This window comes from Neodiprion fabricii, chromosome 1 (genome assembly GCF_021155785.1).
Source record: "Neodiprion fabricii isolate iyNeoFabr1 chromosome 1, iyNeoFabr1.1, whole genome shotgun sequence".
NCBI lineage: Eukaryota > Metazoa > Arthropoda > Insecta > Hymenoptera > Diprionidae > Neodiprion > Neodiprion fabricii.
In genome coordinates, this window is record NC_060239.1 from 3,531,974 (window position 1) to 3,676,152 (window position 144,179).

The 144,179-nt window shown below is 40.5% G+C and overlaps 11 protein-coding genes across 16 annotated transcripts; 7 read left to right on the forward strand and 4 right to left on the reverse strand.

Moving 5' to 3' along the window:
- The first annotated feature begins 24,968 nt into the window (after positions 1–24,968).
- LOC124187970 (homeotic protein labial) lies at positions 24,969–43,771 on the forward strand. Its single transcript, XM_046580185.1, has 2 exons — positions 24,969–26,477; positions 41,817–43,771. The coding sequence occupies exons 1-2, from the start codon at positions 25,601–25,603 to the stop codon at positions 42,323–42,325; spliced, it is 1,386 nt and encodes a 461-aa protein (XP_046436141.1). The 5' UTR covers positions 24,969–25,600; the 3' UTR covers positions 42,326–43,771.
- A 1,069-nt stretch (positions 43,772–44,840) lies between these two features.
- Positions 44,841–46,631, reverse strand: LOC124187973 (mitochondrial import inner membrane translocase subunit Tim17-B-like). The gene is made up of 2 exons (XM_046580189.1): positions 46,476–46,631; positions 44,841–46,069 (listed from the first exon to the last, which is right to left on the reverse strand). Exon 2 carries the CDS (start codon positions 46,056–46,058, stop codon positions 45,555–45,557), a length of 504 nt encoding a protein of 167 aa, XP_046436145.1. The 5' UTR covers positions 46,059–46,069; positions 46,476–46,631; the 3' UTR covers positions 44,841–45,554.
- Positions 46,632–46,820: 189 nt separating this feature from the next.
- Positions 46,821–49,953, forward strand: LOC124187972. 2 transcript variants are annotated; one of them, XM_046580187.1, is made up of 5 exons: positions 46,821–47,117; positions 47,402–47,611; positions 47,702–47,788; positions 47,867–48,178; positions 48,258–49,953. In XM_046580187.1, exons 2-5 carry the CDS (start codon positions 47,411–47,413, stop codon positions 48,483–48,485), a joined length of 828 nt encoding a protein of 275 aa, XP_046436143.1. In that variant the 5' UTR covers positions 46,821–47,117; positions 47,402–47,410; the 3' UTR covers positions 48,486–49,953. The 2 variants fall into 2 exon arrangements, with proteins under 2 accessions (XP_046436143.1, XP_046436144.1); XM_046580188.1 differs by lacking the exon at positions 46,821–47,117 and having other exon boundaries at positions 47,303–47,611.
- Positions 48,969–49,811, forward strand: LOC124180712. The gene has a single exon (XM_046566461.1). The coding sequence runs from the start codon at positions 48,969–48,971 to the stop codon at positions 49,809–49,811; it is 843 nt and encodes a 280-aa protein (XP_046422417.1).
- An 874-nt stretch (positions 49,954–50,827) lies between the features above and the next one.
- LOC124180758 (leucine-rich repeat, immunoglobulin-like domain and transmembrane domain-containing protein 2) lies at positions 50,828–51,664 on the forward strand. Its single transcript, XM_046566526.1, has one exon. It carries the CDS (start codon positions 50,828–50,830, stop codon positions 51,662–51,664), a length of 837 nt encoding a protein of 278 aa, XP_046422482.1.
- A 580-nt stretch (positions 51,665–52,244) lies between these two features.
- On the forward strand, positions 52,245–53,072 carry LOC124180766 (matrix-remodeling-associated protein 5-like). The gene has a single exon (XM_046566540.1). The coding sequence runs from the start codon at positions 52,245–52,247 to the stop codon at positions 53,070–53,072; it is 828 nt and encodes a 275-aa protein (XP_046422496.1).
- On the reverse strand, positions 52,511–56,577 carry LOC124187971 (protein AAR2 homolog). The gene is made up of 6 exons (XM_046580186.1): positions 56,366–56,577; positions 56,046–56,288; positions 55,836–55,951; positions 55,609–55,762; positions 55,264–55,539; positions 52,511–55,182 (listed from the first exon to the last, which is right to left on the reverse strand). Exons 2-6 carry the CDS (start codon positions 56,234–56,236, stop codon positions 54,774–54,776), a joined length of 1,146 nt encoding a protein of 381 aa, XP_046436142.1. The 5' UTR covers positions 56,237–56,288; positions 56,366–56,577; the 3' UTR covers positions 52,511–54,773.
- A 1,075-nt stretch (positions 56,578–57,652) lies between these two features.
- Positions 57,653–119,903, reverse strand: LOC124187969 (extracellular matrix-binding protein ebh). 3 transcript variants are annotated; one of them, XM_046580183.1, is made up of 5 exons: positions 118,971–119,903; positions 63,996–65,303; positions 63,755–63,853; positions 62,902–63,645; positions 57,653–60,218 (listed from the first exon to the last, which is right to left on the reverse strand). In XM_046580183.1, the coding sequence occupies exons 1-5, from the start codon at positions 119,013–119,015 to the stop codon at positions 59,901–59,903; spliced, it is 2,514 nt and encodes an 837-aa protein (XP_046436139.1). In that variant the 5' UTR covers positions 119,016–119,903; the 3' UTR covers positions 57,653–59,900. The 3 variants fall into 3 exon arrangements, with proteins under 3 accessions (XP_046436139.1, XP_046436138.1, XP_046436140.1); XM_046580182.1 differs by lacking the exon at positions 118,971–119,903 and adding an exon at positions 65,694–65,846; XM_046580184.1 differs by lacking the exons at positions 57,653–60,218; positions 118,971–119,903 and adding exons at positions 62,038–62,339; positions 65,694–65,846.
- A 3,689-nt stretch (positions 119,904–123,592) lies between these two features.
- LOC124180884 lies at positions 123,593–124,950 on the reverse strand. The gene has a single exon (XM_046566835.1). The coding sequence runs from the start codon at positions 124,714–124,716 to the stop codon at positions 124,021–124,023; it is 696 nt and encodes a 231-aa protein (XP_046422791.1). The 5' UTR covers positions 124,717–124,950; the 3' UTR covers positions 123,593–124,020.
- A 685-nt stretch (positions 124,951–125,635) lies between these two features.
- LOC124180947 (ubiquitin-conjugating enzyme E2-17 kDa) lies at positions 125,636–132,747 on the forward strand. The gene is made up of 6 exons (XM_046566968.1): positions 125,636–125,969; positions 126,782–126,845; positions 128,613–128,644; positions 128,829–128,906; positions 128,994–129,099; positions 129,784–132,747. The coding sequence occupies exons 1-6, from the start codon at positions 125,946–125,948 to the stop codon at positions 129,921–129,923; spliced, it is 444 nt and encodes a 147-aa protein (XP_046422924.1). The 5' UTR covers positions 125,636–125,945; the 3' UTR covers positions 129,924–132,747.
- Positions 132,748–133,906: 1,159 nt separating this feature from the next.
- Positions 133,907–142,575, forward strand: LOC124180749 (progestin and adipoQ receptor family member 3). Of its 3 annotated transcripts, none has more exons than XM_046566618.1 (8): positions 133,907–134,101; positions 136,535–136,682; positions 139,870–140,048; positions 140,208–140,364; positions 140,485–140,637; positions 140,714–140,993; positions 141,065–141,232; positions 141,320–142,575. In XM_046566618.1, exons 2-7 carry the CDS (start codon positions 136,545–136,547, stop codon positions 141,202–141,204), a joined length of 1,047 nt encoding a protein of 348 aa, XP_046422574.1. In that variant the 5' UTR covers positions 133,907–134,101; positions 136,535–136,544; the 3' UTR covers positions 141,205–141,232; positions 141,320–142,575. The 3 variants fall into 3 exon arrangements, with proteins under 3 accessions (XP_046422574.1, XP_046422667.1, XP_046422495.1); XM_046566711.1 differs by lacking the exon at positions 133,907–134,101 and adding an exon at positions 134,123–134,362; XM_046566539.1 differs by lacking the exon at positions 133,907–134,101 and adding an exon at positions 135,846–136,186.
- Positions 142,576–144,179: the final 1,604 nt, after the last annotated feature.

The following is a 144,179-nucleotide window of genomic DNA, read 5'->3' on the forward strand; positions in this document are numbered from 1 at the left end:
TTTCAACTGTAACTTTTGATGCGTTGGTCGCAGCGTATTGAGACAGCGCCCAATCGATTTTTCTCGCAAATTTACGTCGGAATAGTGCTCCAAAGCTTTGATTCCAGCACTTTTCAAAATCGCGAAAATTTTCGCCAAAAACACAAAGGGGTTAGCCTTACTTTTTTTTTGGGCAAAAAACTTTTGGTCTCAGATTCGATTTAAATGACCCTTGTCTGACCAATTGGACCCTCAGGAACTCAGAAATCGCAGCAAAAAGAGCGTAGGACAAACAGGAGAGAAATGGTGAGCAAAAAAGCACCTGCTGAAAAATGTCGAAAATTTACGTTCTGGTTTTTCAACTGTAACTTTTGATGCGTTGATCGCAGCGTATTGGGACTGCGCCCAATCGATTTTTCTGGCAAATTTACGTCGGAATAGTGCTCCAAAGCTTTGATTCCAGCACTTTTCAAAATCGCGAAAATTTTCGCCGAAAACACAAAGGGGTTAGCCCAACTTTTTTTTTGGGCAAAAAACTTTTGGTCTCAGTTTCGATTTGAATGACCCTGATCTGACCAATTGGACCCTCGGGAACTCAGCAATCGCAGCGAATAGAGCGTAGGACAAACAGGAGAGGAATGGCGAGCACAAAAGCACCTGCTGAAAAATGTCGAAAATCTGGATTCTGGTTTTTCAACTGTAACTTTTGATGCGTTGGTCGCAGCGTATTGAGACAGCGCCCAATCGATTTTTCTCGCAAATTTACGTCGGAATAGTGCTCCAAAGTTTTGATTCCAGCACTGTTCAAAATCGCGAAAATTTTCGCCAGAAACACAAAGGGGTTAGCCTTACTTTTTTTTTGAGCAAAAAACTTTTGGTCTCAGATTCGATTTAAATGACCCTTATTTGACCAATTGGACCCTCAGGAACTCAGAAATCGCAGCGAAAAGAGCGTAGGACAAACAGGAGAGAAATGGCGAGCAAAAAAGCACCTGCTGAAAAATGTCGAAAATTTAGGTTCTGGTTTTTCAACTGTAACTTTTGATGCGTTGATCGCGGCGTATTGGGACTGCGCCCAATCGATTTTTCTCGCAAATTTACGTCGGAATAGTGCTCCAAAGCTTTCATTCCAGCACTTTTCAAAATCGCGAAAATTTTCGCCAAAAACACAAAGGGGTTAGCCTTACTTTTTTTTTGGGCAAAAAATTTTTGGTCTCAGATTCGATTTAAATGACCCTTGTCTGATCAATTGGACCCTCAGGAACTCAGAAATCGCAGCAAAAAGAGCGTGGGACAAACAGGAGAGGAATGGCGAGCAAAAAAGCACCTGCTGAAAAATGTCGAAAATTTAGGTTCTGGTTTTTCAACTGTAACTTTTGATGCGTTGATCGCGGCGTATTGGGACTGCGCCCAATCGATTTTTCTCGCAAATTTACGTCGGAATAGTGCTCCAAAGCTTTCATTCCAGCACTTTTCAAAATCGCGAAAATTTTCGCCAAAAACACAAAGGGGTTAGCCTTACTTTTTTTTTGGGCAAAAAATTTTTGGTCTCAGATTCGATTTAAATGACCCTTGTCTGATCAATTGGACCCTCAGGAACTCAGAAATCGCAGCAAAAAGAGCGTGGGACAAACAGGAGAGGAATGGCGAGCAAAAAAGCACCTGCTGAAAAATGTCGAAAATTTAGGTTCTGGTTTTTCAACTGTAACTTTTGATGCGTTGATCGCGGCGTATTGGGACTGCGCCCAATCGATTTTTCTCGCAAATTTACGTCGGAATAGTGCTCCAAAGCCTTAATTCCAGCACTTTTCAAAATCGCGAAAATTTTCGCCAAAAACACAAAGGGGTTAGCCTTACTTTTTTTTTGGGCAAAAAATTTTTGGTCTCAGATTCGATTTAAATGACCCTTGTCTGATCAATTGGACCCTCAGGAACTCAGAAATCGCAGCAAAAAGAGCGTGGGACAAACAGGAGAGGAATGGCGAGCAAAAAAGCACCTGCTGAAAAATGTCGAAAATTTAGGTTCTGGTTTTTCAACTGTAACTTTTGATGCGTTGATCGCGGCGTATTGGGACTGCGCCCAATCGATTTTTCTCGCAAATTTACGTCGGAATAGTGCTCCAAAGCCTTAATTCCAGCACTTTTCAAAATCGCGAAAATTTTCGCCAAAAACACAAAGGGGTTAGCCTTACTTTTTTTTTGGGCAAAAAATTTTTGGTCTTAGATTCGATTTAAATGACCCTTGTCTGATCAATTGGACCCTCAGGAACTCAGAAATCGCAGCAAAAAGAGCGTAGGACAAACAGGAGAGAAATGGCGAGCAAAAAAGCACCTGCTGAAAAATGTCGAAAATTTAGGTTCTGGTTTTCCAACTGTAACTTTTGATGCGTTGGTCGCAGCGTATTGGGACAGCGCCCAATCGATTTTTCTCGCAAATTTACGTCGGAATAGTGCTTCAAAGCTTTGATTCCAGCACTTTTCAAAATCGCGAAAATTTTCGCCAAAAACACAAAGGGGTTAGCCTTACTTTTTTTTTGGGCAAAAAACTTTTGGTCTCAGATTCGATTTGAATGACCCTGATCTGACCAATTGGACCCTCAGGAACTCAGCAATCGCAGCGAAAAGAGCGTAGGACAAACAGGAGAGGAATGGCGAGCAAAAAAGCACCTGCTGAAAAATGTCGAAAATTTAGGTTCTGGTTTTTCAACTGTAACTTTTGATGCGTTGATCGCGGCGTATTGGGACTGCGCCCAATCGATTTTTCTCGCAAATTTACGTCGGAATAGTGCTCCAAAGCTTTAATTCCAGCACTTTTCAAAATCGCGAAAATTTTCGCCAAAAACACAAAGGGGTTAGCCTTACTTTTTTTTTGGGCAAAAAATTTTTGGTCTCAGATTCGATTTAAATGACCCTTGTCTGATCAATTGGACCCTCAGGAACTCAGAAATCGCAGCAAAAAGAGCGTGGGACAAACAGGAGAGGAATGGCGAGCAAAAAAGCACCTGCTGAAAAATGTCGAAAATTTAGGTTCTGGTTTTTCAACTGTAACTTTTGATGCGTTGATCGCGGCGTATTGGGACTGCGCCCAATCGATTTTTCTCGCAAATTTACGTCGGAATAGTGCTCCAAAGCCTTAATTCCAGCACTTTTCAAAATCGCGAAAATTTTCGCCAAAAACACAAAGGGGTTAGCCTTACTTTTTTTTTGGGCAAAAAATTTTTGGTCTCAGATTCGATTTAAATGACCCTTGTCTGATCAATTGGACCCTCAGGAACTCAGAAATCGCAGCAAAAAGAGCGTGGGACAAACAGGAGAGGAATGGCGAGCAAAAAAGCACCTGCTGAAAAATGTCGAAAATTTAGGTTCTGGTTTTTCAACTGTAACTTTTGATGCGTTGATCGCGGCGTATTGGGACTGCGCCCAATCGATTTTTCTCGCAAATTTACGTCGGAATAGTGCTCCAAAGCCTTAATTCCAGCACTTTTCAAAATCGCGAAAATTTTCGCCAAAAACACAAAGGGGTTAGCCTTACTTTTTTTTTGGGCAAAAAATTTTTGGTCTCAGATTCGATTTAAATGACCCTTGTCTGATCAATTGGACCCTCAGGAACTCAGAAATCGCAGCAAAAAGAGCGTGGGACAAACAGGAGAGGAATGGCGAGCAAAAAAGCACCTGCTGAAAAATGTCGAAAATTTAGGTTCTGGTTTTTCAACTGTAACTTTTGATGCGTTGATCGCGGCGTATTGGGACTGCGCCCAATCGATTTTTCTCGCAAATTTACGTCGGAATAGTGCTCCAAAGCCTTAATTCCAGCACTTTTCAAAATCGCGAAAATTTTCGCCAAAAACACAAAGGGGTTAGCCTTACTTTTTTTTTGGGCAAAAAATTTTTGGTCTTAGATTCGATTTAAATGACCCTTGTCTGATCAATTGGACCCTCAGGAACTCAGAAATCGCAGCAAAAAGAGCGTAGGACAAACAGGAGAGAAATGGCGAGCAAAAAAGCACCTGCTGAAAAATGTCGAAAATTTAGGTTCTGGTTTTCCAACTGTAACTTTTGATGCGTTGGTCGCAGCGTATTGGGACAGCGCCCAATCGATTTTTCTCGCAAATTTACGTCGGAATAGTGCTTCAAAGCTTTGATTCCAGCACTTTTCAAAATCGCGAAAATTTTCGCCAAAAACACAAAGGGGTTAGCCTTACTTTTTTTTTGGGCAAAAAACTTTTGGTCTCAGATTCGATTTGAATGACCCTGATCTGACCAATTGGACCCTCAGGAACTCAGCAATCGCAGCGAAAAGAGCGTAGGACAAACAGGAGAGAAATGGCGAGCAAAAAAGCACCTGCTGAAAAATGTCGAAAATTTAGGTTCTGGTTTTTCAACTGTAACTTTCGATGCGTTGGTCGCAGCGTATTGGGACTGCACGCAATCGATTTTTCTCGCAAATCTACGTCGGAATAGTGCTCCAAAGCTTTGATTCCAGCACTTTTCAAAATCGCGAAAATTTTCGCCAAAAACACAAAGGGGTTAGCCTTACTTTTTTTTTGGGCAAAAAACTTTTGGTCTCAGATTCGATTTAAATGACCCTTGTCTGATCAATTGGACCCTCAGGAACTCAGAAATCGCAGCAAAAAGAGCGTAGGACAAACAGGAGAGAAATGGTGAGCAAAAAAGCACCTGCTGAAACATGTCGAAAATTTAGGTTCTGGTTTTTCAACTGTAACTTTTGATGCGTTGGTCGCAGCGTATTGGGTCTGCACCCAATCGATTTTTCTCGCAAATTTACGTCGGAATAGTGCTCCAAAGCTTTGATTCCAGCACTTTTTAAAATCGCGAAAATTTTCGCCAAAAACACAAAGGGGTTAGCCTTACCTTTTTTTTGGGCAAAAAACTTTTGGTCTCAGATTTGATTTAAACGACCCTTATCTGACCAATTGGACCCTCAGGAACTCAGAAAACGCAGCGAAAAGAGCGTGGGATCAACAGAAGAGAAATTACGAAGGAAAAAGCACTCGCTGAAGAATGTCAAAACACAGGTGCTGGTTCCTCGGCTCTAACTTTTGATGCGTTGATCGCAACGTATCTGGACTGCGCCTAATCAATTACTTTCGCAAAATTACTCCGGAATAACACGATACAGAGTCTATGCCAGCACTCTTCAAACTCGCGAAAACTTTCGTCAAAAAAGCGATGGGATTAGACGAGCAAAAAGTCCCACGTCTCAGATTTGATTTTTACGACTTACTTCTGAGTCATCGAACTCTGAGAAGTGCGAAAACTTAATATCTATCAGCAAAGGATCTCTCGTTGAAGAAATACAAACGAAGTGCGGAGAAAAATATTTTATTAGTCATTTTCATACAGATTACATAAAATAGGGACAAAACAATATCGTACATCACATATTTCAATTTGCAGAGACCTGTTGCACCTATACACAGACCGAAACTCCTGTGATCTAGAACTACGGTACTCAGAACTGAGTTATATAGTATTCTATACATTCTACTTAAGACAATATTTATTGCACACCAATTTTCGCACACAACCATCAAATTCTGTCACATTGTGTTCAAGCATATTTTTCAGTCCTCTGTGTTTTTCACTTCAACTGTCTTCGCCGATTCGTCCAATAGCCACACCGACATCTGACATTTGTACTATTTTCAAGGTTTATTGAATAAACTTAAACACTGAGCTCTGAATTTACAATTTTTTTTGTTCGCCTTTCTTGGAACCCGTCAGAAATCTCATGTAGCTTATCCGTAATTTACAATTCGTTATGCACATGGCAAACCTTGCATCTCCAGTGATTTACGAAGACAAATCGGACCCTTAGAAATGTACAATAGACGTGTAAAACAGCAAAGGATCAACTGCTGAATAAACACTATGGAATTTCCTCGTTTGTCGGTTGCAACTCAAGATTCGTTGTTTGTAGCGTATTTGGACTGTGCGCAATGAATTTCTTCTGTAAAATTACGGCATATGCATCATGTCTGATCGAATTGAATACAGCAGCTTCATAAATATCGAATCCAATCGGGTTAACGTTCTTTTTTTGTTATTCTTAAAGCTAAGAACTCTGAGGTGGACCCCAACAAATTCAGTAAAGACATATGAAACATCACTGGATTAATGGTTGAGAATTTACGAAGGAAATGTTACGATTTCAGGCTTTAACTTCCGATCTACTCTCTTGTTTGCTGCAGCGATCCGCGACGACACAAATCTTTCATTCGCTTCAAGAAAGTTAAAATAGTAATTTCCGATTGAATCGATATCAGCGTTATTCCAAAATCTTTTCAAGTTTGCTAAAAAATCTGTTAATGCTTCTGAAATCTCTGAGACAATAATGCTGTTTTGTTTTTCATCTTACTTCGAATACAATTTCTCAGGAATCCGATTTTACTTTACATTTTTCTCTTTAACAATTGCCGGTTGATATCTGTTTAAGATTCACGTTGCGCGACGAAGAGCGACAGTTTTCCGAATCACAAGTGCTCTTCATTATGTCTCGTTACTATCACAAGTTCATTTAATTCATAGTGTTATAAACATTCATTTTCGTAAAAAAACATGAGCGCACACCTTTTGTCTATCAAAATATTCGTGGTAACACGTCTGATGACATTCGTGCGAACACCCCAATCGTTCATTTGATTTACGATCCTTCTGTTTCCTCCTTGACTCAATCTTCATCTATAATGATAAACAGCTTTTGTATGACATACAATATTGTTATGGTTTTTTGCTCCACTATCAGTATCGTACCCAATCTGTTTGCAAATCCACCGTCTTCCGTTCTCTTGATTCACTCAGGCAATGTGTGTGCAATTTCAGCCGCGCAAACTTGTGGACATTTCCTTCTGCCACGTGCAGGTACAAGTTCTACGTTGATTTCTCGCTTTCTTGACTGGCACAGGTCACCAAACCATCAAGCCTGTAAAATAATTCATCCGAGTTAATGTAATTTTCAAACCGCGACTCCAACATTAAAACTATCCTTTTTGATTGTTCTTTTTTGTAAATTGTTCTGACTTTTACAGTACGATAACTGCTAAGAATAAGATTTGACGCTCTTTACACCAGTGGAAAAAAATATCAAGTGTTTGACTAGTATCAAAGATAGTCACAAATGATTATAAGGTAGCAATGTATCGATATGCCCATTTCAACAGCAAAGAATCCATATGAAATTCTTTACGGCTCTGATCATCTGTTATTCCATGAAATACCAGTGAGTGAAATGTATTTCTCAACCAACGAATGTTTGAATCAAGTAGAAATTGTTAAGAGAAAAATGGTTTCAGGTATGAAAAACGTCACATCCGAGCACGCGTACCGTGGTGGAAGCGAACATTTCTATTCTACGTTGAATGAAATTCCCTAATAGAAACTTTAGCGAAGATTGGCAGCATCTGCGCTGCCTGGGCGAATCGGGCGCGGCTTTACGGGTGCAGGGGGCTTCACTGCGATCTTGTGTTGACGCACGAAAGGCCCCGAAACGCCCGCCGTCCAATCGATCTTCGTCAGACTTGATTTCGCAGCAATACAATCATCCAGCAAATAGAATTGTACGGAGCCCCATGCGATCTCTAGACACGCTTACGAAGTACAACTGCCGTTATTCCATACTTCGACTTTTTCCTTCTTTGTACCTTTCCCACTTTTCTAAGTGAGGGTATCCATTTCTATGTTTGCGTTGACAATCTCCGAAGTGATTCAGTTGTTTCCTTTTCGCAATCTGCATAAATTGCACATCTCACAGTGATCACTGAGGTATAAGCAGATTCATTGTTTAAATGCAATGCTATGAAAGTCGAGGGCATAGTCATACCGCAATGAAAGATGGTCAGAGTCCGCTGGTTGAATGTGACGAGAGGCCAACAGTACATCTGCGCGAAGTGGGCACCGTATGCCGGACGGCGTTTACAGGTGGGGCCTTATTCAGGGATCCCTGAAAGAAAGTTATCACGGTGAGATCAGTGGACTGCATAATTGGTATGATTGATATTTAGAGGGTTGGTTAGCATATTTACACCAACAATGGCCGTGCCGCGTTTTAATTAAAACGTTACCGGTTCCCGGACCTGCTGCCATACCTATAATTACGATCGTCTGAACGGACCAAGAGCGTCGAACCATATGTGGGTTAAAGTGGCCCCATGACACGCGCAATAGTCCCACGCGACTCTGTGGTCTGCGTGTGAAAAGACTGTAGCTCGCGAAAACTCGACGCGAATGTGGAGAAGCCCTTTCAAAGGACGGAGGAGGTGAAAAGAAGGTGAAAGAAAGGCGGAGGAAACGGGCCGGTGGAGAAGGAGGAGGAAGCAGTGGCAGCGAGAAGAATGTCATAGCTAGTTGTTTCTGGCGAGGGGGGCGGCTGACACCTTCGTGATGGATGGCCGACGCCCGCCAAAGCTGCTGCTGCTGCCGACGCTGCGGAACTGAACGGTGTACTGGAACCCCAGGAACCCCGCCGGGGCTTCTCGTTCTCCACGTCCTCGGCTCATTTCGATCAGGTTCGGGTCATTTCGGCAGCGGCGCTCCTGCGGATCGGGTCCAGCAGGCGATCCGGAGACCCGCTCAGACCAAACTCCGCAAAGCATAACGCTCTTTCGTCAACACTGACTTCCGTCCATCGACAACAGTTGCAGACTGAGGTAGCTCGACCCGACTTAAACCTATTCGCCATCTTTGCATGGATAAAAAATGATCAAGTCTCACTAGTGCGGAGTAACGATTGGCGATACGCATGTCAGATCGACGACTTCTCAATCACGCGTGACACTTGATCCGGACCGCAAATCTCAACGTGCCCGTTACCGTTTGCTGCCACTTCAGAAGACGTTCCCCATTGACAACTATTGGATAAACCGTAATCTTGATCCAGCAACTTGAACCTGCCGTTATTGTGATTACTCTCTTGATCTAACCAGTCGAAACAGTTAAGAACGATATTCGGTACGCCTCGCAGCATTGGTAGCAGCGTGCAAATCTCTGAAGAATAATCAGAGATACCTCCGACGATGCTCTGAATCGGTACTCGCGAACGAACAGACGTTGCGATAGTTCTGTCCTCCGATCTCCGTAGCCCATGCCTGATGTCGAAAGCGTACGGAGAGCATCCAGCCTCTCGATACACAAACCTAAAGGTTGCCTGCGCAGAGGGACCGTGGATGTGTGCGGCCGCTACCGATGGGAGCGTGCTAATGGCCACTGACATGCAGTTTTGATGGATCGGGGAATCCCCCACCTCTTTGGCGAGCAAGACTCCGCACGACGGAACGTAGGTATATACGAGCCGGCAATAGAAGGCAGAAACGCGAATTACGAACCGTGAAGAAAACGACCGAGCGTGAACGAGCAGCGTCGAGCCGGCCTAGGTATACGCACCCAAGCACCGCGCCGAGTACGCGGCGTCGCGACGCCTCTGCTCCCCGCCGTCGCTGGCTGCTAGTCCGCAGACGTCTCTGCGTTGACGTATCTGTCCCTCAGGACGACCCTGATCCAAGAACCGCGATGAGAACACTGACGTTTTCAGACACTTCCAAACGCCAGACACATTCCTCCTTCGACATGTTGTTTCGTACTCCCTCTCGACGGCGATGAATTAGATTTTTCAAACCTAGCTTCGACCTGGGAAATCGGAACAGAATGTTTAGAAGGGAAAATTTTTTCAACGTCTCCCCTAATCCTCCACGGGAGAATTTTGCCGAACACGGATGGCTGACATTACCGACTTTAGGACCTGCGGCAAAGCATGCTGAAGAAAGCGAACGAAGTATTAATACCGTGGTGAACCGGTGCAAAGAAACTTTTGGGCACGTTTTGAGGTTGCCGCCAATATTCGGCGATCAATCTTTTGATTGTTAATACCTAAACACGATTTGAAACTGCATTTATGATAAGCGGCGCCTTCCAGACGCGACGACTTTAGATAAAAATGATATATCACGAACAGTGCAGGAACCGGGCAAAAACCATGTATATGATAAACGGCGATATCAACGACCGGATGGGTTGTGTCATTTTTTATAATTGATTCTAGCCAATCTTTGCCAAAGGACTACAGCGTCCGACCAAATCAGACATCTGCATGACAATTCCTCGCAAAGTTCTAAATAGGTTTTCTAAAGTTCTTACCGATTATGTCTACAAATACTGATAATACACGTTAAAACTTTCATATTCTAAATCACATAACGCAACTGGCTTGTACAAGGCGCGCGTTTTCCGGAATGTACCGCATGAACTTTGAATACCAACCCTCGGGGATTTGACGGGCAGTAAGCACGAAGTACGGGACCATGTAGGGATCGAAGACAAGACCGCGACAGGAACCAACAATGCGGCCGATCCCAAGCCCCGAAGAAGTCCCATGGGATTGCCGCTTTACCTGCGGTCTTGAGGCGAGCAGCAGTATGAGGTTGGTTGGAAACAAGCCACGGTGACGTACCATTCGAAAAAATCTGCTGCGACGCTATCGTGTCGGAATTGGACGTTCCTTCTGGGTACCGAAGTCGAAGGAAAAATATTTTTTTGTTTCAAGAATGTAATTTTTGAGTTTACTTCCTACCTCAGAATATTCGTAACTTGCAGAGACTCTAATACCTGCTGGATGATTACTTGTGGATCTTGAGACAAGGTTTGTTGGGTTTTGAGGAAAAGAAACTGAAATTGTTCGTGCAGGGTTCTTCAGAAATTGTCGAGCGATCGGGATGAATAAAAAAGGGAAATAATGACTTCATCGATATCAGGAAACTATACCCACAACGAACAAACGCGTCATTAGTTATGTTTTACCTATAAGAATGATGGATGGCCTCGTATGGAAGAAGTGGTGTGAAGATTTGTGTCCCCTGTCAGTATAGGGAGGATGATGCGAATGCGATGATCACATATACCTGTTTAAAAATGAAAAATCGATCCTATACCAACGACAGTAAAATCGTCGGCTTTCGTCGAACGAGTTCAATAATCACACGTGTAATACCTGAAAAAGTATTACGTGGTTCATTTAAATCGGAGCATATAACACGAGTACATCAGATCCTGTCAATAGAATAAATGATCGTGTATAGTGCAGATATCTCGAAGCCAAAATCGAGTTTGAGGAAATTAATTGACCGCTGGACACGGCTAATCATTACATAACAAAGAAACGCCTAATACACCTGCAATGTAACCAAAATACAGCACTTACCATTACAAAAAATTCGGACAATCTTCTCGACAACGTTAATAAATTACAAGATAATTATTATACATCTAACTGTCCCCGATGATCAAGCATCATCAATTATTCCTGTATGGCACTTGGTTAATACATCAACGATGTTTGGTAAGGGAGTGCGAAAAAAAGTTTCGTACGTTACCCAAAGCACTCAATTTGAGGAATGATCAATTCACCTGCAATCTACGATTCATGAGCGGCCGATATATGAAGATGGAAGGTATAATATAATTATAAACGGACATTCGCTAGCCCGCAACAAGGCTGGAGACTGGGCTTCAAGTGCAAGCTATCTCCTCTTCCTTCTATAGTGAAAATAAGACGACGGAGACGTGGGAGAAAAGCAACGCTTAGAACAACGGGTCCATCTTACCTTACCTCACCTTAGGCTCATGACGCGTGAGCGCGAGGCGGTCATATATTGGTCATTTCAAGCTTGTAGTGTGGTTGGTAAAGGACGAGAGCGGGTATATAAGGGACTCTGCAGTCGACACGCTCACTGAAAATGACAGGTACACGGTCTCGAGGCTGAGGACGCGGGGTTGATATCGCGACCACATCTGACACAACCGTGGCTAGCCAGCAGATCCTACCCGATCCTGCCAGGTCGTTCCGTCCAGTTTCGACGGCGTCCAGGCTCTCAGAGTCCCGTGTCTGCCTGCCAATATCCCCGCCTGTCAACACATTCCGGATTCAATTAACTCGGGAAGAGCGCCACGCCTGTGTAATGACGCGTGTGACTAACCCAACCTCAACCCTCTCCCTTTATTCCTAAGCTTGCCACCCGTCGGGGCTCGAGGACAATTAGGACAATTATCGCTTCGACTATTTAACTCCGAAACATCTTAATTAATCCCGCCGAAATTTCTATTTCGTCCATCGAATACCTCTGATTTGTGATTTCGGTCTTACATAAGTGCTTCGAAGTAGCATCTGAAGGAGTCACGTGGTTTTTACATAATTCCAAATCCATGATAAAAATTTTTTTATATTTGATTCTACGGTTCTGTAACATTTTAGCGAATCTTATTTTCTGCTTGAAAATGTCAGTAAAAACGATTAAAGGCTAGAAGTCGATTCATGATCGAATCATGAAAATTAAATAATTCATCCCGACAGAAGAACCAGACGATCTCCATCGGTGAAAAGATGATCATTTTTCAGCTTCATATAAGCGTCATTTTTAAATCAAAGTGGCTATGTTTTTGTAATAACAATACGGAGTAGCTGTAGTAACGAAACGCGTACCTAATTACAATCACGATTCATTTTACTCATGAATTATTTATTACCAAAATATTACATATTTGGTAAAAATAAAGTTTTTTTCAGGCGCATGCGATTACTAACGTAGCAGAAACATACAGGCAAGTCCGATGCCAAACCGATAAGTGAAAGGCAAACATTTTTGGGCATACAAAATAAACATTCGTAGAACCTTGCGAAACGTCAAGATTGGTACGTGCGATAGGTTTTCACAGTTTCGGTCCTAAGATACCCTATTTGATAACAGTTAGATTTTTCGAAACATTCCCTATCGCACGATATTCGGTACAACGGAGTAATGAACCTTGGGAAACATACCTGAACAAGGATTCGAAAGTCAGTCTTATTAGTCAGTGAATTTTTCAAATCTGAAAAAAGTCGCAGGAATTACAATGAAAGACATGCTAAGAAAGAAACGAGTGAGCGAGACTAGGCGAGGTGCAGAAACGTCGTATCGATAGGTGTGCATCGGAGTGTTTTATACCATCATTAGAATATCGACTGGAGTCGGGGCTATTGATACGATCACCTTGTTCCGGAGATATCTCGGAGATGGGAGTGACTCGAGCAGGTCTCCTCGTGCCTGTAGGACCTCTTATTTTCGTCCCTCTTCTCGTCTCCTTGGCGTCAGGAGGATCAGTTTCCGACTGGCCGAGTTCTCTGAGAACCGAAAAAACCTTGGAGCCAGAAAGATAAGTCAAATAGACTATGAGATCGTTGGCTCAATTGATAGGAAATAAAACCTACTTGTTCTTTGTTGAAAAGTGCGCAAAAGTTTACCATGCGGTTTTCGATTGAACAGTATTTTTCTGCGAGCGTAAAAATAGTCGATATTTAGAGACAAGATTGTTTCCTATTGTTTCCTTTCCCTTTCATTTCGCAAGATCCCAATCTCTGTTGGAAGAGAACGACAACACGAGACGAGCTTTGTAACAGCGGGGACGATGTCCGCGTTATTTACAATTTCCAAAACGTACACTATGGACTATTTGTCGTCTTGTAGTTTGCCCAGTATACAAGTTTGACATGAGCTGCAGCAAGAATGAATATGCTACCGATACACAAGTATATGTACATAAATTGTAGATTAGAAGCAACGGGCACTCGAGCGGCGGCGTACCCATACCCACCGGAAACGTGAGGTTCCTTACCAAGGTGTGCTCGTGTGGGAGTTCACAATCTCTGGGGGCGGGTATGGCACGGAGGCTAGCTGTCAGCAGATCAGAGAAGATTACCCGCCGGAGATAGAGATAGTCGGTATCTACGGTAAACATTCCATTCTCGGAGCGCTTATCAGCGGCGGAATTAAAAGGCTTAGGCTTGCCAGTTTAAATGAAATTAAAATCGGTCTTTCCAAACGCCGTGTTTCCACGTCCGTTATCGCGAGATAGCGATTGTTTCGATCGAAAGTAGATCGTCGCGTTCTCGGCGGTGGGAACGGTAAGAAAAAAGAAAATTGTGAGAAAGAAAAATTAAAATCAAAAATACACTCGGTACAGTTCCATTCGTCCGTATTTCTGCACACATCGACACTGTACCGGATAATTACGCGCAACGTCTTCGGGTCTGACCCGTTTTCACGAAGAGCTAGAAATGACAGCTTGAACTTGCGTCCCGTGAAGATAGTCAAATCCACTGATAATATCTTCTTGATAATTTATTGCGAGTTAACAAATACACGACCGCGATTTCGAATTCGTATTACAGACATAGTGCCAAAACGATAACACATATACTTACGATACGTATACTTTGTGTGGTTTAATCAGTGTTCGCGATTCACAAATGATGGGAGCAATATTTCACGTGGCAAAATCTTACCAAAGTCCATTGCACTGTCACATTTCGTATCAATGTATAATTTATTGGTCACGTGACTCAGGTGCTCATCGTCAAACTCTGGGAATGATGAAAAGTCAGAAAAATGTTCAGAGCGAGTCTGGATGAGTAAACAATAACAGTACAATGCGTGTAACGATGAGAAAAGGTTTTTAAAAACACTCGCCTCGATTTGACGCGGTGGTGGCTGTTTAGAAATAGATATGTATATAAAACGCGATATTATTAATTTTACAACATCGGTGCTGAGTATTTTACAACATGTTTATAAATAATCAAATCTTTCGAAGGTATCCGATATATGGCCGCGGTTAAATATATATCAACGGGTAAATCCAAACAAATCAAGGAACAAACAACGCGTCTAATCCGAGCATGAAATACGGCAACGATGTCAATCGCTAGCGGCTAGCCGATGGCTTCACCTCTCGAACTGACTGAGGGAAATACTGTGAAACCTTTCTCATGAATTTAAAAAACCGGCTAATATTGATCAAAGGGAATTAACACATTGGGCGAACAAAAAGTTTTCGTATCACGAGCCGCCACTGTCTGTGCAGGCTGTTCGCGAATAAAACAGAAAATACAGTTGAGTGCCATCAGTCGCCCCTCGCACGGTCCAACCAGTCCATTCATTAGCACTTCGTATCCCGAGCGACGGGTTCGTAACAAGCTTGTCATAATTACCATGCTAACTTTATTACGGCAGATAGACGCCCGAGCGTATAATCATTCGCGTCACACGGTAGTCAAATTAACCCGTTTTCCTGCACACATAACGCTCTTCGCTGACTAAACGTGAAACGAATGATTTCTCGTTGCGAAAATGTGTGGCACTTGAACAGAAAGGAGAACGTGGAAGCCACTTGATCGCTTATTTTCCAGCGATTTGTTCGTTTTTTTTTCAATGCATAACTTTCGACAAAGCTTTTATGCTACTCTTACAAGTTTGAGTAGTTGATCAGTTTAATGACATTGAACAAAACCTTACCGTATAGGGTATAGTAGGGATGAAGGGCTCAGCAATCTGGGTGTAAGAACGAGTCACTTTGCCACAGCTGTACTCACGCGCTTGTGTATGTGTGTGTGTGTGTGAGCGAATACTAGGTGAGCTATAGGATACACAGGAACAGTTACCTCAGCTCAATTTCTTTAATCGCATACGTACGATCTGATCTCTCTATACGCCGAACGATACAAGCATAAGTACAAAATCTCTTTGAATTTATGAGTACGATGAAATCGTACGGACGGCTGGAGCCTCTCTGCCAAATCATCGTTTGCTTATTATAATGCGTTTCCGTTTGTAGCAATGACTGTGAAATGTAACGTCATTCGATACGGCTGTACCGATCATTAATATTTATACGCGTATCGTAAGTTACGTGTTTTACGTACCGTAGAACGAAACAGTGCAATGCACTCCGGGAATCGTATCTTAATTATTCCTCTCACTGTACGAACGTAATTAATAATGTTTCCACTGCAAAATAATACAAACGAAGCAATTTAGATAAGAATAATTTTTCATAACCAAGATAATTTTATACTAATTATGCCTACGGTTCCACGTCCACTTTGATGATTAAGTTCAATAGGACAGGTTTCGACTCCCGACTAAGTAGAAAGAATTATTTCAACTCCACGCCTTGAGTACGCTCGCCACGAAATTACCAAGCGACGGCAAATTTGGCCATTTAACTAATAATTTGTCGGTCAGAATGAAAAAGGGGGAAACAAAACAAAAAGAAAAGAAATATTACTAGACCTCTATCGGATCATTATCTGTCAAACAATTGACCAGGGACCAGACTCTCCCTGTTACCGCACGTTCAGTTATAATAATACACCTACTTTCCGTACACTTCCCCCGTATGTGCGTACATTCCTAATGCCAAGGACCCTAATTATATTTATTCAATATTTACGAAGATAGTATCAGTGTACGGGGAATGGATGTCGTGAGTCAGGTTGAATGAAATGGCAGATCACAGCTTGCAGCGTCATTGTGCACCGGCCGACAGTTCCGTTCTAATCCACGTGTGCCCAACGCTATTCCACGCCAGTGAAACCGGCACCATTCTCACATGGCGTAAATTTGTTTTTAAAGAAGATCGCGATTGCAATTGGGAACCAAAGACGGTGGTAAATTTTTTAAGTCACATCTTCCAGCCCTGATATTGGGGAGCTGGAGCAATTCGTTGCCAAACGATTCACACAACTTTTATCCCTTTTTCCGGGACTACATGACGTTTCCAGGTGATCGAATTGATATTGAATTGTTTCTTGGGGTATATTTTAACGGGCAACAAAGGTACCTGGGACTGCAAGGGTATCCCACACGAGCTTATCCGCGATGTTTGTTTGCGGAGCGCTTAGGTTGTCAGTAGAACCCGCCACGGCACTATCAGACAGGGGCGTACCTCGGCCGCGCTGCGTACAGAAGTATATCTTCGCCGCCTATATCTGAGGTTACGGACGGTAGCCGGAGCGCTTGACACGTTAATACCCACCAGCGAGGCCGTTAGCGCACGGTAACCCCGGGATTAGAGACGAAGAGAGACTCAGGGGTGTAAGAGAGGGGCGAAAAGAGAGGAAAAACCGGAGGGGCGAGGTGCCAGGCTCCTCCGCATCTAGCCTTATGTGGGTCCGCTGGATGCAGGTATATGGCTACTTTTATCACGCGGTGTAACCCCAGATCAGAGAAAAGCCTTCGGTCCCCCGAAAAATGCGTATCTGCCGGTAATGAACCTCTGCCAACGTAATAAAGTAAGAAATCACAGCGCACGAAAAAATCATCCTCCATAAAAGAGGTGATAAATTATCTACAACGGGTGTAGTATGTACGTGTAGGTACACCTGGCAGCTAGTCTCTAGTATCTGCAAAGGCATTTCATCAAATGATGATGATGACAACTTTACCTACCCCTCATCGTATCCATCTCATAGATTCATCGATTTCAATACATCGTTCAGAAAAAACATCATCTGGTGAAGTTTATAAAACATCATAACTTAATCAGAATGTAGAATGATTTGAAATTTTTCAAAATGTTTGTTTATTTTCTGTACATTAAAATTGAATTTGAATATCTGTCAAGGAAGCAAACGATTAACTTGGAACGAAACTTTAATCGCATTTGCGTTGCGACCTTCCGAGTAGACATTAAAATCAAACAAAGCACGTAGTGTCGCAGACACGTATGTGCAGGTGGGGCGTAAGTTCGATGCCAATTAATTCGATCTCACGGTTCATCGCAACCGTATTTGCTAATCAATTAAGTCGTCAGACAGTGGCGAATGGTGATAATTAGTTTCCCGTAGATCAGGTGAGCCAGCCTGCAGAGACGGTAGCAAGGGAAGCAAATGGCCGATCTTATCGGGCTCCCTTCATCTCCTAGTCGAATGAGTGTGTAACTTATAATTGACGCACATGCGTGTCTCGGCTAGCGCCACTACTGGTCACCCTCTTCCCGTGACTACGTCAATGTGCATTACTTGTCTCCGCAATTTTTATTCATTACACAAATAGTACATTTCACACATCTCAAAATTTGTCGTTGCTACAAGAACCTTACTCAAGTTTCATTTCCGGGCTCAAAAGTCCCGAAGTCACAAGCCATCAATGCAGTCCTCGGAAAGTTTTGTCTGTAGATATTGAACTACAGAGTACAAGAGTGATAAAAGGGTGCAAAAAGTAAGAAGCGACAAGTTAACGCAGTGACAATATGAATAACCGGACGTGATGAGGATCGATTCGTCAGCTGCGGGGACAAGCCACTTATTTTCCGCATGATAGGCGGCACCCGAATCATATTCTAGGTCACACAAACATTTTCATCGAAGAAAATGAATTAAATATAAGATCTAGTGATGAAAATGCAAATACGGATGTTAGGGGTAAGAACTGAGACTTACAGTTGACACCGTTCTCTCTGAATCGATGAAGGACTACCGAAAATAGATGGCAAATCCTTCACGCCGCGGGGTTTTCTGATATCCATAGATAGGAAAATCCGGATAGAGTATTTTCCTGCACTTTCAAATGTATCTGATTACATTCGCATGGAATCTAGGCAGCGGCGGGAGCTGCTGCAGCGTACTGCGGAGTTGGGTCGGGCAATTGAACTGTTTCTCGAGATGATGGATGACTCTATTGTGAAGAGGCATTGGACAGTCCTCGTCCACGTCGTCGTTACGAGTCCTATGCACCCCCGGGTATTTTCATCGGAGGGTACGTCAGCTCGCACTCGTCGTTCGATTTTCCGAAACAGTCTGAATTACGCCGATATTTGGAAATGGAAAATTCCCTATTCCTCGACGCCGTACCCCGAGGATCCCCGGCAACGCGTCCTCCGATAGGTACTGCAAACAGTGGATGATGGGGGTCGGCTAGAGACCATCAGGACCGCGAACGAAGGCGCAAAGTAGACAATGATGCGACATTGGCGACGGTCCTAGGCGTGGTAGTCCGAGTCAGGCGACCATAGACGGTAGGATGAGGTCTCTCTCAGGGGAAATTGGCTTCTTCCAAATTCCGCCCATAGTCTGACAACTTTTCTTTATCTCACGGGCACCCAGCACCGTCAGCATTCACTGCTGTTTGGAACAGTTAAACGGTCAATGAATACGCTATTATAGTTAAGGCTGACCCCGGGATCCTGTACTACCTTCACTGTGAATGCTGTTTTTCGGAGTATTAGGAGATACCACCCGTCAAAAAAGGAGTGTTGTGACTTGATGTTTGAGTGACACCAGACTTGGGGCAACCGTTTAACAACTGACAGTGGACCGTCCCACGGTTGCATTGTCCAGCTCTTTGACTACGGGTTAGTTCGAGTAAAACCCACTTCGAATCTATCCAAGCCAGAAGACGAGTCCCTCGTCTGCAATCGCACCCGAATCCGGAGCAGCACTTCCAGGATAATGGAATATAAAGGTGAATCTTACGCTTTTTATAGCGCTGGACGAGGTCCTCGAAACGTCCTGGACGAAGGCGACCACCTTGACCATCCCCGGTGTAACTGCTCAACATCACGGTCCGAGACTAGGCGACGGTCGGATCGGAAGGGCCGAGATGGGAGTAAAGTTTGTGGCTCTCGGCATGACAATGCAGGTGCCTCATCCCACGTCAAAACTCAGCGTGGCGCCAAACAAGATAGCTGGAGCCATACAGCCGCAGCCAACTAAACCATAATTGTTTAAGAGGATTATCCGTCGCAGTTTACACGCTGCTAGAAAAGGCTGTAGCGTGTACACCAAATCCCCCGGACGATATTTATCCGGGCATTAGATGGCTGAGCTCGAAATTACCAGGATAAGCTTGGAAATATCGTTAAAACCCATCGATTGCTTCAGTTGTTTAGTTGCTAATCACACGCCTCAGTGGTGGTGTTAACGTTAACTACGGTCATTCCTACCTGGCCTTCGCCGGAAATACCACCGTTACCCATCCGAAAAGATCACTCTTGAGAACCTGACTTCCTTGACGCTCAGTGTCAAGGATCCCAGAGACAGAAACACTCGCTGATTCACATCTTCGACGAGAAAGGACCGTCGCTACTAGCATTCCGAGTCTTCGCCGTCAAAGATTCGACTAATTATCTGCGTCAAATTCAGGATATTGTTATTCCGCAGAGCCGAGAACCGCGGGGATGCAACGTCATCCAATTTTTGGACGCTGTATACCTCATTAGTGATAGTTTTTTACTTGACTCATTATACGAATAAAGTACTCTACGTGTGACACACGTTTTCATTTTTGTAGGACTGTTGAAAAGTCAACCATTGTCAATTTCATGCGTAATCCAAAATGGCCGAACTGTTCGCCCTATTGTCTAGTAACTAGTCGACTTTTAGTGGATGATACGCGGTTCGGATCGTCTAAAGTATATTTGTCAAGAAGTGACAACAGCCGATCAATTTGGTTGTGTTAATGAGTAACGATGACCAAGCGGCGAGGAGCAAACGGCAACCAGTACAGAGAGCTGGCCAATTAGGTTTGGGCCGATGGAAGGGGGCTTGTAGTGACACCTCGGTGTTATTGATCTCTTAATCTGTTCCTAATGAAATGACGAATGGCCGTATTGTTTGGAGCCAGCCGGGATTTGTGCCCGCCTATATGTATATAATATATCAGTCGGCTCCAACCAAACATCCGACAGATTGCTTAATTACTCTCAAATATTATCATTATAGATTCACGAGGCAAGACGGCGATCACCCGGACCGTTTTTAAGCCTGCACGCACCGGACACTTTCGGATCAGCTGACCATTCTCGATACCGCTTCATCGACCACCGAGGTCCGCTCGATGAAGATGACTTAAACGTACGACGGAACAGGTCGTAATGCGGCCGCGTCAAATCGGTACGTAAAGAGAAGTCGGTACGACTTCATGCGCCGAACGGTCGGAGGAATAAGGCTGATCGGAACGTCTCGATTAGGATCAAGATGGGCGATGCGACTCGGTCAAGTCAGGATGCTCGCCAGCTCCACGTCTCGGAGATGCTCGCCGTGGTTCCTCGACCTGGTGCTAGGTAAGATCGGTGGTTGCGGGTGGCCGCAGGTGGCCGCAGGTGGCCGCAGGTGGCGCCCTTGCCATAAGCTCCTTTTCCAGACTCCAACTACTACACTGCCCGACTCTCCGTTCAACTCCTGATACAGAACATGGCTCGAATCTCTCACGGTGGAATGTGTCATCCTGTCACTGAACTCACAAGGCGTGCATGTCTCGCGGCCCCGTCGTGAAGTCCTAGCTTTCCTTTCTCTCTCCTCGGCGTCCTCTCATCTGCCATCTTCTTTCCTCGACGGTTTGTTTCGGAGTCCTGAAAGAAGGACCCTCTACGCGTGCGTGAATCAGCGGGACACCTCCAGACCCGACGCTCTCAGCATTAGGCTACGTACCTTTGAAGGACAAATGAGCGATGCCGATGCGAAGGTATCAATGATGTCTCAGAAAAAATTCGCATGAGTTTTGTTAAACGAAACTTTCAACTTTCGCACCTTATTGTACAATATTCAATAAAGAATACCGTGTAGTGCGTAAACGAGTTTGCCGTCGTCATTTCTTAATGCCTTTATCTCTATCGACCCTTTGATAATCTCCGACATACCAAGATCGGAGGATTGGTACATCTTCGTAGATTCTTTCGTTCTCCGACCGGTGAATTTTGCACCTAAAATGGCTGCCGTATGCTGGATTGAGTTTAAAATTTGGCCATTTTATTCGCAGCTTGTCGCTTGAAATAACATCCCAATGGGTAGATGTACCGGCCAATCAATCTTTTGTACAGAAAAAGAGCTAATCCAGAAGCAGGAGTTTATTACGATACCTGCGTAAATGTATACCTATACACTTCACCGTTCTCAACCCACATATATTTAGGTAAATCTTTGGAATCGAAGGTACGTTTTGAGATGAGTAAAAAATAAAAACTTGTTTTTAATAGAAAGAAAATTATCGACAGATTTTAGATCGTTTACCTCATACAGTATTCACCTACAATTCCCACGACTGTTTCACGTATACGCAAAACCCATGACAAATCGGAAATTGCTACATCGTATATGCAATCTGTCCTCGATTTGTGAGGAGGTTAAATTTCAAGATACAACCGAGACAACCCGAAAGTGAACCATTCTTTCCGCAAACGTTTCACGGCTTATGTTCACACTCCAATGTCTAGGGATCGGTGTAAGAGTTCGCGGCAAGAAAAAGCGCAGAATACGGCTGCATAACAAGATGGATTGGACGGTGGCTGAATAGTGCCAGAAGAAGAAAAAAAAAAGGTCGAAAGTCGAGGCACGTAGCCATCTACAGGGTGTTCCTGAATTATTTAAACGGAGGATTCTGTTGCGTCGGCTAACCATAGCAGCGGCTACAAATGTGAACAATTTTCTCCAAGAAGAGGACACGGTGATTTCTCAGCTACAAAACTATTAGCTATGATCGGTAATTCAAGTTCTCGTCATTTCTTCACGTAGAAATTATAACAGACTCCATTAAAATCTTAATCGGACGCGAAAAGTCAAAGCACTGATTCAGTATTTCGTAAATTTTTATACGTCACGTCTTGTTTTACACGCGTTATTATTCGGAGTCACCCCGTATACACGAATCTACATATTCGTTCGGGTAGATACATATTTATTTAGGAATAGGTATAGGTATACACATATACGCGTATTATACTGGCGGAGGCACTCGCCGAGTGAGAGACCCAGTAATTTCCTGCGAATATATGGCGAACGATGGGTATAACGTGATGCGGGGCCCCGAAAGTCTAAATCGGTTCGGCATCGGCTTTCAATCGGCGTCTAATCTCTTGAAGAGCGAAGAGTGGGTATTGTTGAGGGAAAGCAGCGTTGACATGGAGATGATGAATTTCATCGGCCGGCTGGAAAATCACAAATTATTTCGTAAGCCGCTCCGAGGACCCGCAGGAGGGTGCAGGCGGTTCCTTTTTTCAACGCGTTTGTATACCGTATGCCGGGCTCGCGAGAAAATTGAGGAATATTTTATTCATAAATGCGATTAACATCCAACCGAAGATCACACGTCGCCGTTCCATGACGCTGATATTTTATAACACTAAAAATTCGTGGTCGATAATGTTCGCATTTGATATTAACTAAATAATATTTTGAAGCTCCGAGTGAAATTTAAGTATCAACATCTCAAAAACAATTCTCTCTTCTACTGCGTGTACTGTAATAAGCAAAATACGAACTTTGTTCATCAATTACTTGGGACGCCGGTAATTTATTTTCGCAAGATATAATGAATTCGAAATATTCCGCAATAAAAAGCGATGCTGATTTGCAGCGTCGTATCCTAATTAGGAGATACTATATTTTTTACATTCATCAACTGCGAAAAAATCTTTGTTCTATCAATAATTTACGCTACTCTTTGATGAAATATTATATTTCGTACTGTAAGAATAAGTTCCATCAACCTACGTTCCGAATTTTCATTCGAGTTACAATAAATACTGTTTTGCAGAATAAAACACCTATCATGGTTTGTCCCAATACCCGGCTAATAAAGAGCAACATAATAATGTCCTCACCTTCTGTAAACCAGGATTCAATGCCACTAAAAAATTGAAAAGAAAAGCGTCGTCGGTATTCTCTGTGTTTTACAAGATAAATAATTCTATCAATGCTGCCCTAACTGAAAAAACTCTCTGAATTGGGAGTGCGAATTTATACCCAAGTTGAGGGTTTTTACCGTAAGCGTGGTATCAGCCTACACAATTAAACTGAGAATTTGGAGGAAAACTTTCACTAATGTCTGCTTTAAGCAAAAAAATCGTTGCTTCTGTCGACCGTCGATACTAATTTCTTTTTCTTGCTGGTGATGTTAAAATTGACGCGTCGGAAACTGCACATATAAATTTAGACAGAGGATTTCCTCCATTCTTCCGCAGGTTATTCTAAATCAACAATCTTATCCCAACCATTTTCTCATTAGGAGCACTTCAAGATATACTTATTAAATCATGAACAACGTTGGTAGACTACGTTCATTCACACCTAGGCCGTGAGGAACTTTTAAATAAAAATGTAACTTGAACCCTTTTCCAGATAAAACCTAATACGCGTTAATCAGCTAATGATACCCTCGTTGCTAAAACGGACTGACAATATCCAACCAAATCAAAGTACACAGAATATATGAAACTAGTTGAAAATACGCTCTTCAAGAAAATACCTAATGATCGTTAAATTGTTTATTCTCCAACAGCTAAATCAAAATTCACTAAAAGAAGTTTGTCAAGCATGTCGCGGTGATAACGCCAAAAGGGTTTATATATTTTTTTCCAACATTTAGCTTGAAAATAAGTCTACGGAACGATTGGTAATGAAAAAAACAAGTTATACGCTCTTTTAGTTTTTATAGATAGCTCTCCAAAACCAAAAGGGCGTATGAATAAATATAAGCCCTTTTGGCATTAGCACCGCGACATAACTGCCAAGTACCACTTTGACTTTTTACTAAATGTTAAAGCTTGAAGGGTTTGTTCGAGACAATATAATCGGTAACAGGTTTGGTCAGCTTGCTTCATAATCGTTCAACGCACATTTAACCGCAACACCTAAAATCTTTTCGATTATTTCGTAATCTCCAGAGGTAATAAAAAAAAAAACCCTTACGAAATTCTCCATCACCCCAATTTACCGATGGTGAACGAAACGTTGCGAAATTAAAATGTATATGGAAAACGCAGACTTGAAGAGCGAGGAAGCCAAAGGGGATGCCGACATACGTATGTCTCGCGGTGCTGGAGGGGTGACTCTGGGGGTGGGGTTGGGTTTGGTCGGGTCGGGTGTCGCCGGCCGAAGGAAGGTGGCACCGATATTACGGGGGCATTGTATATATGTATATACATATATACGATACGTGTCAACTGCAGCATGGGAGATAAAAGGAATGAAAATAGAATCTGAGGCCGATCCATCATGCGGCCGGAGAGCGGTGGCGGCGCAGCTCTCTCCCCATTGGCCGAGTCCTCCCACCGAAGGTCACGTGGTACCAGGCCCGACCCTCCGCCACTTCCTCCGGTCTCCCCGAACCCGGGAACTACGCTGATCCTCACCTAGGCAGGGGATACTCTGCGGCGCACCTGGTGCGCGGACTCAAAGCACGAGTGCCCGTGGACTCGCCACCGCGTTCGACCGCCGCGTTCTTCGACCGGCTGCCATCGAGTTAGCTCCGAAGTTTTCGCGGCATCCGCGCAAGTTGAGTTTGAAATCGGTTCGCCTCCGCATCGATCGACGGGTTCCCGGTGTGGCGGTTCTGCGGAAGCCGCAGGTGGATCGCGAGTCGCGTAAGAGTGACAATTCCGTGTCCGTCGCTGAGCGGAAAAACCGCGTCAGGAGATCTTGGACGGGATAGTAGTCAGCGTTACCGCTCCGCGCAGCGTCATCTTCCGGAAGTGGCTCACCCTCCGCATCTCGGAAAGAGGACTGTTTAAGAGTGAAGTGAATTACGTAGGACAAACAGTGTGGAGGATACGGAGGCGCGTTTGTGCGTTTATTGACACGGGGGAAAAGTGACGGGGTCAGTGGGTTGATCGCCTGGCGTCGACGGACACCGCCGCGGTGCCGAGGCCGGTGCCGTCCGCCGGACGATTAGGCCTAATTAATCGGACGGACGCGAAGTTCGGCGAGAAAACGCGGCTTGACGCCGGACCAGGGCGAGGTGGTTTCGGCCGTCGCAGATTCCCGCATTCGGATAGACGTTGGGATTAATGTACCTGTTTCGGGAGGATGATGATGATGGACATGGGCATGTACGGGACCTACGGCAAGCCTGACTCCTATCCGAACTACGGTTTCGCCGGGCAAACGGGCCACCAGCCCGCTGCTCACGGGCCGCTTCCGCAGTCCCCTGAGCTCGCGACTACCCACTACTATCCCCAGACCGCGGTCGCCCCGTACTCATCCTCCTCCTCGGAGCCCTTTCTGCCCTCCGGGGAGTCCGGGCCGTCCAGCACTCCACCCCAGGGCTTCTACTCGCCGACGGGTGCCGTCCTCCACGAGGACGGGACCGCCATCATATCCTCGGAGAACGGGCTCAGCTACACCAACCTCGACTATGCCTCCTACCCTGCTCAGCACCCCGGCTGCCATCCGGCCGCAGACCCGCACCACCCCCAGACTTACCACATCCAGCCGACCGGGTACAGGGAAGATCCGCCGGGCCTCCACCAACCCGGCCCCGTTGTACAAACACATCAACACCCCGAGCACGAGCAACTCCATCATCAGCAGTCTAGTCATCACGAGGTCGACTACCAGATCACTCTCGGTGGATCCTCCAACTACCTTCACCAGCTCCCCGAGGACGCTCTACACTACGGCCAGTCATCCATCCACCAGTCCGAGTATCCCGGTCATCCCGCTGCTCACTACAAGGAAGAAACTCCTGACCCCACTGGCTACCACTCGATTCAGCAGTCCGCACACCAGCACCACTCCCACCATCCTCTTGGACATCCACATCCGCACCATCACCAACATCCCCATGGCCACTCACATCCCCAGCAACAGCAGCAGCAGCTACAGCAGCAGCAACAACAGCAGCAAGCTCAGGTGCCCACCTACAAATGGATGCAAGTTAAGAGGAACGTGCCAAAACCAGTGGGTAAGTAGATGAGTGAAGTAAAGATGGTCCGTACCACGTGTGAATTATACAAACATCTTGTAGGGATTTGTATGTGAAAAAAGAGATAGGTTGAAAAAAGGGGGATCGAATTTGTTAGATAAGTTGAGCTTGTTGTTGACCGTGAATGAATGGCGCTTTCTTCTATGCCTCCATGGGCCAAAGGATTTTAGCTTATTTTACGCTTGTCTTTCAACCGCGCCTTCCAACGAGCGTAAAATTATCAATTGTTGAAAGGCGGTCCGGGATAGATCGTTAACACGAAAGTGATTTGTGAGACTCGTTTAAGTTTCGGTAGGATGGGAAGAAGTGGAGTGATTCAGGAAATTGCGGAATCATTCAACGCCCGAGTTCACAATTTTTCACACTACGCCCCACTACGAGCATCGCCTTCCCGCTTTAGTTGACCGCGTATCGGAATATGGCGAATCGTGAATGTGATTAATTTCTTATACCAGCAATTCAAATGGGAAGAAAAACTGTGCTAAGTATAATAGAAAAATTGAATATGGGTTAAAGAGTGAAGGGAGAAAGACGTGGTCCCAAAAAAATAAATAAATGACACCACCATCTTGATACACGGAAGTGATTTCTTGCTGACAATTAACGGCCGAGTGTCCGAGTCACGATCGCGATCCCTCGGGATCATGTACCCCGTACCTAACATAGCGTGTCGCTAGCAGTTGCTTGTCACGATTTTAGTTACCTCCTCAACTCCGTGGCTACTTATCATTGGGACATTTTCAACCTGTGGAAGATGTGCGTGTAATAACGATTTCATACCTAGGATAAACTCGGGGACGAGAACCACGTTCAAAGGACTGCAAAGGCTTGGTGGGCCAGGAAATGAGCTCGAGTAGAACGGTGCGATTCTAATCTTCTAATTAGTGTTGGACAGAGACCGTATAACTTTCGGGTCCTGCCGAAGACATTCTAGAATATTACCTGGGCCCAAAACTCCTTCTACTAAACAAGAAATATATGAGCGCTCACATGCACTAGACACGTTGAATATTTATCATTTTCGTCAACCACATTCTTCGTTCAATCCTTGAGCGAATCTATCACAAAAATTTTCATCTGCAGCAAAGTGCTAAAGTACAGAGTATAAAGTGTTAATGTCAGGTCATAGAGTAAATTGGTTTAAGATTGCATGATTTGTAATACACGGTATTTACCCATTTACAACTGGTAATTGCACTGAAATTGGACATGTAATTTATCCGGACCATATCGTGCCGAGAATGTTAAAAGACATTTGAAAAATTTATTTGACCCCTGTCCTTTCTGCCGTCTGAAAGAGAAGTACATGCCTTAAAGATGTTGTTTCCACGTCCTACCTCCCTCTTGATTCACTGTTTAGTCGAAAACGGAACGCAAGTTGTTTTCTTACGTTACCTACTTCCGTACCGCATTTGATGTCTCGGTGTTAAATTTCGATCTCCCGCTGTTTACCTGAGCTGCTCTTATCATCGGGGTGTTGGTGGCAAACAGGATCCCTCGAATGCCGATGCACTCGCTAACAAATGCAACAGATAAGCGGAACTCTAACAGGGAACCTGCACACACCCGCATAAACCGTAACCACAGGCTCAAGTATCTCCCTTGCATGCGGCAGTGCCTACTTTACACCCACCCGAGTAAGTATATGGCAGTCCTGCACAATCGTTCACGCACACGCAGTTGTTCAAAGGCCATAAATCAAACACAGCTACCCTCATGCATGCAATCTCTCTTGCACTCGTCGTTTTGCCGGATGCAAATATGCCACAATATCTCTTTCACCGACAAGGTTTGCACGCTGCCGTAGTCCGGTTGTTCGATAACACGAGAACCCCTCTCTCTCTCTCTCTCTCTCTCTCCGGTTTAATCACCGATTTTTATACGACTCGTTCATCCCAGTATATCAGTGGTATTATATCTGCGTCTATCCTCGACACGGTCGTTGCTTTGGTGCATGAGCAGTAATCCTGCTGTCCACTTGTCAGAATCTTCTGTCTGACACCTCGGGCCAGGTGCAGTTGAATTCGGCTTTTAATTAGTCCTGTAAGATATGAGAAATCGACCAAAGACGCGTCGAGGGTTGACGCATACAACTTCGCAGAAATATTGCACGCCTATTGATTGTACGGACAACCAAGTTTTTCTAGTCTAACAATTCACTGTTGCTAAGATCATTTCTGAACCCGCCAACTCATCTGCACAGCTTTATCTCGGAGATATTACAGGTGTCAGTTAATTATCCGCACTGATTGGATATCTTGTAGAGTGAATCGAAAAAGAAATAATCGGCATAATCTTCGTCACATTGTAAATTGGTAGGGAGTGGAAGAAAAAATTTTTCTGGACATGATGTTCGGGATACATTGTTCTTTTTTCCCCTCTGAAACCGAAGAGGATCTTTGAGAAATAAATTTCCAGAGTTCGTTCGATCGTAAAAAATTCTGCGCATCTTGATTTTTCTGTGTGCATGGGAACGACGATCCGACAAAAGATGACAGCTGCAGACTGGCGCCGCGGCCTGTCCCACTATCGAAACTCTCACGGACAATAATGTAGGTGTGTTGAACTGTTGGGAACCGAGTATAGGGACACAGTTAAACGCGTTGGATCAATTAACACGTTAACCTAGCCAGTCAAGAAATCGTTATCTTGACACCGGGGACGGTGATCAGCAGAACACAATAAGGTTCTAAGGTCCTTAGAAGGGAAATAAATAAAAGCAATTGAATCGCAGATGAATAAGAGGCACACCAAGAGCAAGTGTAAAGATACGGTCTTGAGTAATTGAATTAATATATTAAACGATCGTTAGCTGAGCGGGAAGGTATCACTTTGGAGTGGGCGAAGGCGTAAGTGCGGTAAAAAGCACCCGTTTTTACGATAACGAAATGAGCATCGAGCACTTCAGATTCAATATAGAACGGAGCTATTTCGTTTGATTAATTTCACTATCGGAGTTTTGTTCACGATGATCTCTCCGTGTCGCGGCAACTGACAGATGTCTCGCTTCGATCTCGACGGAAAGCTCTTCCCTCGTGAATTAAGTCATTGATATATGCCCCTGTCCGCTAATTGCTTTAAAAATAGCAAATTAATTCCATCAATGTCTTACACTATCGCCAGCGGTGGTCACATATTTAAAACCACACATGAGCATTGCGGAATCGGATCTCTCAATTCGGTATATCAAGTTAATCGCTGAAAAGCACTTGAAAACGTTTCGTTTTAGAAACGGGTTTAGGTACTCAACAAGGCTTGCTACTGGATTACGCGGGTTACGAGCTTAATAGCTCATTATAATCGAATTAATAATGCCTACGGTTCGTTGTACGAGGGTGAAACGCCAAGACTCATTGCACCGGGACATGCAAACCGTAATAACGTCAACTATAGTCGTTTAGGTCGACCCACCAACCGACTAACCAACCCCGCTTTAGACTCGTAACTTTAAATATCCCCCGCACCCCTCCTCACACCCTACTGATTTCATAATTGGTAATTACCACCCCGCAACTTGTTGCCTCTCCTAAACTCTTAAACTCCCGTTAAGATTTATCGACGTACCATTACCTGGTCACATTGCGAAATATTTGAAGACAATAATTCGCAGGTAATCATGAGTAGAATTATGATACAAACGAGTCAATTCAGCCAAGCACTTGGACTTTGTCGTTCGATTGAACTAATCGTAAGTGTTTTCGCAAGCCATACATTCGTTTATGATATTATTGATTTTCAACCTACTGATAGCGACTAAATTTGTGAATTTACACTAAATTGTATAGAACCAACTCAAGTCTTAGCCTTTTCAAAAAGGTTGACTTGTAACTAAAGGTTACATTCGATGGTTTTTGCAAAGAAGTTTGATTAGTAATTGTTACAGACAGTGAATTTTCATAGCGACGTTAAGGCCAGCAAATGAAGAAACAAGAACAAAATCGAATACCATCCTCATCGACGTTCAAGTTCTCTCTTGATTTTTACTCCAACTGTTTCAACTGAACTATTCAATCACACTCTCTTATTACATCGAATTCTAAAAGCTCAAAATATAATTCTGGAGGAAAATCGAAGGCACAAGTTATCCTTGGCGACGAGGGCTGCAAGAGGGTGGGTTATAGGCATAATCCGAATGGTAAATAGCATTATTGGGTAACACTAGAAGAAATTGAGCCAAGTTTGATAGATCGGGGAGGGAACGGCCGACGCTGTGCGGAGCCTCCATCGAGGGTGCGACCCGAACCGGACCTTGGTAACCCCGAAGGACGAAGCGACGCGACGCGGCGATCCGCTGGGCAACTCGCACCCCATCCGACGCTCTGGCCATGGTACAGAAGCTCTATTGTCGTCTGCAACCAGGGAGACCCGTCCAACCAAATCTCTGCGAAATTCTCCTCCCAGGATTTTACCGCCACGCCCATCTGGTTAGACTCTTCAGCGTCGCGACGCTGATACGTCCGATATATACGTTCGGTTATCTGTATAAGTAGCCACGCGTATCGGATCCACCTCAGGTAGAGAACCTGTTATCCACGGATTAACTCACGGATTCATCCGCCAAATCGGCGCCTCTTTGACGGTCTCAACCGCTGATACGAGCCCATGGTTTAATATTTCATCCTCGATTCGACGCGATCAGTAATCCTGACTTCGAAAAATATTCAGGCTTCACCTGGGACAAGGGCAGATGAAATTATTACTTCCATTTTACAGAATAAATTTTTTAATTCCGTGAGTATTATAAATCTTCTAGAAGAAAAATGTGGCGTATACTTTCCGATAAGATTCCAACAAAAAATTTACCCAGTATTAGACCGATCGAAAAATTGCATCCAAAATAGGACCCTGCACAGATGACTGTCGTATATAGAAAATATTTTGAAATTTTGTGAGCGGTATCACAGCGAAACATGTATCTAGTTATCTAGTGATCTATGCGGATCGTGACGTGTATAGAATTCGATGCAAAGCACTTGGGTTAATTGAAAAACAAAATAACAATAACACCAATTTCACACTACGAACTCCATATTTTTAATTCAATTTCCCCAGTTATTATTTGCGGTAATTTCAACGCCAACCTTTTTTACCCTGAAATTACACCCTCAAAAATTTCGAATGCCGACCTATGCATTTAATGTCGAATCGTGACTACGAAGTTCGTTTCAAGTGCTGATGTAGCTATTGCGATACGGATCGCGACACGCTGGATTGTGACGGTTTTCCAAACCTGAACCAACGGATTTTAGGACTCTGTTTTTCACTCTGTCTTTGAACCCTTCGTGTTGTTAAGAGAAACGGAAGAACCTAGAGGTTTCTAAAAAGTGATATTGAATAACCAATAGAATTAATAATAATAATCTTCGTTTTTCGTGAAGATTTTTTTAAGGTTAACCGAAAATTAGTCCTAATGCGCCCATATTTATGCAATTCAAATCATTGCTACGCTGTGCTTTGTGTTGTTGTTATTTAAGAACGAACAACTGACCTGCACTTTTATTGCTTCTACGTCGTATAGGTAGTTTAGCTACCAGTCACACCCATTACATCAAGCTCGCCTCGATATGGTAGCTCCGATAACGTCAGGTCTGAATTCAAAGATTCCGCTCGTTCCAGAAAATAAAACAAAGAGTAGTTCACTTTGTAATTTCAGAAATAGAAGGTTAAACACATACAGGTAATTCTGCAGCATTTCATCGTCTTGCACGTTCCTGGTTCGTGTATCATTGATAAAATTAAGACTTTTTTTCTCGTTTCAGAATTCTAACCGAGTGTCAAAAACATGAATAAAAAAAGTCGTCAAGATCTTCTCACTATACTCATTGTCAATACACATTTGATTGATGGTTCATTTGCAGCATGCATAACATGAGGGATGAAACGAAATAAATGATACACCATCGACGGGTGGCGATGTTTTGGCCGAGCAGAGGAATTGCACAACCGCACGTGATGAGAAATTCCAAAATTGTAGAGAACCCGACCCTCTTTTGCGAAACCTATAGGCGTATGCCCTGACCACTGCGATAAGCTTACCGCATACCTGCCACCTAAGCCGAGCCTCAGACCTTAACCATAGAGTAGGATGTAACGACATCGGGCGCGCTTCGTCCTGGGAATATAAAGATGGTGGGGTGTCGGAGGGCTCCTAACCGTGGCTAGTAGCTCGTAGTGGACTCGAGGCTAGTCTTCGACTGCAGCCAGGTAGGTACACGTGTACGTAACTCACACGTTAAACCAGGGCTAGTAGGGCCAGCGGACGCGTGAGTGAGCGGCCGATATCTGCCGAGGGGATCTGAGGATCGCTCGCGTGTTCTCCTATGTGTTCCTATCGCGCCTGCCGCCACCCGCTGCCACCCGCCGACGCCAACGCCAACGCCAACGGCAACGGATCCCCGACCCCGAACCCGTCCACGTGTCGAGACGGCTCGGGGCGGTGATTTTTAATTCCGCAAGCCTCGAGTGCTCCGGGTGAAATTTTTGCTGAAATTCTTTTTCGTTCTTTAAGCTTCAACCCTGGAAAAAATGACGCGAAATTGCATCCCTTCGGGAAGGTCGAAAGCGGAGAAAAGCGTCTGGATATGAAAAGTGAACGCCAAAGGGTGAAAGAAGGAAAGGCAAAATACTGTTCGGAACAGAAAATTACAGGCGGGGTAGCTACAGCCACCGGGTTCGCACCCTAAAAAAAAGTTCCTGGGCAACCAACCCCCTGCAGCCCACCTAATTTGTAGCGTACAAGGCTAGTACCTGCAGCACGCACGCGGCCAAGGGGCCAAGTGATATCACGTGACGGTTGCTTTCCATATTTTACTATGACTCAGGATATTACCTATCACAACGTTCAGCCCCGCTGCCCCCGCGGCACTCGAAAAATTTGACGTCCGGTGGATGCTTGGCTCCGACCATATTGTAACTCTGGAATGTCAATTAAATCTTTTGACAGGTTGGGCATACACTAACACTACCGACGGAACGCCGGGACCAACTTACTATGCCGTGAGCAAATTCCCATGAATTTTAGCTTTGCTCTACGCTGAGTTGATTTTTGACTAAATCGTCGAAATTCTCAATGGACGAATTGCTCAGGTTCAAGCCAAAGATATACCTCGAATATATATTGTGGTTATTTCGATAATAAGAATGAAAACCGCAGAGTAGAAGTTACAAAATAAAAATCTGCACGGTATTAAACTCCTCTAAAAACAATATATAATACATACATATACAATATATTTTTTAATTCATCCATCTGTATTGTTTATATGTAGATCATAACGATTAACCAGCGATCAGATTGTGACCGATGGACAAAAAGGAGGCACAACATCCGTGCGGCACCTATGAAGTGAAATTAGCTAGAATCGATCGGCATTTTACGTCTTGGAAGGCATTTGAGATGGCTGAGCTATTACCGCAAGGTACTGCGGATTTTTGCAGTAAATAGGACGGATAAGAGTGATACGGGCCAATAATATTTGTCCCATTAATATAACGGTACTAACCTTTACGACAGCCATTAAAAGTGTTGATATTCCGCAACACGGGTCGAGCCGGCATGGTGATGCAGTACCTAGTCGAATGGTCAAGTAATCCGTGCCCTGCTCTGCTCAACTGGCACCTTACACCTACATTCACGCAGTGCCAGCAGCGTACAAAGAGTACCTGGCAAAACGCAATAAGAATCGAACGGATTGTTTCTTGTGTCGATTCCATATGATGAACTTTTTTCCAGGCGTTTTATTCTAAATCAGTATGATTACACAGGCACACAAAAGAAAGTGTTTTGTCCGGCAGACTAGATCACACATGTATGGTTTTGGAAATGTTGAAACTAAATTCGATGCTAGAATTGCTCCATCACCCCTAGATTTTGACTTATTATATGGGGTATTCCACTCTGACTTTCACATAACAACATCTTGCGATGTTCGGGGTCGATGAACGAATGTTTCAGGCAGGAGTACTGAAAATGTAAGGATGATTGAGCAATTCTGACACCTTTATTCGTATGCAGCATTTTCAAAAGCATGAAAGTGTGGCAGTCAAAAGAAACTTTGTTTTTTGTGTGCCAGTGTTACTGACAGCTCTTTGGCACTTGTCAATTTTTTTAAATAAATCCGTCAAGACTAAACTTGTGTCAAGAATTGGTAATTCCCGTTAGAGTATACCAGTAAGTGTTTAACCAGCAATTTCCGTATAAATGCATCAATGGAAATATGAAATAGGGAATTAACTTGAAGAGCGTTATTTCGACGTGGGGAAAAATATCTTTCGTGCACACGAGTTATTAGCAACGATATACGGAGCCTGCATAGTCACATGAGGTCGTACTCACGGTGTACAACTTAACTCCACGCCGTCGTGACGACGTAAAGGTGGGTAATAGCGAAGGTGTGGGTCAGAGAGTCGTGCATGCGATTCGGCCTCCTTCGTTCGGTGGCCAGTAGAGATTAAATCTTACGAAGCTTAATATTATTATTTTACGTACCCAAGCCGTGCGCCGGCCGGCCAGCCATGGCCTACCTGCCTACCGCTACAAACTCCTGCCTTGTACCTACCAACGACGTCGAAAAGTTTCCAACCTCGACGCCTAGCCACAGCTCGGTGCTTGTTGGCTCGGTGCTTGTTGTCGGCTCGGTGCTTAAACGCAGCGGAGACCGCTGGCACACCGACCTTATCGATTTGTCTGCCACAATAAAGAATCCGCGAAGGCCGATGGCGATACCCAGAATGGTGTGCGTATACCGTCCAGGGGCCAAAATTCGCTTTTGCCGATCACGACGTAGGTCCATTTTAGGGTCATCCGCATATTTCGGGGAAAGTATCTTGTTGCATCGAGTGTCATTATAAGCTCTATCTAACGAGGAAGGTAGCCCAGGTGGATCACTCGGATTTTATTTCTTTTGCAATATGTTATAGCGGACTAAAAATTAGGCGACATGTATTTTGTTTTTTTTTCTTTATCAAGGAGCGTTTTGGGAGATTCACGCAAAAGAATATCATATTTTTCAACCAATCCAGCTGGAAAAGTTTTTTAATTTTCATGGTTTCACCCCCTCAAACTGTTTAACGGCAGACAATAAAAAATACGTGTCGCTCAGTTTTTAGTCTACTATAATATATTAAAAAAGAAGTCAAATCGGAGAGATCAAGCTGGGATACCTTCCTTGTAAGTGGAAATGATCGAAGAAAAAGCTCGCGTGTATTGGAGAAAAAATCCGAAATATCTGAAAAGTGTACATTTCGAAGTAACTCTATTCGGCCCTTGTCAAGTGCAGGAAATATTGGACAAGCTTTCGTCCCGACGTTCTTTTTCTCCTCTTTTTATTTCACAGACACGTATATAGCACATAAACGCGAAGGCCCGGCGCACAGACACGCGATGTACAGCGTAATAATCTCTAGGCATGAATCGACTATTAGTAACTTAGCAATTATATCAAAGGTTGATAAAAAAAAAAAAAAGTCAACCGCTGATACACCCACTCACTCTTCTACATCGCGTCTGTATTTTACTCGTTACAAAACGTGACACTGACCTGCAATCGCAACGCTCCGGCAACCTGGCGCAGATTTGTATTTTTTGAACATTCCATTCGTTCTACGGGGAAAACCTCTGATCCAATGGTCCGCCAATAACCATCGGTATCCCGCCACCGTTTGTAGAATCCACTCGAACGCCGTTGGCACTCTGAAACAAACGTGAACCAGGTTATGTAGAGTAATTCTTCAAAGTGGGTTTTAATTTATTCAAGTATACGATCAACGTGGTCGGTCGGAAACAGAAAAATTTATGTTTCAAGGGTAGTAGACTACCGGTACGAAAATTTTAAACTCTTCAGACAGCCACAGGGGTTAACTTTCGACTGTCAGATGTATCGGAACCCTTTTATGGCGATGGAAAAGCCAATCCAGTAAGTATACACAGGATCATCTGCTCGAGGCGGTACCGGATCATCGTCATCCCCTACGGAGAGCGCATTACGCAATTCAAATATTATTCAGTGGCTAAAAGCCGGTGAGCCAACATCAGGAGGAGAAGGACAACGACGAGCACGCTGCACTGCAGGGCTCGAAGAAGCGAAGAGGGCGATCATTCGGTGGCACGTTACGGGGAGAAGTTGGCCGGTATGGGTGTATAACGAATACACGGTTGTACCTTCGTGTGCATCTCGGTGTTCCGTTACCAGGAGAGAAGCTCGCTACGTAATATTACATCGAAGAGAGCCGAGAGATCGGCGCTCAGCTTTGAGGGATGGAGTGGCTCCTCGGGTGGATCCATCCGCCTTCGCGGCTACCGTTTTCCCGCATTAACACGACGTGCTCTTACGCACCTGCTTCCCCCACGTGATAACGTGCGACGTTGAGGACAGATAGCCGTGAATGTCAAAAGTTAAATTTCAGCCATAGTCAAAAGAACGTGCGTCATTCAAAAGAATATGCACCAACACAGCTCAATACCGGACTGACAATGAGTCAAAAGCCTGTATATACATATCTTATGTGTGATACGGTGGAACGGATGATGAAGTTGCTTATGAAACACGTGTCGCCGTCTTAGCCGACGAATAGACGGTGAGCCAGAAGAAGACGACCGAATGAAAAATAACGCGCACAGAAGAAACGCAAAAGACCGATAACGGAATGCTTATGCGAACGACTTTATCTCTTCGTTCATCTATGCCTGTCCGGCCATGTCCAGATGCTTATAAACGTCCGCATATCCATCTCACGAACGAGTATGTTCAAAAAATAAGTCACATGTAAAACTCGGGCGTGCACTTCGGGTTCTGCGTATTATTTACGATCTGCGCAGAATATATGATGTAGAAACCGTGCTGATTTTCGCGAGTCGTTTCGAGTCCATTTAGATGCAAAAATATTTAAAAAGTATAACCGTATCATCCGAGGACTAAGTGCAACGGGGCTGAAGAAACACGTTAGCCATCACCGTCGGTAGCCGAAACCATCCCCAGCTGTATTTGTCCAATATCCGCTCCCTGAGTCCCGATTACACGGAGTAACGCCTACGGTAGGTTGCAGCACACGTTCCTGTACCAATATTTGAAATCCAGCATCTCGTCGGGCAATAAGGGAACGTTCGATTTAAATTTTTTCTCCCAGTTTTCCACGAGTGAAACATATATAACGACCCATTGTCAGCCGGACTGCAGTATGTAGAACATATATGTTGTACAAAGCGAACTGTTAATCTTGCACGCGTAAATCTACGATAAGACTCATTATAAATGTCGGTACTAGACGTGATCTGTATCGTGATTAGACTGAGCGTAAAAGAAGAAAAAAAAAAAAAAAAAAACAACAAGAACCCTAAAGCGACTGACGTCTCAATTGCACATGTATTATAACACAACGAGTACCTCGTAACCGACATTCCAAATTATACGATCCACGATGTACGTACAGTATATACGTATACATATATGATGTCTAAAAGTGTTTGCACTTGTGTTTTGCCTACAGGCGCCTACCTGGCAAAGTGGTTCGTGCTAATATCGATCAATTGCGGATAGACTGACAGTCCACGATTACGCGCAACGATGATCAATAAACAAATGTACGGGCATCTCGGAGTACCTGTACAGTACACGTGAGAAACGAATGAAATTTCAATCGCAGAAGAGATGTTGAATTTCGGCGAAATTGGGATGAGGAAATTGAAACCAAGGTGAGATAACAAGGGGGTGAGATCAGCCCAGGGGAGTCGTACGTTAACTAACTGTTTCGGCCCGGCATTAACACGGCAGAGTTAGTTATGCGGTAGTAATTAGCGACCTCGTGGACTCTCTTGACTCAGCATTATCCACAGCTCACCTCGTCACTCGTGTCAACTCGGCTCCACCCCTTTCGCTTGTGCTTTACCCCCTTACTTCTCACTCCCGTTTCACCGTAATTTTGCACTGCAGCCACACGGGTACTAATTATTAACGGAATTCACGATAAGGATTAAACGATAAGGGCGGAGTGCGAGATGTTTCGTCACATACTCAGTTGTGCGCACAGTCGGATGAACAACGTGAAGAATAAACAGTTAAGAATTACACTAACGAAGAATGATGATCGAACGTTTACGCGGCTTATTCAATAGACACATCAGTTCGTTGGTTTCATGGCATTTTCTGGCACCTGAAAGTCGACCGCGACATTGCGAATCCAATTACATCGATAGTTGCAACTACATAATCTCCAAATTTCAATTACGAATTTATGAACATATGTTATCAATATTACCTATACCACATATGGTCGAGTTCAAACTTGATCAAATTTTTATGTAACCTGACCGCGAACGAGGACTATACGCTTATCAAGGCTTTATTGTTTCATCGATATACGGTTATTCATAATACGCAACATCTTTTTAATGCGATAGATTCAATTTTCAAAAATATTTCAGACGGTCCTAAATCACCCATTGGCATTAGGATATCAGAAACGGAAGTTCACAATACCGAGAGCTCTAGCTCTCAGCAAAAAGCCATCTTTCGAAACCTCGTTATATCGAGAAATCCCATGGTGGTCCCATTACGTCCTTCGAGAAACACCCGAGATAAGAAAGTTGCCAGTCATTAGTTGGATAATACAATTTTTCGGGTCAAAAGTGTGTGCCTGCTCCTCGGAAAAACTCGAAACATTTTTTCCTACTCCGTTTATATTTACGTAAACTTACCCGATATAAAGCTATGAAAGGCACAAATCCGTAGCATCTTTAAAAGAGTAAATTGCATTTCGAGAATTCTCTGCTAGGAAAAAACTGACAAGACATACTTCAGACGTAAAAAAAACTATATCTTTAAATTCGAATAGCGAAAGCGGCAATCACTTTTTGAAATTAATGAATTTATCGTACGAATTTTGAAGGTCAAGAACGGAATTGTAAAAGGTGAAATAACTTGAGGCTATCTATCCATGGGAGATCGCTCACTTATAGCCAGAGTAGAAGCGTGAAATACAGAAAAGTTGCGTGCACCCATTAAGGCCGCAGGTTTCTCTGACCGTATAATAAACTTGGACAAGTTCTATTAGCTGCGTAGGCGCCTATGTACCAACGGAATAGAATGAAATCTCTCTCGTGTCTCATTCATCAATTTAGCGGCTGTAAGTTAAAGTCCGCAGTATATTGCCACTGATGAATTACCTGAGTTGGAGCAAAGTAGTCGCAGTATCTTTGAATACAACTATCCTAGAATATTTTATGTCGTGTGTGCAATAGCCAGTCCGCCGATGAAAACGCATCCAGTTCAACCTGATCGTCACCAGCATCGCGATTAACGCATTTCCTGTGGATCGCATATTAATATTAAGCCTACAGCTTCTTCATTTATTTATTCATTCATTTATTTTCTCCTCCGACTCGCCGATATTTTTGCCTGAAGACCGGACGACCGGTGGAAGTTATACCAACGCGCTTCTATACTTATACGTATAAACGAACGTCTCCGAGCTGCGCGCGACACCCAAAGATTAGGTAATGAGCCACAAGACGGATCATCCTGTTCCATCCGATACCTCCGACCGTTCTCCGCCATTCCCTCTCCGATCCCTCTATTTCATCCCCTACTCGAATTAATTTTTACCTCCCTCCTTTCCCCGTTCTCCCGTTCTTTTTCACCCCTCAGCCTCACCCTTTTCGCCGATCTCGCAAACTACGAACCAATAAATAGCTCGGCACCGAATGATTCGTACTGCTCTACAGGTTGGCCATATTTTATGAATTCTGTGAATTAACATGCAAAAGAAAACGATCGTGAGCGAACAAAGTAATTGTATTATAAACGTTGCGGATGTAATTACAGAATTATTTAAGAGGAAAGCAATTGGACGGAAGAGGATTCAAAAATGCGTAAAACGCGAGAAAGATCTTCACGTTTGTGCTCGTGTAATATAAGACATTGTATAAAAGATTGACGGGAGAAAAGGAAATAAAAAGCAGCGAAAAAAGAAAACATGGATTAGACAGAGAGGAGCAGAGACGTTGGATATAATATAAGAGGGAGAGTTTACGCATATATTATCAGTAAGATGATGCAAAGGCGGTGCCACGGGTCGTTTTTTCCCATCACCCTCTTCCATTACGCAAATTGACTGCGACATACTTGCAGACTAAATAATCCACTAATTTTTATAATGTACCGAACCGCTATACGTCCACAAAACCAGTGCAGAGTTTTTCAGCATATACCTATGTATAAACATTGAGGTATTTTTTCAGGAATTTGAAAAAAAATACAACTACCATAATTAAGGAAAACAATCAGATACTATTTCTTGTGATTAAAGCATTCGTGTTCCTTTAAATCGTCGGAAATGCGAGAGAATCAATTTCACCTTGATAAGGAAATCCTTCAATTAACTAAGAACATCGCGAAGGGTCGACGAAACGATTCAATATTCCCCTAAAATCTGGCAGGACAGTGAGTAGGCGGTATCGGTCGATGTCCAGCTAAAACAGGAAGTCACTGTTTGCTCTGTAAGGATTACGTCCTTGCAGACCGTAGGGGCTAGCTGTCCTGGACGTCTGGAACGTATACCCAAGCTATCAAATTCTATCCTGCGCTAATACGCAACCCCATCACCACGTCGCGTCGCGTCGCCCGACGATCGACCCCCAGAAATACCCTGACCCGAGCCGACGTAAAGGATGACCCAACAACTGACCAGCTGTGTTGAACAATCTACAGCTGTCAAGCGACGATCACGGCTTAATCCGTTCCCATATTGGACATCCCGCTTCTTCTCGAATCGTTCCATTTCACCCTTACGAGTAGGTACATAGCGTGGGTCTGACAAGCTATTTGCGCGATTCGCTAATCCGTCGGAAATGATTTCTCTTATTGCAAATGTGTTTTCCGTTGAAACGTCACGGAAGCTTATTTTTAGGTTTTCGTACCTCCAAAGAAAAAAAAAAACGCAATCCTTTTAGTATCACTTCGTTATATCTGTCAAGATATCAAATACTAAAGTCTACGGTCCTTTGGAAGTGTAAAAAATTCAACCTTATAAGTCAACGCAATCAAAAGATACAAGCGCTTATGTCACATATTTTGATAGTCGCAAACTCACTCATCAAAACCTGTAGGGTACTTTCCGTTGACCTAGAGTCATTCAATTTGGAGAGAAGCAAGGTCTCACAGCACAAGTGAAGAAAAAAAATTCGAACATAGTTCATTTGTAGTTATATATAATATGTATAAAAAAGAAAAATGATCAAGTTTGTACGGAGCCCTCAAGGAGCGAGTCCGTCTCGCACTTGTCCTGTTTTCTTCTATTTTAATACGTTTCCCGTTTCCGTTTCAGCGCCAAAAACGAACCCCCCCGGTAACGAATTCGTCGGCAGCGCAGTGGGCACCTCGGGAACGACGGTATACGCGACTTCGGCAACGGGGGCAGTGAGCTGTCTGAGCAGCGGCACCCTGGCCGGAATCCCGGGTGGCTTCAACAACACGGGTCGCACGAACTTCACGAACAAACAACTGACCGAGCTCGAGAAGGAGTTCCACTTCAACAAGTACCTGACGAGGGCGAGGCGGATCGAGATCGCCTCGGCCTTGCAGCTTAACGAAACGCAGGTGAAAATTTGGTTCCAAAACAGGAGGATGAAGCAGAAGAAGCGGATGAAGGAGGGCCTCATTCCGTCGGACAACGCTGCCGGTTCCGGCCAGCTTAATCAGCTCGGTCAATTGAGCGGGGCACGAAGCAGCAGCAGTTCGCCAACCGGATCCAACCTCGAGATGGCTGGTATCGGACTGGCCAATTTCACCAGCGACAACAGCAGGGAATCCCCGAATTCTTCTTCCAAGGAATAAGCCGCGTCATTTGGCTCGTCTGAACTTTGAAGCGGCTTTTTCGCCGACAGCGAAAAGGGGTGAAATGGGGAAAACTGGAAAGATTTCGAAGCCGCGCGTTGTTTTTCGGATCTCTTCTTGACCTCGCAGTGACACAAGTGGTGTTGCGCTTCGAAGTGTGTGTGTGTGTGTACTTTCATTTTTTTTTTGTTTTTTTTCTTCTCTTACAAGTGTTTCACTTGGTCGACGCAAAGAAATACGTCAATATGGATAATTGTGACTATAGCATGAGTGAATCGAGAGTCCACAAGTAAAGACGATCGTGTTGCGCTAGATTTTTTTATCTTTCGTTTTTTAACCGTGGTTCAGTGGACCGATTTTAGCGATAATTTCGACACTTTGGCAAATTGATTCTATCCGTCGACGCATGTACGCGATGCGTCTTGATTCGCCAGCTGATAGTGTAAAACTGACTTGATTGAAGAGTGCAGGCGTCGCGGAAACGATACGTTGTATAGCGTAAATCGCATTGATAGTTATTCAGAAATCAAAATATACAGAATCGCAATTTCACGAGAAAAGCACCATGAATAAACTGTCATGTATGAAACAAACTTTGAAAAGCAGTCACTCAGAATCAGTCGCAACCAAAATTATCTATACCGAATTATTAACAGCATTTCATTGCATTGGAAATATCCCCAATTCGACAATGTACGCAATTCTCTATATTGTCACGATAGCTTAAATTTCACAAAAAAAAAAATCACATATTTTCAACACTTCGAGACGAAAATTTTAGTTCCGGGGTATCGATGATATTTCAAATACAGTGCGCGCGATCTTCGGAACAGTTTTGATTCAGTCAGCGAAAGTCACTAAGTTAATTAATTATCTTGACAATTGCGAAATACTACAGTGAATAGTCTGTACTATCCTATTGTGATAGTGTGATAATGATAGATATGCCTATTGAATATACGGTGTATGTATGTAAATAGAATCCTTTGCAAATCTTTGATAATTAGAAAATTAGGGGAGCATTGCTGAAAAAAATTAAATAGATAATTTTCATTTCATATGATAATTATCAAGTACTACGACCATACTTGATTTCTCATACCCGCACAATTATTTATTATAATAATTGATAATGCGCGCTGTTATTGGAAAAAAAAAACTGTATCCTCCTTTGAGTTTGTAACTGTTGCCATGATTCGTACGGCTGTAACCTCGAATGCGCAAAATTAAATACAAGATTTGCACAGGTTTCAAAATAATTAAATTAATTCCATAAATTATAAGATCTATAGAAGATAGATAATTATAATTAAAATAGTATACGCGCATCACCGTGAACAATGCAAGGCTCTGTACCTAAAAAATTCCTATTATTATAAATTATGCTTAGTTATAATATCTTGTAGGAATCTTGTAGAAAGAATAAAGTATTATTGTATTAAACCATGCGCTAGGTTGTTAAAATTGATAATAATAATAATAATAATAATAATAATCACCCAATCTCCATCCTCCCAATAACGAATGCATATCGTGTCAAATGACAAACCTCATTGTCTTGTTCATACAAAAATATACAAAAATTATTTAAAAATTATACTCTCACCTTTAGGATGCAGGGTAAATATCTTCTTTATCGACCAATGGTAAGTTGTTCGTCGGTTGGTATCCTCGTTGCTGTACCGACAGATTTCATCATCAAGTCCAGGTAAAATCATTTTGGTCACTCAAGCATCTTGCGACAGAACACATGAATGAAATTAATATCAAGTAAGTTACTTTTTATACACAAGTCAATACATTTTTTGTAATTCAGGGTATCAATTGAAAAAACTGAAGGAACTGGCTAACACAAAAAATTAGAAATCAATGGTTGCATGATGACTTCGTGAACAGATGTCACTACCGCTTGTAAAGCTGAAAGCACCCTTCGTTGTCCTTGAACCTGGCATCACTCGACGTAAAGCACGTAATCCGGTTGGTAGGCGAAGTTCTTGTCTCTAGATTTCAGGGAGATAAGCAGTATAAACATGACGGAAGTGAACGAGCTTGTTCGATATCAACGAGAATTGAAAGAGGAGGAGGAACTGATTGTTTCAATGCTGTCGAAAATAGACGAGCAGCTTCACGCACTCCAGGCAAGAATATTTTTTAGTATTTATATACACGGTATTAGAGTGAAAATCTGGCAAAATATTAGTGAATGCTTCGAATGAAGAGTCACAAATGCAAACGTAATATAAGTAAAATAAAATTGTATTTCAGTGGATTCTAATTCGCTCTTAAGCTGTTTTAGGTCGAACAGCTTCATCTAGCGAATGCTTCAAATGCTGGGAAGCAAACAGTACCAGCGTCGCAAGATTCGGTCGGCACAAATGCAGTGCCGATGGAAACTAACGTAAAGAAGGAACTAGATCTTGAGGTTCCGAATACTTGGCAGGAGAGTGAAAATGACGAGGAAGAAGACAGCAACTAACAAAACAAATCATATCGATCATCAATTGAAAAATAAGGATTTAAACAGAGAATTTTATCTTATATTTTTACAAGAGAAAACTTTATGATTTTCACAATTATCCAATGTGTGTAAACACAAACCTTGCCGGCTTAATTGGAATAATAACAACGTAATCTCCGCTGACTCCTGGTGCCTATTTGAATGACAATGATATCGCATCGCAGGATTGTTGCTACTTGTTTTAATTTTAGACTAAAGAAAAAATGTTATATTATAAATAACTTTACCAGTGATTATGTATAAAACTGTCAGATCTCCGTAGATTTGAAGTTTTTTGACCTATAGAAGTACTTTACATTCCAGGCTTCAAAGTATCATTCCCTGAGATTTTTCAGTTTTTACCCACTTTGCAGCAACCCTGCGTTTATTATTACAGCCATGCTTTTCTTTTCACGAACTGATCTCATACAATGTAATGTCGCCAAGTAATGGCAGAGTACCCAAAGAAGTTTGATTAATAAACGAAACCATACATAGACTGCAATAAAACATCATAATTTTTCTTGCTTACACACTATAAACATAAGTCCGTCTGGAACGTCTATGTTGATCCGAAAGTACCCGCGGTTGTGGGTAAATTAAAGAATCGTCAGATAAGGTCGAACCTTTTATTCGATCGGCGATTATTCAGACATCGCCGATATTTGAAATATAAAGAAACTAGTGAATTGTAGTACCCTAATACGGTGGAGGAACTAAAGCTAAAGCTTATTAAGAATAGTTTCTCGACTCTGCGAGCGTCGGGGGAGGGCCAAGCTGGGAGGGATCCTCTGGAACAAGGGTAGGGGGTTTGAATTGCTCGGCTGAAAGCCTGGTGAATAATATACCGATGCCTTCTATCAGCGCCAATAAAACACCGCCTATAATCGCACTCCCTGCCATCGCTGGGACACCGTTTCGCGCAGCCAATATTCCGCCCGTCGCCGCCCCACTGATAATAGAATTCCACGGATCTTCTTTATGCCTGAAGTGTACCAAGGTACAGTCGATCGTTGAGAACATACCGCCCCAGACGGCAAAGTTTCCGGCAATAATAGGCGATCTCTGTTTTATTGCCATCAAACTTCCGACGAACCGTTTGTTCATACCGCTCGGTGCATTCCTGAATCCCTTAATGCTCTGAAACAGGGCACCCCCGATCGCTCCCATTGTGAACGCGCCTCCGCAATCGTCGACAATCCGCCATGGACAAGGTTCTCTCGCGTATTCCTCCATCCTCAGATCGACTATAGATTTGTAAACAAGAATAAATTATAGCGGCTAAACTTAACTGTTGAGAATTTTCTCAGTGATGAATTTGCACTAAACGCAGAAAATTCGAATGAAACATGAGCCGCTGATTATAAATCGTGTAACTCAATTTCACCGTAAAATATTCTGAGGTAAGAACACCGTGCAATGCTACCCGGTAATAGAAAAAAAATCAAATCATCCCACTCGACGATCAACGGACCAACGATAAGAGCAATTTGTATCGGTGGAATAGAGGTTAGGATGACGAAACGATCGCCAAAGTGACAAGTGACAGCTTACACGCAAATGATTCTCACGGTGAAATATCTGTGTGAAAAATGTGTCCGTAGCTTATATCAATTATAAAATGTCTGGTTTAAAACACTCGATAATACTTACCGTGGATATAATTTTCTTTCGTCCGATGTTGCGACGGATTATACCACGGGCACACACGAGCGTTGCTCTGAAGGACTACGCAGCTCAGTTTCAAGACCTTGCTAATCACAAAATACTTGATCGTTCCAAATGCGTTCACAATTTCCCCAAAAAACACTGTTCGATAAAGCAATATTACAAACTAATATTTTCATTCAATTATCGAGCTTTAAAATCGATTTATATTCTACGAAGAGTATTTGTTTTAACTTTTCGTGCGCAGTCTCGTTTCGGTGGAACGACGAAAGAAAGCGTCGGCGCAAGAATTCAAGCCTCGGAAACGTGATAATGCCGATTGAAACTGCATTTAGAATAACTGAGAGACATTTATAATCGAGACCGGTAAATCTGAGTGTTATTTTCGTAGCAACGCAATCTGGTCGGTTTTATTTCGTTCAATGCTTATCTTCGTGCTATCATACGCTAAATTCCAATTGTGAAAGAAACGATCACTGTTACAAGGCCTGCAAGTATGCATGTATGTACATCCATCCATGTAACGCCTGAACGCGCAGCTGTGAAAGTACCAAAATAACGCGTACGCAGTGATTTCCAAAAATACATTGAAGAGCCAGTTGATTCTCATTTCCCGCTGCTCTGGACGTAAGTATATTACAGAGGATTTATATCTCTCTCTCTTTCTCAATTCATCCAATGGAAGCTGATTACGTTATATTCCGTCATCGGATATATATTGATTGGTAATCGTTCTTCCCGGAATAAACAAGTGCAGTTGCAACGACCGGAAATACCGAAAGACAATCAAGAAATAATTGTGCGCTTGCTTCAATCGTCTCGGTTCTCCTTTTACCGTTTTGATCATTGCTCTAGAAGGATTTCCTTCAGTTTTATCGATCATTCCCTGAAACTTGATCGTGATTTAACAGCAGATAAATATGTCGGACAACGTTGAGGCCGTTTGTAACGCTGGCGGTGACTCCGGCGCCCAGACAATCACCGAAATTAATACTTCGCCACCCGTCCAAAATACTGGTGACAACGTTGTCGTTCCTCCGATTGACGCCTCCTCGGAATCAAACGCCGAGCAGAAGGTTTCATCATCATCACCAATTGTAGAGCCTCAGTCACCTGAAAAGGTAATAATTGATGAAGCATACAAGTCATTTCAAGATTTTTCCGCAATAGAAACTCACATCAATATAATATCATCATCAAATTATTCCCAGGAGGAAAGCAATAAGAGTTCAGAAAACACGATAAAGCAGAACGGAAAGGAGGCTTCTGAAGTGTCGAAACTTGAGCTGGAAATTCAGGTAAATTGTCCAGGGTATTTTGCAACCAGTCTATCTGATACCTCATTGCGGTAACTGATCATCCTCTGGTATCAACAGAAAAGGATACACGAGCGTGATAATTACAAAAAAAAATTGACCGACACGGAGAGAAGGCTGAACGCGCTTCAGGCATCGTACAACGCGGTAACGAGCGGAGAAGGTGATGAAATAACTCTGCGAAGAGAGAAGGAAGACCTGAAGAATATGCTTACGCAGACTCAGCTGATGCTCGACGACCGTGGTCGTCTTATCACCAATCAACAGACCCAAATAAGCGCCCTGTCGAAGCAGGTTTCATCCCTAAAGGAGGTGGTTGCGATCACCAAAGATCTTCTCAACATAAGAAACATGGAGGTGAAGCATCTGCAGGTGAGCCGAAGCCTTCAGTTTCTACTTTGCTCGCTACCAATGAACTCTAACGTTATTTCTTTTTGTTATCTCGTTACAGGATGACGTCGACTCGATGGAGAGCAAGATCACTGCCGAACGTGAGAAGCATAATCTAATGATGAACAAAATGGACTCTGCTGTACGACTCAACGCTGATCTGAAGAAGGAATACGAGACGCAGCTGCACCTGTTCCAAGACCTTCGCGGAAAGTATGAGCAAAAGGTGACGCTGCTTTCGGAGGAAAATCGGGCCCTGGAGGCCGCCAATCAATCGGCCGTCGTCTAACGATCGTTGTCAGGAGTCGTTCACTCTTGCTACCGTTACGACATAACGCAACGCGACATTTTACGTACTACACATAATTATATAACGACCGACAAGTCTGTGCCGTGCCGATTATTTCCTATGCGTTGTATAACATTTCTGTAAGAAATTTGATACCATTTTTTCTACCAGCGATCACTGATCGCTGTATGCAATAAAAAAAAAAAAAAAGAAGCTTCATCCAAGAATACAATTATTTTTTTAGCAGCGTCGAATAGCGAGAATAATTTCTCGTTTTCATATCCCGCTACTACTGGGGCAATTTTCTAATCAAGAGACCGGATAACTGGCTTGCGCAGCAGGTGGTACCGAGCTCTAATCGCTACGACGCGACGTGCGTTACGTTAACTTGATGTTCAGTCTTATTAAAATCCTCGGTATAAGTTTCTCGCGGGATTCACGAGACTTCAGTACCGACGCAACTGTCCCGCGATTAGAATCAGTATGAAGCTTCAGGGTACCGTAAACGCGGTTTTTATTCTCGGGGTGGCAGCCGGGCTCACTGAAATAGCGAGCGGCGTCTGCATAGTAAGAAACACCCCCGAGACGAAGGTGTACAGATACCAGTGTTTCAGGTCGAACAATTACTTGGCCGATCTGGCGGCGGCACCGATCGACGTACCGAAAATATCGTTCACCAACGCGAGGATACAATACCTGCGAAACAAATCGTTCGCTCGTTTCGGTCCCGGGTTGAAAAGCGTTCAGATAAACTATTCCGAGCTGGGAGAAATCGAGGACAGTCCATTTGAGGGCCTCGTCGAGTTACGATCGCTGCTAATTACCGGGTGCAACTTACAGATTGTGAAGGGAACGTGGTTCGAGGGGCTTTCGAAGCTGGACACGATCATCCTGGACCACAACGAGATCAAAAGCGTTGAAAGCAGCTTCTTCAAGATCGTCCAGCCGCTCAAGTCTCTCGATCTTTCTTTCAACCAGATAAGCTGCATCCCCGTAGCTTCAATTTACGGTTTTCGTACGCAATCTTTTCACCTCGAAGGAAATCACTTGGCTTGGGCTTGCCTGGCTCAACTTCTCGACTGGTTTAAAAAGAACAATATCAAGCATGATTTCGCGGCGATAGGACCCTTCCCGCCAATGGAACCCTTGATCAATATGTGCGTGGAGAGACATCCGAGTTACAAACTGGACGAAACGGGCCTGGAGAAATGCATTCGGAAGAAACTAATGGATTTCTTTCCGCCTGGGGATAATTACACGGTCGAACAAGCTTGCAGATTTTTGACGGATAAACCGTCCCCGTTTTTGAATTGTTTCGACATTTGAATATTTATACTTACGTGAATGTATTAGGCAGTTGCCATACCTTTGCAATAATTATATTAGTGCTGTATACTAAATAACTCGTTTTTAAACTCAGCTTTATCTGTATAAAAATAAGAAAAATATATAACAAAATGAAACTATATTTTAAAGCAATATTCCTTCATCCAATTCCCACTTTACCCTACAACCACACTACTCATTCATACATTTATTCGGCTTCAAAATTTCTTCGGTTCAACTTCCTCACATGAGAATATATTGCGAGATTCTTTTTACAGTTGCACAAAATTTCAGGATGTCTCTGTTTCTAGATTATTATTCAGCTCCGGAATTCAGCAGAACGTTTGCATTCAGGGTAGTAAATATTGACGCCGAAGGTAGCGATCAGCCCTCAGTCAAGAATTTCACTTTGCTGTGGTCGAAATTTCACTGATACTATTGTTCAGTTTATATTACCATTTGGTAGCGTATTGGACAATCTTGAAACATATTCAAAGTCAAAAAAATTTGGGACCCAATGCGACTTCAACATAATCAGTTTACTTGGACCTACGCATGTCGTTCGAATAATAAATTGGGTATAAAGAAAAAGTATCAATTTCGGACGAAGCAATTTAAACCCTTCTCCACGTGAAAGAATGGAGCTCGACGAATATTACATGACGAATCATGTGAACCAAATTTCTGACCGAAAAGCGGAAGAATGTAAATATGTTAATTGGAAGCTCGTGTCCTTCTATTGACTTGAAAAAACTAAACCAACACTAATTTCTTAATTCGAGTTCATTGGCCACATCCTGTAATAAATGTTGAAAATATTTCTAACTATTTAAAAAGGTGTTTCCTAATCGCCATACTCGAGCATAGACAAGGTCCAACGTCTTTATCATATGCAGTCTGAATAACGCACGTGTAGCAATTATGCGCTAGATATAATTGGACAGAACAACACTGCTCGGTATAAGATGCCCCTCACAATTCGCGAGAGTTTAGTAGACGTCTAGCTCAGAATCAGTATGAAGCTCCAAAGTGTCGTCGTGTTTGTTGCTCTCTGCGTTTTGGGCCTGACCGAAATGGCCAGCGCCATTTGTTTGCTGAGGAACGTTACGCGGCCCGTTCAATACTGGTACCAGTGCTTCAGATCGGACAATAATTACTTATCCGAGTTAAAAAAGTCACCGATCGACATACCGATCGTGACATTCACGAACTCGAGGATACCAATCATACGGAACGGATCCTTCACTCGTTTTGGCAGAACTTTGGAGACCCTCGGATTTCTGTTCAGCGGTGTCGAGGAGATCGAGGATCGTGCGTTTTGGGGCCTTCGCCAGTTAAACGTGCTCGCTCTCCCCGGAAATAAATTGAAAATTATGAAAAGTGTATGGTTCGAGGGACTTCCAAATTTGCGGAGAGTTTCGTTCGAAAATAATCAGATAAAACACATCGAAGAAAACGTATTTGCGGTTCTCCCGCCGCTGGAATGGCTTGACGTTTCCAGTAACAAGCTCAGCTGCATCCCGACAGCTAAGGTTGCCAATTTCAAAGCACGCGACTTCCAGTTTCGACACAACCGACTCACCTGGTCCTGCCAGGTCTTGGTGATGGACTGGCTCAAGGAAACAGGCATCAGGACGGACTACCTTGACTTTGGCAACCTGGACCCACCGTATGACCTTGCGAAAATTTGCGTGTCGAAGCTGCCGACCCCTAAGCTGGACGAAGCGTTTCTCAACAAATGCGTCGGGGAGACCACCCGCAAATATTTACCCCCCATGGCTGATTACACTGTTAAAGATATGTGCGAATACCTCAGAGACAAGCCCTCTCCGTTCTTGGATTGTTCCATATAAAGAAGATTGAGAATGACCGTCACGTACTTGTAATATACATGTAACAAGTAATAACGATCTTGTATCATGTTGCAAATTGAGCTGTCTTAATTATTAAATTACCTTCTATATTGCTTCTGTCCTGTATATAAGTAGGCAGCACTTGAGCTGTTTCGCCATGAAAATTCATACTGCAATGAGTCACATTTTTGAAAATAGTGGAATTACCAAAATGTAGTATAAAGAATCTAACGCAAGTGTTTTTCATTACGAAATATACCTTCCACATTTTCGGCATGTCCCTATGATGTTGAGTTCTTCTGCACCAAGGCAATAATTTTCAACCCCCACCCAATTTGACAAACTATCAGTTATATTTGCCTCTTTAACCAGGCCAACTAGTTCGCAGAAGGTTGTTCCAGTAATAGACACTCTGGGGAAGTTGCACGAGGATAATCTTCGAGCACGCGGTCTTCCATATTATCGTCTCTTCTTCTCTATTGGTTGAATTACGCGCTGGAGTCGGAGAGCACGACATCCGCGGTATAAGATTTCGCTGACCATTCGGGATAATTCAGTCTGCGTTCGTTCAAGGATCAGTATGAAGCTCCACGGTTTGTTAGCATTCATCTTCGGCACGGTAGGGTTTGCCCGTTTGTCGAGGAGTTCGTGTTTGCTTCGAAATGCGAAGCCGAATGTGTACTGGTACCAGTGCTTCAGGACGAATAATTATTTGGCCGATGTGGAAAGGGCACCAATCGACGTGGACAGAGTGACGTTTGGTAATTCTAACATAAAAATTGTGCTGGACAGGTCTTTCGACCGTTTGAGTAAGAATTTGGCACGATTGGGATTTTTCTACTGTGGTACCGAAGAAATCGAGAACAACGCTTTTCAGGGACTGACAGAGCTGGAATTTTTGGCCGTCACCGGAGGCAAATTGCAGGTCATAAAGGGCGCCTGGTTTGAGGGACTTTCGAAATTGCGGGTTGTTTCGTTCCAAAACAATCAAATTAAGCACATAGAAGACAGTTTCTTCTCCACGTCCCCGTTGCAAGTGGTGGACATTTCCTCGAACAAGATAACGTGTCTTCCAATTGCTTCGTTAACCAATTTCAAAGTGAAGGAGCTCTACTTCCAGTTCAATCGTCTCACGTGGATGTGCCAAGACATGATAATAGACTGGTTGAAGGGCAAGAACATTGAGACAGGGCACCACTTCCCGGAGTATAAAGATGCACCCTACGAGCTTATTAAAATGTGTTCAAACAAATTACCCAAGTCTTATCTTGACGAAGAAAGTTTTAACAAATGTATTGAAAACAGAACCAGCGAATTATTACCCAACCGAGAGAATTACACCATTAAACAGTTCTGCGAATTTCTGGAGAAAAAACCGTCACCTTTCTTAGATTGTAATGAGGATTGAAAATAAGTAGAATAATGTGTCATAACTTAACGCTTAATACGGCTATTAATACTGTATCTAATTAGAAATTAGGTCACACTTCTTACCAATGCCCACAATATTTATCCGCATTGTTCACATCTCGTGATCACTCCAAAGGTAATATTCTGATTGACCATCGATTGTTGTCAGATCTGCAATTATGTGAGGCAGTGTTAATAAAATGTAGATTACATTCTCTGAAAATTCACTACAAAGAAATATTATACTCACACTGTGTTGACGTGCTTATATGCAATTATTTCAAAATTTAATTTTCCCAATCCCCCCTTTTTTTTTGTTGTTACGGCAGTCGAGTCTTACATAAGTGAAACTGCAAATATATGGAAATTGAGCTGGATTAACCTCGGTATATTAACCCTTGTTGTTATTCTCCTACAGTTACACTATTGTAATTTAAGGATCGTTTTCCCAGAATTTATACGTAGCTGTAGCGAGTCATGCCAACCTACACGAAAGTAGACAAATGCAAATGGTCTATACTCTATGCGTATAAGCGCGAATCCGCATGAAATTGATTATGCAAATTATATATTACTGACGGCACACTAGACTTTGACTCTGCAGTCACTGACCGATTTATCGGAGTTTACAGATCGATAAAGCGAATCAGAGGTTACAACATTTTGTCATTCAATTTATGTTATTGTAAACAATTGCATTTGCACCAACTAAAAAATTCTTGCGTATAAATATATCTCGTGTACATTAATCGCAATTATTCACTGTTCAGTGTTTTCCTCTATCTCGGTAGTATGGGGTTTCATCGCGAGAACCTGACCGTAATTCTAATTCTCTGCATTATTGGCAAGGATTTATAGTTTTCGCAGAAGTTTGTAAAGCTGGAAATCGTTAAGTCGACGGTCACAGTAATCGAGGACGACGATTACGTACCTACCCGGAAATGAACGCGAGGTTTTAAAGGAAGCTCCGAGGTTCCAGGGCCTTCCGAACCTGCCGATAATCTCGCTGAATGATTACCGAATCCAACAAATTGATTCATAATATTAGCTACAATAAATTACTTGCGTTTCAAGATCATCCCTTGCGATTTCCAAACCGCAGAGATCGCACAGGAGTATAATGTGTGGTCTTGAAAACGAAGAAATACACTAGAAGACTGGATGGACGAGAACCATGTTAGATACAGCCCGTAACTCATTATTGAAAATGTTTATCGACGCGCTCGTTATGATTTTTTTTCGTAATTATTTGATAAACGAGTGATAGCGATATAACGCGTGTCTCTCTTTGAACTCATGAGAGAAGCTAGGAATTTCAACGTACGTTTACATTAGGAGATACAATTATTATTGCAATTCTTCTGAAGATGAAAAACGAGAACTTCTTACGTACAGAGAGAAATCACGGTGCGATGGATAACAAAAAGCACAACTTCGTAGTTTCAATGTAATAATTACATATAGATTTTAGATTTGTGCAATTTTTCAAAACATTTCGTAATTTCACGTTATCCTATAGAGTCTAACTCTATCGGATATTCAAGTTTCTCATCTTTCATGACAGTGTGAGTATCTCAATGTATTCTAGTTGCCGAGATGAACGGTTTTCTTATTTATACACGATACAAATGAATTCAATCCACCTCTTATTGTTAATAGTCAATCAGTCAAAAGTATCTTCCTAACTCTTTGTCCCCTTTCAGTCCAGTGACACAACGACAGGTGCTTCATCGTCTTCTTCGTCTTGCAGACAAGTAAAGTCCCAGAGAAACTTTTTCGTGAGTCTATCGCGCACTCGGACCGCCTGGGTTTTCAGACGTCCGTCGACTTTGTCGTTAGATTCAATATTGGCAAACAAATTACGCAAGTTGTGATATACGAAATTATTGCTAGCCACAATGTCGCACAGCACTTCTTCCGGGACGCAGGCCACTTGAGCCTCCAATGTGTTTAGAAACTCGGAGTAAATGGAACGCCGCAACGGTATTGCCGTGTCGGCCCCGCACAAAAGACCGACCAACTTCCTCCAGTGCTCAAACGCATCCAAGCTCTGTCCTACCAGGAAGCAGATGAACGCCAGCTGAAGTTCTCCCATTATTTCTATCGGGCTGTAATTTCATGATTTTCAATTAATAGCCGTATACAACTTTCGCTCCTAATTCCAAATGAAAACCAAATACTCCACAGACTTTTTCAATTCAGCCAACATCTTTTCCAGGGCATAGCTCGAATCAAGAGAATGTTGCGTTATTTCAGCAGGTGTTGCTCCATCAGGATAGCTTTTATCCGGTAGCTTAGTTAGCCTCAGTTCAGTCCCAGCTCTTGGTTTCAATTGGGGAAGCAGCTGCTGCTCTCTGTCCTCAGCGGACAAACCGCTGCGTCGAGTTCGCTTCTCCACAGCCTCTCCTCCTCGTGGTCTAGAAGCATCGTCACAATTCTCCAACTCCAGAGCTGATCGGATGTACCTGAAAAATGAACAGTATTAGTATATGTAGGTGAATAGAGGAGTTATTAATGCCGAAAGCTTTCCATACCCACAAACTGGTGTACATCTTTCTACGACCGCATCGTCAATTGTGTTGGTCAATCCCTTCCACTGTTCCCAAATGTCATAAGGATAGGGGCCAAGAAACTGATCAAGGCTAGTCAGATTCTGTTTTAAGCTACGTACCGTTTCTTCCGAAGGAGCTGCAAGAGAAAAAGGTGTCAATATGTGGATGCTGATGTAAATTGTATACGGGAAGAATTAAGAATTCCGTACGTTCTGTGCTGACATCCTCTTTCTCCGCGTCCCAAGACATGGCCAAGAATTCAGACTTCTTGAAGTTGTGAATGAAGCCTGAACGGGGTGCAAGATCTCCAAACTCATTGACAGCACTGCAACATATCAAGTGGAATGAATAGAGTTTGTTTCAATCATCGATGATTCTATCATAAAGCCTTGCTAATTCTTGTTCACAGTTTCATTCACCTGTAATGAATATAGTGAAACCCTGGAGGAATCATTTTAACGCCCTTGAACTTTTCACCGGTGTTCCAAGACTTCATATCAACTCCAAAATCCGTCCCCAGAGGAACATTGAGCAGAACCAAAGTCGCCCCTTCAACCAAGAGGCGTTTAGCCAATTCCTGATCCATTTCGACACTTTCCTTGTTGCTCATTTTTCAAATAATCCTTCAAAGTCACACTTTGGACATCGAATCTTTACATCCTCTACAAAATATAATAAAAATGAAATAAGCGTGTACATACATTAAGATTGAAGTATAGTTTATAACCTATTTACTCACCGATTTTACATTGATGCTGCGACGTACGTATGTCAAGTACGATTTTACGCTCTGAAATTAAAAGAGGCATCGACAAATTTGCGTCGTTCTCATGTCGCCATTTTGTAATTATTTGTAATGCACAAAATTAAGACTTTTTGACAAGCACGGTGAACCGTCACGCACATAATCCACAAGCCGACAGTCGGAGTTGCGGCCTTTGATTGGCGGACGCGCATCTACAGCTGATTTTGTATGTCCATGGATTTTAGAGATTTCTGACTCCATGTTTCATGTTTCCATCTATCGTACCGATCCAAGCGTCACCTGTAATATGTTTTACAGCCTGCCGGCAAAATAGAATTTAATGCGAACGTTCTTTGCAGCGGCAATAGAGTTACTGATTTTACCAATAATTATTTCACGCAATATTATTACTTCAATTACTCCCAAGGCTTTTTTTCAAATTAAGCATAACCGGCGATCTGATTATGATCCGAGAATTCCTGATACACATATCTATTGATTACTAATTTTCTAAAGCTACAGTGTTGGTAATTATTAAATTACATTAATTTGTCCTAGTTTTATATAATTATTAGAGTCTCGGAATATACGCTTATATATGTTCCAATTACAAGTGTAAGAAATTTGGAATGATATGAAAAAGATTAATTGAATGACACAAGATGGAATTAAATTGCCAATGATAACACAGGCCTGCGAAATATAACTTTTAATTTTTTTTTAGGTATTTAGGTATGTTGAATTAAAATATAGCGCTTGTTTTTTCGCAGCACATCGAGATTTATTTTTATGCATTTTCGAACTATTTTTATGGAAAAAAGAAGATAAATAAATAAAAATAAATATAAAACTGAATGTTTAGGTATAAAATGAACAGCATGATGTTCAAACAAGAATAAAGAGACTAGATAAATCGAGCAGACTTGTGATATCCTTCTCTACTTTATTCAAAACTCCTGTTCAATGATAAGATGAACCGAATCGTCAGTACAATAGAAACAGATTGAACAGGAATTTTTAAGAATGTAGAAAAAGATATTACAAGTCTGTTTGATTTGTCTAGTCTCTCAAATCTTGTTTGAATCTAATTCTGTACATTTTGTACCTAAACATTCAGTTTCATATTCATTTTATTTATTTTTTTCATAAAAATAAATCTCGATGTGCTGTAAAAATAACTAGGACTATATTTTAATTCAACTTACCTAAATACCTAAAAAAGCATTATTACGTGAGGGAGAAATCAAAAGTTATCGCTTTCAAAAATAAAATTGGTACATCTTATATTTACGTAATTTCAATTTATTAATCTTGTCACGTTACCGTAATTTCCTTACATATTACCTAATTCATTTACATTAGAACTATTTAAATATTTTATGATATATGTATACGGTTGTGTATAGATATATATATATATGTATATATATATATATCTACATCTATACATATCTATTTATTTATTTATTCATTGACCTATATTCATGTATCAACTATTTACACGTGTGTATCGATATTACAATGATATATCACGGTTATTGAAATCATAATACGATGATAATACGTTCCTTCTACATGTTAAATTGAATATAATACAAACAATCGTATATAATAACCGTCGGTCAGAATCCTGGTCATTGTCAGCCCATGCTAGCTAACTTACATTTTCTATCCATTGTAATAATTGAAATATAAAAATAATAGCCTCCGTTAGGCAGCTCCGAAGCTGTTTTGGAGGGGCACCAGATTATTCATACTGGCTGCACAATTTCTGGTTTCTGAGCATTTATACCGCATTTATACATAGAAAGCGGCCTCATCTTACGAAAATTTGTAACCAAGTACTGCCGGGCGAACGCAAAATATATATGTATATATATATGTAATTCATTTAATTTTACTTTGCCGTACCGCGCAAAATCTTCTGTTTAGGCACTACAATTACAATATAAGTGATGTCCTTCAGTCCTATATTTATTAATCTTATGTTTTTTCCTAATTTTTCTCCTTTCTCAGCTACGTTACTTAGATAGGTATTTATAATTAAATCACATTTTACTCTGTGACTATGTGTGTTATAGATTGTTGATTATTTTTAATAATTTTATTATTACTAATATTATGTATTTTATCATCGTTATTTTTATCATTATCATTACGAATAATAAATTGGTTGAAGCAAGGAACTGTGTAGTATAATAGTACTTTAAAATCGTAACGTTATAGAATTATTCAAGTTCACGGTAAATATCACTCGCAAGCTCCTAATAAAGAAAAATAAAAACGAGTGACAGGTGCAGAAAATTCAACAAGGTAATTTTTCATATTACTTGCCAATACACGCAAAATTATACGTTGGAAATAAGATTTTTCATCTAAAAAGCGCGAAAAAAGAACCGAATGACTAATCGGACTTGAGGAGAAATTCCGTGATTGTACATACAAAATACGTGCAGATGCCTTTCACATGTTTCACACTTGCTAACTGCATAAAAAATCTATTTCGAATGTGTATAAACACTCGTACTCGTTACATTTATCATTTTCACGCTCGTGCAAAAGTTGAGTAATAAATAAAGGGGATAAGAAAAAATAATAAATTTGAAACGAGTTTAGAATAAAAAGGAACAAATGCTTGTTGGAATAAAAGCATCTTATCTTTGCTGATGTATGCCATACATGGAATGAATCACCTCCACGACTGCTAATTGTTCTACACGACCGTGTATCAAAACGTGATTATAAAAATGAAGATATAACTTGAAAAAGTTGCCTATCAATACATCTAGTACAATTATAATAATCCACTCTATTGGATAAGATAGAATGTACCATTGTAGACAGCAGAAGGTCAGTAACTTTCGGAGTAGAATTTCATGTAAACAAATTCCATTCAAGTTGGATATTTCCTAGTTTTTTTTTTTTTTTTTCGTATTCTAACAAAAAAAAAATTGTGATCGTTCAACAAAATATTATTCACTACAATTCAATATTAAAATAAATGAATCGCGTGACATCCGATTTAATATTTTATTCTTCGAAAAAGTTAAGTTTTACTCGGAAAGTTTAAATCCAACTGTGTCTCGCAGTGCCCAGTTTAGAATCTCTTTTTAAACCAGCAATGATTAGCTACCAAAAGTAGACCAAGTAATGAAAGATTTGCGATGCAAATCCATTCTTGACATATTGCTTAATAAATTAACAAACCGAAAATAATAGTAATAATAATAATTTTACTAAGAATATGTATAATATATACAAACAATTGCTTACAATTTATAACAGCGTCAAATTGATTTTGGCTTGTTACTGGTGAAAATCAATTTCTTTTTCACTCTCTACATCACTCGATAAGTCATAATCATATATTTATTATTATAACTGCAATTAGTCAATTCGTAACAAATTTCTACACGCACGTATAGACAGGATGGAATCGATTCAAGTAATCAAGCTCACAAGTTTCATCATCAAAAAATAAAAATAAATACATGCATAAATGCGATGATGTTAAATAATTATTCATAAATTAAGCATCGCTGGAAATTGGGTGACTCTCAAGGGAGTCACACTCGGCGAGGGCTTCGCCTCGTCTTAACGGAAACTCATCTGTAGTAAGACTTTCTGCGATTAAAGCAGCCGAATCAATGCTATCGAAATATCTTGGCGGCCATACAGCAGAGCTCGTGCGAAAGTGTCGCGTCGGTGATCCTAATATAAATTCAACGCGGGTAGATCCAGTTACCGAGGATGTCTCTTGGTTCAAAGAATCTGGGTACAAGGAAGATTCGCTGTGCCTGAAGCTGCCGCTCGTAGAACACCAAGAGCTCGGAGGATCGGTGAATCCCTAGAAAATCACAGCCCCTAATAAACTCGCTGTTTGTATTGTAGGATAATCGGTAGTAGTGGGAATAACAAAGTAAAATTCATCGAATTACACATTTCAAATAAGCTTGACATTACCGGGATCGATCTTTACCTGTAAAAATTGAAAACAAAATTTATTTTCCAGGAAGTGCAATACTAACATAAAAAACTGACTCATCTGATCTTTCCCCACAAAATTTGTACATTGGAAAACAAGATAAGGAATTCGAGAAAACGGTGTCTTTGTTTTTTCTCAAGCTTTGGTACATAGTGGACCATAACGATATCATCAAAAATCGCGGATTACTATTACAGTATTCCTGAATATAACAGACAAAACGGTCATTGAACCTCAGGCCAAGCAGGTACAAGCGTGTGGTATCGAATTGTTTGATTTGTACTTAACAAGTGCCGTTGTAATTTATAGATTTATACACGGAGTGACCGCATCCATGATGATCAGGCATATATGTAAAAACTAGCAAATAAACAATACTTGAGCAAATTAAATAGCAATAAATAAAAAGAAAAACTTATATGTAAAACAATTAAAGTGTAAAGAAGAACATGACGATACTTAACAATGTGTGAATGAATATGCCATGTATACCAATAGTTGTTTTTCGATCTGACTTGTTTCGTGTGCGCGAATATTGCGGTTCATTGTCGATGTCACATGATCGATTTATCTCAAAGAGTACCATCAGATTAATGAAGTAAATGAATGAATAGATGAACCGAAATGGTAAACAAGGATTCGATGATCCATGAATGAAGGATAATGGCCATAAGGGTGGGTTTTTCTAGGATCTAAACGCCATTTACAAAACTATATAGAGGCTTTCCTCTTCACATGCACTACTACGGTACTCTCCCACAGAAACCAGGACATGAAAAAAAAAATATATATATACCCTTGACCAATACCGTAACAAAAGCTTCCTACCTACGAATTAAAAAACCAAACCAAACCAAACCAAACCAAACCAAAGGCAATCGAGATTGCACTCAAAGTCTTGTGCTCAGTACAAAAGTTTCTCCAAACTTAAATACCGTTAAAATTTTTCAAATTTACTGTCAATACGACTTTTTGCATACTGGAGTAGCATTTTTAAGCTACGATCAGAGATTCGAAAGAGAAGAAGCCTCGGAGACAGACAGACTTTTTAGACAGAAACGTGATCTGGATTCCCTGAAATCTGGAATACTGGGTAAGTGAAATCCAACAGCGTGCAATAACATCAGATTATTACCAAGTCTACTACTGCTACTCCATATCCATATTTAGAACGATAATGACGTAGGTGTCATTTGGCAAATATGTATATAATTATACCGTCACAAGCTACACGTTTGTATGTGATAAAGTCGAGGTAAATAAAAAGAAACATAAACGGGTTACATGTTTTCTACGTACATACTACCATTCTACAGGCAATAACAGCTTACCACATCCAAGAAAAGCGTTGAAAGCAAATGATAATAAAAGAAGCATAACTTACGAGAAGACCGACGGACGGACGGACTGACTGACTGACTGACGCGAGAAGGGGCCGTTTATTTTGGCCATTGTGTTCGTTTGGACGACTTTGGGACGGTCTCGAACGCACACTCGCTGCGCTCCAGATCAGACTTTTGGTAGAAGAAGTGGATGGTGGTTGATTGATTGGTGCTATTCGATTAACGGTACCATAGCTGTGTTCTTGTTCGTCAATTATTAAAGGAAATAAAAGGGATCGGTATCGACGTCAGTCGTCAGTTTCGTTTTCATTTCTTGTAAATATACACGGTATATATTCTTTTTGTTGTTGTTGTTGTTGTTCTTGTTTTCATTTATATATATGTATATTTATTACACAACGATGGTCGACGAGGGTAGTCGCAAGTGCACACTCGATGTTCAGTAATCGTCAGACGAAGATCCCGTCATCGATATTTCCACGTCAGAGATAAACGTTACACGTGTCAACACCGTGGGTTGCATGATTGGTTTTTTTTTTTATTTTGTTTAACAGTTTTCGCATAGATATTAGTTTGTTTGCTTTTCGTCAGTTTCAATTTCACAATGAAAATCCTACCTCTTTGTCGTCTGGCAAGTGTACTGAAATTTGAAATTAGAAAGAAAAAAATCAGCGTAAAGAGGTGGTCGCGATCTGACATTTCTGTCATCTACATAAGTAATAGTTGATTTAATTTATAAATGATATGACAATGGCGATTATGAGGATGACGATGAAGGTATAACTTATAATGACGTGAAAACAAGTCAATAGAATAAGAGAAGAAAGAAAAAAAACATTTTGAACAAAGATGAATCCTTATATCGATACACGGGGTTCCGGCTACTAACGCTTCTTTCTCCCACCGCACTAAAAAAATATTCGTAATTTCATATCAAGCGGTTCAGTGTCCGAGTGTATGTGCGATATGCTTTGTGTATGACGATGCTGAAGATGATGAATTAGTGACGAGGACCGAGGATCATCGGGACGACGAGGAAGCGGTGTCAAAGATAGGAGGAGGGAATGTATGTACGAGACCGAGGCCGAGGTACAGCCGTGGATTATCGTCCCGTGATCTCATGTGTGTCCCTACTACGTCGGGCCATTTGACAACGGTGATTTCAGCCAGCTGCTCCAAAAAAATTGCTTTGCTGGTCGTACCTTTCCTGTGTCAGACTCAACGGAGGGACGTGCAAGACTGTGGGCACGACGTGCAGGCGCGGGTGGACGCCGCGGAGGAGTTCCCGGTGAATTAACGACGTTCTGCACCCCACCGGACTCGAGAGAGTCTCTCGCCTCCCTGCCGACAGAACCGCGAGACAAAGAGGAGGAAGATTTGTTCAAAGAGTCACGGCTGTTCGGGCTGCAGTTATAATTGTTATGCCGAGGCAAAGATCTGTTTAGGGAATCCTTGCTGGCCGAAGCAGTTTGATCCTTGTTATTAATACTATTGTTCAAATTCCCACTTCTACTTCCACTTCCGGCGTTGCCCGTTGTTCTCGGTAAACTCTTGTTACTCAACGACTCGCGACTCGAGTCTCTCGTTTTTGAAAATGATTTCCCACCGAGACTGTCACGGCTCGAATCCCTCGGCTGTCTCGTAAGAGACTTCAAGGATTCTCTGCTGTTGTTCCGGCCGTGGGTCGGCGGTTTTGGAGCCGTTTGCTTCGCCCCGGGAAGCGGTATTCTACTGGGTCGACGACGAGGCGATGGTACCATTTCCTGGTGGTGATCTCTCGCCGATTCCGTACTGCTGCCGGGCTCAAGACAGCCCTGATCGCTACCTCTGGCCGTCTCGATGTCGCTGTCGTTAAGATCGACTTCTGTCGGCGGTCGATGCTGAAAACGCTCAAGAACCCGTACTCGGGCCCGCGTTCCTTCCAGCTCGATATTTCTCTCTGCAAGCTGAAACGTAAGAGAAAACTCGTTACGGATAATTGGGAAATTTAGATCCAAGGATAAACGAGCGTGCGCCAATTGCAATCGATGATAAAAATGATAAATTGTAACGTACTTGAAATCGGAGGTCGTCGTTCTCCTCTCGCGTTTTGTCTAAACGATCCGTGAGGATTTCAGAATTCTTTTCAGCTTCGTTCAGTCGCTCTTGCAGAGTCTGGAAAAACAAGTGATAGAGAAAAACATCGTTAGTCAATTACTAAATGACTTTGTCAGGAACAGACGTTGCTACTGTCGAACATACGAGTATTAATTCTAGATACGCCGTGGTATATAAAATAGCAACACATCCTCCTCACCTGATTATGGACGGTGGTAGTGATAAGGTGTCGCTGCAGTTCAATTGGCGAATGCTCGTGTAAAATGGCGACAATTTTTTTCGAATCAACATTTTTCGGCCGTCGAAGATCCTTGGGCGATATAAGTACAGAGTCCAACCGTCCGAGTCGACACCTATTCGCGTCGTCGTTAGACTTGGGAACATCATCGTCCGCGTTCCTAGATGCCTCCTTGTAGCTAACCTGGTTATTAATATTAGCGATTACATTTTTCTCAATGGTCCTCGTCCGAAATCTATTCTTATGGGATTTGCTCGCGGAACCAACGCAGGCGAATGCGGAAACGTTGCTTCTGATATCCCCGGGTGATTTCGGTGACGATATGGGTGGTGGACTGTCGGTCACTATCCTCTGCGGTCCGGGTGCGTGGAGGATCTCTCTCTTGGACTCGATCTCGGCCCTGAGGCGATCCTCGAGGCCGTTTCTGAGGGCGGCCAAGGCCTCGAGTTCCGATTGTAGTTCCTGAGCCCGTACCCGACTCGATATCGTCTCGGCCTCCAGTTCGGTCACCTTGTCGATGAGGTGTTCCTTCTCTCTGCGTAACGCCGTCACCTGAACCTTGTCGTCGTCCTCGATCCTGGCCGACTCCTCGGGCCTGGCGACCTTTCTGACAGCCTCGAGAACGTCGTCGGACAGGCCGAGTTCCTCGGGCGCCGCGCTCTCGAGCCGCCCCTGGAGGCACTCGACTTCCTCGCGTAGCCGCGTTCCCCGCCTATGGATGACGTCGAGGAGGTTCCACAGCTCGTCCTCGGCCTCGTCGAGTACCGGCCGGGGGCTCGGAGGTCGCGGAATGGCCGTCGAGGCGCTGTCCTTGGAGGAGGTCTCCGTGCTGAAACCGGAGTCCTGGACCGTGGCGCTGTGCTTGTTACCACCGCTGTGGGAGTTGCTCCGACTCCGGGGCAGAGACGAGGAGGATTCGCCCTCCCTCGGCGCTCGTCGCCTCACTCGTCCCGGTTCCCATTCGGCGATACGACGCGACGAGGGACTCGTCAACGGCTGTAGGGGAATGTTCGTTGTCGACATCACGGACGCCGAAGACGCGGGCGACGCCGAGGCGGCCATCTTGTGCCGTAGGTTTGGGAACGTCTCGATGACGAGGTCCCGGAACTCGAGCAGGGCGCCGACTTCATTCTGTAGCTCCTGTAACGCCACCAGGGACTTGGCCTGCTCGCTTATCAGGTAGTGGAACGGTCCCGGTCGGAGGGGCAGACAGTCCATACCACCACCTCCGCTGACTACTCCGCCTTCCGTCGAGCCACTGCTACATTGCTGAAACAGAACGAAACGGAAGTCACGGTCACTCCTCGATTCGAGACCACGCAAAAAATTTTGCCAAATTTTTTCTCGAATAAAATTTCCCGACGTTTTCCCACGAAACTTGGGCAAATTTTACGACCAAAAGCTCCAGAAGTTGTACACCTTGAATATATATATTTGAATCTAAAAAACACAAACAGTATTGCTTAGTTTCGCACGAATAATTAGAAACTGAACGATATACAATTTCCGAAAGTTAGCTCAACTGAATTCGCGAAGCTTATAGCTGAAGTTTGAAAACCATCTATGAAAAAAAAAAATGTACGTTCAACCCTATGGCCCGTCGGAATTTCCGGACTTTTCCTGGTTTATCGCTACCCCGTTTATTACACATAATATTACTCTGTAACAGTTTGAAGTGAGATCCATAAATGTTTCAATGTCCGCAAACTGATAGTACAGACACCGGCAAGGATTTTTCATCATTTCACCACGGTACGAAATATGTCCAACAGTTCAACGACTGTCACTTTGCATCGTATCACGGTTCGAACAGTACTGAAATGATTTTAAGGGTGATTAAGGACGACCTGGCGAACGTCACGCCGATTGGGCCAGCACGGCCTATTATTATTATGTAAACCGAATTACGGACGTTATTTACTAGGAATACACGCAGGAAATATACGTGTAGAACAATCAGCCTCTCTGTCCGCTGAGCTTATAACTGACTCATGGAAAATATTTACTTTGCTTTGTAGAATGACTGTAGGGTTCAGAATTTAAAATCCATGTTATATCTGTAACCGTGAACAGCTATATCACTTTGCGAGCAAGGAGGAAAAACAAAAAGAGATAAAGAGAGAGACAAAAGGAAGAAACGTGATATTTATGCACGTCGACAGGGAAGTTAGGCATTAAACACCGAACAATTTCACGAGTTCGTTGTCAATTATTCGCAATTATTCGAAACAAAGATTTTCAAATTCATATATATATATATACAATCACTGATTCACGATGAAATGACTTCTGTTCTCTTAAAATTTCTGCACAAACAGAATTCACGTGAAAATTGCACGAATTATACTTCCGAACTTTAAACCAGTCAACAATGCCGGAGCAAGAATATTTCTAGTATATATCCAAATACCCCAAAATAGCGTCACAAAAATTTTTCCAAAACGATTGTCACAGCGGGCATACGAATACATGTAACACACACACACACACACACCAGATACATCTACGACGATACATTCGACTTATCGTTATCTACCTGTTATGACTCATTGTCAGTTATAACGAGCATTAGGTGAGACCGCCTGTTTATCCTAGGATTAAATCGCGCCTCCCCCGCTACTACGGCTGTTAGTGTATAATATATAACCGTGATAAATACGTACACACTACCGACTCACTCTCACGACTTTGTTACGCTAACTTAAATAATTCACTTGACATTCGTGCGGTCGCGTTGTTGTCGCCAGAGTGTGACAGGCCGAATGACGTCGAGGAAAACTGAGTGAAATTCGAAACTTTCGTAGTGTATAAACAACGCGTTCTTCACAAATCGACTCTTACGCGCGTCCGGGAGTTGAGGATTAAAAGAGCGATAAAAAGAGGAGAAAAAGAGATACTGTTCGTGTAACGTTACGTAAAGAAAGACCTCTCATCATCCAGCGGATTTCCGATAAGTCTCTGTTATAAACCGTCTTCCGTGATTCCGTAATTGACCGGCAAGACCGGAATCCAACCCGTATTCCAGCATCAATGTTTATTCCGCTCTTGTTACTCCACACTTTTACGCAGTCAAAAGTTTGCATGGACGATCGGTGTCGACGATATTTATCGCATACAAAAAACGCCGCATGAGTCTCGTATATATTACGTATATCAGATACTCTTGGGCAGAGCATGGTTCTCGGGTTCTTCCATTCATTTCAACGACACACAAAGTGTTTCAGTCCATGGCATCGTCGGCGACTGACGTTCTCCTCGCTCTCCTCAAAGCCAGGTAGGCTTTGCCTCTCCTTGCATACAGAAGCATAAATGTGCACTACGGCAAAGAAGATATGTAGGCAGCCGTGCACGTATCGGGTCTTTCCCCTAGTACTTACTTACACTCGCAATTCCATCGGCAATGACACGAGAGCCCGCGAAGCATAACAACTACCAGAGGACATTTATCTGGCCGTTGAAGCGTGCCTTTACGCAGAGAGAAGTACAGATTGCGAGGGTCTATCCGTTTCTAGGACGTGTAATGTAAATCTTATTTGAACGTGCGACAAACGATGCTTGCGTATTACTGACTCCTAACGGCGCACTGCAAGTTTCACCTTTCGACCTGCAGGGTTCAAGCTCACCAGAGGCTCGGACGATCATTTTCAAGATCTGTTAACCCTACGCCTGAGCGAGTTTCATAAAATTTACGTTTTTTCATATCATTTCTTTACAAACATGTAACGCATCTTCGATTGATTTAAAAGCACGAGAAGAACTGAGCTTTCGTTACGCACCTATGATTGTAACTATGCAGCCATTCGGCAACCTGAGTTCCGCTGTTGTTGCTTATTGTGCAACACTCGGGGATATTTGTTATACAGATACAGTAGCTTCGGTTATTTTTAACTTTTACAGTTTCTTCTTTTCGCTCGGTCGTTTTCACCGCTAGACCTTTCCACCTCGTCTTATTTAATACTGTTATTAGCCAAGTGCACGGTCCGGTGACACTTGTAAGACCCCCTCGAGACAGCCGCGACTCGCGAGTGATCGTCGACAGGGTGAGTGGAAAAAAATGAATAAATAATCCAAAAAGCTGTTGTCTTCTCCCTGCATACGACAGACGTAGAAAAAATATCCGAGAGTCGGCGGAATGGAAAATTCGTAATATTCTCAGCCGAGGAAGTGACTTGGATATTATTAAATCTTGCACGTATAGAATTATTATTACGATCAGCGAATAAATACAAAACTTTGGAAGAAAATATTTCAAATTCGCTTGCACCGATTCGGCTCGTCTCCGAGACGTATTTCACGTTATTTTCTTCAGGTTCGTAATAAACCATCGTAATCAAAGGATTGATCGTTAAAACTTGGTCCGACGTTACAAAAGGGTTTCTTTCCACCATGATTGTCGGGGGCGGGGGAGATTCTAAGGATGATTAAAAGTTGGGCCTTCCCGTCTGTCAAAGTCGACTCTCGTGTAAGCGAAGTGGTCTCGCCTAAAGGGACGTCTTATAAGGTGGTCTCGAAAGACGTTTTTGAATGAAAGTTATAACAGAGGCTCGCGATACGTACGTAGATAACGAGTTGAAGACGGTGGGTCCGAGGCATCGCATAATTCGCGCGTCAAGAAACATCGCTTCAGACGGGTTATAATTAGGTATTTAAATACACGTATGTACGAGAAAAGCCCATTATATATCTATACATACGTATATTGTATTTTCGCTTGAGAATTATACGGTTCTGGGCCTACGTACGGTAGCCCACGCACATGTACGTACGTACGTAAAATACCATGACGACCAATACGATATTCGTATGCGGGGGGGTTTGCGTTTTGCATAATCATTATACTGCAGCCCGCCTGTGTGGCATGAATAATGCGAATTTCTATACTTGACGCTTCTTGTTTTAACTTAACCTACCTGAAAAGACGGTCGCGGTATTACACGTCCATATACGGAAATTATAATTATTCCGCAGAATGCAATCGGGCACGCGTAGCCTCATTTTCCGCCAATCGAAACAACATGCACCGATCTTGAGTCTCGAGAATTTTTAATCGCTATTGAAAAACCGCGAAATCTGTTCTCCCTGCAGACAAGGCTTACAGAAAAAATAAGCTCCAAAGTTTCGTCGAAATTCCCGTCGTTCACAGTCCGGTATTAAAAAAAAAAAAGAGAAAAAGAAATCTAAACGTCAGAAATAAAAAAAAGAAAAAACGATCGACGCCACTTTATCGTCGACAAATATTTGGCGGAGAATTGTAAAATTGGTACTGCCAGACCTGTAATTTTTCAAACACCGTCTCATTGTTGCGGTAAAACCGCACGAGTTATCTGAGAGCGGATTGCATTGCTGGCAAAAAAGCGCAGCAAGCTAGCAGTTGCTAATTAGCCGAATATCTTATTCATGCGCCGCGTTGTTTCCCACCATTTGTATTCTTAGATGATAATTATGACGTCAGTCAGATGCACAAGTAGCAGTAAAAGTTGATATTTAAAAACACACCGTATCGGTATAAATCCCACGGTTTTACTATACTATAATCGTCGAAATATAGAATCCTTGTACCTGAGAAAAACTGAGAACAAAACAACCGATAAACCGACAGAATAAAATGCAAAATTCGAAAGGTAATTGTACAAGTAAAATAATTTGTGGGTATAAAAATTGGAAATTACCGCCGAGCGTAGCGCAAGAATCGAAAGCTGAATTCCTTTATGGAAAAACGCGCATCTTCTACTTGCAATATACGTATACATATATTGTAACGTAGGTACGTACCTCATATCCACATTACCGTAAGAAATATGTTGCAACATTCTCATAGCGTATCGGTGTACATATATATTGTGTATACAATATGTAACGTACGTTAGTTATGCCCAGAAATAATAATATGCTTCAAGTATGCATGCCATCAAGTTGGGAAACGACTTAATAATGCCATGGTGTAGTACGCGTGTAAGCAATTACATTATACCTATAAACCTCGTGCAAAGGGTTAGGCTTGGAAAAAAAGAAAAAAACTGCAGAAAGTGTAAAAACGGATCGTTATAATAGCGTCTTGAAATAATTTCAGTGAAAAGAAATCCGTAAATTGGTGAAATCTATCTACCGCGTGTAACAATTGGGATGACGACAAACAATGACGCAGTTCATTTCGCACCTAGAATGCAATTTATGGGGTATTATAAACGCGATTGATTCAATTGCATCTGAGAAGCAGGGTGATAAGCACGTGACTTTCAAAGTCGCGGAAAAACTCATCAGCAAGGCACGTGCTTGGATTGCCACGTGGGGTTTAATTAGTCGATACATGTATAACTGCAGAAGCAGACTCGGTGCTAAGCCTCGAACGTTAAATTATACGTAGCTTTGGCCGCGCAAATTGGAGTGAAAATTAAGCCAGTGACGTCAGCAGCAAATCACAGCATTTCTGTGAATGAGCTGAACAAATTGAAACGAAAAAAAAAAAACACTACCCGTGATTGTCTTTTTCACACGATAACAATAATAGAAATGAAGAATATTTTTAATCTGATAAGATTAACGTTACAAAGTACAGAAAATTCGGAAACTATACGATAAGAGTTAAACGAGCGAACGTGAAAATTTGAGAATCATGAAATTTGCATGTGAAATGGAACGACACCTGAGATACTATAGCGAATTCTCGAAAGATGAGGTTACGATTTTGCGAATCACTGCACGAAAAAGATAATAAACAAGGCTGAAAAACGTTTCATTTCCATTACGTGTATATCAATATACAGAGAGGTGTGTAATACAGGCAAAGTATTTTTTGTCATCGTCGTCAATTCGTACGATAGATGAAAAATAATCTGTATCAACGATAAAGAACGCGGCCAATTAGTAATATTTATCTGTACAAATGAGTGTAGAGGCAAGAACGCGACAGAATGCACGTACACACATTTTACCTATTCCCACATATCGGGTGTCGCAATCGCCGAGGAGAGACTGGCGCTGTCTGCTTCCTCCCACCACCACCAACAGCAGCAGCAGCAAAACCGACTACTCGGTCTACCTTCGCTCGAATGAATCACGCAGCCCCGGGACTTACGAATGGTCTGCCCCGAACACAGATGCAAAATTCTATTACGACAAACGCACAAACACACACGCGCGCATGCGGTGCCTGAGAAAAGTCACTCACGATATTCGTTTACATCTGTAAAACGCGCAAATTGTATTATAAATCATGCTAAAGCGATGAGATGTGTGAATAATACATTTATATAGATTATGATCTGGTTAATGCAAATAATTAGTTCCTAAGTATATGTTTTATATACATGTATATACATGTATATACGTTGTAACATCCATCACCGTGTGTTACTTATATCGTGTATACAAATGATGAATAAATATATATATGTATAATGTATAGGCCCAACCGGTTATTCTGAACGGGTTTATAGCAATCGGAGAGAAGGTATAACTCGTTGTGCCCTGAACCCACGCATCGATATACATTGTACAGGACGATTCAGGGATGATAATAAGGATGTGATGAAATTTTGCAAGTTCAATTGATCGTCGTGATTAGTCTGCGAATAAAGTTATTTTACGACATTCTTTTCCAAGCTCGGCATTATCGGGTATATAACGTAAATTGATAAGAAATTGAGTGAGATGGTAAGAGGTGATTAATTGAACGAAATGTTCTGGGAATCTCGGAGTCGACGCGATAATAGGCAATCGATTCGTCGAAATAATATTACACATCCGGCTATTGCGATTATCACGCGGAAGGAGGAATTAATCGAAAGCGATTTTAACTATCCTTTTTATTCTCATTCCCCGACACTTCTTTCATCAATTTTATTACGATCGGCTTCTTCTATTGCATTAAGTACTTGCAGTATTTTTACCTTTTTATTCCCGTTCTTTTTATTTTTCTTCTTCATTCAGCGTTGTTTTCTTCAAATATTCAACGATTTCTACAAACGTGCAATGTAAGTATATAATTATAAGTTGCCCGGATTTCAGCAGCGTCACGATTCTCATTTATAATCTAATTCGACGAGACCGATTGAACCTAATTGCAAACGGCATTTATCATCGTTTCTATATAGATAGACGCGCTTTTTATATACCGCAGGATTGAAAAGCCACTTCACACTGCTGCTACGATTCGTCTTTACGTAACATTCGGAAAAATTCAACATTGTGTCGTAGCGTAGGTATATTGTATATTATTTCGCGGGCGTTTTTTTTTTTTTTTTTTTTTTAGAACCGGATAAAATTTTTTTATACATGCTCGCAGTACGACTCTCAAAGAATTCTCGCGACATCTCGCGTGACGGAGAGAAAAATTTTAATCTTATTTAACAGGCTAGGAGATAAATTATTGAAATGAAATAAAATAGAACGATGTGGAACATATGAATTTTGAAGCTTCTTTTCAACATCGCAATTTCAATCTCTAATCACATTTTTCCATACGCTGAACGATCTTCGTAAAATCGTTTCAAGGGGGGCGGAGGTGATGAAAACGATTTCGAACAAAGTTCAAAAAGATCAAATAGAAAGAACTACCCGGCAGAGAGTCTCTCTGTAAGATAAATTCTTAAATGACACAGTGATTCGGTGATTATTCACGGAGTGAATAAAATTGAATAGAAAAATTTCCAAAGCCGGTTTCTTGATTTCGACACTTTATCCCGTCACGATGCGGTTCGCATTTTCTGTACGATGTAGGACGCGTTCGTTTCTATAGAACTCTTTGCTCTACCGCATGGCAGCGAGCACAGCCGAGATAAATATTGCGAATGATCCTGTTGCGCGAAGTCTTTTCACAGAATGTGCAACAAAGTGCGGAATAGATAGGTTGACGAAAGAAGAAGAGAAAGGTACGTTTTGTCCTCCCAAGGGCGCCGCCAACCCGATGAAAAAAAAAAGCGGTGATTCACCACCGGAACATCCGGACAAGCTATCGCGCTCTCTCTCTCTCTCTCTCTCTCTTTCTTCCTTTTTCTCACGAGAGAGAGGAAAATAGAGATGCAGGCCCCCGCAGCATCCGTCTTAAGATCCTTTCTTAGTACGGCCGAGATTTGTGAATACCGGAGAGAATAAAATCAAGAGACGACCTGCGCGTGAGTCTGAATATTCAGGAAATCAATTCACAGTATATTCAGATTGATTATTTCAATTGAAAATGTGTGATAAATCGGTATAAGAAAAAGCCTCTCACGTAATACCGAAGTCAATTTTGTTATTATTTAGGAAAACTGATAATTACTTGCTGCGGTCATAATTCAGAGGGTAAAATTTGCTATTCACTTCACCATTAATGATCGTCAAAATTCAAAATGATTCTCGCGAAAACAAAATAAAAAGAAGAAAACTATAAAATGATAGAAATAAAATGCAGAATTTGAACAGTTGTATCGGTACAATAATTTGTTGGTATAAAAATTCGAAATTACTTTCCAATCGGGATTTCAATCATCGTGATTCATGCTGACGAAAAAACCGTCATTTCGCGATTTCGGAACTGTTTGAAATTTTTCAAACCAAAACATACTGATATTTTTCAATCTCAGTTCCGTTAAAATCAATGCGACGGTAAAAACAAAAATAAATACAATAAAACAATGTTAATTTGTTACCGACTTCAACCACGTGTATTCTCGATAGTTCGAAATGCGGAAAAAGACGAGTCTGACATCTCTGAACGTTATACTCGAAGTATGATAATAATTGGACGTCGGTGCAGCGATCGCGAAGCATCGAGCGTGGGTGTGTCAAGGTAGGTGCTAATCGTAAGTCAGTGTTCTCCATAGCCGTTCCATACTCTTCCATTCACGAGAGCCAACGACCATCATCCTTCGCATATACTGTTATAAATTATTGCAACATCTACACGCGTATATAGACATGTACGGAGATTAAGTAACGGCAAAAAAAAAAAAAAAAATGACGTGCGACGAGAGATTTCAACGTTCGTTTCGACGACGTCATTGGACATTGCGAAGAGGAGAAAATAAATGTCGAAGAAAGGTGATGACTGTCTATTTTATAGGACCGATCTTCTTCCTCCTTCTCGTTCTCCTTGTTCTTCGCGCTCTCTTGGTCCCGATAAAAGTTTAATTTCATCGCAATATCATCGGTGAGCGGTAGCGCCGTGCGATGCTTTTAATTCTACTAGATCATCCGTAACGACGGGGATATCGGCTCGGTCTCGTTCTCTGTACAGGAGGAGTTCCTTAACCCCGTGAGGTTGTTTCACGGCCGGCGGTGCGGCATCGGTAACGTTGTTGGTAAAATACCCGCGAGATTCTTCTTCAACGTCCTATCGGGCATTGGAAAAGCCCGTACGAAACACTCCCTCGGACGTCTATAAATAGGAGAAATGTGTTTATAGATACCGGGGCTACCAATCACGCGTATAAGTAATCGTTGATTACCGAGGCGGCGAACCCTTCTGGCTCATTGTTATTCCTCGTCGTCACGTCGCGTCGGGGCAAAGTTATTTTGTCTGACCGAACGTCGCGACACGGGTTCGGATGTAAATCACGGAATGTTATTAACTAACTAAGCGTGAATTGAAACGATAAAAAGTGCGAGACATGGATTACGCGTAGAGAGTAGTCTAAGCGTATCTGTAAGACCGGCCGTTTCATCCGAACTCCTCGTGTTCTAAATCGAGTTTCTTTTATTTAAATATATTCAATGTCAACTTGCTGCGCGTGCTCTCTGCGACGCTACATTTGTTACACCGTCATAATCTTTTCCCGTTCCGGTTCATACACGTATATCGCACGTATGGATACGAGGCATTCCACACCAAACCGACCAACGTACGACCCTCGACATCGACCATTTTTTTTATTCTCAAGCACGGCGTGTCGGGCATAAAGTAATTTTTTAACCAAACAATTTCACTTCGTTTCAACCGAGTTCTTTTCTTCTCAAATAACGCGGCATGAATAAATACGTAAATGAAAGTAAAGTCGGGAACCTATAATCAAATTGAATTGAAGAATCTCACAGTATAGTTACATATATAGGTTAATCGCGACATTTTCGTGATTCGATAATATCTAGATCAAATTATACCCGAATACACGACGAGGACGCCCTGACTCTTGGTAATCTCTTTTCGGTCTTACGCCCGTACCTACGAGGTAATATAACAACCTTCTATACACACATAAAGACATACACACACATCCTACATGGTACGTAAGATAATTCAGTTTGGCCACACGATGGATAATTGGAGGTATATTTTTCCCCTGCGTTTCACACGCAAGTCTACATGCATACATGTGTAAGACGTGTACGAACAGTTCTGAAGTGATTTAAACACGGGGGTGTAGGTTTCCATCGACGAATTTCACGTGCGCGTGTATAAATATACATATATATGTATACATATACACACGAACGCCCGCATGCGAGAAACCAAACTCGTGGGGCTTCTCAAGCGGATTTTCATTTCGATATAACGACGAAGAGTTTCACCTTCCTCAAAAAAAAAAAAGAAAAAAAAAAGGACAGGGAAAAAAAACGTGAGTATAATCGCACGTGCAGCTTACGACATCGATTATTATTATCAGAGGGAAGACGTGGCGTAGGCGTAAAAAAAAAACTTGAATCGTTGATTCGTAGAAGGACGAGAATGTCGAATTTTCATGTGAGAATTTAAAAAAGTGGAAAGTTTAAGTAGAGAAAATTGAAAACACAAGTAAGTCGAAATACAGAAAGACAAAGTATAGAAAGATCAAAACATGGAACAGCAAAATCGAGAATCTGTATACGATTCTAGTATATTATCGAGAGAAATTCTGACGATTCTATACAGTTTTCTTTCAAAGTTTTTAAATTCTATGTATTAAGATTTCTTTCTTTTAGAAATTCTACACCGCGGCCCTTCGAATTTTTTACCTTTCTATATTTTCACCCTCACTCGGTATAACCTACGCATATTACAGTTGTATCATAATCATCCGATACGGCATGTTAATTAGCAAATTGCTAATGAAACGTGAAGAAGGATTGTCTGTCGTGCCGTCGCTGAGTAGCCGCGTGATGAGCGGTTACCCGGGCTTTTTTCTTTTAACACCGGCGTGAAACGGTGAGAACGGGCCTCTTGAGATTCAGAGGATTCAGAGACCTTTGACCTACGACCTGCATTGACCGGGGATCGTTTATTGGCTGAGGAGATCGAGATCGAGATCGAGAGGAACGAATCCTGACCGCGGTTCGACAGGCAAAAAGTAGTAAGCATTCTTATCCCCTTGTCGATGGTAAAGAGAGGGGGAGAAAAAAGAAGAAGAAAAAAAAGAAGAACGTCGACGGTACGAAGGATCTGCACAACGTTAGATACGTACCTGTAATACAAAATATAAGCATACATACATAGGTAAAGATTTCTCGTGATTGGAGTTTAAATTGTGCGTTATTCGGTGGTTAAAAAAGAAAACCGAATAAATTCGTCAATCGTTTATTCAAATGGTTCTCGAAAATCGAATAATAAAGTGTAACCGCAGTGTGGATAAGCAAATTATTCCGACGTTGCAAAACGAAAGCGTAGAATAAGGGAACGAAAGGAATTTTGAATATACGTGCCTCAGGTTTTTACTGACTGAAGTAAGCAGGGACGGTTTTTATTTTTGAATTTATAGCCAATTTCGAGTTCTCAAATTTTGCGTAAGGTTAAGGAAAATTAAGTTTCTATTCTCGCTACACAAAATTTCTTCAACGGAAAAAAGAACGAAGTTGGAAAATTCTGCGAGTTATAATTCGTTCATCTCAGTTCCACGTTCGAAGATTTTTTTTTGTCCCTTCCATACCGTTTCACACACTCTGATTGGCTCATAATTTTACAAAATACCGATCAACATTCTATTAATCGAAAATCTCGATTTCTTGAATATCAAGCAGAGATGCGCACGGTATGATAATAAAATAAAATCGGCACGAGCGGGCTTTAATGTACAAATTATACGCAGACGCAGTATACATATTTACCTTCGTAAAAGTTACTGTATAAAAAAATTAATAAAAAAAAAAAAAGAAACTAATCGATATTGATATGTAAATTTTTTGGCGAAAGCAACCCAAGAAATACATGTGTTATACTCGCTGCAGGTATATACGGTATTCCAAAGCGAAGTGAAAACTAGGTTTGAGGTCAAGTTTAGTCACAAAAATTATTACAAGTTTCACTCATACAACCTGCAGCTCATGTTTCTCGATGTAAGAATGACACACGCCGATCACTTACCCGCAAACCGACGCGGTGCTGAAAATATACGGCAATATACCCGTGAATATACAACGCGGATGAAATTAGACGGTAAAGTATATCCGGTTCAACCGATGCTGCGCCCAAAGTACCGTTTTCCGCATTGGTAAAGAGGCACAATGCCGATTTAAATTAGATATTCCGACATGCCCGAAGCCGGATTAAATTGCCTGAATCTAATCGTGAGGTTTCGGTTTTGAAGATTCGTCGGTAATCCTGACGCCGATCGAAATCTGCACGGTAAAGTTTAAGTATTTAACATTATGGCGGTCCTTATAGTTGGGTTGTATTTGAATTTTTATGCTCTCAGGGGCTTGAACGCTTTCAAATTGACCAAAAAAAAATAATTCCATGAAAATTTGTACTCTGTAGATAAACTCTAAGATAGTCCGTTTTGCGATCGAAGTATCTTGTGGAATTAAAATGGGAAAAACCGTTTTTGCCTTATTGAAATATTACAAGTCATTGGCGAATATACCAACAATATTTAACGGAAAATACATGTTTTCGTAAAGAATTGAACGGTCTAAAAAAAATCGCTGATAGATAAAATTCGTAAATGAAAACGTTCGCATGTTGATTAACGTTCAAAGTTTAATTCGTATAAAATTATCATTCCGTCAAGCACGGTTACGAAATAAAAAACTGTATCACATAAAATATATCACAATGTTTGTCAACGGCTTTGTACTTTTTCCCACGTTATTTCCATAAGACGATAACATTAGAGTTGATACAGAGAGTTTAAATTTTCAAGAATTTTCTTGTCCACCAATCTGAAAGCGTTTGAGCCCCTGGGAGTATAAAAATTCAAAAACGATACCATCAGGAACCACCCTAATCCAACGTACAACGCTACGAGGGTATATTTTCCTATCACAAATCGTAAATTGACGGGATTATCGTTGTATCGAGACAATTTTCAGCCCCCTGTCACGGCTTCGTTCCGTTTACACGGTGGGCAGTATTTTTCACGATACCTCGTACATGTGGCACATAACACGTATGTTTGTAGATCGCGTCGACGCGGGATATCCGCTAGCTGGTAGTGTATATCCTTCGCGGCATGTTTCCGACAAAACGGTAACGCTAAGTGATTTCTAACTGTAGGCTGCAGAAGTTGACGCGAGACTCGCGGAGAGTATCTGCAGGAGCAAATCAACGCAAGAGCGGGTAACTGTTTATAATCGAATTACCGTCACCCGTTTGACCAATGCACGGACAGAGACGCAGTGTGTAACATACTGTTACAGTTAAACGCGGTGTAACTTGTCAGCTGCGTTGCAGCTGCTGCATCGCATACGGATGCGTGAGTTTGTCGCTGTAAGACATATCGCACCAGCACTTGAAACCTGAGTGATTTTTAAAGCGGCTTGATTCACACCGCAGAATGATTATTGTAAAATCGTTAAAAGGGATTTTTGTTCCATTTTTCTAACGTACATACATTCGAGTATGTACACCGAAAATTTCACGTAAATTTGACAAATAGTCTCGAAGTTAAGCGCATATTTGCAAAGAAGCCGCGGAGCGTCTGAAAGTGCTTTGTGAAACTTTGAAAGCTTTTTTCTCAAAAAAACTATGTTTTCAAATTCGGTGAGCAAGATTTCTCGGAAACTCAAATTTTTACACAAGTTTCATGAATATATTTTTCATTTTACAAACAAATTGGGGCATAATTTTTTATTGCGAAGCCGACGTTTTATTAAAAATTAATACTATGCTTGCTCCTTCGATTACAAACGTTGCAATACCTTATATTAACTGAATCGTTTTTGTTTTTGTTTTTTTTTTTTTTATTTCGTACGATGCAGCCAAAAATGATTATTATCATATAATCGATGCAAAAAGAGAGATTTCGGTTTTTTTATTAAAAATTTTTTTTTTTTGTGTCGAAGATGTTTAACATAGGCGAACATTTTTCTCGACGCGACTAACATTGACACTGTAACACTTGTTCTTGCAACAGGTAATCCCACAAGATTCTGACGTCATCGAAGCGGCGTAATCAACCTGACGCGTATAAATTGCACGCGTCATTCAAGATACGGCGAGTAAAAAGCCTGCCGCACCACCAATTACGCAAAGTGTGATTGGACGTGTGACGTACATGACGCCGCGAAGTGTACGACGCACGTGGGTGTTCAACGGAATGACACCATGAAAGATCCGTGATCTCACGTTCGCCCGCGTAAATCATGTCTCGATAGCGCAAAAAATTATTTTTTTTTTCAGCTACTTGAAACATTTTTGATAAATATTATGTTTTCGAGTGCGCTGAATCAAAAAATTGCCTCCATTTCCCTCCATCACGTACAGTATTCTTGCAAAATGAAAGGTGTTTGCATAAGTTAAGCATAACAATAATGAAAATACCATCACTTTATTACGATGAACAATATTTCTTGTAAAATTAAAGAAAGAATTTCTTTATGAAATATATTCAACAGTCCGTGTTCATTCTTTTTGCTTATAAAATCTTTGCTTCTTCTGTTTCATACTTTTCCGAATACTTTCCCGAGGATTTTTAAAAGTCAAGAATAAGATACCAGATTTCGAATCAAACGAGAGTTTTATTCTGTACGAAACTACAAGCACGAGTTTCAAGAAATAAAAAAACCCGACGCGATTGAACTTTCAGAGTATTTTTCCCGGTTTCAGCGAGTGAAAATCTACAAGAAACAGATTTTAACGTCTAAAATTGCAAATTTTCCCTCGCCTCATATTCCGCAGCGTTACCGCAGAGGGTTGATTGCGCAGTCGGGATGAGTCCTGTCTCTAACTCCTGTTAGGGATTTATCGAATGGACTGCCCGAGTCGAGGTACTTATACAAAGCACGACGGCTGTGCAGGATCGATGTATAAGGAGATCTTCGTAAGAGATCAGCAAAGCCAGACTGGACTGTCCGTCGTCTCTGATCTCCCCCAGGTTGGCCGGCCATGGACCCGTTATTCAGCCGTGATCTCGATTCTCAACCCCCTTACATTCGATTGATCGACATTGAATATCGCCGTGTGCTACACGTGACGCGGACATCGCTGAAACCGTCGGCAAATTTATTCTTTCTACCGACAGTACGTACGTGCGATTTGTAGAAAAATATTCGATACAAGAAAAGCCACGATTTTATCCCTGGGAGAAAATATCGTTGAATCCGGTAAAAGACCGTCAAGACGGTTGAGCGAATACAACAAATTTTACCGCGAGTGTACAAAAAAATGGGACGGGGTTGAAGTTTCGAAAATCAGAATTACCAGGATTTCAAACGTAAAAATATCGAAAATCCGAAACAAAGAAAGACCGAAATAACTCGCGTTTATTTATTTAGTACCTCGTGTGGAACGAAGTCGAAAGTCAGTCAGTCAGAGTTCGAAGCCAAACATGTTAAACTTTAGGGAAATAAAAAAAAATGCAGTTTAGTTTCATCCTGATATATCGGGGTTCAAACCATATCGCAAAGTTTTAATTTTCGAACTTGACCGCCTTATTCGAATGAACATTAGAACTTTTTGCTTTTAATTCTGGCTGCTAGCTTCAGCCTCGTTCACGTGGACCCGTGTCCTACGGGATTTGTAAGTCCAACTGAAACAGTATCCGAACCCACGTTTTGCAGAGGTTGAAGAAAGGCCAATGCTGCGGCGTCTCGAAGCGTTGGGCAAGTTTAATTAATCCGTAAATAAACGACTGGATAACGTATTGTTCGCCATATAGAAGCCAGCCATGCAGCGTGCCTAGCCCAGCCTTTACACAACACAATTGACGCATGGTAGGTCATTATAACAGGTTAAATACGGTTCGCGTTTTGTCCCAATTAATTAACAAAGTGCCGAGGCTTCGTTGTTCCCGCTGCAGGGTGCAGCTCTCGCAAAGCGAGGAAAAATATAGGCGAGACCTATATTCCAAGATCGCCGCGCCCCTTTTGATATGCCCCGAGGTGATTTTAACAAACCGTTGATATTACGACAGCAGTAAAAGATAAGCGAGGAATCCGCCGCGCGACGCATGCCGGATGGCTGGTAATATAAACCCAGATTTCAAATCCCCGACATTTTATGTTCCGTGGTATCCGGTAAAGAATCCCTAACAAATTCAAGGACATTCGTTCGGGAACGATAAACGTGCACGGTATGTGAACGCGGAGGTCAGAGGGCACTGTACGTAATCGACGCGATTCCTGTTAGTAAGGAAAAAAAAATAAAAAACGCGATTCGAGGCTGAAATCCACTTTTTAAAAACAGTTACTCGGTGAACAAAAAAAAAATAAAAAATATCCAGGCTTTTTAAAGACAAGCAAAATTCGAGAACGTTTCCAGGATCGCCGAAGACCGTGAAGCCGTAAAAGAAAGACGAACCATAGAAAATTCCTGGTTACCTCTACGTCGCTGATTCGGTTGAATCTGTCACGTGAATTTGCCCTCCCAGCAACTCCGGCTAATCTCGAATTCCTCCCCTTCTATCCGAAGTCACGAAAGTCACCCCAACAGTTAGTCGTAACCCAGATTATACGGGGCGGTTCTTCCAGCGACCGATGGTACCGCCAACCAGCCAGACAAACCGCAGCAAAGCTCAGCAGCTATCTTTTATTGCGGTTAAGGTTGGTTAAATCTATCCCTGTTTCGTGCATATGTACCGTAAGAATGTGTGCGCATATACGACTTTTGCGCCTATTTTTATCGCCGAACCCTACTTAATGCACTGCAGGTCGTGGAAGACTCTCGTCGTACCTGAAACTGCTCGCTTTCTCAGACATTCGTACAATTTTTTCAGTCTCGTTGTTTCTACATATCTCCGTTATGTGAACAGAAATTATTGAACGAGTAGTCGCAAAGGCTGATTCCCTCCAATTTTTGTTTCGCTTCTTATTTCGTTTCATGGATTTATTTTCTCGCGGATGTCTTTTTACAGTGGCCTTGTACAGACCTCATTAAGCTGTACCTACTATAACTACGTTGTTAATCGAGAAAATAGAACAAGAAGTGAAAGAAGCATTAAGAATCGTGTTTGCGAATATGGTGTTATTGTAATATACTTCCAACGCGCCATACGTGTTTCAAAGTGTTTTTCTTTTTCTTTTTTTTTGTTTATGAAAATGTACAACACGTGTATATAACGGTCCATGTTATGCAACATTTTATATGCAACACGCAGTAATATCGAGCACCTGATTAATCAAAGTTTACGTAAAGTAAAACGTGCTATTGAAAAACAAACACGTAAAAGTGAAATACTAATAATAATAATAAACATCACCGTATGTACAACGATTGTTTAGATGATTCGATAACAATACCGGATATCATTATCACACGGATGCACATTATGTGCAACATAATGCGCCAGATTGTAAGTACCAACAATTGCGCAACATCGACACTGACAAAAACAGCAGAGGTGGTCTTTTATTCACGATGCACGATACATCCGGAGAATAAGACAAATAATTAAGAATGACAAAGGAGCTGTAATAATGAGCCGAGATTGCGTCGAAGAATCACGAATGTTCAGGGTTTATTTATCAGGCTGAAGTTAGTAACGGAACCTCAGATTAAAAAAAATCATCATCATCGTCATTGTTAAGTTTAAAAATGACTTTCAGCGAGTTGACTTTTAAAAATGAAATTACGTTTCTCGGAGATTCCCACATATATGCGAAGTAGCGATTTTTCTTAAAGAACACACGCATCGTTGCAGTAACGTTTCTAACTTCGTTCCAATGTTTATTTTCGACCGAGGTTTCAAAAATTCTTCACTCGACGTTGCTGGCCGCGTATTTCCGGCTACTCGTGTCACTCGTCGTGACTACAGATTGGAAGTTAGTCAGTCACTCAGTCAGTAAGTAAGTCAGTCAGTCAGTCAGTCAGTCAGTGAGCCGTGGGGGGTTGTCGTCTTATTATCTTTCGGCAAAGTGTTCGTAGCTATGCCGCGTGTCTATGCAACTGTATAAATATACCCAGAGTCAAAAACCGGGGTGTGGTGACACCGACGATCTGCAGGAATCGACCCACCCGGGGATGTTTGTGCCTGGCGCATCGCTGCTCGCGAACCTTTCTTCTACCTCCGTTTCTTGACGTCGTTTATTAAATTACGAACGACAGAAGTACGAGGTATTAGGCTAGAACCGATGATGGAACCGCACGATAGGCCGCGGCCTTAAAATTCGAGGCGAGTGTCCTTGTCGGAGTTCAAAGTTGAACCGTGCAAAAAAATCGATTATCCCTCAGAGGTTTGGCTGCGAAATTATTCGATCCCAATCGAAATTCGATTTAAAACGAATTTCGCGTACTTGCAATGATCGTTCGTTCACAGCTACCGATGAATCATTTAATGAGTATAAGAGAGAGAAAGATAGAAAGAAAGAGAGAGAGAGAGAGAGAGAGAGAGTGAAATCTTCACCATTCGTTGCTGTAACGTGACTCAAGAAATGTGTACACTTTTTCTTCTTTCTATAAATATACTTTTTCCTTGCTTAAATTCTTTCCTTTCATCTTTTTAGAATTTTCTTAAACGACAAAGATAGACACCCGGAAATTTATACAACAAAGATTTATACATGCATATGCAAATATTGTAAAACATATATCCGCATGGTTGAGGCGGCCAATAAACTGTCCGGATATAGATAGGTCACGTGTATTATAGTTATAGAGTAAGATTCTATGTAGCCAGCATCGCAGGAGGAGAAAACGGGGCCGCAGGATGTGACTGATTGGCAAGTAGGTATGCGCATTGCGTTACAGTATATCCAGCGTTGCACGCTTTGCAAAGTGCAGTCGTAAAATATTCCTGATAGATGAAAAAAAAAAAAAGACAAAAAACCAAATCGATCAACGACAAAATTACCTCCAAGATCAGTATCGATTTTCTGGTATGTAACATAAATGAGGAAAAAGGATCTACGATACCGTAAGTCAAGATAAAAACGAAGAAAAGAATGAAAAAGATCAAAATCATTTTCAGTTCCTGATACGTACGCGTATTGTATACCTACGTTCTAATAATCGGCGCCCTTGATGATCGTTATTATATTTCCTGCCTAGATAATCAAGCAAGCATAGATATACTTGTGAACTATAGACGGTGAGACGCAGAGGCAACAAAACGTGTCGATGTCAGCATGGCGGAGCAGCCGTTTGCGTTGAGGAGAATCGGTAGTGATTGCCCGTGTTATACATTAACATTGGTATACTCCGTACAGGCATAATCGTTGTTTGCTTCGAGTGTGTTTAATTACAGGTGAACAGCTGACGTGACTCACGCGGGTTCCCTCTTACTCCCAACAGCACCAGCGTCGATCCGTGTGCGCAGGTATCGTATGTGTGCATGTGTAACGTACGTGTATACCCAGTCACCGGATCCGACTTCCCTGCAAACCGCATCCAAAGCCAAAGAGCCATAGCCACAGCCGTAGCCATAGCCGTAGTCATAGCCCAGCGCTGATTTCTGTCACGCTTCACGATCACGAACAAAATAGGAACGAGTTCTCTCTTTATGTTCACCGAAACGCCCAGCAGCATTTGCTGCTGGTGCTGCTGTTGCCGCACAGTCGGGAACCTGGCGAATTGAAACACACCGATTACACCTGTATAATAACCGATCCTGCCGTCGAGTAATGGTGCGGGATGTTTTATTCCTCCGAATTAGGTTACGCAATCACTTTTAGGAGTTTTGCGTCTGTGCGGCTGTGCGATCGTTTCACCGTACAGCCATTGGGTACTGCGTTATGCCTACCTCATCGTTGTGTGGTAAAAACACACTTTGGAACTAGTCTTCCGTATACCCTGGTACAGGTATTAAAATGAAAAGCGGAAACGAGTGTCGGGCGTTACAAGTCGAGACGTAGGAAAGATGGAGGAACGTTACCTCTTAACTACTTCCACTCGTCCCAGCCACATTAATTCTCGGCCAATGACGAGGCTCTATTCGTAAACTTTCAGAAATCATCGGAAACTAATAACCGTAGCACTGCAGCATATTTCTTTCTTACGCACGGATGATTTCCGGCAGCTGGAATCCGTGGAATGAAAATGCACGCGGTGAAAAAACGCGTTGGTTGCTTTCGTTGCGAGACTAAAGGCAACAAACTTTTCTCACCATCTTTATGGAGAGGCTGTAGTGTGTACGATACACGTATGATAGAGATGAGAAGTAGCTCGTATGGGTATTACATCTAAAAAAATTATCCACGAAAGAGCAGGAAATGGCCGTTAGAATGGCGCTAATAAGCAACAATTAAGCGAAACAATCTGATTGGCGTTCGGCAATCAGAGTTCAATGGGATTCGATCCGATCGATGATTTGTGGAACGTTTACCGCATCACCGCCATCTTAAAACACTTTTTATACACGGATATGGTCCTCCTCGCCTCCACCCCCACCATAGTTTACGAGGTACCTGATCTCCTCGTAATTCGTTTTTCGAACGTATCGAGAAGGTACGGGAAGGATGTTTGATCGATAGTGTAGTACGGAATGCCGAGCGATCGGTACGGTCTTATATACCGGAGACCGCACCCAGCAGCGTGCCGCGGGAAGGAGCGAAACAGGTAAAAAGGCTATAGAAGGCTATTAGATAAAAATGATGGACCAAAAAAGGAGGCTCGCGATTGGAGAACGGGGGGCGAGTTCAAGGTTGTCTGGTAACCTTGCAGAGGAACCGGCTCTTCGTGTCTTTACAACCACCATCGCTTCCAGCACATTCGAATAACGTATTTTCTGTGCCCCGCGTTCACCGTCGATACCAATAAAAATTGATCATACTCTATTTTCGGCATCATTATGCATTGCCGTGTACCTGTTACACGACCATTACTACGCAAACACGTGTAATACGTATATGCAGGTCTATTTTATCGTAAACTTTTCCCAAACGCACCGTCGTTCCGTTCCGTCCATACATCTCCTAATTCTCATTCTTTTTCGACTTTACGTATCTTCCAGTTATAACCCTCGAACGCATCAAATCGCAGGACTCTTTTTTCTATATGGTGTACTACATGCTGACAAATCTCTGAAAGACTCACGTCGATATCGCTGTAAAGAAATCTTTGACCCGGCCGCTGACGGTTCGCCAACAGAGTTCGACGAACTCCAAAAATTTTTTTCCCTCTGCGTCCTAATCTTTCTTTTTCCTTGCTTCGTTTTCTATTCTTTTTTTCCGCTTGTCCAACGCTGCACTTTTAAAGCAGGTTGGGCTCACTGCCAATTGGTTTTAACACGTTACACGAACTTGTTACGTAGGATATTATAGAGATTTCCTTCTTTGAGTATTGGATTGCATTGCTTTTTTTTATTTTCTGTTGACAAATCCTTTATCCATGTCGATGCATACATATATATATATATAATATCTTGTATAAGTAACGAGATGTGTTCCCCACCCAATGCAGGCGAATAAAGGAAATGATTGAATAAAAAAAGGAGGTAGAATAGCAAAGTGCAATAATTGAAAACCCGATACAACTATGCCTATACCTCTCCATCCGTCTATACGTTTGTCCGTCTATCAATACGCAGCAACGCTTAACTCGGTGATTGCGTGCTTACGTAAATCGAACGGTCAAATGGATGACAAAAAGCAAGGCTCGAACCGGCAGTCAGTCGGGACTGCCCTACCCTTTTCAGCGTTATTATTCCTGCCCGATCCCTTTGAACTGCGGATAAAAAAATAAATCTCATGTGAATGTATAGACAAACGTACAGGTGTATCTATACGTACGTGTGAGAAACAGGTAACCAGGGATATTCCACTGGCGTAACGAAGGTGACAGGTTGATACGACTACCAAGGACGAATGGATGCTGTATACGCAAAAGTATTTATGCATACATACACAAATGTAAAACGTTGCGTTACGTAGAGAAGTGATCGTTGAAAAACGTTTAGTCTATGATGTAAAAAGTTACCTCACAATTTTTTTCCCTCCCCACAAAAACCAAATTTACCGCATGTTCTCTTTACTTATTATATTATTATAGTATACTTGAACAATGATTTTGATGATTACGATGATAATAATAATAATAGAAGTGATAACGCGATACGTAGAATATAGGCAGAGAAGGACGTGAAATTTCTGGCAATATTTCTATGAAACACCATCCGATGCACAAATTTGCAGGTATTGCGAAACGTAATTCGGGGAGACGCGTAAAATACGTAGAAAAATTATATGTTTAGGGAGTGAAATTGAGCTGAAGAAACGAGTAAATTTGTACCAATTCCGTCCGTGCCTATTGCATGAGTAAAATTTAGATACATGCGTGTGGCAATCCGTACAACAACCGACAATTTCAAAACCTTTTTGCAGATATATAAGCAGCTTCCCAGTCGCGGTCGTCATCGTCATTACACACCCTCGTAAAGGCGTAATGGCGCAACGTGCTCACTTATAATATTTTACAGTATAATCTTAAACTCTTCAATAATAGGCGCGCGGTACGTCGTACAATTGGAGTCACCGCTAACTCGGGTGATAAAAAACTTGGAGATACGCGTATATTAAATTGTATAAAAAAAAATGTACTATTTTTTTTGCAATTAAAGTCGAAAACATTGTTTGGACTCAAGAAAAAAAATGCTGTACTAGTTTCAGCACTCAATATGAATATTGTGGATTTTCTATTTCCCGTTTAAATAACGTGGGATTTTTCTTTTTTTTTTTTTTTTTTACTTTGGAATTTTATAACTCGTCAACGCATTAGTCTATCGATAAGACTAGAACGTGTTTTTGTTGGGAATTCGACGTACTACAAAAAAGGTCTCCCATCATTTTATCATAAATCTACTCCTTCAAAAGTTATTTAAAGTCCTGTGAATAATTTTTCACCTGAAATAACTTTTGAACGAGTAGATTTACAGAAATCAGGCAGCGATGCAAACCGTTTTAAAAATTTCTTTCGTGTAATGTGTTTTGAAATATCTTAAAAGATCATCCCTGCCGCATAGTAGAAAAAAAAAAAAACCTAAACGGTGAAAATTGATCAGTTTTAATACCTAGTAATAAAAATTTTTGTCACTCGATGCTCTGCCTCTCCTTTGCAACTCGGGACTTTTGCAATACTCGTGAATATTTTTAACGGTGCAAATTGCTCTAACTACACACACGCACGCACGTAAGTTATTATCCGTACATACACCTATACAAAAATTCTGCGATGTCTCATATCCTCGAGTAACTAAACCGCTCACTTGCCGTTCGCAGATCTACAAACCACGGGGCGATTCCGCCCATCAATCATCGTTAATTCCCTCGTCCCACATGATTATAAAGCAGGGAGGGGAAAAAATAGGGAGAAGAATTTCGCGATTTCATCACCGCGAAACGCTTCCGCAACGTGTAAAGAAAAATCACTCGCAACAATGTTGTATTATTTTTTTCTCCATTCTGAATCAAATTTAACATTCGTCTTCTTGGTGGATATTATCGTCATCGTCGTCGTCAAAACGGTACAACAGAAAAAGAAGAGGAGAAGGAGGAGGAGGAGAGCCACCCACAACACAGCTCCGAAATCAGCTGCTGTTGAAAAAAAAACCAGCATCGACAGATGCAGCACGTCGAAAAGATTGGCAACAGGTGGCGGATGATGAGAAATTTTGTACCTGCGGACCCTCTATGCATATATACATTTATATAAGAAACACCGAGTCGAAAAACGAGATGAAACGCGTAGTTGTAACAGCCAACAGCATTCGGTAGCAAACGTAAAATCTTTCGAAGATCTGAAGGTATAAAAAAATAAAAAAACGAACGCGTAATCAATCAATCATTTTCCCGTATGGGTATAATTACTCTTTAATTTTGTACTACGTACTGTATACATGTAAGGTATACCACTCCAACTTATCTTAATTCACACCCTTAGAGCCGGCAAAATGAAATAAACACTTCTTTCTACTCTCAAACTTAATTCTCTCATGCTTTTTAAATCCCCAACTCAATTATTACTCGCGAGTTAGTGCGTGAAAAAATTAGTGCTCCTCGTACCGAAACGACGAAAGAATGTTGGCCAACAGGATCCTCTTCAAATCTACTGTCCATACTATTCGGGTATATATATATATATATATATATATATATATATATACAATAATAATGTAATGAAAAATATGTATAGTATTTTGTAGGGGAATTCCCGCGGTGGAGATTCGTGCGTGACTATATTCTCGGCAGATGATAATATAGAAATAAGAGAAACAACGTTCTTGTTTTTTTATATATATATAATCCTACAGGGTATCACCGACCGACGTACGTGATTTTTGTATTTTAATCTGAGGTATGGCAGCAATGGTTCGACGATCCTCCGCACGAACCTGACATTCGACATTGCGGTAGATAATTTCTTCTACATAATCCGTTGTGTCACAGCGCGTGTAATATTTTATAAATCAAGAACAGAAAAAAAGAATTACATCTGTTTCTCTCGTTCCTTCTAATACACCGGAATCGTGCTATTATATATATATCATGGTTCGAAGAGATAGAATAATATCGTGCCTGCGAGTACTCTCGAATATCGATGAAACGGAAGTGAAACGAACGAAACGAAACGAAACGAAACGCCAACGATAAGTAGGTAGGTTATAACTACGTATACCTTTACCAGCTACTACGCTATCTCTTACATATATATATATATATATATATATATATATATATATATATATATATATATATATATATAATATACATATATATAATATATATATAGGTACCTTATTGCCAACGAACGAATATCGCGCGATAGCGAAAGCTGTTCAACGTCGTTGTTAGACCTATACACATGAAATCTGACTAACTTGGTGAATATATAATATAATTGATTCCACCTCGTAGGTAGTTATCCAGAATGAGTTAAGCATGAAAGTACACAATACAATATAATACCTACTACTGACGGAGAACTGCAGATTCATGATCACTCCGATCGATGCGCAGCGGTAATAAAAATTAGTTAAACGTATACGGACATTAAATCGCGTCGATTATTATACTCTAAGGGTATACTAAATGCCTGCAACGTGTCTTTATACAGGTACACGTATACACGTGTAAATACACGTAGGATGAGATTATTTTACAATATTAAAAGATCGAGCTGCGCGTATCGCAATATAGTGAGGGTGTATCTAATCTTATACACACCGTGAATTATATGCCAGTGGTTTATAATACTGTGGGTGTATAAATAGTTGTTAACATTAATGTACCTTAGCGAGCAGCTGATATCTTGCGATATCATCGCGATCCAATCCTTTTGCTGCTGCTGCTGCTGCTGCTGCAGCCGCGACGACGCGACGGTAAGTTTCTACTACGTGAATTTTTCAGAGCGTGTCGAAATGCGTTGTGCTTTATCCCTCTTCTTTTATCCATCGATACATACAAATTTATACATATATAAACATAAACACATAAACACGTACACTTTACGGTATGCGATATATCATAATAGCCGCATGAGTAAATTCTACCCTGCACTGCATGAGCCACTGTCCGTTAGTTTTATTATACCGTGGCTAATTTTCCGTTCATGGAGAATATACGTTATGTGTATAATGTAATTACATAGATATATAGCTAGAATATACATTTGTAGAGAAGGCACTAGATTTGAGAAAGGCCTGAGATATTGTAAGCTTTTACTGTCAAAGAAAATACCGCAGAGGCGAGTCGAGTCAGCAGCCTTTAATGCGCGACGCGACACGTATTATATATATACGTATAAATAATAATATACATATATATGTACGTATAATGATTCGATCGTTACAACTTTCTTGCATGCCCGGCTAATTATAACGCAAGATCCATTTGTATCGTACGTACGTTTCTATACATTATACTGTCTTCGAGGAATGAAAAAATTGTTCGTTTTTTATTTTTTTTTAAATTTATTTATTTATTTCTTTATTTTTTTGCACCAAAGTTACGTTTTAATCAAGTTGCTTCTCTCCGACTTTTACCTGGATAATTCGTTCTTCATTTTAACTTCTCATTTTTTTTTTTTACTCTTCTACCTTTCGGTACAATTCAAGTATAAGTGAAATTTTCACCCGTATCTACAACGTTGTACGTTATATTTGGAAGCTATAATGGAGCAACCGGAAGAAATAAAACGGATGTTATGCATTCGTGTGAAGCTGCGTTCGGTGTGAAAAAAAATCGGCAAATACCGTATTGAGAGGAAATCGTGTACTCTATAACATACGTGATGATATACATCATATGTGACTGTACGATTTTGTTCAAATTTATGAATGAAATTTATAAAAATATCCAAAATTTCATCGTATTAAATGAAAATCAAGTTCGTGGATCAGTACAAAAAAATCGAGTTAGGGTACGCATGTTGTAATTAATTTTTCATTTCTTCCTAGTGTATCACAAGGTTTCAGAATTTCATTAATCATTCTTCTTGTCAGCCGCCATGCGTATATGATACATGCGCCGTGATGATATCACCCAATAATCACATCCCGGATCGAATAAGCGATTCAACGAGACCGAAAAGAAGAAATCGAAGAGCGTTTTATCCGTATTTAATGTTGAAAAAAAATTGAAAAAAAGAAATAGTTGCACAAACATAAATATTTTTCAATGTATGTACTATAATAGCCAGGTTATAAATGCGGAAATGTCTGTACTGAATAATATTATACTCGTATACATACACCAGGCACGTATAAATGTAGGTTCACGCAATAGTCTAAATTATAATCAACGTGCGAGCCTTAAAAAGTTTGACCTTTGTGTCCTGACAAGGTCTTCCCCGCATCGTTAGATCGCGAAATCATCGCCGTTGGATGAGCCTACAAAAAGATGATCGCGAATTGGTTGGTTGATTAAAAAAAAGAACCTTGAAAAATGAGATTGATAAAATGTCGGTGATATATTTACGAAAAGAAATCTCAACCTAATTAAGCCCATAATTAAGCCAATAATAAATCGCGTCGCTGTTATGGATATTTTTGTTTTTTTTGTTTTCATAATTACAGGACGTGCATAAAACATGGAGAAAAAAAAATTGCACCTCTTTAATTATACGCAAGTATTTCCCAAGATTCATATATTATATATGAGGCATTCCACCCCAATCCGACTTACGTCTGATCCTCATTATCGGCGATTTGGTGTAGAATGCCTTATTTTTTTTTTTCTAGTTGATTCTCCATCCTCTTCTTCATTTTTACAATTCCTTCGCATAAATTACTTTTAATTATGTGTACATATATACATATATGTATATATATATGAAATGTTTAAAAAAAAAAAAACCGGCAGTCGTCTCGCGAATCCGCGTCGCAGGAATGGAAAAACGGATATGCAAGGAGGTAAAAGTGCAGTGTAAATATAAGTATAATTCACGACGACGACGTTAGCCACAATATAAAACGGTTTACCGGAGCGTGGACCCTCCGTGCATCCGTTTCCGCAGGATACACGAACGCGTCGTGTTTTTCGATTTCTGGTAGGCATGACACGTGTGTTAAACACGCGCGCAACGGACGCATACCTGTAAAGCGAATTTGGGATAGGCCCGAAGCAAATTACGACCGCGAATCATTGCATCTTTGTATAAAACGTGTATACAATGGCTGACAAATGCCCCGGTTAACAATTGGGCCGCGTTGTAATTAAACCACCGTTCAAGGGTTGCGAATGTTCGCGCCACGTACTAAAACACCGCAATCTTATTACAAAGATGTGGAATCTCGAGTAAGTACATCATCGTCATCAGGTTAGATTACAAAATATGTACGTACAATACAGACCTAAGAAACTAGAATATGGAAAATAGAAACTGCATTTTTCCACCTCAAACCTCATGCTTTACGTAGAAAACCAAATAGAGAATGAAGACGATTAAAATTAAAAAAACAAAAACGTGTATTTACATATTAATCCAGGCCCTACTCATCATCATCATCATCATCATCATCATCATCATCATCATCATGGTCATCATCGTCTATTCGTGTAACGTCCAATATACCGTAGGTACACGTCACGTACCTACCACCTATGCAGGTATGTACGATGATGAGCAGCTTTAATGCACGCTCCTCAGCGCTGCATCTCTATGTACGCTGTACGGACGCACATTATGTTATGCATATATGTATATGTATATTAACCCGCATGAAAAGTGGTCGAGACTTCGCATGCCCTTTTTCGTTGCGACTCAACTGCAAGTGCATACATACGTATACCTGAATAAAGGAGCGCAGGGGCACCACCATCACCACCATCACCATCCACCGAGGAGTTCATCGTCTAACCATAAACGCATATAAACGGGTTCCGCAAAAGTAGACGACCTCCAGAAAACACCTCGTCGTCGTCTCTGCGCGTATGGGCGGAGAGCTTTTCGCGTACCTATTTCATACAACCCCGCCAGAATTACGAAGACGACGACGATGATGATGATGATGATCGCGTTACTCGATATTACAATATACAATAAATTCTGCAAAACTTGCACACGTGTAATCAGTTTTCCATAGGATATAAATCCAAATACTTTAGTCAATGATATTAGAAAACGAGATATCGTTTACACATAATGACTAAAGATAAATGAAATATAGATGAGAAAAATTAAACTTAGAAACAAAAAATTGTATGACATAATAACGAGATAAATGTACACGTGGTAACTCTTAACAAGCCGTATTAATAAAGAAAGAATAAAAGTTTGAAAGAGCGAAGTTTCGTCTTGCAAAATTCTTTTGCCGTAGGTACGTTTATCATTGATTACGTTGATGTGCAAAACTTTCAGGTATTATCACTTACCACTTGCACGATGCGGGTTAGAATGACGGTTAAACGTCAACGTGCTTATTATACGGGTTTTGTCTTTTTATGCGCTTGTGTATACCTATTATAAAATGTATAATATAAGCTTGTACCGCGGCTACGAAATGAAAGTTAGTCGCAATACTTACTCACAAAGTTTAACTAACTAATTGTAAGTAGGCAAACAATTCGGCACGTGGTTACTTGAACGTGGGGACAAATGGCAACGTTATTTTAAAACTTTCTTTTTTTATGCACATTTTTAAGATTGGAATACACGGTGTACGCCTTATACGGATAAAAAGAGTATTAAAAATTTCTAGATCGAATTGTCCTTTGACCCTGCAAAAACTGAGCGTAACTTTTCAAATTCTTTCGTTTTTTTTTTTGCTATGTTTTTCTGCTTTTTTTCTCTCTCCTTTTCGAAAAAAGCGAAAGTCCCACTATAGCTGCGCCTCGACGTCTAACTATAAATGTTTCTACGTGTGCCAACAGCGATGCTTAATATTATACGTATGCTCGTTGAGGTAAGATTAATTTTCAAGATAGAAAAACGGTATTCCAAATTAGCCGAGGCATGTATTACCTAGGCATAGATTGAAGTTAGGTAGGTATGCGTATAATGTGTACCTATATTTACTCAACTACCGTATACTTTCGTGAAAAGTAGAATAATAAGATTCGGTTTTTCGAAAGCTGAATTGCGCCGAGCCAACCAAACGACCAAATTAGGAAACCGTAAAAATTGAATTTTTTCTTATATTTAAATTCAACCTTCGCAGCGTATCGCGCACGTTATAAAATATGTCGGGTGGGGTTGAAAAATTAGAATGGCCGATTTATAGAATGGTCAAAATATCGATTTTTCAAAAGCGGGAAAACGATATAATTCGTACAATATAAGAAAATGTGGAAAGTCCACGAATAGAAAGTTGAAAATATACAAATTCCAAAATTATAGAATGAGGTTAAAACATAGAAGGGCAAAATTTATAATCTCTATACGATTCTACATTTTGGAATTCTATGTATATTCCGATCTCTCTATTCTTCTCGATACTTTTAACATTTTTGAAAATCTATAAATTAGAATTTTCGCTTCATTGAAAATTCGATACTGTGCCCCTTCTATTTCTTCACCCCAACCCAATATCTCTATAAAAAAAAAAAAGATCACGCGCAATAAAATACCTCATCAAATTTTTCAAAAATATGCACAAGTATATTTATATAATATTTTCCATCGAATCATCGAATAAGTTACAAACTTCACTTATAATCACGTATGCAAATCATCGTCGAACCGATCGTTCCTACTTTTCATTTTATCTTCGTTTCTCCTGTTTTTTTTCCTTCTTCCTTTTTACCAATCAAGCCGATTTTAACCTATCGAAGAAAAAAAAAATCGTACTCGTTACGTAACAGTTAATGATTCGCTTCGCTCCGCTTAATTATTTACCTCGGCAAGTATATATTTTTTTTACTGTGTGGGTAGATATACCGCATCATATTCTTTCGATTCGCCTTAAAAATTTCGATACACGGCGGGAGAAGAAAAAAAAAAAAACAAAAAAAAAAAAAATACGAAAACGACTTCGTACGAAAATTGACCGGTAACCTGAGAACGTCGGTTTGCTACAAGGTTGCGGAGTCGATAATGGGTGGTTAGAAAGGGAATGAATAAAAATAAAAGAAATATGAGCAAAGCGAAGAATAAAATGGAAAGAGATAAATAATAATAATAACAACAATAATTATAATTATAACAACAACAACAAACAAGAAAAAGAAAACAATTCAACCCAACGACGAGTTCGCGTGGGCGGAAGTTAACGGTTCACTCTCCTCTCTCCATAAATATATTCTACGTATATATTTGTATGTCCATTATATATACACATACATATATATGTATATATATTATATTTTATACAACAGTTCGTGTCAATTTGTAATTATATGTATAGTGAAAGACTGTGTTGCACAGCGTGCAGGCGTAGGCGAGGCTTAATAATAATAATAACCTGTGCACACAATATTCGTATTGTAACTTTTCACGACGTCCGAATAGAAATTTAATTTCCTATTATACACATAGATATGGTACACATGTGAATTCGTAAAAAAAGAAAGATAAATTGGTTGTAATGTTTATTCGATTCTTTTTTATCAAATATTTTTCAATAATACACGAGTACGTATCGTATCTACAAGATGAATAAGACAGAATTTCGTTGATAAATTAGAATTTTCTCACGCGATACGAATTATGGATAATTGTTGAATTCTCATAGCACATCCGTGCGATAAATCCGATCTCCTCGCATATATTTCGCATCCGTAAATAATGTATACGTGATAATAAGTCTGCAGTCATGCAGGTGTAGAGATCGTATTTAATAAATAAGGCCAATTAAATTTATACTGAGAATCAAATCGAATACCGGAAGTGTTTAATTGCAAACGAGCAATATTTTTCTGTGTGTCAGGTATGAAGGTACATGCACAGGCGTGTGCGTGCAATAAACGTAAGTAGAGAACGCGAAGTATTATATGCGGCACATCTATTATATATATATGTGTGTGTGTGTGTGGATAGGGTTGGATGCATTAATCAGTTCGCGTCTACTGTCGCTTTGCAGGAATTACAGGAATTACAATAGAGTAGATACTCGGCACGTATTATAGTCGGAAGCTCTACGACCGGAACATTTTACCCGTTAATAATAATTACAAGTTTCTACGCACACACACACACATACACATATTTATAAATTTATACATTTATAAGCAGCTGCGGTCTTCTCAATAATTTCAAGTTAAATATATACAATACGTATAATACACATTGCGCGGTTTGCAGGCTCCTGTTTTTTTTTTTTTTTTGTAATCTTCCTTAATCACACGAGATACGTGTATACCTACGACGATGTATAAAACATGGGCATTTTAATTATCGGTGGAATTTACGCACGGTAGGTAAATAATAATTTTATCGTTGCGGTGATATTTTTACGATGCGTGTAGTTATAACGAGATCAATTTCGCCGTACGTTGTCGATTAGGATAAAAAAATGAAATTTAAAATTTGACTGTTAAACTGTTGTATACAATACTAATATAATAATAGAGCAAACACAAGTTCGATGTAAACTCCGCATCTCCGTGATAAAAATCGTTCGTCAAATTGCAAAATACACACCGATACTATTTTCCAAATTTTCGAAAAAAAAAAAAAATCAACAGCAGTAATTTGTGTACTTTGCTCAACTGAATGATTGTAAAATGAATCTTTATTTCCAAGTTTATTGAAATTTTCTTCTACAACACCGATAGAATTATCTTTCTTTTTTCGTTGTTGTTAATATTGTTTCTTTTCCGATACACGACGAGGCGCCGGAGGGACAAAAACGATCAATGAAACCGCTGGATGGCGTTTATAATATATGCCAGTCGGTCAATCGGTGGCTAATAGCTCACCGCTGAAATGAAGCTATCGAGATCGGTACCGTTACGTTATAATCCTTTGGTCGAGTAACCTCCGTTCCTACTGCTGCTCCAGGCTTAGCTAGTGCCAACCTTACGTGTTCTATAAATGCCTGCCTGTGCCTAAAACTGACTTACAATTAGCTATACTGCACCACCGATCGTTAAAAGAGATTACTAATTTTTCTATCGCCCGCAGTAATTGCCTATAACATACATGTACAATGGATGTACACGCGTGACATCGTATCCTGAAAGCAAATCCTTTGAGATGAAATTTTCTTCTTTTTGCTCCTAATTCTTTGTCTTCTTTCTTTCGGTTCTCTAATTATTTTCCTTTTTTTTTTTTAGATTCATTTGGTGAATTGAAAAGAAACGAGCGCGTCTGTGTGACAGAGAGGGAGAGAGAGAGAGAGAAAGAAAGAGTATAAAGTACACCGTGATGATTGTAATGAGAGAAATTAAATTCCCGTGAAGATTGGTCGGTTTTTTTTTTTTTTTTTTTTACAATACCTGTTTCACATATTTAATCTTCGATTACTCAAATGAATGAGTGGGACAACGATTATCTACCGAATCGATTTAGGTCCATCGCTTCACTTGTGTCTATTACCCATTTATCGTTTTGAAATTACTCATTTAACCTACTCTACATATTCTCTGATTTGATTCAATCAGTTCGTTCTTTCTTTTTCCTTTTCCTTTTTTTTTTTTATTTGTCGGCAATGTAACAGCTGAATTAATCATGATTCAAGCAGATCGTAACCTCACGAAATGAATAAATAAATACATACATGAATATATAACTTGCGTCAGTCGATTTTTTGTTTAAAAAAAAAAAATTTGAAAATGTACAACAGGTATTGTAGCATGTATTTTGTGGCAGAAAGAAAAAAACAACAACAAAAACGAAGGTTATAAAAAGACAAAAATGGAGATGCTTTGACGCAATACACTGTTGTCCGTGTATATCGTATACAAATAATAACTGCACTATAATAATACGTAAGTATATATAAGCCTCGAACGAACAAAGGAAGGTCTTTTATCTCGAAATCACCGGCATTATATCTGTCATCTGGCCCAGCTGGATTCTGAATAATTACTTCAATTGTGTAATTGTCGTAGAGACAGTAGTAGATAATTAAGACATATGCAATGTATATATAATAAACAGTGGATATTATACATAATATGTTAGACCTTACATAAATATATTTTCGCAAGTTATTGTAACCGGAATCAGAGAAAAAAAATACAATAAAAATAACGCGTCAAGCAGATGATACGAGGAATTTTATCGAAATCTATAATCACTATAACTTAGGCATTTTATTATTCTCTACGTAATTCTTGGATTCCTTACGTGTCAATCAAATGGCGAGTAAAAAAGCTCTCGATGCGACACCGCTTAAAAAATCGCACGGCGGTTTTTTTCACGAACTTCAACGTTACGTTATAAACTATGGTTTCACGAAGTGGGAGATCGAAAAAGAATAAATTTTTTTTTTTTGGAAGGCGGTCTAATGATACACGCATACACATGACATTCGTACATAGAGAAAGAGAGAGAGAGAGAGAGAGAGACGCTTGAGTGGGTCGTTGACGTTTTAAAATAATGTTACATGCATACAAGTAGGTACATATTACCTACAAAATCCACGCATAGGCTAACCTATCATTCTCTTCGCAGGTACATAATATAATGATATTCGCGTTTCTGTATCCGTATATCGCACACCTACGCGCAAATTATATGCAAGACCTCCCCGCCCCCAAAACTCCTCCTCTTCCGCGTGGCGTGGTCATTCATTCAAGGAAACTTCTGTCGTACACACATTACACGCATCGTATAGACGTGCTTAACGCTTGTTCACTTGGCCAGAAAACGACAGACGTCGTTTAATATAACAAATAAAGATCAAATACCACCGCATCTAAGTGTAAGCCTGTCGAAATTTTTATGCGACACATCAATTCACAGCAGTGTTTGAAACGTTTTTGTAACTTTTATAAATAAAGGTTTAAATAGACGTTCGACGTTAATTTTACTGTGCGTAAAAATTAAACTAGTAAAATCTATCGAGGGATATTTGGTCGAAACGTTCTTGCTGATTAAATAGTGAATCATGAATCGTTGTAAAACTATAAAGTTTAAAAAATAAAAAAATAGGTCGCACAGGTCGCGATGTAGAAATCGTGATTAACCGATCTTTCGCGTCACTCCGTGTGAGTAAGAGGGTCGTCTCGTACTCCGAGTAAGCAAGACTCACAAATATTGTACCTCGGTTAGACATTATTATGTACCGTATATGAAAACAACGTATTCTGGGTATTTTAAGCTTGCTGCTGCTGTTGCTGTTCCACGATGCTAATTAAAACGAAAATTAAAACGGTCACCGAAAGAGTATATATATACATATACATATACCTACATGATAACTTTCCGTACACACGGACGTCTATATACGTAGAGTATCACGGTCCTTAAACTTTTGTTATGATATACGTTAACCCTTTCAGTCGCAGTGGAATGCTTAGCGTCCCACCTCAAAAATTTCCACATCCTAGCCCTAATCACAGTTAATTCACAACTTCAAAATAATTCGTCGCTACTTCGTAAAGCACCAAGTTTTGGCAAGGATCGTCGAATTTTGATAGTTTTTTTTTTTTTTTTTTTAATCACTCTTTATACCAGTTTTCGTCTTGTCGCTATTTCTCGGTCATGTTACTAAGAGAAAAAAGATAATCAGGGGAAAATAAACAGGGGAAAAAGTTAATTTGAAACGTACCCGTACGCGTACTATCTATTACAATATATATGTAAGTAGGACGTCTGGTGCAGAGGAGTACAATTCGAGTGATAAACGAGGCTGTCTTACGATGCTGACGTGAAACTGACGTATCCGGTGCTAGTATACGTATACATGGCCTTCGATGCATTTTCCATGTCACACCCCGTGTACAATATTATACATACGTCATTCCGCGATCTGAGTTTAATGTCGCCTTATTAATCAAACACATTGCGGAATTACGATTATAAACGCCTAAAAATTACACCCTTTCTTTTTCTTCTTCCACTTTCTTGAACGTCTCTTCTTTAATTTCTGTCAACAAATTTTCTATGTAATACGACATACAAGTCAGCGGCACGATTACAAGATTATTAAATTACAGGTATTAATTATAAATCCGAGGGCGACAGCTTTTTTGTTTTTTTTTTTTTTTTTAGTTCAATTATATATTTGCATGTAACGAGATTACAGCGTTAGCGAGACACATTTTTGTCAAAGTATTATTACGCGTGTGAGATGTCAGGAAGTGATCTCCGCGCCTTGTAGGTACAATAAATAAAACGCTAAATGTCCGTATAACGTAGTTTCATAAGCGAAATTAATTGGGCGTCTGTCGAGAGAAATGAACAGGATACTTGGGCCTTCCGTCCTGTTCGTGTGCCCAACTACATCACGTGAACCCTGACACCAAGCGTCGAGATAACCGTGCAACTTGGGCTTCGCAGGTGTCACGAGCTCAAGCTCGACCGCTTCTGATATTAACGCAAGTTGTGTAAAATACACGTATTGTAATAAACACGCGGCGAGACGTGTTAATTGCCCCCCTCGTTATAAGGAGAAATTCACAAGCTGTCGCGTTGTTAGTAAAAGAAAGAGAAATTGATACGAAAGAAGCGAGACAAATTTATCACTGCCAAGCGGTGCGGAAGATCTAAATTTCTTTTAACCGAACGGGGCGGAATTCAAATTCCGAATTTGAAAAGTTCCGAAAGCGCTTAATTAAGAATTATTTGGTGCAGGTGAAAGTTGAAGTTAAGAAATAAAACTTTGAAGAAACAACAAAGTTTCGAACGGCGGGAATGCCGAAGGCTCAAAGTTCCGAAATGCAAGATTACGATTGAGGCAAAGTTACGAAAAGTAAAGTTTCCCCGCGATAAAAATTCGGCATTTTAGAGTTGATTCAACTTGCCACCTGTTTCGTATCGCATTATTGTGTACGTTACAACACGTCTGAAAATTTTACGTAGCGTACGTCCGTTTCTCGCAGCAATCAACGAAGAAATAGGAGGCGCGAGGCGTCGACAGGAACAACCAAAGGACGAGAGTTGCATACGAAAAACGAGTCGGCCGATACAAAATGAAAGAAGATAAAAAAAAAAAAAAAAAAAAAAAGGAAGGAAGGAGGAAAAAGAGAGGAAAGAATAAAGAACCGCTCGTTTCTTCGACGCGACGTTGAATTAATACCTGACCTCTCTTCCGGTCCACTAGTCACGCGACCTTTGTTAACGTTATGCGTAAATTACTTACGACATTCGGCGAAGTAAAGAATTGAAAATCGATCAATATTTTTTTCTTTCTTTCGATCTCATTCCTTCGGCGTTTACTTGATTGATTAACATACGTTTGTATTTTTTTTTTTTTTTTTTTCATTTTTTCAACAGCCAATTAAATACCTTTACAAACGAGTTCATCAAAATTCGATATTAATTAATATCAACGCGACGTTGTATAAAAGAAAAAACAAGAAATAACAAGCTGTCTGCTGAATAAAATTACAGTAATCGCAGAGTAAAATCAAACAAATAGGTACACGGGTGGATTGATTATTTTTTGTTTTTTTTTTTTTGGAATGAAAAATTTATATCCAACCTTTCGTTAATAATTTTTTATTTTTTCACGATCTTTGAACTCCTACAGCGTTTAAGTGTTCCGTATTTTGGCGAATGTAAAAGCCGGCGTTGCAGCAACGCAGGAAGCATAAAAGCCGCTTCAGTCGCTCAACTTTACTACGTGAAGTGCATCGATCAGCTCTGATTGTGCAGAGCCTTCAATTACACTGTTATACTGTATATATACATAGCTGCAATTAAATGCGACCTCGATTAACGGTGAACGATCTTTATAGAGGAGGCGTGCTATTTATTTATACAGTAATTCTCTTCTCGCCGTTATGCTTCCTTTCATTGCAACACTTGGAATGTTTGAATTAAATTGTAAAATCCGAATTATATACGCTCAAATCATTGCGCTACAGTCGGTAAAAAAAATAAAATAAAAATATCGTCCAATTATTGGTAAAGCGATACTAAAAGTGTTATTCTATTGATATCGACACATATATCAATGATAATCATGATTACAATGATAGCAATAGGTCGTACGTACAACGCGTGTATTGAAAAACGATAACTTGAAATTACTTCCAACAACGTATACAACATTCAAAACTTCGTCAAACATTTCTTATAAAAATGAAAGATATTCGATACAATAAAAAAATATGTTGTAACTACACGTGAAGAATTAATTTCAACTAAATTGTACTCAATAAAATAAACTAGATCATATGATGAAAAGTAAATTCTCATCATGAATATTACAAATCTAATAAAATAAATATTTAATAGAATGAAAAAAAATTGAGAAAATGAATTGATTTTTCCTTGATACCACAAATCAAATATTTTTATGTAAAATGTTGACATATTTATTTTAAATTCATATTATTAAAATTTCTCTATTTAAAATAATTAAAAACTTTGGTGAAAAGATGTCAGACGGTATATTGTACGTAATACAGTTATTACAGATTGTATGAAAAATGTGAGAAAATATTATACAATCGAATTGAATGAACTTGATGCGAATTGAAGAAGGTAAAAAGTGTGTTAGAAGATTCAAATCAAAGTTATACACGTGTATACATATATATAATTAAAGAAACACGGCGTCAATATAAAGATAAGAAAAGAATTTTGGCAGCGAAGCTGTTTGAAATTTCCTTGCAATTTCCACGCGTGTTGGGATAATTTTCATTGTCGTAAAAAGTTTCCTATGTATATCCATCGCGGAGTACAAGTATCAATAATATCGTTATTACACGATTCGAAAAATCCACTCGCGGTTATAAGCGCGGTTTAAATAAATCCAGATAATACAATACGCGAGCAGGAAAGATTAGATATAAAATACCGCATTAGGTACGAAGGTGTTTTGGCACTTGAAATTTCGAGTCAATTTAACATACCTGGATCGTCATTCTCACAATCATACGATCAGCAGATCAAACCAACTCCGATAGCATCAAAACCTCAAAATAGTAAGTAACCGATCGACAGTTTCGAGTTTCCCGTATGTTCGATGGTCGATTGTCATACGCCAACAACGATAAAACACTGCAGCCGCAGATTTGAAAGTAAAATTTTTCGAATGAGAACCGAGTATGCATGTATATGTGTATTACACGTATATCTATGTATCATCTAGATACGCAGTTTCGTGAACCGATGCTTGTTACTATTCGGGCAAACGATTATACGTCGAAAAATCTGTGGAGTGACTCGGTGGATTTTTATTTATACATATATATTAAATGTGTATGAGTGTTCCTTCAAGGAAAACAAATTCAACGGTAAAATTGCTTCAAATTATACACACCTAGATATGGTTCGAGTCGATACGGCATATTAAATAGAGCATGATTGCTGCACTATTCACGCAGAAATAATACGTAAAATAAGAAGGAGAGGGAGAGAAAAGACGAAAAATACGAGTAAATTTATGAAATAAAATGTAGAGAAAACAAGGAACACGCAAAAACAGTGCAACGTGTAAGCAGAGTTTTTTTTTCAATTTGCCTCATTTTGTTTATAAAATAAAGCAATAAAATGCATACAGCCAAGGATAGGAATAAGTCAACGGTGCATAACTGCGGTTTTGATCGTGAATGATCAACGTATTTCTAATTATATACAGGTCTGTGTTCCGTACCTACAATTGTTCTGATTATCATTACGTGAAATACTAGTTGGAATTGAAAAAAAAAAGAAGTGACCTGAAAACACAATACCTATAAAATTCTTCTTACACCAACCGTAAACTTTACAATCCCATAACGACAATGAGTAATTTATTTGCAAAACAAATTTTGTCGTAGAGATAGTTAGGATTTTTCATTTCAGAAATCAATGAAAATCCTACAACGTGTAATAATAGCAACACAGACAGCGTTGGTAAGCTGTGAATAAAAGAGAGTTGAAAGAAAAAAGAAAAGAAAAATTCAAGAAAATCATTGCGAATGTAGGATAAAAGATAGATGCTGCTCATAACGAGTCGAGAAAGTATATAATTTACGAATAATATCGACATGTACGGCAGAATAATCACACGCAGCACGGCTCGATCAAGATTATATTCCGAAAAACGACGAAAGCACGACTCGCGGTGGTTAAAGTAGATTCTCATGATTTTATTTTCATTTCGCATCATATATCCGGGTATAACCTGCAGCTGTGCAAGGATAAACGAGCGGAAGTTGATAACGTCAAGTGAAACTGTTCAACCTCAGCTTCACCGTGATTATAATAATAACGAAATCGAACATCAAATGCGAGAATAATTGCATAAACGGGTGTCTAAAATCATATCAGTAATAATAATTTGGAAAAAAAATAAATAAATTTGCACTGCACTCATTAATGGTGATATTTTCAAAACCTCAATTACACGTTAAAAGAGAGAGTCAACAACGTCTTGATTATTATCTTAAATTCGATTAATTTAAAATATCAACGTGTCCCCGTGTCTTGCAGAATTTCATTTTTTGTTGCATCTATATCGAACTTATCACCGGATAAAAAATTATCCTGAGAAAGTTGTACATTTTCGAATAAAGAATATTTGAGTTGAAACAAAAACGTATCATTGCAATTAAAAAAAAAAAAAAAAAAAAAAAAACTACTCCATCCTTCACGGCATCACCAGTTACGATGCTGAATCGCGTGAAAAAAATCCTCCATCCAACTTTTGTAGGACACATTTTCCAATTGAACCATTAGGTCGGCCGAAAACGTAACGCGTCATTTAAATTGGGACACTGTATAGGTTCTTCTCAAAGAGTGCACTGCACACCACGTAACCCGCTTTCTACAAAGTTCCCGTGCGCATGATTTGACGTTCGCACGATAAGAACGCTTCACGTGCAACGCGGTAAAAACAAGGCAGAAAAAAAAAGTGCCCCCCTCATCGTCGATGATCGTTGCTTCTTTAACGAACCGAATCGCGTCACTTTTTGAACCTAAATTTAAACCGAGAAAATCTTCGCAAGCGTGTAATAGTCGCAGAAGAAGAGTGCGAAAAGCAAAACATCCGTAAAGCAAAAGCCATTTCTCTCCGCCAAGGAATTTGGTGAAAATGAACGTGAAAGGAACAATCGATACATACATATATAATTATACATATAGAACATGCATATACGATACAAAAATAACACGTGCTGTAAAATCTTGCTTATTTTAAACACAGCCAATTATGTAATTTCTTTTTTTACACGGCTCGGTATTGTAAAATTATACATAAATATTATAGTGATATTTATAGAGTACTGAGAATATCATCTGTAATAAATGTAATAATAGTGCGAAACTTTGATAGATAGAGGCATGAATTTTTATGACAACCGCGCGTGCGAATCGTGTTGTACAAATAACGCATGACGCGATTATAATTTTCTCCCATAATTATTACATTATACACACATGCACACAGATGCAAATTATAACACGTACACGGAATATCGTGGGTATAAATCCACGTAATAGTGCAGCTGCAGGATACGTTCGAATACGTGTTTGGCACGTTCCTGCAGTATTTTTCGCATAAAATTAACATATATAACCACGCTTTTATTACGCAACCGGTGAGATATCTTATACAGTATTGGAGCAGGTTTGAAATTCCGAATTTGAAAAGTTCCAAAGGCGACAAAAATTCGAATTTTTTAGCGACAAAACTTGAAGTAAAGAAATCAAACTTTGACGAAACATCAAAGTTTCGAATGCATATAATAATGCACAGAGCTGAGGGTAAGATCACGCGTGTATAACATATGCACGAACAAAGGGATCGAATTTTTGCATCTGGGTCAGGTGACAAACCTGCCATACGTGCAGGCAAATGCAGCAACTTTCCATACGATGGATGCGCGAGCGAACTGCGCCCGGCATATACAATAACGTCCAAAAATTTTCTTGGCGTAATAATACGTATGCAAAGAAAAAGAAAAAAATTATTCTAGCGTGATTCTTCCATACAATTTATCGCAATAATTGCTCACGATATTCGTGATACGATTTAAATGAGGATAATTGAAAAAATTATCGTGAGCGAAGAAAAAATGTCGATAAAAAAAAAAAAGATAAAAAAAAAACTGGTTCTATTTCAATTGTTTTAAACACAACAATTTATTATACCGTTATTAAAATTTGTTACTCGTAGAATGAACGGGTCGAATGATTTCATCTCACATGAACAAATTGAAATGAACGAAAATAAAATAAAACGATACGTCACGCGGAATTAACGGGAAGAAGAATTAATAGAATATAATATCGAATAAAAATGAGATGAGTAAGAGACGATGAAGTTTATAAAAAAAAAAAAAAAAAAGTACGTAAACGATCAATCGTCGTAGAAATATTTTGTAACACGGTTCACCAACTTGTCGATAATGTACCTACTTCAATTCACAAGTTCTTTTCTCTATGATTGTATAATAAACGATGATGATGATGATGATGATATCGAGAGCTCGAGCAGTAATCGCAGTACAGTAAATCACCATCTGACCGCGGTGATGGAAGGCGATGAATAATGTACGCGTGTTTAGAATAAACAAACCTAAATTGCTAGAGAGACAATAGAATAAATTCTACGCGCCATCACGTCGCGTCTCTCTCTCTCTCTCTCTCTCTCTCTCTCTCCCTCTGTCCCTCGGTTTAGAAGTGCAACGACTGAAGGTATTTCTCTTCGGCCATATTAATTGTTTAAATTACACACGTCCTCGATTTTCCCTTTATTTTTACTTGTCTTTACTTATCATTCATTTTACGTAGTACAATTTTTTTCCATTCACCAATCTATGTTCGTCAAGCGTTTCAATATTTATTTTTCTCTGTGTAAATGTAAATATATATATAATAAAATATATATATATAATGTAAAAGTGAAATTTCAGCAGTAGCTTTTCTCTAACGGTACGTCACATTGAACGATTACGGATAGATGCGATCTTGTACACCTTCTGCAAAAATTCCGCATTGGTTAACAGCCGTGCAACGATTTGGGCGAAACCAACGATTTTGCATACACATATTACAAGTGTAAAAATCACGTACACAGACAATTCGCAGCGAGCTGTTGGATATCGCAATTCTTTTATTTTCCCTGCTTTCTTTTATTTGTTAATAAATACGATGCAATATTACAAAAATCAATTGTACAGGTATAAGATATGATATTAAAAATGATTCTCCTATTCGAATGTCGATTTTTTTTTCTTTTTTTTTTTTGATTATTTTCGGGCAAATTTACATTCAGTATATCGGAGGCTCGTCGTCGCGGTGACGAAACTGTTTCCGAAGAAGAGCGCGAAGAACGGCGTTGTAGTACTGATCAGCGGCATCATCGACAACATCGTCATCCTCACGGCCTTCGGACAGCTGCTGCTGCTGCTGCTGTTCATTCGGATCCGCGACCTCGGATATTACGCTACTGCTTTCACTCCTACGTATAATTTATGTACAACAACGACGATGAGCACGCTAATATGTTACACATTGTACGTATACCAGGGTGTTTCGGAAAACAAAAAAAAAAAAAATGTTTGCTCCGGTCAAAGAAAAGATCCTGTGAAAAGATGAAGCGTTCTACGTTATGTGGAATACGGCGCTTAGTTGATTTTTCACTTATTTTCACACTTTTTTCAATGTATGAAGAAAAAAGTTGCAGTACTTTAATTATTATTTCTATCCTGACATTTATATTCAACCCAAAGATCACGATTCGTAATACAACGATACATCATCCGGGAATCTCATTCTCCTAAATTAAAAGTTCATATTAAATTGTAATTATTTTATGAGATTGAATTAATAATGAAAAGATCGTCAGATACACTTCTCAAACATCAACCGGAGACTTGACGTGACTAGTGTGGGTCTTTTTTGTCACGTAAATTGATATAAAAAGTTTATAAAAATGTGTAAAAGTGAAGCATCAACTAATGAGCGCGATGTTCCACATGAAGTAAAACGCTCATCTTTTGACAAGAATCTTTCCTTTAACCTAAACAAACTTTTTAGGGGTGCCACGATCTAAAATCGCTAATTATTTTTTTCTGAAACACCTTGACGTATGCGTGAAGGAAATTTCATCCATTCGACGTAATGATTATTGTTGTTATTATAGAAACGTATAGTTAAGATCGTTAAATTGGTCGAAATAAAAGAACAAAGTTAATTGCCTGCCGTAAGATTGCCATTGCAAGAAAAACCCAACAAGATATGTGTAATATTATTCATGTGCATATGTTAATATATATATATTTTTTTTTCAACCCGAGGGTAAACATAATTCAACATATTTTGTGTCAAGTTTTCAGTTTCCTCATAATCAGGTTTGTTCTAATTTCAATTAAATTTTACAACCTCGTTAGCTTATATAGAAGGTGGAACAACGTTGCGAATAATAAGCATTGAATGTTGTTTCTTTGTTAGGACAGAGAAACTATTCTGTTTACTCGTCGGCTTCAGTTCCCGGCCTCCATAAGATAGAAAGAAATATAGAACATTATATAATATATCGATGACTAATCAAATTAGCCACATTACACTTCAAGTGAATAATAATAAAATTTTGTCGACACAAATTTGTTATGTATGATAAATTATACCGTCGCAGATTCGCCCACGACTTTTATTACGCCTATCCGTCATATTTTCGTTCTCTAGTCGTCTTTCCGTTGAAAGTAAGAGTCAACGCGAGGATAGAAAAACGAGATGAAAAAAAAAAAAAAAAAAAGAAGTATGCATAAGATAATGGGTGTCGAGAAAGGATCGAAGGCTGGATGACGGCCTCAACTTTTGCCACATAAGCAAACATGAATTACATGCGAAACATATACATAAGGAAGATCGCAAATGTAGATAATAAATGTGTAAGACGCGAGAGGGAAATTACTCACTGAATTGATGTGTCAATAGGTTTGTGAATTAATTATAGCTCACCTAAATTAATGCGAAATAACTAAATCAATGAGAATTAACTATGAGCAAATAACTGATTTACGAGAAATTGAGTGAAGTTTATTTAAATTAGTTTCGATTCGTGCCGGAATTATTTGTTTACGGAGAAAAAAAATATAAAAGATTGGATTGAAATTTTTCGAAACTCACTTGAATTAGAATCGATTATCGAGAATTATCGAGTAAAAAATTGAATTTTGTGAATTGAAACGAATTAGGTTCGTTCAAAGAATTTTATCTGATTAAAAAAAATTTCAGTTGAATTACTGAATTAATTTAAATTAATTTAACTCGAAAAATTATTATCTCACTCAAATCTGCATTTATTTCTCCCTCGATACGACAAGGACTATGAAATACTCAAACGCATAATAAACGATAGCATTTTTATCAGTACTTATAAGCCTGTGCACAATAATATAGCAATAGAAAAATGAACGGTTTATTATATGAACTATAGCGGAGGAGGTTGGAAAATTTCCGCACCGAAAACAATATTCTATTTTACATGCTGCAGTATGATTTGAAAACGAAATGCATCACACGTTACCAATTGGAGTCGCTGCCACGTCTGTTACAATCAATCTTCTCGATCAATTAATTTTTCAATTAGTCTGTAACAACGTCGACAACAAAGTCTAAGTCACGGGGTCAGTTATATATAAGTATATTTATATAAATCTGGCCTGCTCTGCAACTCCGTGAACGTTTACGCGAAACGGAGCAGAAATTTTACGGTACTAAAAGGAAAAGAATTCGTATTATTCTTCCCATTCTTCTTTCTTTCGCGATTTTTATCTAACGCGAATGAATTCGGTAAGGATATATAAGACCGAGATTATCGACTAATTAAAAAAGTGCGAAAAAAAAAGTTTCAATTTATTTCTCGATCATTACGCGAAATGTTAACGACGACTAAAAAAAAAAAAAAAAGAAAAAAGATGTTCAACAATGTCGATGAGAAGTTTAATTTCGCTGATAATCAATACCATTCGAGATAGCCCCATCGTATGTTAGTTTTTTTTTTTTTTTTTTTTTTTTTTTCAGGCGTATGTTGAATCCACGCAACAAAGCTTGCGGAGCATAATATATTACATCGAGGGGCTTCTCGATACAGATATCGATCATTCGCCATTTACGATTTGTTTTACATCCTTCCTTGTAATAAAAATATTCCGCCTTAAATATGAAATGAGTAAAATCATTCGGACGACGATACCAACGATAATATTGTTTTCAAATACCAAGTAACAATAATTAATTAATAAAGTAAACCGTCGAAAATACGATTGCAAATAAAATTGTAAAAAATAAAAGAAAATCCGACTGTATAAAAAAAATTGCAGATCCTAATTGATTGTACGATTATTTTTCTTTCTATTTTTTTTCCCGTTTTTCTACAATCCCAAGTATACATAAATTAAATACATCGACGAAAAGTATACTACAGGTATTTGGATATTTATATATACTACGCTGTGCGGTCTGGGGGAGAAAAGAAGCCATAATAAAACGGTATACACGAAGGTAAATCAGGGTGTATCGAGTGATACGTTAACCGACACCCTCTGAGGTTTACGTTTTTTTTTTCTTCTTCTTCTTCTTCTTCTATTTTTAAATACTTTTCTCTCTATTTTGCTGTCGGAATAATACAATACTATTTATAACAAACGACGCACGGTACGAGTAGCTATGGCAGGTAAATATAAGGCGGTGTGCAACATCTGTTTATGGTCATCGGAACCTTACGCGAAGACAAGCCTCGATGGCCGCGGCGGTTCCTTCTACCGTAAATCCGCTTAATTAAATCTTAAGGAGGTTGCGCTGTTATAATACCGCTAGAAAAAAAACCTCCACCACGGTCCGCGTTATAAATACATTATACGTATTACAAATTCGCACAGAGTATAATGTATAATAACGCGTAATGTATATGTGCGTTATGCCGGAGAGCGACTTTGGCCGTATAATTTAAATCTCAAAACTTCGCAACGTCCAGCAGCTAAAAAACTTATTAGGTATAATCATGATAATCTGTCGACTATACGTAATGCAGGTATAATGATACTACATTTTATTCAAAATAAAATTTCTCCACATCATCAATTCATTCGTCGGTGAAGAAGAAAATTCAAAAAATTTTCCATGTTATGAAAATTTTATATAATTTTTACGTAGTATGGTTAGAAAAAAAAGAAGGCAAAGAATTTAGAGAATTAAACGCGTCAATTAGATAGAAATAATGAAGGCTAGTCATTATATACGTTACAGGAAACAAAAGGTTGGATATTACAAGTATATAGAAATATGTAAAGTCCGAAATCCACTGTCAACTATTTTGCCCCTGGACATAAAATTAAAAATATCCGCATAATGAGATTTAAACGTAGGGAGAAACGTTGGAAAAATCCAATCGTGGCACACATCGAATAATCTATCGGCAAGTTTCAACAATTTTTCATCGAAAATGATTGATACATAATATAAATAAGCTTTGTATAATAATTTGAGAGAAAGGCTATCCTGCCGCATTGTTAGACCCTAATTTCCTCCTTTCTCCCGTCCTTCCTGAATTATACATAATCTGAACAAATATACATATATACATATGGTATACATGTACTAGTTTTGAGGGTGTAATCGTGCAGGGCTGACAAGGCTTGCAAAGCTGCCTTCGGGTTGGATATGATAAAACTCCGCAGTGTTTCAGGAATCTATATAACCAGGTAAAACATCAAAATCCATACTTCGTGCCAGGCCCCTAGTCGTCACGAACGGAATCTTGATACTTCGGGAGTACAAGTACGCGACCCGGGTACCCGGACACGACCATCGCCTACACATATATACCTATAATACGTATATATTATATAACACGCGAATTCGCTGCTAATCGTCGTTGTAACTGTGCAGAATATCGCGGAACAAAATTTTCCAAATTATCACAAGTAGGTCCCACCATTTTTCTAATTTTTACGGCCAGAAAACATAAAAAACAAAACCACGGATGAAATTTTGCGTATACCATTAGCAATTTATTCTCGTGCATTGATAAATATATCATCAGGTTAACGCGTGTTAAATAAATCCTACATTTCTGTACTGACTTTGGTAAGAATTAATTATTCCAGCATTGCAACGTAAAAAGAATAAATTTCAGTCAATTAATTGAAGGTATGGTATTATTATTTTACTCGTGATTCAGCGCAATGATACTTCAAAGTGAACAGAAAAGAGAGAAATTGTAATTAATAATGCACTCTTATAGATAATACGATTTTTTTTGAAACGAGTTGAATTGATTCTAACTAATAAACAATCATTCTGAGGCACGCGTTTGTAATAATGCAAAATTGCAGAACCCGATATCTTCGCTACTTATCCACCACCTCACCTCACATCATGCGTTAGACTTTATCTAGACACCGAACGAACGACGAGACGAATGAGTCAGACACGAGAATATCGCGTAATAGCCACGTGGTAGTAACGAAGGTGTGTGAGAATCTAGCGTTGAATTCGTTTCAGCGAATAAAACGGGATTTTTGCAATTACCTACCAACCTGAGTAATATAAATAATAAACAAGCGTGCGACTCTGGAATTCTGCTCTCTTCGTTGGTGGAGAAAATAAAAAAAAAAATTAAAAAATGTAAAACTGTGGAAATACACTTTTAAAAAACGATAATATTCTCCGAATGATTACGACGATAACGCGACTACCAATATAGCTAGTACATACGTTAATATAATATGCTCTAAATTACGGAAGAAATGACTTTCAAAGTTGTTTAACGATCTCGTCAGCAGTGGCTATGTGATATCTTTGAAAGTAATAAAAAGCCTAATTCGTACGGCTCACTTCCGGCGCTGATTGCCATCGGTATTATAAACGACGGTGAAAGCTAGCGAGGATTCCCAGCCGTGCCATGATATTGTCAACAATAATAATCGTTGACAATGTTATATTACCTACACATTATACAATGCAAGGATACGATGTAAAATGAAATTTCACTCTCCGCGACGTATATATGTATATTATTTTATTTTACACATATATGTGGAGCATTCAACTTCAGTCCAACAGGTCACGGATTTCACCCCAATTCGGTCGAAAATGGTATCTCGATTTTTCCAAATTTTTCCGCCATTTTGGAAACCTGTGGCGACCCGAAACATCCTTTAAATAAAGATGGATATTTTTACAATCGATGAAACGTTTTCAACTACTCTTGAAACACATGCAAAAGCGTCGTTATTCAAAAATGGATAGAGAATGCTGAATATTTTTTAATTGATAAATACACGAATACAAAATAAAAATACAAACAAAGAGAAAACCTATTCAGCAATTTCATTCCATTTTTGAATCACGATGAAAAGATGTGTTTTAGAGTACCCGATGTTATAAAAAAAAATTTCAACGATTTTAAGAATCTCCATTTTCATGTAAAGGATATTTATCGCGAGATTTTTCAAAAATTAGAGACAACATTTTTTTACCGAAGCAAACCAAAAAATCCATTCGACATCAAAATTCGAGGGGGTGAAGTCCATGACCCGTCGACTTGACGGGGAATGCTCCATATATATATATACCCACACCTTTATAGTTTAATAAGTTTTTTTTCCGTTCAGCCAAAGTCGAAGAAAACGAAATATATTCATTGCATAATATACGCGATAATAATGACTCGGTGCAGATCTTATTTGCAATTAGGCCACGATCAAATTTATTTTTCTTTTTTTTCTTTTGCGCTACGCGTATTATTCCCGTCACCGTTCATAAGCCACTCTCGTATCTCTCGTGTCCAGTTATTGCTCGAAACCATTTCCGCCCGTGCTGGATTACCTGCACTATATGAGGATAGGTAGTTCGGTATGATAATAATAACAATAACAACAATAATAATAATAATAATATAACCTGATATAGTTGCAAATGTAAACCAACAACCGCATATACATACATATATGAATATACCGTTACTCGTACCTTTCAGCGCGTATAAAATGTGCGCGATTATTAAAAGTTCTATATATACATGTATAATTACATATTTTCGACATCTCTCAAAACTATCATTCTCTTCTTACTCCACAACGTAATCATCGTGTACAGCACATATTTATATATATATATATATATATTTTATATCACCTAAACTTTTCGATTTAGCAATATGTTTTAACATTTCTTTCTTTATTTTTTTTGGTTCATTTCTCGTATTGTTTTACCGTCTTGTTTCGACAAGTATACATACATATACGTAGATGACCGCGTTATATTGCATAAAAATATGTTATACATTCGCATGTGTAACATGTGTGTGCCTACCCATGTGTTCACCTACACGTAGACGGTAGAGTATTATTCGCGGTTCGAAACGCAAAGAGAAACCGCATCGCATGCATGGCTCGCTTACTCGCGGTGTCATGACAGCGGCGATCGTCGCGAAAATCGAGCAGTCGCATACGTGATAGTATTCGTACAAACGAGGACCAAAAGTATCAACGCGCGTTCGTGTGCGTGCGTCAGAGTATCGGATTGCAATTTGACTCGAGGAGACGACGGATGCACACGCATTTATTGCTGCGTGAATACGCGCAACGCGGAAGAATCGCATGCGACGTCTACGTCGACGAGAAAAGAGAAAAAGATAGAAAAGACAGTGGATATGTATATCAGAGAAAGAGAAACTGGAGCGTGCGAATTGTCGCCTGTCTGAGTGCGCTTTTTTTTCAATTACTTCTTCCTTCGCGCCACACTCGCAAAATCGAAACTTAAACTTTAATCGTGATGAAAAGTAGTCGTATACGATTAATATGGTTGAAACGCTGTAATCTGTATCGCGAATTTATAAAAATAATAATAACAGAATATAATGGAATGTAATAGAGAATCAGTGGGGTATAAAAGCCTGTGAGTCTCCTAATAAAGAAAATGAGAGACATCCGCAACCATCTATCAACGACATCGATATCAGTAGTGGTAAAAAATGGAAGACTCGTGTTCTTTCTTTTTTACTCAAAGTTACCACGAATCGCACATCGTTTCATATTCCTTCCGCCGTTCTCCGGGGACTCCAGAAATATATAGATACACAGGCTCAAAGTTGATCCTAACGCAGGTCCTGCTGCAGGAACCCGACCAATTCGCTCTCTCTCTCTCTGAACTCTGTTTTGTGGTCTACGGTCTCCATCAAGATACGGTGTACGTTTTCACAAGGAACATGATCACTCGGCGCGATTACTTCGAAAAACCTGACTCCCTTTTTTTACCATTGAAATCAATAAAGTCAGCCAACTAACTAACAATAAGATTATTTGTTCCCTCACTGCAGCTGGTTGAAGGCATTTTTGTATCCTCATACTGTTATGGAAATGCTGAGACCAGAATAGGATGACGGCATTTACGGAAGATTTGTGAGATTGAAGTTAGTAAAGTTACTGTAACAATCAACGTTTAGGGAAAATTGTCGCTTTGTACCTTTAGGATTGTCTGCTGATATATTCAGTAAATCTTGATAAAAAAAAATTATAGTTATAATTTGATCACTGATCCTCTGCAGTCTTTTTTGATTGCTAATATCTTCCAATATTTGCCACAAGAATTAACCACCTTTGCAGGTAATGATCAGGTTCAACGCAATGTCTACGCTTACCCGACTGTTCCAATGATTGAGCCGTTTCTTTCTACTTCACGGCGACTTTCGGCTCTATTTTGGGTCACGTTCGGTTCGACACGTGACTCCTCCGATTGTTGAGGGTAAATAAAATGATCCGATCGGATTTCAGGGGCGTCACGAGTTCGTCTATCCAACTGCACGTGGACCTCGGCTCTAAGTATAGTACATAAGTGAGAGCCGTTGACTTGCCGCGAGAATGATTGAACAAATAAAGGCGTTTAATCGATATCGCTACATAACGAATTATTAAACAAATTCGCACCCTTCCAAATTAGCTGCGTCCATGACATCAAATTCATCGGCAACGATCATCGTGCTTGTATCATTTCCCGAACTTCTCTGTCGAACACGAGGATTTGTAATAGTGACCGTGGATGAAATCAAGGGAATTGTAGTCGCGGAATTTCCGATAACTACGTCATCCATCGCCATCGCTGTTATTAATCAAAAACCGTCACGGGTTTAACGCACGAGTATATCAGCGTATGGATCTCGCATTTATGTAGAATACAGTACCAAAGAAAGAAACAATTTTTTAAAATAAAAGAAGTAGACAAATTTGGACATCCAATTACGTAACGTAAAATAAATTTTATACATATTTCATTTACTCGACGACCGCAACAGCGGCGGTCCAACAGCATCGTCGAGAATTACGGGTGTCGTCTTAGAAATTTCGGATAATTTTTCCGCCACCGCAGCAACACGTTCGTCTACATTTTTATTATCATAATCCTCGTTGTACGGACGCTGTGATCTCTGATCAAAGTCTATAATTATCGTTGTACCAGGGCGATTATTGATCGATTAACTTGATTATCAACAAATATAATAATGATAATGATAATTACGCACCCGACGCAATTCCCCCGTTTTCGGAAATCACGGGAAAGGGTTCGACCGATGAAACGACGACAATTTGCTCCTCGGTTTTAACGTTTCTCTGACTGCTTTTAAACCTCATCAACCGTCTGAAGTGGCTACCGATACTCGACATTCTGGATGGAACTCGGCTCGAATAATTTGTCCGAGATTCGTTGGAGACCGATGATGAGCCGGTCTTCACGGTATTCGAAGAACCGATCGAAGTCTCTTCTGGTTCTTTGCTGCCAGGGCCGATAATTATGCGATTCCGTGAAAGAAACTTTGAGAGACGAAAGAATCCTTTTCCCTCTTTACTGTTCCCGCGGCTCCTACTCTTATCATTATTATTATTACTCTCCTGCGGGCAGTAATGAAACGACGATGACGACGATAAAGACACAGGCAGTGTAAAATATACAATTAACAACCTTCGATCCGTTCGCAATATTGATTAATGAATACCTTAGAATCTGATGATTTTGAATGATTTTCTGCAAACCGATCGGCCTCGGCAGCAATGTCCGATAATACTCCCGTTGATTCTAACGATAGAGTTTCGGGAATTCCGACGATTTTTGGAGAAATTTTATCCCCTGGGTGAAGGGGGAGCGTTTCCTTGTCGCTCATGACGGCGAGGATGATAACGGGAGAGGGGGGAGGGATTTAATTGATCGAAAACTAGCGCGGAGAGTTGGAATCTTGGTTGGAGGTTGGAAACTGAAAATTTTGACAATTCATCGCTTCACGACAAAAGACCGCCGACTGCTTTTGTCGCTTGAAAAATCATCGATGACTATCGATCTCACGTTTCCGTAGTTCATAAATTGAAACACGTACAAATCGAAGGCTTTTAATCTAATAATTTACATGCGTTCTCGAGAGTTCGTTTATGCATCGCCCCTCCTCCTCATCTCTCGTCTGCTGCAGCTAATTACGGCTCGTGTCTTTCGTCAACGAGTTTATAAAGTCTGTTGCAAGTTTTACGCGTCCTTCGAGAGCCTTTTACAACAGACTTTAAATACGGGGCTGGATGCTTTACGATATTAACTTCACCGGTGTCTCGGCGGCATATATTTTTTAAAACATTAAAAATTCACACTTGTAATGCAAACTTTTCGTCGGAGGTAATCGAGATCAACGCAACGGTATTCTTTCGTATAACGTACTGACGTTCGGACGATAAGTTACGCAAATTAATATACACCGTGTGCATGCCGTATTAAATTCCGTGCGACTTTTCACCCGGTTTTTACCTCTCCGTGTGTCCTGGACAATAGCGGTCGTGACTCAAGAGACGGGATTTGTGACGTAAGAAAGCAGTTGCCTGCCTAGTTTCATATCGAGAGACAAAACTATCGTAGCAGTCGAGCCACGTGAAACGAACGAACGAAACGACGACGAATAACCAGGTGTTGAAAGCTGTCGAATCGTACGTGCCGAATGTCAACCACACCGCGATGTATGCATCGAAGCCGGAAAATGAACCGACTAGAAATGTATCAATAGCGATAAAATATGTACATAAGTACATACAATCATCTGACTTCCGGAGCCCAAATAGCGTCGATAACAACGGCTGAGATAATAAGAATGATAATAAAGGCAAATCCGCGTTGTGCGGTGTTAAACAAAAAATGCACACACACACACTCGCATACATAGATCGTACCACATTCGAAGAGACAATGAATCGAGGATAGAAATGAAGGGGGGGATGAATACTCACCGGATATGCGTACGGTGCACAGGCTACGTAGAATCCTCTGTTCATAATCGGTACTCCAAAAACCGTGATAAAATCCAGTCGTCGATGGTTTCGATTGTAAGAAGAACGGCGTCGAGGCGACAAGTCCGTACGTCAAAACAGAACCAGCGCCATCTTAAGCCTGTTGCAAGGTCGTCAATCTGTCAGTTGTCCGATCGTCGGGGCTGCTGAGTAATTGGTAAAACTAATCGGTAGGTATCGCCGATCGGTCGTATTGCGATTATAATAAACTGGCGTCAGGACGGCGTTTTCGACGGTTTAAAATAACGGTTCAAACGGCGCGTCGCAAACGATTATCACTTTCACAGCAGGTACGATTCACACGATACGTCGTCGTCGTCGTCGTTGTCGTCGAGTGTTAAAAGCACAGATTTCGGTCTGTCATTCGAGGACGCTCTTGGTTCGAAACGGTTCGATAAGGTAAACAAGAAAGGATCGCAAATAACGCCGTTCGTCGCGAACGTCGGGCATCTTTGACGGAGCATAGAAACACTCCGCGAGATCACACGATTGCTTATTGACCACGCGAATCCCCCCCTTGCCTCTTCCGCCCTTTACTCCATTTTAATTCACCACTGTATTAATGGAATAAAAAAGGTAGAGCCGTGACTCTTTCGGTCACTCCTCTCGTATCGCGAACCTTGGCGATTGTCACTGCCTCGCTGCTGCCACGGCACTGTTTCTGACTGCCCGGCATTTACTCGAAACTTGGCACCTCGGCCGTATTACCAATCGCGAGGAACGTCGCTTCAACGTCGCGACACTCGCTGGACTACGCCATTTTCGCCGAGAACATCCGTCGCTCCTTCTATCTCTCTCTGTCTGTTTTTTTTCTCTTTCTCGCTCGCTCGTTCTCGGTCGCGACGCGCACCGTCACGACGTCACTCGTTCACTGCCGCCACCCGTCACGCGAATGTAGATTTGCGAACGTCGCCCCACCGCCGACCGTGCTGCCACCACTCGACTTTCTTCGCCGCGTCGGTAACGTCGAAATTCCTCCTTCCGACCGTCGGGTGAACCCACGGCTTTCGCCTTTTGTTTTTCTTTTCGAATAATCGAATATGACTCTTGGAGAAGCCTAAACTTAAACATAAAATATTATGAATTCCAATCCAATTTCTCACTTACAGGCTTGGCTTAATATTATATACAGAAAAAGCATGCTGTTTTCATAATTGTGACAAACAGTACGTAGGTATCTGGCACTGATAATCGGTGATGACGTGCCGCGGCTTTCACCTTTACACATAGAATGAACGTGCCTGCAAAAGGTAAATTCAAACGGATGATTTGATAATGCGGGGCTCCATCGTGTTCTTTCTTTTTCTCTTATTTTTGTCATACACTTGCACTTCTAATGTTACAACGGCATTAATTTGTTAGCAATTATCGCCTACAGTTTCAGCTTCGATTAGTACTGCAAATTAATTGGTTCACTGGCAAATAATACCAGTAGACTGAAACCGAGTTTTCAGTTTGAATAGGAAAACCTGTACAGGCGTTTATTGTCATTACTTAGGTCATGTTCTGTTATAGATACATGAATGATGAACGATCAGTGTAATCGTTCGATAAACGTACAATTTCTTCTCCCGGTGGTTCTATATTGAAATTTGAATAGGTCTGAATCCAGGCGGAATAACGTGAATATCTGTAAGTGACGGGTTCCATCGTCTCAAAATTCTACCTGCATATACAACCAACTTATAAAGCTCGTTATCCATTGCGTTGAAATATACTCCGTCGTATTTCATCGATTAAAGTCGCTATACAGTTTAACCCCCCATACGGTTATTAACACAAAGATCGAGGTACAAAAACGTGACGTAACTCGCCGACGTCAATGCAGATACCCTCCACTGGAAAATTGGAGAGCGGTACCTACTGGTGTTCTTCCGGCTATGTCGCATCTTTCTTACGATCCGGACTACGCAGCTCTAATTTATGCCAACCCAATGGCTGTGATCATATACCCTCGCGCTTGAGATTGATTAATTAATAAATTGAGGTAGCGTGAGTATTATATACATATGTAACCAAGTATATATATGTTTGTGTTATACACATTCGTTTCGTATGTATTCAAGAATAAAACACTCAGATACCATCAATCAAGGATAGAACGACATCATTCTCGATAAAAATTATTGTATTATCCGTCATAAAAAATCTTCCGGCCCACAAATTAACCCTCGTATAACAAATGGTTCTTCAGTACCGACTTGTTGCCTCCGTGCAAACGTCGAAGAATGACTGCGCGAACTCCTTTTTACAAATTTCAGCCCTATTCTATCAGACCCTCTGCAGAGTGAACTTTCGTTCGAAGAATCGTCCTGCTCCCTCCTAGAGGACATCGACGTCTCGCTACGATCCGTTGGCCTTTCACAGGTCAAAACCGTACCCGAAGAACTCGACGACGTCTCGACACTCCGATTGCCTCTCTGGTCTCGACGATTGAAGGGGACATCAGGATGCTCGATTCTCAAGACTTTGTGCCCGGCTCCAGAGACGGCGGCTTCTTCTGGCCTAGAGAAACTGAACACCGGTTCAGCCGGAGGATCGGGCATAGGGCCAATATACGAGATCGGAACTATACAAATTCTATCCAAAAAGTCGGGAAGTCGGATTTCCGGTGCTGTCGGATGGTTCTCGGAAGATTCCGCCACCTTTTTTTCACTTTCAAGGGTTCCGACTTCCGGTTTTGGATTGTCAAGCCTCGGAGGCGATGCTGTGCAAATATGAACCGAAGACAATTTTCGGTCCGTACAACCCAGTGGAGAAGTGAAACATGGCCATTCCATTTCCTGTTTGCAATTCTCCGAGCCACCAATCTCATCCACGGGCACGCCAATGTCCACGCCAGGGTGACTCAGGGTGTTTTCAGTCGATTTGGCCTCGATGAGGTCTTTCAAGCCGTAGAACGTCGGGCTGACTTCGGTAGCTGCGGACAACAGCTGGACAAACGGACATCGATAAGTCGCGTAGTTGGTCCCGTCGAAATCCGAGACCTTATGGTTGCTTGGGAGGTTCGGAGCCTCCATTTCGTTTTGAAAAACAGGGTTGTCATCTGCGCGGAAATAGTCGCTTAGAATGAAATCGTCTTTGACAGGTTTGACCTGAGGTCGGCATGCAGGGTTTCCGAGGATATCGGACCTCGTCCAATTCATCATTTTGGGCAGTTTGATCATGCCATTGATACAGGACAGGTTGTAGTCGAGGTTCAAAGCCCTGACCTTGCCGCGAATTTCGCTGAGCTCGTTTTGTAGCGGTCCAAGTTCCCCTTCTATGCGGGAGAGCGGATCGTACGACTTGTTCGTCGTCGTCAAACGCTGGGACTCCAACTCTCGATGACATAAACTTGAACATTTGTGACTGAGAGGTTCGTTGCTCGGCGTCGCAGGTGGCATACTAGCGCCACTTAGACTCGGTGAAAAGGTGTAATCGGAAGCAAATTTTGAATTCCTTGTGATCGGTAGGACGTTCAACGCCTCGGCGGAGTCCTTGAGACTATTGACAACTCTTATTCTTGCAGAGCGTGAACTCTGGGAAACAGGGCGACAATACATGCCGCTGATTTCCACTTCGCTCGCGCGATCTGTCGATGCTTTGTATCGAGGACTCGCGTCTGCATCCTCCGATAACTCCGGAAACAGGGAATGTCTTGATTCGTCGTGAAATCTCGTCGTGCCGGAGGAATTCGAACCGTCCATGCACGCCGCTATCAGCCGCATTTTTTCCCTAATGTCAACCGGCGAGTCGGACACCAGACGTTCCGCCGGTATGTGAACGTCGGGATACTCGTAGGATCCCCAGGGTGTGGCGACCCTGATCACAGGCAGGGACTCCGACTTGTTCGCATCGCTCTCGACCTTTGGAGCCACGAAGTACTCCGTTCGCTTCAGGCTCATTTCGTCGACATCGACACTCGTGCTCGATGACACTTCTGACCCTTCATTCCGATGGCTCAGGTTGCGGGAATCCATCGACGGGGTCTGACGCTCCGGTAAATCGATCCTGGGCGAGTCAGAGGTGCCTGCAGTTCATCATTTATCTCATTCATCGTCATGCGTTATTATAGGGACTCACAGTCAGAGAAGGATACCGGATCAGTCGCGAGGATCGTGAATGGAGAACGCTAACCTACGATCGTGTTACTGGCGGCTGTGAGCTCATTTTGCGGGGCACTATCTTCATCGGGAAACAGGACGGCGTCTACCAACTGGGGGACGATGGTACCGCTGGTAGAACGAGCCAAGTTATTCGATGGTTTGCGGCAGTCTGCACCTGCCCGAGGACTGTGATGACCTTCGCTGGAGGTTTCATAATCGCCTTCCGAGTCCGTAGCAGCGATGACGAGTGGTGTAATTTGGCTCAAGGACACCGAGGTTAGGCCGGAGGAGGCGAGACTCTGACCAAACGGAGGATCGCGGAGAGAAATGGTAGTGTGGCGGGCGTTAAAACCGTCGCATTCTGTCATGACGACTTTCCAATTTGAGGGTACAGTCGACTTTGTTACACAGACGCACGGATTCGGGAGGGAGAAAAAAAGAGGAGAAAGAAAAATGTGAATAATTGCAAGAGAAAAAAAAAACAAGCAAGCGGAGCGAAACACGGGATCTCGCAAGATCTCGATTGTATGGCTCGCACCCTGATAATTCGTTATACGAAACCGAATCGCTACCAACTTCAGACCGCGATATGCAACCGAGACATTATCGTTGATAAGCGACGAACTGCAATGTCGTTCTGTTACAGGCTGAAGTTTTTATAACGTTATTGTAATAATGCGTCTATAGAAACTCGTTATTTTTCAACTTTAGAATTCTCTAAAATTTAGGAAACCATTAATGAAGCATGAACAAACTCAGATATAGTAAATTCAACTTTTTAGTTATTCTAAAGTTTCAAAATAGTAATTTTTATTACAACGTTTCGATACGATAACGTTACTAACTTCAGCCTCGTCGTTCTGTCACATACGTACAATTCATGATTTTAAAAAATTTCCACGTCACTTTCGCCTGGCCTTTGTGCAGCAGGGATTATCGCCGCAACAGGCACCACCCCTGGCGGAGAGATAATTCGGCGGGCCCCTGGAGGAGGGGTGCTTCTTTTTCCTGGCCTCGATGACGATGTTTGCGGGGAGCAGTATGTCCTCCCAGGGGATTTCGACGTCGTCTAAATCGCAGAGCTCCTCCTCCGGTATCGGGCGTATTTCAACCGGCCTTTCGAAGGCGAGATCCTCCCAGGGTATCTCCAGGGTCGAATCGCAGAGCGCACCGTCGGCCCGGAGTCGCGGCTGCGGGGCGACCGTGTCCATCACCAGGAGGTCGTTCCACGGGAGCTTCATCTTCCCGGTCGATTCCTTCGAATCGACTCCCTCGCTGTCCTCGCCGCCGATTTCCTGGAGCTGAGCTACCTCCTCGACTGGCTCCTCCTTGACCGCGACGTTAGGCCTGATCCTCATGGCGACAGGTGGGAGAGCGATGTCTCGCCACGGCAGCTCGATCTTCGAGTCGCACGGTATCGACTTTTGCGAAAATTCCTTACGAAGGCAGTGCATATATGGCTCGTGCCATATCTCTTCGTCCGGATTGTGCACCAGCGTTTGCCGCTTTCTCTTGCTCGACGGCTTCGGCTTGTTACCTCCTGTGCCTTTCTTTCGTCTGCTGCAGAAGCACTCGCCCGCCTTACGCTGCTCCGCCATAAAACTCAATTTACACGCTGCAAAGAGCTCGGGGTTTGTTACTTTTCTTTCTTTTTTTTTCCCCACTTCTTTCTTTCTTTTTTGATATAACTTTTTTCGCCTCTCTTACTTCGGCTCAGCAAGTTAAATCGCGCATGCCTTATTGTACCGTTACCGTATTACGCTCGTCGCCTTTAGACTTGTTAATTTTTATATTTATTTATTTTTTTTCCTTCCTGTTAACGGTTTATGTAACCTCGCATCGTGGCACGCGTGACGTCTGTTCTTTGCGTTTTGTTTCATCATCGATTAATCCACTCCACATGGATACAGATGTAATATTATCCACTGCATACACATTACGCGTCGTTTTCCGCAATATACATTCGTAGAAATTCATATTACCGAAGACCGTTGTTCCGTATGATCGAATATTTTTATTAATAAATACCTAATGTTTTTCTTCTACGCTGCAGGAGGACTCGATAGTTTTAAACTGAATTTGACGAATTGTATGATACTTGAAATAAAAAAAAATGATTTAAGATGACGTACACACTTGTGAGTTACCTAATTTTAATCCCTTCGAAAAATATCGCATGTTACAGAAATAGAATGTAATTTAAATGCAGGTTGAAAAGACATTTCGAATACTCGTCTAATAAAATGCTGTGTAGCCGAATCGCGCAAAAAGAAGAGAAGAGAGAAAAAAAAAAGATTTGACACGCCGAGAAAGGTGTGAAATACGCGGTTGCGCGTCACAAGGCTTCTTTGAAAATCTGTTTACGTCATGCTGGTTACGTGAAATGAGGATTTTATAAAAGTAGCCGCCATATTCGACGAGTGTCAATGCCGCGTCGGTATGGCGGGAAACCGAATGACCGGCTGCCGGTCGGGCGGCGCATAACGCGAGAGTCTCTACAATCCGCGTTCGCCGGTAGAAGGAAATCCGTGGAGTCTGGATCGAGTTGGAGATCAAGAAGTGAATAAAAACTCATCGAATCGATAGTGCCGTTGGATTTTAGTCGGCTAACGGATATTTTGGAAATTCCGATAATTTCTCCCCGCGTTGAACGATACCGGGGAGTCGGTGGAGGCCAGTAAAAGGTGGCATGCAGACAATAGCTTGAACGACGTAGTGAGACGACGTTTAGAAGGCAGCCATCTTGCAATCCCTAATCAAAGATCCTTGGCTAGCGGGTTTCGTTGTCTGGGTTTCAGCCAGTTTATATCAATACACAGTCCATCAAATGGCTTTAAAACGAATTAATAAGGTACGTCAACGATTCCTAGTGTTAATACTTCATAAAAAGTATCCGCGGACAGTGTGCTGTGCGTTAAATCAAATTGAACGCCCTTAACAATTTTGCAGTGAAGCAATGTGAGCCAGCATTGAAAATCATGTTGGCTTTTACCCCTTTTTTTCACCGTTCCGACTCTCCGTTGCCCGATTGTGCTTTCGTTTATCGCCTGTCCCATCGCGTATTCAAATCACCGTATTCCCAACGTGTTGCTCGGTCAATTATTTTCATTGTGATTATTCCACAATGACAGTGAAAATACGATAAATCCTTGGTAGATGGCCGATAAATAGCCGGAAGTAACGTAAAACCCTGCGTTATATGTCTGTATATGCCTACACCTATATATCCATCCATATACATGTGCTTATATACACGGTTATAGATAACTCTGAAACTGGGAGAAAAAAGAATATACCCCCATAAACGCCAATTCCATGACCTGCAAAGTTCGCGCAATAAACCAATCGCTGTCCGGACAAAACAAATTTACCAATATTTTATCGTCGCTACTTTTCCTCCGACAAAATCTTTGCCATTTTGAATAAAGACTCGCTGGCGTTGTTTCATTTCTGTGGCTTAGAACCAGCTGGAACGTTATCGTGACGTCATTGATCTCTGGACCTGATTGTTATGGTCAACTCGTAGAATAACCAGGAAATGTTCTGGAACATTCTGAGTCATTGATATCGAGTGGCGTTGCGATTTAATCAAGCGTAGATCTAGCTGCTAATTGATTTGGCAAATTCTACAAGTGCACTTAACTCTGTTTTTTAACATTTCAGGAACTCCAGGATCTGGGAAGGGATCCACCTGCACAATGCTCCGCTGGTCCAGTAGGAGACGATTGTAAGTTACAAACTGCACCACCTTATTTTCAATAAGTCGACATTGACTCCTTCGTATTCATTTCGCTTCCTGCCTCGCCCAAAACATCTTCATCTTTCTTCCTCTGACTCAATTTTCTGCACCTGAAATCTTAAAGTTTCAGGTGTTACAACTGCAGCTAGAGATTTCATTACTTGTCTGTGTGATTCAGAAATGTCACCCATTGTTGATATATTTCATATAATTTATCTTTGTTCAATTTACAAGTTCAGAATCAACAGTTGCAGACTTGTACTTTTTGCCAAGTGTACCTCGATGTCTCTTTTCGACTGTCTTAAATTTAACTTCACGATTTGAAAAATGTTAGAGCTTCAAAAATTTGGCAATTTTATATATCTCACCATAGCAAAAGTTTTAAGTATTCTTTGTCTGACACTGGTCAGTCTTGAACACAAATTTCAGGCGATTAAGAATAAAGTATATGAATTGAACTGTGGATTGTAAGAAATGAGCTCTCAAATAATATAAGGAAAACTTTGTTAAGAGCTAGAGCGATTGTTTCAAAACTCATTACTGGGCAACACATTTCAATAACATACATAAATGCGTCTTTAATCATGTCGGTTGGATATAACTGACTGCTCGGTATATGTGCAAGTACTTATCAGCGTTACCTTTATTAGGACGAATGCTTCTTTGATGTATAAAAGCTCTGCCTTTACTACGGCAGATAACCTGGATTTTTAAATAAGAATTTTGCTAGCATTCATATAGAATCTATAAATAGTTCAGACCAATGTGGTAGTCGACACCCACTACTTACCAATACCTGCTCTTCAAACTATTTTTCTCTACATTTTTTTTAGTTTATATTGCAACAGGTTTTGGTATTGAATGCCGATTATAAAATAAACTTGATTCCCTTTCGACTGGTCGGCACGATGTTGACCAGATACTTAGTTTGAAAATCTTTACAGAAATGCTTATTTGCTTTCAACTTACCTGAACGCAAAATATTTATCTGAACAACTAACGAACTTTGCCGATAAACTTGCATTTTAATTTTCAATTGAGATTGAAACCAAGTTCATTATCCGCACACCAATGAATCGGGTGCTTGAAACTATTTCAGCCGGCTTCAAAAGTCTTTCAGCAGCTTTCATGTCATGGCATTTTATTCTTGGGCCATGTGACTCATCCTCTTGGGTATCGTTAGTATGTGACTTGACAATAGGACAGAAAATTGCTGTTTTGCCAGACTACGACTAATCTATCTTTTTCTCCCTTCCCTCCTTTCCCTCTCCCTATCTTGGCGGAGACTTGAGAAAAGTTTTCCAACTCCCGAGAATGTTATTCGTATGAAATGAGAAGCATATATTAATTTTATAACAAACCGTCAATATTGAAATTTGACACTTTGTCTTTCAATTTTCAAAATATGATGAAGTTATATCCATAAGACATCCGGATACAGGAACTTCCTTTCTCTAGCCATAGAGTTTCATATAATATTATCACACGCTTGTTCATGCAGGAAAATATTTTACAATTTACGTCTTAAGATTTGTATACATCGGTTCAGCTTAAAATGCATTAACGAAATGTTAATTACACTTACGTGATACCTAAGCTCGTTAGGAACTTGCTTCTTATTCCATGTATTATACTTCTTGGATATGACTGGCTGGCCAATTGATCTGTGAACAAACATTTAGATATATAATTATCTTCTCATGTTACACATTTTCGCAACAATACAATTGTATGTCTTTCTTTCTTTAATTTCAGTATTCCACTGGCAGGCCACCATAATGGGACCAGTGAGTAATAAACAATATACATCGCATACCGCACATCTCTCAAAACGAGTTCAGCAAATTGTCATTTCAATATTATGTTCACAGTTTACATAATGTACCGTTAACTTATTATATGTATATTTTAGTTATCAACAGTAGGTGGAAATTTAGTAGCATATAAAAAATGTCATGCATATATTTTCAGCCCGATAGTCCATACCAGGGAGGAGTATTTTTCTTAACAATTCACTTCCCAACAGACTATCCATTCAAGCCTCCTAAGGTACGCTGACGTGTCAATTTTATCCAACTACCTTATGTGTTCTTATAACCAGTTCGATATTATTCAACGCATATGTCCTTTTCCTAGGTTGCTTTCACAACCAGAATCTATCACCCCAATATCAACAGTAACGGAAGTATCTGCTTGGATATACTAAGATCGCAGTGGTCGCCAGCACTTACTATTTCAAAGGGTACATTCGTTATAGTTTAATATATTAAATTTAACAATACGATTTAAACACGAATAGTTTGCCTTGTCAATTATTTCAAATATATCTATAACATTCGTTCCTCGACCAGGCAGTTCAGATAATCACAATGTAATAGTAGCTGTATTAAATTTGCTTCTTTATCGGCACTGCTTGGTGTTAGAGATCAATTATAGATAATTATTTATGTTTTGCCACGTCCATTTCTATTGCACTTTTTGTGTCATTGCCAACTTCGTGCAACGTTTGAACTATTTATAGTGATCGAACTACGTATTTTGCCATTTTTAATTCTATGATGTATCTTCGATATCTCTGGCATCGTATCACGCGTGTCCATTTTCTGTTCAACACGCTTTGCGATTGCAGACTTCTCAACGATATATACTATGGTGATTTTTATTTATTTATTCATTTATTTTTTTCCTTTTCGGTTCCAATTGGCGGCAAAATTCTGCTAGCACAGTTGGTAATCTGTTGCAAATATCACGAGTGTATATTTTTAACAATATTGTTGCGATAACAACTCGGTTCAAACATTCTGCACGTACGACACGCGTTGCAAAATAAATGGAAGGACGTATTTTGTGGTATTGAATAATTGATAGTGAAAGATGGAGGTGAAAAATGATGAATAATAATTATGATTAATCTGTATAATTGCAGTGTTGCTGTCAATATGTTCTCTATTGTGCGACCCAAATCCTGACGATCCACTGGTGCCAGAGATAGCAAGGATATACAAAACCGACAGGGAGAAGTATAACGAATTGGCACGCGAATGGACGCGCAAGTATGCCATGTGATGCGCCAATTCTCGTTTACCTTAACATCTAAACGCCACGTCTGTCAGCAAACAACCCCAGCCATCATTATGCCACTAACCGATCAACACCGATTCAACCTAGCAGCGGCCTGTCTCTTTTTATACGTTCGCACTGCCACCCAAGCTTGTAGAACACGTTCGGACCAGTCGTGACCAGTTGTGATCAATATGATCTGTTCTCCCTTCGCGTCCTGAGAATAGCCAGTGGGTTTTAAGACGATGCCGCGGCGACAGCAGCAGTTGAGACAATTAAGAATTTTTAATAGGTGGTCACACACTCACACTCACGCAAGATACACATTTTCACACAAATAAGCCAAAACACTACACGCGAACGTACACACACAGATACACACACACACACACACACACACACACGCAAAGATCCTCTCTCCCTGACCGAATATTATTGGAATAATTAAACACATGTGAAACAGGAAAGAAACAAGGAAGAGAAATAAATAAAGACAACATCAACAACAACAACATCAACAAAAACAACAACAACAACAAGTAATATCGATTAATAATATCTGCTTTGATTTTCGTAAATAAATTAAATTAAAATAACCAAATTTAGGAAAGTAAAAGTAGGATTTGTATTTGAACTTGAGATACTACTATTTCTAATAATTGTGCTTATATGATATTATGATATTGTACACCTACTTTCTTGGTAAAAGATGAAAAAACGAAAAGATATAGGCAACAAAATGAATAAACTACACAATATTTAAAGAAAGGAGAGAAACAAAACAAGCGATTTAACAAGTAATGAAAAAGCAAAAAAAAAAAACCTCGACTGACAACCTGCTGATTGTTAGTTTTTCGACGTGTAACGGAAGCGACATTTGCCCGTCCTTTTAAATGTGCGGTGATTTCTACTTTTTTTTTTTTTTTTTTTTTTCCTCTTGTAAGACTGGGCTTCTATATATAAATACTACTGAAACTATACCTATAAATTTTGTTTCATTATTCAAATTCCTCCACCCGTTTAACGATGTTCCGATGATAAAAAATCATTCAACTGTATCCGTATCGAGTTATACATACATACATACATACATGCATACATTAGTAATACGTTCATTTATACTCAACTGCCATAAAGATAATAATAATAATGATAATAGTTAACGAGCGGTTTGCCTGCAGATGGCCAGTTGCAACGTCTGAAACTGTACGTCGGGTCCTCGCGAGAAGTCATACGCGGATTTTTCACGCGTGTCTGCCGCATTTCTTGCGATACAAAATTAAAAAATCATTCGGTACCAACACCCTGTGTCCCCGTCCCCCTCAAACCACCCTATCATTAATGTAGACTCCTTGTGTTTTTCACCTTAAATAGCGTAGAGTAATTTTTCCGTTTAGCGTATGATCTTTCGTTTTACATGCAATTCATTTTTTTTTTTCCTATTCTCATTTTTTTCTTATTTTTTAGACTTTGCTTGGAATGAGCAAACCTTTCATCCACAATATAATTGAAAAAAAAAAAAAAAAATGACGTTTAAAAAATCTAAAAAAAAAAAAAGAAGTCGTAGTATACAATATTATATTATAATACACAGTATATGATTTGTAATTTGCCCATGTTTTTAAATAGCAATTAACAATGTATATGTATAGTGATGAGATATGTGTATCAATTTTAATTATTGTCACAGGTATTCGCAAAACTTTGTATTTTATAATTATATATATATATATATATATATTGTGGTTGTAAAGGATGATAAAAATGATGATTATGATTATAATGACAATGAGATGGTGATAATGATGAGGATGATGATGATGATTTAACATGAAAAAAGTAATCTCTTTGTTCGTTTCTCAACAATGAAAAATACATGTATCCAACGTTCTCGCGATCATACGGACTTGTAAGTGATAATAATTACTGGAAAAAATTTAAAAATATTCAAAAAAAAACAAAATAAAATAAATAAATTTAAAAAAAGAATATGAAATAATGATAAATGGATATGCTCATCAAAATAGCGTTTATCATTTTAGAAAGACATACGTTGTACACTAAATAAGACTATTTAAAACCATGTAATAATCGTACACAATAGAATACCTTAGCGTCTTTAAACAGTGTTATTTCGATCCTCGCGTTCATGTCAAAGAACCTACTATACTTATATATGTTTTAAATATGGGCGTTGGGTTCAATTTTCACCTACCCCCGGCTTGGTGAAAATAATTGAATGTAAATTTGCGAATGGCTTGTTTTTTTTTTTTTTGTTCTGTTTCAAATAATAGCCTTCCGATGAAAACAGGTGATATTTGCATATATACATGTATAACTGCGTCGCGACTCGCGTGTATAATTGAATGTATTTTACGTTTAAAGCTAGGATTTATAAATCGAAAGTTGACTCGAGTTGGTGCGAAGAGATAAAAGGCAGGTTTCTTGTTGTTGCCCTACATGGTTTTTCTTTTTTCATAACTGTGAGGTTAATAAATTTAAAAGGAAAGAAAAATATGGAAAAGTAATGGAAAATTCATTTGAACGAAGAATTAATATTATTACTATTCGAATTAAACGATGCAAGATAATGCCTACTTTGTGTGTAAAAGCGGATAGTAAGTTCATTGGGAATTCGATCTTTTCTCTGATCGAACGATGATATTAACATACATATTACGTATAGTTAACTGTAATTTAATTCTTTTTTCTGTATTTTTTTCCTCCCCTACCCCCTTTTGAATCAAACGCGGCAACGTATAGGTATTTAAAAAAAAAAACTTTCTCCTCCATTGATAATTGTTCGTTCTGTAATGAAGATGAGAAACAATAAAAAAAAAACAAAAAAAAAAAAAAAAAATGAAGAGAAAAAAGTGAAAAAAAAAGTGAAAAATAACAATGATGAGAAGAAGTAATAGAAAGGTTAAAAAGAAAAACAAGGAGAAAAAAAAAAAAACTTTGAAATAAAATAAAATAGAAAGGAAGGAAAAATATTCATGTGTAATTATTATGTTAATAACGCAATAACGAACATTTTTAATAACTTATCCTGTGTAAATTTTAAACGTTGGCACTTTATGGAATAAAGTTTGCATAACGATTACTATAGTGCGTACCGATTATTTACATGCTCACAATATCAGATCTCCATTATCCTATTACTATATTTTGGTTACTATTGTATTTAACTTTGGTTACTGTTCAATAGATGATAAATATTTCTTACCTACTACAGTACCAGGGTAGAGACACCACTCGACGAAAAGTTTAGTAAACGAATTCTGAACTGGTGGCTCTACTCTAGTTGTAAAATTGAAATCGATAAGAAGGTTTTACGAATTAGACGATATGAAAATATATACAATACCTACGCATACCTCGTTTACTTGTAATTTCTCATCGTATCCGATATCATTCTCCAACCAATGTAACATACATAATGTAACACTATACATATACACGATTCATATCTCATGGTTATTATACTGGAAAGGAAATAGTTTTGTTTAATTGAATAAAATGCGCAAAAAAAAAAAAAAAACCGAAACGCTTATGGAACATTTCGCCTCACGCAGGACAGAACATATTAAAATTATATGCATATAATAAAAAAAAAAAGAAAACGCAAAAACTCCTCAGTTATTCAGAAACAACAAACTGTAAAAGACAGAAATTTTATTCTTCCAACCGTACAAAAAAAAAAAAAGTTGAAAAATGTTGGTTGAAAAAACTTGGATAAAAAATTCGATGATAATTTTCAACCCATTTAACGACGGATTGCGAAACTGCCTCCCGCCACGGGAAATTTGCGAACCTGCTACAAGGATCGAGGCGGTGATTGCGCTTGCGAAAAAGGAGGGACCGCGGGAAAATCGAAATTGCGGAATCCGGATGGCCTCGTCTAGGAGTCGGGGAGGCGGTCTGGCGCAGTGCGGCTCTTTGCACTCCCTACCACGCGTTCGCCGATTCAATGAACGCCGTACACCGAAGTCCACACAAAACGGATTCCGAGGGAGTGTTCCGGTCAACTCAGTCCTTTCCGTTCCTCCAAGAGAGTAGGTGGCGGCTGTCGCTGGATCGACGTCGTTTAGTTCTGACATGCAACAACTGCAGCCGTTTATCTATTAGCCGAAACAATTCGCGAAAATAGTAAACGTCGTTTAATCTTCGCGCCGCTGATCAAGGTACGTGCGATTATTATTCCTCAAATTCAAAATCAAATCGTGAACGGTGCGGACAATTTCTCCTTTCATTCTGCTCATGTTTCTTATTTTAATCGCACTTTTTTCTCATTACGCTAATCGACCGTAATATTTCCTACATTATATTCGTACTATCGTATACTCGTCTCTGAACGATGCTAAATCTGATTAACGAGTGTGTCGCGATGTTCTGGGAGAGTGGAAAGTTTCGACCTTGTCCATCTTCGGTTAATTGAGACTAGAGTAAGTGGATATAATATACGTATATACTCCTCGCGTCGATATGTTCTTGGTATTATCCGCAATGTCCATTTTCATTGCTGATAACAATCAGGTAGAATAAGGAAATTTTTATACAGGCATGTAATTCGAATAAGAGCAAACTGTGCTCTACCGAAAGAGGATAAAAAAACCGTGCATCTGTCACATCCCGTGCACCCAATTTGTTATTTTAATTTTCTCTTCGAATTCTCCGCTACGTACAATAATTGGAGCGCGTCGCGATATCCCGCTTCCTTTTTTTATTCTACTTTCAACAACGTACGTTCGATATAATACACGTATGTGCCTACCTGACAATTATCGTATTTTCTAAATTAGTAAGTAGGAGAAACGTCGTTGCGCTGCAGTTCGAACAACGAATGAAAAGTTATTTATTTCTTTTGTAAAAATTAAATTTCAGACAACATATAATCCAGATTCCCGAGTTTTGTGATACAAATTCCAAACTAATTGCATTCAGGAAACGCGGATCGTATAAAAGCGATTACCCTGTATTTTGTAACACACTCGCCAACGTGATAATTTTCCTTCGATGCGTGCAGCGAGTGCAGTTACGTCGATATTGTCCACTTGACAGCATCTGCATTATGCCCCCGCAGTGTCGTCGACGGTAGGTTCATCATTGAGCCTGAATAACGGCAGCTTGAATAATAAAATCGTCTAGTCAAGCCGCCGCACATTACGAATGCGGTACACGAAGTATAAGTATGAGAATTTCTTAAATCCAAATGAACTTTTGCGGTCCGCGCTATGCCGAGTGTCTTGGTTCGACTATACCGTGCATGTTACAGCTCAACTTTCACGCTGAAAAGAATAAGAAAAAGTATACAAACAGCTAGCGAACCCATTACGCTGTGGAGACACGAAAGATGCCCGCAATATACGCGGTCAATGATCGCTTGAACGCTCTTTCGTGGTTTCTTTATCCTAAAAGCATAAAAACCAATTACCGGATTTCAAAAGTGAACGGCGTGAAGAATATTCAAGTAATAATCTGACCGATCTAGTTTACATGAAATTGTTGCAGTCAAAGTATTCGAGTGACATGTAAATTCAATTCAATCCTCGGGGACTTTCGACAGCTCTTTAACGACGAATAAAATGAATAAAATATGCACGTAAATATTGATCAAGGTTTGCGAAAAATTGTGATAAATTGCTGTATCGAACCGCGATATATTTCTACCTGTACCAAATGTACCTAGCCATTCGTTGTCTAGCAACGCACGCGATTGATTCACGGTGAAGCTTCCAGCCGACTTTCTCGCCGATTAGAAGCGAGAGATTGCCTGAAAGCCAAAGAGCGGTGAGAGTAAACCTGGAGGTAGTCAGGCCATTGAGTGGCCCTCGTCTTCCTTCTTGACCATGCCGGATCGGATCCCCTTCTCTCCAAAAGTCTTGCGGATATTCTTTCCTTTGTCGATCTTGGCTCGTCGACTAATATGTAGGCCATTTCGGATGGTCCCGTGTTCGAAGAATTGACTAGCGAGTTTTAAGAACCGCTCTTTACAACTCGGGGAAGTGGTTTTGTAAAATATTTTCTCTTTGCGTACCGCAAAAAAAAAAAAAAAAAAAACGGGAAAAGCGTTATGTCAACCTGTATTGGGAAATTGTCCAGTTCGCAGCCATGCGTATTTATCATTGAGGCATTATCTATCAGCTTGCCATTCGTCAAACAGGGCAAAGGTCGAAAAATTTGCAAGTTTTAAAGGGAATCGTAATCTCTCAAGTTGTTCATTTCATTCTCACGATCACAACGATGGAACAAACGTCGAGTGTAATCAAGTGCGTACTGCGAATTATTGCCCTCACACTTCAACAAGTATCGACGCCTTGAAAATATCTTAATTATCAAAACACCGTCCGACAGAGGGGATTTTATCTTGTGATTAGATCTTGCGCAGTCACGTTTCTGCTCTGTATTAATTATCGCGGATCGTTGTAATAAAACAGCAATAACATTGCTCAATATAGTAATTACCTTTGCTATCAAACAATTTTTACCTTGAAAATCGCTGCGATCGAAAAACCCTACGAAAATTAAAATTCGACATCCCTTTCGAAAATCTGGAAATACCTCGTACCCTTGATTCGCTAATCGTTCGAACTTCGTTTCACTCCCAATTTTCACAGGGTCGTTCCAATGATGAAATTACTGGCAGGGGTAGAAGAATGCGACAAGCAAGGAACGGCGACTGGAAACGGCCACGTGGCGGGTACCACGAGGGAAAGACAGGGTGTCAAGGCAGCCCAGGAAGACGGAAAGCCCCTGGTAGCTGAGGTCGGTACATTTTGTTTGTTTATTCACGAAGTAAGTTTGTTTCATCGACTCAATGACGTAAATGTTGTGACCTTGTTTCGACCGTACTCGGCTATTAACTTGAATTAATTAACGGTTAGAAGTTTAGACGTCAATGATTTTCTGTTTACGATTATATTACCATTTACTTGATCGTCGTCGATTTTCAGGAGGTTCGAATTATCTATCGCGCGTAACCTTGATCCGATCGTACGTTACAATCGGAATAAAAATCAGGGACAAGATTGACGTTAGTTATTCCGACACCCGGGGCGATCGTTTGGGTTATCGAACTTGTGCGATTATAATAGAGAACGAGGTGGACGAACGTTTGACGTTGTTTCGTATGAATTTAAGTCCATGTGTATATGTGTAAAAGGGAACGGAATACGCCAGTGTAATACTCTGTGCAAACATTTTTAGCGATGGCCATTGAGCTAAAAATAATCAATGCATCGATCAATCGGGTCCAAAAAAATAATCGAGTATGACTCGATTGAATCGATAAGAATTGATCGATTAATCGAGTTCGAAAAATAATCGATTATACTCGAATAATCGGGAAAAGATAATCGATTATTTTTGGTGATTCCTACTCGATAAATACATGTCGTAATACGTAAGGTAGACGTAAAATGCAAATTCGCAAACTAATTCGCAAACTGATTGGCACAACATTATGCGTATTGACATTCTTGTGCTGATTATTTTGAAAACATTCGTTCAACGTTTCACCGTAATAAGTTCCTTTCACAACGCGACACTAACACACAAACACGCAAACATCACGACGCTGATATTGCATTTGCTCGAAGGTCAATTCAAATCGAATAAACCAGCTAAAAAGAAATTGGCGTGCCACGTTATTCGATTAAAGACTCGTGCTTTCGCCTCATTACAAGCAACCATACATCTTTTGGTATTTTTATTGTTTTATTTTTTCGTTTCTCGATCCTATTTCTTCTTTATTTTCCTCCACGTAACGCTTGAAACCCGAGGCGAATGCTTTCCTTATCGCTTAAAGCTAGAGCCCCGGGTGCCAACTGCATCAATTCTCTTGAAGCGTTTATTAAACTGGTTTCGATCGTACCGAAGTATTCGTTGTTTGCGAAATCGTAGTGAGGGGTAAAGAATTTTTTTACGACATTAACTATCTTCGGTTATAAAAATTTGACGGCTGCAAGCCTACGGAGAGTCACCGTATATGAGTTGGCAGACGATTTTTTTCAATCTTACGATTGTGCGATGAGAAATTCTCTTCAGAGAAACGTAGCACATCCCGTCGGTTTTCAAGAAAGCGTGGAATGAAATACGGACGTAATTATACAACTGCTCTCGATTGTTGTCATCCGGTTATACGTCATCGCGATTACTAAGTCAAAGTCAAATCGAAGTAGAAATTTGAATTATTACCTCAAGTATTCACCGGTTCCGAATTATCTGTCACATTACACAGCCTGCAGCTGATCATTCGTTACGTTGTAGAAACCGAGAAGCTGGTCCCGTTGTGACCTACTAGCCGCTCTTTCTCCTTTCGTATCCTCCTCTCCTTTTTGCCGAAGCAGCATGTTTCTCGTGACTCTCTCCTGTAGTTTGAATCCTTCACTGCTTCACCATAAACAATCGTTATAAACTTCGTGAATCCATCGCCGCTTTTACTCTGCGTAAAAATGTTGCACCATGTGAAAAATAGATTTATCACACAAACGGCTGTCACAATACTCTATTCGCATCGTATCCGCTGTAAGTCAAAGGTCGCGAGATTGTCCCATCAGGTGGACGTTCGGGCTGTTATAATTTAAACCGCACGTTGATTTTGCAAAAACGCTAATTTTAAGGCACCAGGATGGATTGATTGGTGGGTAGGTATCATCTTCAGCGAAAAGAGTTGAGACACGCGATGGCAGTTTTGTTTCGTTTCTTACCCGATGCCCCGGGGCTCCAGCGGACGTAGAATCGTGTCGAAAGTACCTAGGCGCAAAATCATGTTGAAGTAAAAATTTGCTTCGAAGGGGTTCTTGGCCGTGGCTCTTTATGGCCTACTTATAACGACGGCGGCGCGGAGAAATCCGATGTATTAAGCGTGTCCGGTGCGTCGACTTCTCGACCTTGATGATGTATTATGATTCGACGTGGAAGCATTCTCGAACAATTCGAGATTTGATTTATCTTTCTGCTCGAGTCTCGTGCGAAAATCGCCTTGTCCTCAATAATGAGGAAAAGGAAAAAGAGCGCGGAAAGAGAGTGAGATTGACCAAAACCAATTACAAAGTGGTACGACCGCCTAGACTTTACGTACGTACGGCGATTCGAAAGTTGACTATCCTTAAATTCCGCTGTAAACCTAACTTTGTAACTCCATACGAGTCGGATGGGCAGAACTCAGTTTTTTGCTTTGCATAATAAAGTTCGCGTAGTATGTTATCCACTGCAGAAATACGGCTAAGGCCATCAAATTCCTGCAACACTCAATTCGATATTGCATATTACGGCGATCGGATCACATATTTATTGCTAGTACACACCGACCTTCGGTGTTTAGCGTTCCTCAAATATTTTGCAACTTATCTTCGACTGTTGGGCTAAAGAAAGTCGGTACACACGCTTCTCTCCCGCCCGGTCAACACTGGTGGAATAAAATTCTGTAGTAAATTATTCTTACAATAAATAAGAATAAATAACGCGAGAAAATTTATTGGATAATCAATTCGGAGGTTATTATATCCGAAAGGGACTTGCGTCATCGTTTGAGCTCGAATGAAATTTTCACGTAATGGTGAAAATTATATTTATATTGGGTACTTAATATGCGCGCTATCGGGGCTCACGACTTTCCGTAATCACTTGCATAATAAACTACGTCGACTTGAACGACAGGAAGAGAAGGTGAACAATCGTATACGGCTGATTGAAAATTTAAATATGCTCAACGTGAATGATGCATGAACGGGTCTCTCAACGCGTTCGGATATTACCTATTCAGGAAACACGATAGCTCAGTCAATCTCGACTTTTTCGTTCAACGGTTATCGGACATGAGAATTTCGGCTGTTGATTGTCAGTTTGAGATTCAGCAGATCCGGTAGTTAGACAAGCGTTGTTTTGATCGCTTGTAAATTTGCATGAAAAAAAAAAAGAAAACACTGATCGTTAATCTGTTGTTCAATAGTTGACCCAAGAGAACGATAACCCGGCAAGTTCCGGGATCAAGGAAACGTCAGCCTTCGAGGATGAGGAAAGAATGCGAAGGATACTGCCGTTCGCAGAGGCACCTGAATACCTCCAGTTCAATCCGTACATCTTGCACGGTTACCGAGGATACTTGACCACCAAATTGTGCCTTGAAAGGTGAGTCAGTCTCCCGAGAAAGCTGATCGCGGTCTTTGAAACTCCTTGAACTTGCCTCAAACGATTATGTAAAACAAGCCGGTCAAACATTTTGCCTTCGACTTGATTCGCGTCGATTATAAACGAGCCTGTTTTTCTCTCTTCCAAATTGCCTCGCAGTATATTTTGGTGGACGAACGAGACGATAAACATATGGAGCCACATATTCGGCTGGATGCTGTTCCTCGGATTAACGCTCTACGATCTCTGTTTGCTCAACATACACGCGCCGTTCGGTGACAAGCTGATCGTCGCTCTCCTGCTCATATGCTTTCAGGTAATGACAACGAATCGCGTCTATTTAACACCAATCGGTACTTTGGCTAGTCCGGACCATATTACAAAACTGATCGTCGCGTGGGACTAATCAGTCGCTAAAAATCGCACCTGTTTCCAGGCATGCATGATCCTGTCTTCCATGTACCACACATTTTCCTGCCGGAGCGAGAAGGACTACTGGTGTTTTCTGTCCTTCGACCTCTTCGGCATCGCCCTCAGTCTGCTGGCGATCTACATGTCGGGAGTTTACTACGCCTTCTGGTGCCACAAGGTGAGTGAGCCGTCACCGTGAAGAGCGAGACCAAGAACATGTCCGAGTCTATCCCCCTACGTCTTGATATGTCCAGGAACTTCAGGAGTTCTACCTGATTACCGTACTGCTGATATTCGTCGTGGCGATGCTACTGCAAGTACCGAAGTTCAACGTGAACGGGAACGTCAAATTGCTGGTATTCGTCGCGTGGGCGGCATACGGTGTCCTGCCAACCCTTCACTGGAGCATCGCCATGGGGGGGATGGAGAACCCCATGGTGGCAATGCTGCTGCCCAGGGTCCTCGGCATGTACGTTATAAGCGGGGGTGCCTTCCTCATATACATGAGCCGTGTACCGGAGCGTTTTTTCCCCGGTAAGTGGGTGTGAACGGTGAGTTATCAAGTTCGAAAATCGCCGGTATACCAACCTCGGCTCGCCTTCCAGGGTCCGTCGACTACATCGGCTCGTCCCATCAGTGGTGGCACGCCCTCGTCGTCGCGGCTCTCTACTACTGGCACAACACCGGAATGCTCTACGTCGAGTACAGACTGAACCACGGATGTCCAAATAACATGCGACTCTGACACGGGGATTCGGCTACTTCGAACTCGGGTTTGTTCCGCATTCTCCATGCTCTGCATCCTGCATTTTTCCGCTATTCGAACCTTGATCGTAATATCCTTCCTCTTGCTGATCCAGGACCGTATTTTTCGATGGAGTGTGCCTGCGCCATGGAGCTCAAGACTTGGCGGTCGGGTTGGTACAAGAAGGGAATCCCTTTCTATGCTAGAGAAGCTTTGGAAAGTTGCATCTTGGAGGATCCGATATCCTCCTACATCGCTCTACGCGGTGGGACTTGACGTGGTGGACGTTTGTGGAGATTGACAGTTCCGCAATGCCGGTTCGCGTCTTGTGACGAACATCGCTCAGCTCAAGGTTGCAGGATCGCACTGCATTCGCGCCGTCGGAGTGAGATAGCCGTTTGTTTTTACGTAAAAAGAGAACCTTTACGCAATCGGACGAGTCAGTTCATTGTTGAAACGGAACAAATACGGAGGGAAATGAACGAAACGGGAATCGAGATATCGAGTCAATTCAAAGAAATTTAGGGTCAATGCGAATATTGTGTTCATTTTCATTTTTCACCGAGTTAAAAAAGAAAAACACGCTTAATAAATCTGAAATAGTACATTGACGTGAAGGGTTTAGGACATTTCAATACAGCTATGGTATACTTTTGTGGAACTGTGTGCGACTCGTTGTTGGTATTGAAGAAAAAATTAAAACAAAAATATATACCACATTGATTGCGAGTCGCGTTATTGCTCCATTTTTTTGTTCCGATGAGCTGTTCTCATGCGTCTGAATACTTACATTACACAAACATATTATCTATACGTGATTCAGTGATAATAATTCGTAAGATTTTTATACTATATTATAGTAGCTTGTAGGTATACGTGAAATAATTTTCTTGTCAAGTTGTTGTTTTGTAATTTTAGTTAAATAATTGATAACGGTTGCACCAGGGAATTATTTAAACTTATTGTAAGTGTCCCTGATGTGGCGAATCCTTAGTGCCTTGGTGCCACGGCAATCAAATGTTTTCCTGCCGTTTCAGCAGTATTCAAAATACACGCGAGGCAAGAAATCCGTAGAAATGTAGCGAGGTTGGATGAATTTTTCCTAGGATATAAAATTTTCATGTACCTAATCGAACACACTTGCTTGAACACTTCGTTTGCTGAGTATAAAAGTGTGCAAGTGAACAAGTCAGTTTCTAAGTGTATAATTTAGTAAACTCGAAGGGTGCGTTTCATCATGCCAAACCTTTGAGAAGCATCAATCATACACACACAGCATATTGCACTATACGGTACACACCCTATGTTAATGAATTAATTGTTGTTAATCCTGTTATAAATTATTGAACAATATATTTATGGTAGCACGAATCTGCGTTGCTAATTTTTCCATGTGTGACCAGCTGTTCCCTTGTCTGTTAAGAACTCGCCTTCTCGTATTGATCAGAGCCTGATCTACCTGCAAAAACCTTTCGAATCATTAAAATATGCGTGAAAGCACGATTGCCATCAACATTCGATGGTTGCTCAAAGGCAGCGTGAAATCTTTGATATTTTATGGCTTTATGGCAAGCAGTTAGGCAGGTTTTCAGGTTGAGCAAAAACTGTGGCGACATAGGACGTCGTTGGGACACATCGGACCTTGAAACCATCGATGCCAACGTCTTTTCTTTCACATTTCTTAAAATTACCCCCTCAAGGAGGATTAAAACCCATTAGAGTCTAGTAAAGTAAATTCGACAGTTGTACTCCTACCACGTAAATCGAAAAAGTTGCCACCAAATTTTTCTCAGTTCTTACTTGGCGATGGTAACGTTGGTATTCTCACTAGTCACCGACTGACGAGCATCGTCCTCGTTACTTGCCTTGGATCTTCGGTCGCTCTAAAAAACCGATCAATGGTATCGGTATGATTTTCAAAATAGAAGACGTCAGGCTTCATTTCTGTACCACAATCAGCAATGCGTACGGTGATCTGAAAAAAGAATGATCAATAAGTAAAAGATTTACAAGACAGATCGCGTGGAAAGTGATGCTCGAATGGTAAGCGAGGTTTTGTGGTACTCTGCATTTGTCCCACCAACTTTCTACACCCAATCACATCTTCAGCCTCATGCACGCTCATTCATTAGCCTTATCTTACATATAATCACCGAAGAGCTGGCGCCCTCTTGATTCTGCAGGTGCTGTATACGAAAGTCGGTATATTAAGCAATTCTATTACAGGTGGATGGATTTTGAGAATGGATTTTCTGGAAAAAGCACAGAAAAACTAGAGTTATCAAAATCCAAATCGCATCAATTTGCGCCCACTCGTAAAAGATACTGTAAAGTTCTGTAAACGCTTGGGAATAGAAAATAAAATAGAAAAATGAATAATGATATACAAAATAGTTTGAGGTAGTGTCAGAAATAGACTGATTGTTTATTTTTGTGTTATATTATAAAATTTCTGGTATGAATTCGTTAATAACCACATAGGTAAATGGATAATCTATTTTTGACATTATTTCAAACTATGTTGTATATTATTTTTCATTCGTCTATTTTATTCCATTTCCAAGCGTTCGTAAAACGTTAAAGTACACAATATTATCTGATCATCGTTTTCGAAGTTACAATGAAGTAACTCTTTTTTATTTGCAAACCTCAGCAAACAAGTTCTTGTAAACAATTTGAATTTCACTGAATTGAAATCAGAGAACTCGTTGCAGAAACTAAAGATACGGTGAAACGTTACGGGTGTAAAATTACCACGGTATAAAGGATAGAATTGAAACTTTTCACGGAATATGTAAAGAAAGATATAAAATAAGGGAGGGTTTCCTGTTTGACGCTAGGCAAAGAGAAAGGATAGAGAGAGTCTGACAGTCGACTATCACTTTCCCCCGTAAAGGCAATGTGTTTAACCGAGCAAGCGATTCTTTACTGGAAGAAAGCAAGTGGGGCGGAAGAATTTACGTGGCTCTTAATCC

Coding starts and splice junctions, on each gene's coding strand:
- LOC124187969 (XM_046580182.1), bottom strand. CDS start 65,777: ATGATGAAAAATCCTTGCCGGTGTCTGTACTATCAGTTTGCGGACATT. Junction 63,854..63,995: donor CTACCACCGTCCATAATCAG/GTGAGGAGGATG, acceptor TTGTTTTTCCAG/ACTCTGCAAGAGCGACTGAA. Junction 60,219..62,901: donor TTGAGTCTGACACAGGAAAG/GTACGACCAGCA, acceptor GTGATTTTCTAG/GGATTCACCGATCCTCCGAG.
- LOC124180884 (XM_046566835.1), bottom strand. CDS start 124,716: ATGGCGGAGCAGCGTAAGGCGGGCGAGTGCTTCTGCAGCAGACGAAAG.
- LOC124187973 (XM_046580189.1), bottom strand. CDS start 46,058: ATGGAGGAATACGCGAGAGAACCTTGTCCATGGCGGATTGTCGACGAT.
- LOC124180712 (XM_046566461.1), top strand. CDS start 48,969: ATGAAGCTTCAGGGTACCGTAAACGCGGTTTTTATTCTCGGGGTGGCA.
- LOC124187972 (XM_046580187.1), top strand. CDS start 47,411: ATGTCGGACAACGTTGAGGCCGTTTGTAACGCTGGCGGTGACTCCGGC. Junction 47,789..47,866: donor AACTTGAGCTGGAAATTCAG/GTAAATTGTCCA, acceptor TGGTATCAACAG/AAAAGGATACACGAGCGTGA. Junction 48,179..48,257: donor TGGAGGTGAAGCATCTGCAG/GTGAGCCGAAGC, acceptor ATCTCGTTACAG/GATGACGTCGACTCGATGGA.
- LOC124180758 (XM_046566526.1), top strand. CDS start 50,828: ATGAAGCTCCAAAGTGTCGTCGTGTTTGTTGCTCTCTGCGTTTTGGGC.
- LOC124187970 (XM_046580185.1), top strand. CDS start 25,601: ATGATGATGATGGACATGGGCATGTACGGGACCTACGGCAAGCCTGAC. Junction 26,478..41,816: donor GAACGTGCCAAAACCAGTGG/GTAAGTAGATGA, acceptor TTTCCGTTTCAG/CGCCAAAAACGAACCCCCCC.
- LOC124180749 (XM_046566539.1), top strand. CDS start 136,161: ATGGAACAAACGTCGAGTGTAATCAA. Junction 136,683..139,869: donor GAAAGCCCCTGGTAGCTGAG/GTCGGTACATTT, acceptor GTTGTTCAATAG/TTGACCCAAGAGAACGATAA. Junction 140,994..141,064: donor ACCGGAGCGTTTTTTCCCCG/GTAAGTGGGTGT, acceptor CTCGCCTTCCAG/GGTCCGTCGACTACATCGGC.
- LOC124180947 (XM_046566968.1), top strand. CDS start 125,946: ATGGCTTTAAAACGAATTAATAAG. Junction 128,645..128,828: donor AGGCCACCATAATGGGACCA/GTGAGTAATAAA, acceptor ATATATTTTCAG/CCCGATAGTCCATACCAGGG. Junction 129,100..129,783: donor AGCACTTACTATTTCAAAGG/GTACATTCGTTA, acceptor GTATAATTGCAG/TGTTGCTGTCAATATGTTCT.
- LOC124180766 (XM_046566540.1), top strand. CDS start 52,245: ATGAAGCTCCACGGTTTGTTAGCATTCATCTTCGGCACGGTAGGGTTT.
- LOC124187971 (XM_046580186.1), bottom strand. CDS start 56,236: ATGAGCAACAAGGAAAGTGTCGAAATGGATCAGGAATTGGCTAAACGC. Junction 55,763..55,835: donor AGAGGATGTCAGCACAGAAC/GTACGGAATTCT, acceptor TTTCTCTTGCAG/CTCCTTCGGAAGAAACGGTA. Junction 55,183..55,263: donor ATGTTGGCTGAATTGAAAAA/GTCTGTGGAGTA, acceptor ATGAAATTACAG/CCCGATAGAAATAATGGGAG.